We start from the raw sequence: 144,179 nt of genomic DNA, 5'->3' as shown, positions 1-144,179 counted from the left end.
GTTCTGTCGTTCCTTCCGGCAAAATGCAAACTGAACAGTGATTAGAAATGACAAAGGTACAAGGGCATCATCATGCTCACCAACTCGTCGAGCCGGAAGAAATGCCTGAGTGGATGATCCTGCAAGGGACTGTTGCTGAATCTGATGCTGATGCCATCAGGACACACCCTAATTTGGAACCTGGAGAACATGTTGATGCTGAACGGGACCCAGAACCGACAGTGTCGCTGAATTTGATGCTGGTACCAATCTGGCACACTACGACCTGGAACCTGATGGCGAACAAGCTGCCGAGTTGGCCGAGAGTGAAATCGCGCGCTACGACGCGCTCCAGACCGGATCGAAGGATAATCACGGACATTCTTGGCAATTCAAACGAACAGGTGAACCAATAAAACCAGAGAAAGTGCAACATTTTGTGTATTTTGTGAAATGTAGTGTGTGATGTTAATTCAGTATAAAAATAGAGAAATTAAAATATTCTACTAGATACTTGAAATACTTTGCAATAAGAAAGCAGACTTTCCCGACGTGGACACAGTCGGGATGGACCAGTTAATTATGGTCCGGGACAAAGCAGTAGGATGAACGGAATTAACTTGTCTTAACTGGATTGAGCGAAGTATTCAAGTCCGTCTTACGTAGTATTTCATGGCAATACCAATTCTATATTTATTAAATTTTAGCAAAAAAGCCGAAAATTCCATACATTAAAGAATATCCAAGCAAAAATTCAAAAAAATTCTATAAATTTACAAAAAGTCCAAGAATTCAAGAAATAGTAGTTTATGCAACAAGTTGCAAAAAGAGGATTTTTTCAGCACGAGTCGTACATTTATCCAACGAGGTTCACCGAGTTGGATAAATACGACGAGTGTTGAAAAAATCAAGTTTTGCAACGAGTTCCATACAATATTTTTTGCAATTCCGAAAAACACTCATTGAGTGAAATTTTAAGTAAAATTTTCATGTATTTTTCCAATAAATCGTTTAAATAAAAAAAATGTTGAAAAGTTTTACTTTTCGAAACAAGTGCTGAAAAGTTCAACTTTTCAGCACTCATTTCAGTGCTGAAAAGTAGAACTTTTCAGCATTTATTTTGAAAAGTGTTGCTATTCGATTCTGTTATTTTTGGTAGGAAAAAGTAGGCCGTTTCATTTCTTCAGAAGGACAGGAAAAGTTGACAGTTTCACAGCGGAATTGCAAAAATAAAAATTCCAACGTAATCCAGGAAATCCATAAACGCAAAAAAAAAAAACAAAAACTACATAAAAGCAAAAAATGCAGAAAATTTTAAAAATCTGGAATTTCTAATTTGAATTTATATTCGTAAAACTTATCGAGAAATTCAAAAGAGAGATGTGAGCCGGTAACATGGAGTTAAACTTTCGCAACTGTCATGGTAAACTTCACAGAAGCTTGACAGAAAGTTTAACTCCATGTTGCACTTTTAATTTCTCGATTATTGTGAAAGCAGACAAAAATCAAAATACGAACGCAACCTGTCAAAGCTGTTGCGCCACCAGGCTGATGTACACGCTAACGACAAACCACTACATTTTTGTTCGGCGCAACAGATTTTTTCGCGCAACAGAAGTGTTGCACACTTCGGTTTGGTGGTGCGCGGATAATAAATCTTCGAAATTCTTTAAACTCTTAATTCTTCATGATTCCAAAAAATCCTAAAAATTCTTAAACTCTTTAATGGTAGAAAAAAAAAATCCAAAAATTCTTCAATTCTAAAACTCTTTAAATTCTAAAAACAACCAGAAAATTTCATGATTTTGAAATTCCGAAAGTTCTTATGAATCCTTAAACTAAAATAATTCAAAAAAATCTAGAAATTAAAAAAAACAAAAAATCCTAAAATTTCATTCAGTTTATAACATTTATAAAATTATAAATTAAATGAAAATCATGAAACTCTTTAAATTCATAAAATTTCTATAATTCCTTAAACTCATAACACGCCTAAAATTACAAAAATTCTTTAATTTTTTGTTTTGAAATTCTAAAATTTCTGTTTTTTTTTAATTTATGAATTTTCGGAATATAAATCTTTATTTGTAAATTTTGAGCATAAAATTCCAAATATAAAAAAAAAATGAAATTTCAAAAAAAATGATACAAAAAAATCAAAAAATTCTTCAAATTCCTAACATTTCAAAAATTTCTAAAATCTCGAAGAAATTAAAACTTATAACATTTCAAAAAACAAAAAAGACTTAATTTAAAAAAAAATAAAATAAATATAATTCCTTTATCTCTTAAAACTCTTAAAATAAAAAAAATCCATAAATTTCTAAATTTTCTTAAATTTATAAACTTCTAAATATTCAAAAATTTCAGAATTTTTCAATATTCCTAACACAAAAAAAAGAAATATGGAAATACTAAAAAAAAAATCATTAACAAAATTTCCTCAAACTTCCAATGTTTCTTAATTATGAAAAATACAGAATTTCTAAAGATTGAAAAATTCAAGAAATTTCTAAAATTCTATAACTATAAAATTTCCTGAAATTTTATTCCTGACTCTTATAATTCCTTAAATTTACGAAATAATTAAAATTATAAAATTCCAGAAATATTAAATATTCTTAAATTATTGATCACCAAACATCATAAAATTACACAAAGACATATAATCCATAGAATTTCATAAATGTTGAAAATAATTAATGTTTCATAATCTATAAATAATGTAGAGATTTCAAGAAATTTAGAAGTTTAGAGGTTCCTAAAATCAAATGTCTATTGCAAATTACTGGATTTATGGAATTTTAATAGTTTTTGTATTTTAAGATTTTTTGTTTAATTTCTGGGAAATACGATTTTACAAAAATTGAGATTTTTTTTCCTCAAACTTCCAATGTTTCTTAATTAGGAAAAATACAGAATTTCTAAAGATTGAAAAATTCAAGAAATTTCTAAAATTCTATAACTATAAAATTTCCTGAAATTTTATTCCTGTCTCTTATAATTCCTTAAATTTACGAAATAATTAAAATTATAAAATTCCAGAAATATTAAATATTCTTAAATTATTGATCACCAAACATAATAAAATTACACAAATGGAGATTGGTGTGCGTGTGGTTGAGCGGTTCGGTAGACGGTTGATTGGTTCGCGATTATAAACAAGTTTTTTCGTGTGTAAAACGGCGAATGCCGACCTAAAAAGCGCAAAATCAGACGTGCCCGACCAGTAACATTGACGGATGGATAAAGTTTTTTCGAACTTTTCTTGAAAGTGCGTGTAATGTTGTGAAAATAAACCGTCGATCTTCTCTTCAAAGATGGCTACCGTCCACCAAAGCTGGACTCTGCCCCGTCGTCGTCGTCTGTAAACATGTATTTGTGTGCTCGGTCAGAAAACCCGTCGTGTAGTGTGCATGTGTTGAAAGGGAAGAGGAGAGAGGACGATCATCGTGCTGCTGCTGTGATGAGGCAATTCGGAACGAGTCGAAAAAAATGGACTACTCTGATGCCAAGAGGATTTTTTGAGCAGCAAAGCCAACGATCAACGGCTAGCCGCGGTGAGAATGTTCCAATTCTATTTTCTTTGTACCATGATTTTTTTTTATGTTTGTGAGTGTGAGTGAGAGCGAAACAGATATAGCGTAACTTATCTAGATAGCTTTTTGCCCTACACAGTGGGCCAAATTTTAAATTTTTCATTTCTATTAAGTTTGTTGTTAATTTCTAGTGTTGTAAACTGGAAACTTGCGTGGTATTGAGTTTTTTTTTATTAAACTATTTTTAGATCATACATAAGAAACTATAAATATTGAAAGCTAATAAGAAATTTTAAGTATGTGATTAGTGTCGCCTTATATGTTTTAAACGTAATGATAGGCAAAACTCTTCATTTGAAAAATGTTGACCCTAAATAGTAATTTAAATTAGTTAGGTTTTTGTGTGATCGTCTGAGTGAATGAATGAGTGAAAGAGTAAATAAATTACTAATACATAATTTGGTTACAGCGGTTTTCGGTGGTCTTGCGAGGGATTTCAAGCAAATTTAGTCGGATAGTTTAGTCTGATTAGCAACGCGTCTACGTAGGACCGGTCTTGTTCTTCGCGTTCGCCGCCGTGTTTGATGCATACTTGAACCGTTAACTTAAAAGATAAAAGAGAAAGAATATGTCACATTGAATAAGGGCGCGTTTTGTTATTAATTTGTGTATTATACTTAGTAATATGCTCTTTCAGTTAGTTCAAGCTTTCCACAGCCGGCTGTCTAGGCTTGTAAGATTAAATTAAAATTTAAAACTAAACGAGGATTGACGGAAACTGACAGTTGGATTTTACCGGTAGAAATGTGCGCGTCGTGGTCGTTTTCGTCGTCTTCTTTCCCCGTATATTCGTGTGTTAGCCTCGTTATTGATCGATTTTGATTTGTTTTTGCTCGGTTGTCGTAAACAATATTAGAGTTTGTTGTGGCGTGTTAATCGATGATAATACGGAATTCACCCAGTAGCGTTAGTTTAAATAATTCGTTTGCGATTGGGCACAGGACAAGACCTTCCTCTAGCATCGTAGCTCGGGAGGCACGGCGACAAGTATTTATTAAACGTTATTATACAACTTCTCTCTATAGCAAGAAGCTTACTGCTCAATCATTTAGTTTTAGCCTAATAAAGTGTTTAAGTTTTAAATCTGTCCCAATACCTTCACATCATTTTGGTTATATCTTTCCACAGCCGGCTGTCTAAGATTTTAAAAATTTATTAAACTCAACAGAAAATAAACGGGAATCAGCTCATCAGCAACATCCGATTGTTTGCCTTGAGAATAATACATCACCCTATAAACATAACTTAATGATTTTTGGGTCACATCATCATCTTCTATGATGAATCCTGACCATTACCCTAACCCACTAACAAAATCCCAAGTAGAAGTAGTTTTTCCGGCACACGCGGGGGTGTGGATATCGTATAGAACCCACCCTTGGTAGCAGCCTGTGCTAACTAACATTCCCGTCCCATCCCCTCGAGATCTACAAACTGACATGGCGGGCGCCGTTGGTGGCCAACGACTGTTTCCTGTTAGCAACGGCTCTAGTTTTGATGATCGTGATGTTTTATCTTTTCAGCGCATTCATGCATGCTGTTGATAAGGGAAACATCATTTGATCGTTGGAGCGTATGACCGGTTGTGTTGATAGGATATTACGGTCCTGTTCAGCAACGGAGAAGGACAACCATGGGTGGTCTCTCATGCTCATGCTCATGCTCACCAAACATAATAAAATTACACAAAGACATATAATCCATAGAATTTCATAAATGTTGAAAATAATTAATGTTTCATAATCTATAAATAATGTAGAGATTTCAAGAAATTTAGAAGTTAAGAGGTTCCTAAAATCAAATGTCTATTGCAAATTACTGGATTTATGGAATTTTAATAGTTTTTGTATTTTAAGATTTTTTCTTTAATTTCTGGGAAATACGATTTTACAAAAATTGAGAATTAAAGTATTCAAAAAAAATCTGGAATTAAAAGAATTTAAGAGTTGTAGGAATTCTATGAATTTATGGAAATTCAGGGATTTTAGGATATTCAGGAATTCAAGTAAGGATAGATTTGTATGTATTTTAAGAATTTTAGGAATTTCTAGGATTTTGAAAACTTGTAGACTTTTGATTTTTTTTTTGAATTTTTGGCATCAATTTACTTCAATTTGTTTTTTAAAATATTTTTTTTCAAATTTCCTTATTTTTTTATATTCTGCGGAATTTTAATGTTTTTATTTTAATATCTGTAATTTAAAGAATTATTAAGAGTTTGAGAAATTTTAGGAATTTCTGAAATCTCAAAATTCTTATTTTGCAAAAATTCCAGAAAATCCTAAAATTCCATAAATTTCTTCAATTTGAAAAATTCCAAAAATTTAAATAAAATTAAATGTAAATGTTCGAGATTTTCTATAAATTCTATGTATCTAACATTTTCTAACAATTCTAAATTTCATGAAAAATTCTGGATTTCCCAAAAATTTCTGAAACTACTTTAAAACATGGAAAAAATATCAAAATTTTTGTGATTTTATAAATTTTTTAATTCAAAAGTATTTGATTGTTTTAAGAACTTTTAAATTTTTTGGAAATTCCACAAAATTTTAGGAATTTTGGAATTGTGGGAATTTTAGGAATTTCTGCATTTATTGTATTTTCGAACTCAAAACTAAAAAAAAATCAAAAAAATCTGTGATTTGTAGAGTTTTAGAAAATCAAGTGATCTTAGGAGTTTAAGAGATTTAAAGAATTTTAAGAATTGCTGAGATTTTAAAATTTCAATTAAACAAAAAAAATTGTTACATTTTCTTACATATTGAAAATTTTAGATTTTTTTTTAATTTGAAGAGTTTCTGGAAACTTAGGTGGTTCTAGAAATTCCTGGGTGTTTAGCATTTAAGATATATCAGAAATTCAAGAGAAACTTTAAGAACTTTTAAATTCAAGGATTTTTTAAATTAAAGATATTTCTTTTCTGCTGTAATTATAAGTGTTTCTGGAATTGTAGAGATTTGTTTAGAGTTGGAGAAATTCCTAAAATTTAACAATTTTAAATTTTTTGGATTTTTGGAATTTGAATGTTTTAGGAATTTCAGTGATTTTAGAAATTGCAGTAGTTTGTGAAAATTGAGAAATTTTTAGTAATCCTGGTTTTTTGTATTTTAGATATTTTAGGAATTAAAAAATAGAAAATCAAAGTTATTTAAAAAAAATGGAATTTTAGTGATTTCATAAATATCTATCTCATTGTTATCCGAGCATTCGTTGGTGAAGGTTGTCTGAATCAACATGACTCGTCGCGTCCCGGCGCAAAACGCCGGCAATATTGCCCTACCTGCGGCTCAAGCAGGCAAAAAAGTGGGAATTTCCAAAAGGAAGGTTGAGGCCTCAACTGATGGCCAAAAACCGGGGATTTCCAAAAGGAAGGTGCTTTTGGAAGTGACATCGAACAGCAAAAAGACGAAAAAGAGCGACGGTACTGTACCGATGGATGAGGAGGAGGAGAACTCTTCGTCGCACGAGGAGCAGCTATTGAAGAACAACAAGTTCGCTGGACTGCCTGACGAGGACCAGGTAGCGGAAGCAAAGGAGAATGAAGTGAAACAGCGAAAGGAGAAACTGCCTCCTTTTTATGTGCGGCAATCAGCAGCAACGATCGACTTTCGAGCGGGGCTGGTTGAACTCATCAAGTCTGGGAAAGTCCTAGGCAACATTCGTCTGTGTCAGGACGGATTTAAGGTGCTGGTGCAATCCAGGCAGCACTATCAACTGGTCAAGGATTACTTGACCGAAAACGAGGCGGAGTACTTTACCCATGATGTCGTCATGGATAAGCCGTACAAAATCGTCGTCAGAGGTCTGTACGACATGCCAGTGGAGGAATTAGCTGCCGAGCTAAAAGTTTTGAAACTGGATGTGTTGGCCGTGCACAAAATGAGCCGACGCAACAAAGACATCAAGTACCGTGACCAGCTCTACCTGCTGCATTTGGCTAAGGGATCGACGACGCTTCCTGAGCTGAAGGCAATTCGAGCGGTTTTCAACATTATCGTGTCGTGGAGCGATACCGACCAGTGCATCGTGACGTCACACAATGCTTCAACTGCCTGGGTTTCGGGCACGGAGGTAAGAACTGCCACCTGAAGCGTCGTTGCGCCAAATGTGGTACCGATGCGCACATCACATCCCAGTGCATCCAAGATTCGCTGGTGAAGTGCCTCAACTGCAACGGTGAGCACTCGTCAACCGACCGAAAGTGCCCCAAGAGAGCTGAGTTCGTGAAAATTCGGCAGCAAGCATCGACGAAGAATCAGCCTCAGCGTCGTAGAACTCCTCCAGCCCTGGTGGAGCAAAATTTTCCACCTCTTCAACCGCGACGCCAGGTCCCGAACTTGGCACCGTTGCCGTTGGATCCCAGGAAGAGAGCTGAGATGAATCATCCACGGCCGGGTTCCAGCCAGGAGCCGAGACCGCCACCACCGGGCTTCAGCCAGGAGCCAAGACCAACCCAAGAACCAGCAGTTGAGGAAAATGGTAATGATCTTTACACCTCAACCGAACTCCTCAATATTTTCAAACAGATGTCCGCTGCACTGCGTGGATGCAAAACCAAGACCCAGCAGATTGAAGTGCTGACCTCGTTCGTCATCCAGTATGGATCGTAGGTCCCTCAAGCTGCTGAATTGGAACGCTTGCTCCATTAGGAGGAAGAATTTAGAGCTGGTGGATTTTCTTCGCGAGAAGGAGATCGACGTAGCTGCCATCACGGAAACTCATCTGAAGCCCGGTGAAAAAGTTTATCTGCAAAACTACAAGATCGCGACGCAGCTCGATAGGACCACCTCTGGAGGAGGAGGTGTGCTTGTCGCTGTTCATCGTGATCTCAAGCCACGCCGGCTGCCACACTTTAAGCTGGACATCATCGAGGCCGTTGGGTGGAAATTCCCACTTCGGTTGGCCCAGTACTCTTCATTGCTGCATACTGCCCACGTCAGGTGAATTCCAGAGATGGTTCAGCAGCAAAACTGAAGAGCGATATCCAGAAGCTGACACGGCGGAGCGCAAAGTACATCATCGCTGGTGACCTCAACGCGAAGCATGAAGTTTGGGGCAACAGCAGGAGGAATCGGAACGGAGTGATTCTGCACAACGATCTGCAAAACGGATACTACAACGTTGTGAGTCCGGATCGTCCAACGAGGGTGGCTCGGTCTGGGAATCACTCAATCATCGACTTCTTCATTACCAATATGGCTGAGAACGTGGCTCATCCTGAGGTGTTTGAAGAGTTGAGTTCTGATCACTATCCGGTGGTTGTGGAGGTTGGAGCTTCCGTTACTCCGCAGCGGCAACCAACCCGGAAAGATTACCACAACGTTGACTGGCAGCAGTTTCAGCAAGTGGTCGACAGCAACATCGACTATGATCAACACCCGGAAACTTCTGCTGATATTGATCGTTCGCTGGAGGTGATCCAGCAGGCTATCAACCAAGCAGAGGCTGCCAACGTTCGGGAGGTTCCTGTTAATTTTAAGGTAACTGATATTGACGTAGATACTAAACACTTGATTAGACTTAGGAATGTTTATAGGAGACAATATCAACGGACTGGGGACTATGACAAAAGATTTCAGTGAACAATTTGAACAAAATCATACAAGACCGACTTGACAATATCAGAAATCAAGAATTTTCAAAACATGTAAGCCAGCTTGGGAATTATTCAAAACCATTTTGGAAACTTTCAAAAGTTCTTAAAAACAAACCAAAGCCTATTCCTCCTCTTATTGTTGAGGATTCTCCTTTGATTACATCCGAGGAAAAGGCAAATGCACTTGGGCTTCATTTTGTTAGTTCACATAATCTTGGCGCTTCCATGACCAGCCGTAAAGAAACATCAGTTGCCAATAGTATTTCAACAATCAATGACTCTACCTTTGAATTTCCTGCAGATTCCCATGTTTCTGGTGAGGAAGTCAAAGTTGCAGTTAAACAAATGAAAATATGAAAGCTCCAGGCTTTGATAACATTTTAATCTAGTGTTGAAAAAACAGAGTGATCAGTTCTTTCAACATCTAGCCAATATTTTCAATAAATGTTTGCAACTTGGTTACTTCCCCACCAATTGGAAGCTGGGCAAAGTCATACCAATTTTGAAGCCTCAAAAGATCCAACATCGCCAACAAGTTATCGTCCCATTAGTCTTTTGAGTAGTCTGTCCAAACTCTTTGAGAAGGTCATCTATTCAAGGCTTTTGGATTTTACCAACGATAATAATATAATTTTGAATGAGCAGTTTGGCTTCCGAAAGGGACATAATACTGCTCATCAGCTTACGAGAGTAACTAAAATCATCAAGCAGAACAAGCTTGAGTCTAAATCAACTGCTATGGCTTTGTTGGATGTTGAGAAGGCTTTTGACAATGTTTGGCATGATGGTTTGATACATAAACTGTATTTATACGGTTTTCCAATGTATCTTATCAAAATTATCCAGCACTATCTTTCGGAGAGATCGTTCAAGGTTTTTCTGAATGGGATTGCTTCTGGATTATTCAACATTGATGCTGGGGTTCCCCAAGGAAGTATTCTTGGCCCACTTCTGTACAATATTTTTACATCTGATTTGCCTACTCTTCCTGGTAATGGTGTGTTGTCACTTTTTGCTGATGACACTGCCGTTATTTATAAGGGTAAAATAACCAGATATTTAGTTGGCCGTCTTCAGAAGGGTCTTGACGTTCTTTCCGAATACTTTGGCGACTGGAAAATTCGCATAAATGCAGCCAAAACTCAAACCATCATTTTTCCACTTTCCAAATCGGCCAGATTTGTCCCAAAGGATGATGTTTTGATTAAAATGAATGATGTTTCGATACCCTGGTCAAAGGAAGTTGTCTATTTAGGTCTCATACTTGACTCGAAACTATTGTTTCGGCAGCATGTAGATAAAATATTGAACAAGTGCAGCATTCTCATCAGGTGTTTGTATCCTTTAATTAACAGAAAATCAAAGCTATCTTTGAAAAATAAGTTAGCAGTTTACAAACAAATAATTTACCCCGTTATTGAGTATGCAGTACCTGTTTGGGAGTGTTGCGCTAGAACTCATAAATTGAAGCTCCAGCGTGTCCAAAACAAGGTACTCAAAATGGTTTTGAATGTTCCTGGCTGGACAAGATCAAGTGAGGTTCATGAATTAGCAGAAGTTAAAATGTTGGATCAGAAGATTCAAGAAAAATGTTTGAAATTCAGGGAAAAATGTGCTATATCTGAATACCCCTTGATTCAAGGATTGGTTTAGTTTATGGTAAGATTAAGTTAGTTTTAGTTTTAGGTTAGGTTATGTTTTCTTAACATTTTTTTCCTCATTGTACCTAGTGTTACAAAAATGATAAATCATATACTTTTAAAGTTATATAAATGAACAGTGTTTAAATCACGAAAAGCAAACTAAAGCTGAAGAGCCACAGCTGACCACTTATTATGTAAACCAAATGTAATTATTATAAGAAAAATTCAATAAAGTATATTTAATTCAAAAAAAAAAAAAATAAATATCTATCTAAGATTTTTGGTTATTCATGGATTTTATGCATACAATTTCAGGAATATTAAGAATTGTAGGATTTTTGTTAGCATTTTTAGTTTTTTTTCAAGTTATAAAATTGAAAGAATTTCTGTAATATCAGATTTTAGATTTTTTATCGAAATTTTAAAATATTATAGTTTAAAAATATTTTTTTTTGAATTTAAGAACTTTGTAAAATAAAAAAAATAAGCAAGAGTTTTTAGATTTTTTTTTAAAGCTCAAATATTTGTAGGAATTTTTGCGATTGAACTGTTGGAATTGTTTTTTTTTAATTTTAATTATCAATTTATTTGCCCTCTTTTGTATAGCATTGAAGGTTTGTTGTTTGGTTTGTTGATTTTATCAAGGGAATTCAAACCCTAAGGGTCCTTCGCTCCCGTAGCGTTATTTAAACATGTTGGCAATTACCTTATCCAACAATTTGATTAAATAATTATAAAATTTTAGCATTGCGTCTAAAATTAGACAAATCGTAGAAAAAACATAAGCTTGTTTTTAAATTATTATTTTATTTCCCAAATGAAAATATTTCATAAACAATTATACTTGAAAGTTTAATACACTTTAAATATTTGTTATACAGAACAGCTTGAACACAAAATGCCTCAATATTGATTTTTGCTATCTAGCGAAACCAGCTTGGAAATCGAAAATTATGAAAGCACTTGTGAAATTTTGGTAAAATGTAATCAGAATTAAAAGTAGTAATGTATTTTACAATAATTTCTTCTCCTAGTGTTGAAATGGGGGGAGGTGTCCACGTGCTTCCATCCCGCCAGTCCATATGTATAGCCTTAGTGTTGTGTTTGCTGTATTTGATATTTTGTGAACCACACCGTATGCTATACTCGACAGATATGGACTGGTTCCCGGCCGGGCTGATGGGTCTCGCAGCTGGCTAGTTGAACGTACCTGTTAGAACATCAAATCATGATGTTTTATCCTTTTGTTTCCTTAGTAACAGGACACGCAAAACCGCCAATGCGAATTTTATGAGCATTGGTACCAGAATCTTGAACATCGAATGATCATAAACGATCATGAGAATTCGATGCTCAAAGCGCGTTGACCATCCATGTTCAGCTTGTTTTTCTTTAAACTTGACAGTTGGTTTGATTGTGTGCGTGTCGCCGCCCGCAGCTTTTGGCTGTTTGCACTATTCACCACTGGCGGCGCCACTGTACATTGCAGCGGCTAGGCTAGTACTGCTTTTCACCACTAGGTGGCTTTTTTCCCCCCAGGACGCAAACCAAATATGTACGTAAAATATTAATATTATTTTTATTGCTTCAACACGATAAATAAAACAAATCTAAGCATTGAATATTGAAATCACGCCTTATTAAGTTTTATTTGGTGTTCAAGCAATAAAAAAAATGTTTTGATTCATATTACTACTAAGAATATAAGATTAAAAAGCAAGCAGTATTTTGTTTTATTAATATCAAATTGTTATGTTAACTATTGATTTAAGTCTATTCTGCAGAGTGTGGTAGGATTTCTTAACTCTAAATTTTGTGTCACCATTACGATCAAATTAGATAAACCGCCAGGCCAGGTCACTTCTTTACTTCCTCTGTTTCTCCTCCTTCTTGGCCGCGCTGCCATAACCGATCCACTCCGTCCTTTTTCACGATCTTCTTTTCCTCGGTGACAGCTTTCTTGCCGGCCTCGGACATCCTGACGGTCTTGGCCTCGTCGCGCTTCTTGGCAGCTTCGATCAGTCTTGTCCGTCTCCTTCTCGGATCCCAGTGAGTTGAGCGATTCACGCATCGAAGACAGTCGGGTCCGGCGGCAGATACGCTCCGACGGCGCAGGGCCAGCACTTTCATGTACTTGGTCGTGACGCAACGCTTCTTCTTGGCCAAACGATGTCCCTTGCCTTGAAGCACCACCAGCGTGATAAGACGCTGGATTTTGGGCGTTTTGGACTTAGCCTTCTTGCCGTCCTCCTCCGGCAGCGGGTACTTCACCACAAACTTGGCCAAGTTGTACAGCTTGCGGATGTTGGTCGCACGCTTCGGTCCGAGACGGCGCGGCATGGTCGTATCCGTCAGTCCGCGAATCTTCTGACCCTCCCTCAGCATGTTCAGCGCCAGAACCGACAGGTTTGGTCAACGATGCAACAGCGGACCGACTTGCGCTTGTGATCACCGGTTTACCAGCCCACGAAGCCGAGTGGTTGTCGCCCGGGCCAGTGTTATTTAGCATTCGTTAGTCGAATTAGTCGTAGAGATTTTCGTCTTGCTTCGAGAGGAGTCGTCAACGTTGCAGCTGTGATCGGGTTGATCTGAAAGTAAAAAGTGGAATACTGCGTCAAGGGTAAGGTGCGGGGCAGAGTTTCCGGAAGTTGCCCAAGGGCGTTGTTTCCAAAGAATCACACGCTGCAGGGTTCACTTCACAAGTACATTCTCTACCACATGAACGCATCTGACGAACCTGCCGTGATGGCCAACGGGCGCTGGGAGATCAGTAAAGTCAAGTGTACCTTTTATGCTTGAATCGTTTGCCGCACGTGGACTACTTCCTAAAGCACAGCACCGAGTACTCGGAGGCTACTGTTTGTCCCCCTGCGGCCGATGGAGTTAGGTGGCACCTGGCTGCACCATTAAAAAGCTCACCTGAAGCATTTCCACCTTAAAAACCGCAGCACGTCATCCTTCTTGGCTTTTTGCACCATTCGAACAACCCACGGCGACCAAAACCGAGACAAAGTAGCCCCAAATTGCTCCGGATCTGGCGTGACACCGTGTAGTACACGAATCCGCCACAATTCAACGCCTCGTAGTGCAGCCAAATTCCCTCCAGCCGTTTCGACTGGTACGGTGCTGTTTGACTTCCGGCGCAACTCCCAGTGGACGTCAGGAACAACGCCGGACAAGACGGAAGATTCGAGCGTACTTGCGTTGATGAGTTGTTTTGTAGCAAACTTCACTGGAACGAAAAATATCGCGTTATCCTGAAACCCGTAAACAAAGCAGACACTTATTTAAATAGTCGGGAATCGGTCAAACTTACCTCGGCCGGCTTTTGTGGGCCAGTTTTGAGCATGAGCATGAGCATGAGCATGAGAGACCACCCATGGTTGTCCTTCTCCGTTGCTGATCAGGACCGTAAAATCCCATCAGCACAACCGATCACACGGTTCAACGATCTAGTAATGTTTCCCTTATCAACAGCATGTATAAATGCGCAGAAAAGATAAAACATCAAGATCATCAAAACTAGAGCTAGTGCGAATAGGCAACAGTCGTTGGCCACCAACGGCGCCCGCCATGTCAGTTTGTAGATCTCGAGGGGACGGGACGGGAATGTTAGTATGCACAGGTTGCTACCAAGGGTGGGTTCTATATGATATCCACACCCCCACGTGTGCCGGAAAACTACTTCTACTTGGGATTTTGTTAGTAGGAAAGGGTAATGATCAGGATTCATCATAGAAGATGATGATGTGACCCAAAAGTCAATATGTTTTGTTTATAGGGTGATGTATTATTCTCAAGGCAAACAATCGGATGCTGCTGATGAGACAATTCCCGTTTATCTGCTAACAATTTAAACGAAAATGGTTTAATCTTAGACAGCCGGCTGTGGAAAGATAAAACCACAAATATACATAAACTCTGCGTAGTGTATTCAGTTCGAGTGAATCATAGACGAGATTTCAAATTCTAAACAATTATAAGATAAGTGATCTGTAAATAACAAATTATCTACGGAGCTATAAAAAGGACTTGATAATCGCGTGGAAGCAATACTCGTTATCGTGCTTTCTGAGCTATAATGCTAAGACTAAGAGAATGTTTTTGACGCGTTTTAAGGAAACGACTAATTGAATTTATTTAAAATTTAGTACGCTTGACAAACAAAAAACATTATTTCAAATTGTAGAAAAATCACAAGGAAAACGGCTCTGGTATGTATAAAACACGGCGACAAACGAGAAAAACAACCGGCCCGGAATCTATGACATTTCCCCGAAACCCACATTCCCGAAGAGACATTTCCCCGAATGCCCCATCTCCGAAAAGACGCTTTCCCGAAATGTAATTTACCCGAAAATCATTTCCCCGAACGATCCATTTCCCCGAACGGCCACATCCCCGAATGGCGACTTCCCCTAAAAACCATTTTCCCGAATGGCCACTACCCCTAATTTTCCACATCCCTGAAAATCATTTTCCCGAATGACCATAATCCCGAACGGCCATTTCCCGAACGCCGCTTTCGAACCCGGTCAGGCGGGTATGGCCGTTGCCCAGAACCGCGCGCGGTTCTGGACAACGGCCATACCCGCCTGACCGGGTTCGGGGAAGTAGCGATCAATAAAGTATCATGTCCACAATAGAGCTTTATGACGTTTCGCGTACGCACACTAGTGCACCATTTGATTTTGCTGGCTGACAAAATTTAACCTCACTTAATTTTTGTGTACGTACACGCAATACAAACGAACGTAGATTACTCTATTGAACGTTCAAAAAATTCCGAGCTTCACTTGAATTTTGAATATTCAAATTGATGTAAGTGCGACAAATGGCCAAAGGGATTTCAGGTCAGAACGTGTTTGACACGTTCAGGCCCGACTACCGCAAAAATTTGTAATTGTTACTCGGGACCTTGGCAACCAAAATCAGCTGTCGAGCTTAAGTATAGCTCCTAAACTACTTTAAAGTGATTTAGTAATTTTAAATTTAAAATGGCGGTGATGAAATATTCAAAAAATACTTTTTGTAATTCAATAATCAACTATTTAGATAAGATTTAAAGGGTTGGTCGCAGAACTTGAATTGGACGTTAAAAAATAAAAATTAATTGTTCAAAGCCTTCATCCAGCCAAAATTGATAAAGACAAATTAGTTCAGTTAAACAAAATCTAGAACAAACTGAATCCTGCGCATCGAGTCGTCGCATAAAGCTATCGTTGCTGTTCTATCCTTACCACGTAGATACCGTTTTGGAAAATTGTCCTTTGCTGAAAATGGCCTCTACAAAAAAATCTTTTTTTATGGAACGTGGATGATCTCAATACCCCGCACTCTTGAAGTGTCCGCGTGGTTTATTAATGGCCTTCTACGGTTATTTGTTTTTTTAATCTTACAAAACACGTAGGAGAATTTAATATTAACGTCATACTTTTATAAAAAAAATCCCTAAATAACAATTTAGTTTATATTTAGGTCATCATTCGGAAAAAAATGATTTTTTGGTGAAGTAACCATTCGGGTATATGTACATTCGGGAAAACGGCAGTTCGGTAAAATTGCCATTCAGGTAAATGACATTCGGGGATGTGGAATTTTCGGGAAAACGATGTTCGGGGATGTGGAATTTTCGGGAAAATGATTTTCGGGGATGTGGAATTTTCGGGAAAATGATTTTCGGGGAAGTGGCACTTTCGGGAAAATGATTTTCGGGGATGTGGAATTTTCGGGGAAATGATTTTCGGGGATATGGGATTCGGGAAAGTGGGATTCGGGGATAAGGGATAAAACCCCGGCCCGACGTAAACGCGTTGCTTATCAGATTCTATCGGACTAAATTTGCTTTAAATCGATCGCAAGGCCACCGTAAAACGCTGTAACCAATTTGTTTATTAGTATTTATATACTCTTTCTCTCATTCACTCACTCTGCCAATCATACAAAAAGCTAGCTAATTTGAATTTACTAATCGAAATACTATTTAGAGTCCAAAAATTTTCAAATGAAGATTTTTGCCTAACGTTGCGTTTAAAACATATTAGGCTACATCAACCAAGATACAGATAGTACTTAAAATTTCCCATTAGTTTTCAATAGAGTTTTTTATTTAAAATACCCGATCTTTTTTTAAAAGAAAAAATCATTTAATAAAAGAACAAAACTAGAAAACAAAAACAAACAAAACAAAAATTCTAACCTGAAAAATTTAAAATTTGGCCCACTGTGTAGGTCAAAAAGTTATCTAGATAAGTTGCGCTATATCTGTTTCGTTCTCACTCTCACTCACAATCACAAACACAAAAACTTATTGTTCAAAGAAAATCTGATTCGAACTTTCTCACCGGGGCCAATCGTTGATCGTTGGCTTTGCTGCTCTGAAAATCCTCCTGGCATCAGCATTAAAACAGCGCGACTTCCGGCTCAGAGCAGTCAAAATTTTTCGACTCGTTCCGTTTTGCACTACCGCGACGCGTTCTCTGACCGGGTACACCAATACAGGCAGACGACGACGGGGCAGAGCCCAGCTTTGGTGGATAGTGGCCATCTTTGAAGAGAAGATCGACGATTTATTTTTCACAAAAAACACGCACTTTCGAGAAAAGTTCGAAGAAACTTCATCAATCCGGTAATGTTACTGGTTGAGCACGTCAGATTATCCACTTTTCCGGCCGGCATTTGCTGTTTTAAACACGAAAAAAACAATTTTGAATCGCGAACCAAAAAACTGTCGACCGACCGTTATTTGCCGATAAAAACTATGTTGAACGCAAATTCACCGTGACTAAAAAAAACGCGCGTGAAAATATCAAAACAAACTGCAACTGTCAAGCGATAACAAAAACAAGTCTTCGCTATTCGAAGGGTGTAAAAGAAGAAGTTCGCTGTTCAATGAAGCTTCGCATTGAAACACACGCACACTTTGATAATTGTTGTGATGGTGTTAGTGTAAATTTCTAAATCTGACTATTCGATGTTCACAGTTGTGAACATCGGATGGGACAAGCCGTTTGAGCATTCAACGTTCACCGGATTTTCTTTGCGTGGAGAATAGTTAGTTCAGCAAGGGAAGCAACAGTTTGATCCGTTCAGCCGTTGAAGCAATTTTTTTTGTCCGCCTTGTGGGCAGATATTGGGATTAGTTCACCTCGACCGTCCTAGCGACTATCTTTTGTGATTCCCTGTTATACTCTTAAGGCTGCAATTTTTGCTCGAATCTTATTGAGAAGAATCAAGCTATCTGTTTACAGTCTTTTTTCCAATGCACATATACACTGGTAGAGTGCGCCTGAACGCAGTGCGTTGAAGCGTGGTTGTGCGAAAGGAAGAATTCTCCTCTCGTGTTTTTTGAGTCCGAACACTCATCGTATCTGTTAGCGCATCTTCGGCTATTTGGCCAGTCAACTATCTTCCGAAGTGCACAGATCAGCCGAAGCTAAGTAGTTGTAGTTGACCTAGCGAAGGAGAAATGAGCAACTTATTGAAGAATTGTTGTGGCTCGCAGGCTGTTGATGTCCAACTTCAAATGATGAGGACGGACGGGGACTGGAGCGGTCCCTGTTGGCTATTTTTAGATCTCTCCCCTTTGTCATCAGTTTTTCGGCTCTCTCGTATTGACCCGACTGTCGTCAGTTGGCATTGGAGCTCTTCGCCGAGTAGTCCATTTTTGACTAACTCGAGGTTTCTCCAAAGCGCAGACAGCAGGGAAAGAAAACCTGTACTGATTTTGCGGGATGACCAAAGCTCCAAAGCTGCCACCCGAGGATTGAACCTCTGACCTTCCGCTTGTTAGGCGGATCCCGTAACCACTGACCACGGGAGGTTGGCGTTGAAGCAATTGCTTTCGATTCAAACTTGTGCTGAAAATTCTTGGACTACCTAGACCACTGATCAAAGGAAGCAAACACGAGGGTACAAAGGGATAAGCTCCCCCCGGATGGGGCTAAATTGTGGAACGCTCCCAGTGAGTTTTACTGAGCTGCTTTGGACATTTTAGTAATAGTAGTAATAGTATAATAGTATAATAGTAGGTCGTGTGGAAATTCCCGTGCTTGTGAAGTTCTGTTTCTGTGTCACTGTTGTGTTAGCTAGTAACATGTTCGAACCAGCAGTGATTAGTTATGCGGAATTCTCCAAGTACGGGAACACGACGAAAATTAGACGACCCGAAGAAATCGAGAAATTAGTGCAACATGGAGTTAAACTTTCTGTCAAGCTGCTGTGAAGGATTCCATGACAGCTGAGAAAGTTTCACTCCATGTTACCGGCTCACATCTCTCTTTTTAATTTCTCGATAGTGAATGTGATAGTGAAAGCAAAATAAATAAAGTGTCTATAAAGAATCATGAAGTGAGCTATTTATGTTTAATATTATATTACACTTAACATCTGAGTTGAAACTCACTATCAGAATCTAATGTTTTCTTGTGTTCTCTTTTGTTCTTTTCGTTTCAAACTGAATGAGCGAGCATCTGACTTGCTACGCAGCCGCAGGATACAACAGACGACGACGGAGCGTCAAACTAACACCAGCTGTGATCAATACCACACCGACTGACGAAGATTGATACCAAGCTTGGTGTTCACGGCTAGATGTCCAACCGAGAGACCTCCAAGGTCGCAGGAAGTATTAATTAGTATCGCCTTTTTATGTTTGATCCTTTTGTTAATACAAATTCCTTTGCAGATACAAACCACTTTAAAAGTATGCCTCGCGGCCTGCTTTGATCTTTTACTTATTCTATCCGCTTTCTACCCCCAATGTGTCCTGCACGGAGAATCTGGTGTAGCTTATGGTTGACCTGGGGAGCCCGAGGAATTATGCCGTAGGTGGCTCGTATAGTCTTACTCACCTATCCTCGCGGCAAGGTCTTCCGTAGGTCTACACCCGAACATGCGACGTGGGACTGCATGAATCTTCAGCTGCTGCCGGAAGGGTGTATTCCGAAATTACCGAATTTCTTCTCCTAGTGTTGAAATGTAGTACCTAAATATTTTTCTTTAGAAGCAATGCCGAAGTCTTGGAACATCCGAGCAGATAAATAGATGATCTGTTTTGAGAGAGTGGTTTGTTGGTGCGTCATTGCCGACCCGGTACACCGTCAGACACACGTCGTTGAGTTGAGCCGGTGTGTTCGATTCCCACAGGGGGCACATCGTCCTAAGAGGTCCTGTTGATGAGGGATTCTTCCGCACGATGACACGGTTGGTTCCCGCAACGAACAGCCACCAATGATCGCATCCGCTTGTCCATATCGGCCTGGTAGGTTGACCGTGATCGACTCGGGCGTAAACTAGACGACGGAACGTTTGCCACTGAATGGGAAATCGCTGTTTTTGGAACCAACGGCGCCGGATCCCGTGGCCAAAATGTTGTAAAACGGTTAATGGCTTACTCCGACCTAGCCTGAGTTAAAGAAATGCAAAATTTTAATCGGGTTGCTTTTGATACTTACCTCCAGCTCGACATTCAATTCGCATCGATTCAATACAAACTGACGTTTTAAAAACCAAAACAAAAAACCACACACGCACACAAGCATAAAAACTGAGAGCAAAACTGGACCGTTCGTTTGAACCAAAACTGGCAGATTGGGTTAGGCTCGGTTGTGTACTGTTTTATTCTTTTTGGATACTTTGAACGTTGTGAGTACATATGCTTTCTATGCATTTCCCAGTGAGCTGGAGCTCTGTGAAGGGATTGCATTTAACCTATCTAATCTAATCTAATCTAACATAGTGTAATTGCGATACGCTTAGGCGTGGATGGAGGCCGTTGGGCGGCGATGTGGTGGCGTTGGGTGGCGATGTGGCGGGCGTTGGGTGGCGATGTGGCGGGCGTTGGTTGGCGATGTGACGGGCGTTTGGCGGCGGTGTGGCGGGCGGAAACGAGAAAACAGTGCGCAAGGCATTAGTGGCATTTATGGCAGGTAGTTTGTAATTCTCGCTTTGATGATCAATTTTAAGGATCGTTTAAAATTTGGAAGGGATGTGGCGTTTTTGCAGGAGCGGGGTAGGGCGTTAAAGATTTTACAACCGATGAATTTGATTTTTTTCCGCCCGAATTCTGATCTCGGCCTCGGAAGGTAGAAATGTCCTTCCTGTCGACTGGCGCGGTTCACGTGCATCCTACCCTGGCCTAGGGAGGGGTTCTTCCATATATGAGTCACCATCTGCAACTCGTGCAGAGCTCGAACTGGTAGAAAAGAGTTGTCGGGATCCTCGTATAGTTGTCGCTTAGGGAACAGATGCGGCTTGCGGAGAACAGTCTTAAGGCACCTATTTTGGGTAACTTGCAGCTCCCGGAGACGATGACAATTTGCATGTCCCCAGATAGTTATCAGGTAGATCAGCCGAGAGTGGACAAGCGAGAAATACAGAGCTTTTAGTACAGATGGTGGCAGGAACGACGACACCTTTCGTAGGACTCCACCTATTGAAGATAGCTTCCGCTTCAGTTGATCTATATGAGCGTCCCAGCTCATTGTGTTATCCAGGGTAAGTCCGAGGAATGGGTAATTGGAAACTTCTTCAATTGTGTGATTGTTGATCAGAATCGGCCGACGTGCTGGGAGCGGTCTACGGGGGGAGTGTATCAGCATGTATTTCGTCTTGGCCAGGTTCAACGAGAGGAGGTTCGTCTGAAAGAAGCTGCAGAGTTTCTCGAGGGCCTCTCGGATGTGCTGCTGGATGGTTGTACAATCTTTGCCTTTATAGAACAGAGATGTATCGTCAGCGAATAAACGAACTTTTCCTCGCAGATCCAGTTTCGCCAGGTCGTTTATGAACAGCAGGAACAGGATTGGACCGAGATTACTACCCTGCGGAACACCAGTTGTCACGAGGCCTGGTGAACTCCGAGATTCACCTATCGCGACAAACTGTAGTCGGTCTGACAGGTAGCTCTGGATAAGCGATCGCGCCACGCCCCTGAATCCATAAGAACTCAGCTTTTCCAGTAGCAGTTGGTGGTCAATGGTGTCAAAAGCCTTTTAAGATCAATGAACACAGCTCCGTCAATTTCCCGTCTGTCCAGCGAGTCGTAGATGTCTTCTACAAGATCACAGGTTGCGTGTAAGGTGCTCTTCGCTTTCTGGAACCCATGCTGGTGCTCGTAGATTATATTGAGATGGTTAGCATAATCCATAATCCTGGTAACTAGCAGCTTCTCGATGATCTTGTCCAGAACAGAGAGACAGGATATTGGACGGTAGTTGCTTGGGTCTTTGGTGTCTCCGGATTTGTAGACAGGAATTACTTTGGCAATCTTCAAACATTGGGGGAAGTTGCCAGTTTCGAGCATCTCGTTGAAGACGTCGGCCAGAAGAAGACTAAAAATGTTGAAGTGTGTTTTGACGAATGTGACTGGAATATTGTCCGGACCAGATGCTTTCTTGGAGTTAAGTTCGTTGATAAGAATCGTTGTTTCTGCTGCAGTCGTAGGTCGAAGGTAAATATTCCAACGAAGAGGGGTGATAGTTCCAAATTTGTTGATGTTCCTGTCGCTGTTAATCGTAGCTGCTAAGTTGGGACCGACGTCGCAGAAGAAATCATTGAACAACTGACAGATCTCATTCAGATCTTTAGTCGATCTTCCATTGACGCATAACTCATTCGGGTGGGTCCACGAGGCTTGTTTCCCTAGAGCGTCGTTGATAACTCTCCATGCTGTTTTCTGGTCACCATTAGCGAGAAGATTGCCGTAGTAATTTCTCTTGCTAGCTGATTTCTCGTTCTGCAGTTTTCTTGAAACATGCGCCAAAAGATCCGCAAGGTGTTGATCAGGTGTTGACCATTAGTATGGACAAACCAAAAAAGTTGGAATAGGTTAAGTTGTTTTGGTATAATATGTAATAGTTGCCAAAGGCCGGTTAGCACTGCCTTAAGTTCTAATATTTGAGGGTTGGGAAATAAGGTTTTGCAGGGGTTATATGGCAAAAAAGTGAACAATTCTTGTTTAAGGGGGTTGCTTGGACGATGCCTGAGATATGTACCGTCAGTGGGGGTGACATTGGGTCTGGGGGGTGAGATTGGGTCAAAGTGTTTTTTACGGATTTTACCATTTTTCAGGTTATTCTCAATGAAACAGAATTCTGTTAAAGGGGTTGTATAGGGGACATCTTAAAATGACTTCGCTGAAAAATTCTCGTTCCTAGAACAAATCCTGTTATTTGAGCAGATGGCCAAAAATTACCTCTCGAAAAATCATTTTTCTAATATTTTTGTTGGAATTGCTCGAAAACTACCCAAATGTTTGAAAATCTCCACTTCAAACATTGTAGCGTGTGAATACGATTCCCTCGAACAAGAAACGTTGTTGGATGACTTGTTTTTACCATATCGTTGTATTTGAGCATCATTTAAGTTTCATTTGACCCAATGTCAATTTTCAAACTATTGGCATTTAAGGGGTATTGTACATCAAAATCCACCATATTTTGGAAAAATGTTAGTAAACTATCTAAGAACAAATCTACGTTGAAAGATTTTCGATGGTATTTAAATTGTTTTTGTTATTAATTGCAATTTATGATATAACATGCTATGGGGGTAATTTGAACATGGCTTGTTGGGTAATTTGGACACCTCGTTGGAAACCTTTTGATTTTTGCGATAAAAATGAGGTTTTCATCAAAATTTATCGAAATGAATGACATTTTTCCATAAAATATGGTCACTATTATCCTCTGGTGTCATCCACATTCCTTTAAAATATCCATACAGCCCATGGCAGAGCAATTTCCTTAGGGTGTCCAAATTACCCCACACTCCCCTACGCCCTTCTCAAATTTTTTCTACCTGTATAGAGCATTCTACGTGCGTATGTATTGCGTGTACGTACACGAAAATAAAGTGAGGTTAAATTTTGTCAGCCAGCAAAACCAAATGATGCGCTAGTGTGCGTACGCGAAACGTCATAAAGCTCTATTGCGCATTTTTTTATTGATACCGAATTGCGCACTTCACAGCCCTGTCGAAAAAACACCCTACTGTTCCTAAAATATAATCGGGTTTAGTCGGATGAATCGACTGACGAAATAGCCGACTAATCGGTCAATGTTGCAACATACGCTTATGGAAATTTAACCCAGGCGTAAGCCGACTAATCGGTATTCGCAATCAGCCAACTCGACCATACGAAGTTGGTCGATTTGTAGGTAGATTAAAATCACTTTCCCTGGAGAAATCCGGGAACCTGCATCCTAATGAAACTGGATGATGAATTAACTGCTAAAAAGAAATGAAAAATTACGAACTGGAAATTATTGTTTATTTTTTAGAACTTCCGGACAAAGTTCTAAATGTTCTGTAATCAAAATTTATTGGATATTTCATAGCTCAAAAGATCAAGAAAAAAAACAACGATGGTCAAATGAAGCGCAGGGTCTTCTGCTGGGACCGCTATCTCAAAACTTTGGTTCACCACCTTCAAAACATTTAAATTTCACTTTGAAACAACAAATTTCGCTATTTTTCTTAAAAGTGACTTTTGAAACACTTAGAAAACACTTGCCAAATTATGTACAAGCTGTTTTTTCCTACATCATTAAAAAAATGCAGGAATTCCTGTTCAAATTTACGCAGACAATAATTTACCCAAGTCCATTTCGTAAACAACACTAAAACGTATTTCATTGACCGATTCTTTGACCAATTTAGTGTGTTTCCGTGCATGCCCGACTAAGGCCAATTTAATATGTCGATTAATAGATCGACTGAGATGTTATCATCGACGCATGCCAACTTAGTACTGGTTTACTGGTCGGTCGTTTTAGAAGACACCCGATTTCGTTGGCTGATTGCTCAGATTGAGAACTGTCAAACTTTTTAGAGGGAGCGTTGCTGAGAATATTCACCTATCACTCAAAATAATATTCACCACAATGTTACATGAAAATACAGGTGATTTTTTCCATATGGATGTTCATGCGTAATCTACGTGAATCTCAGGAGTCTTGGCGTTATCCATTTTCAAACGAACCAATACATTCATATGTAACATCACAAGAATTCACGTAAAAGTTGCAGCCATTTCACGCAGCACCTACCTTCTCAGAATGTGGCCATCACATGATTTTGGAGGTGATTATGGTTGTTTGTGGGTGGGGGATTTTTATTCATTTTTTTCAGTTTTTGGTGATTTCTGAACAAAGAAAACATGGAGTTGTGTTTTAACCGAGGTTTTATTTTTTTATTTTTTAAATATGCCAATTTTCATGAACACACATCACAACACAGAATCACTTCACATCACAACACAATCACTTTTCACAATATTTTTTTATATTAATTTCTCCGACATCAACCCGTTCTGAAGCACAGGCGAATAGTCCACGAATCCGGCACGCTTGCGGCCTGCAGAGAAGTCTAGTGAACAGTTTCATTCACTTCACCATTCGCGGCCAGCGCCTTCGTCACCATCTCCACGGCCTGCTTTGATTGCCTTGACTACCGTGCATTCCGGTCCCGCTGAAACATTCGCACATCCGGCCTCAAACTACAATTGGTCACGGAGGGACACCGACGATCGCGCTAAATTTTCTGGTTTCGATGCCTGGCAACGTATGTTTTGAGCTTGGCAACACTGATAAGTTTTGCTGGATGCTCGTTTGGATACGTCAAACTCGTGTCTGTTTGGGTACGTCAAATTCACTTCGACCAGTCTCCCTATTAAGGATCTCTATGGAAAATAACAACACAGAAAATTAATGCAAAAATTAGCAAAAATGGTGCAGAATATACTTACAAATGAATCTTGAATTGCTCCGGTTCTTGAATCAACCGAGACAGAAAAAAAACTAAAACCTTGATTTCAGCTGTCAGCTGTTGAGAATCACCAGCAGACTGATTGCCTCAGACTTGCAGGCTGGCTCAAAATTTTCAGGCAGGAAAATCATGCAACCTTCCATCTCTGGTCATCGTCGTCATTTTTCACCACAATGTTGCATGAAATAGTAAGTGGATATTTTACATACCACTTTCCTTGCGAATGTGGCATGAATTTCATGCAAAACAAAATCAGCTGACACGCAACACTCAAAAAATCTTTCACCACATAGTTGCATGAAAATATATGTGATTTTTTTCCATATGGATTTTCATGCCAAATCTACGTGAAACTCAGGAGGCTATGCTGTATTCATTCTAAACAAACCAATACAGTCATATGACACATCGCAAGAATTTCACGTCAATGTTGCAACCAATTCACGCAATCTTTACCTTATCGGAATAGCAAATGTCACATGATTTTCGAATGAGTTTTAAAAGTGTGTGTGGTGGGGTTGGGTTTTACTTTTTCTTTTTCTGTTATTGATTATTTCTTTTGAATGAAAAATGGTGTTGCTCTTTTAACTATTTATTTTCAAAATCGCTCTGCTTATTCGCTAAAACCAGCCCCCTGGCACCACTGTAAATGTCTAGAACGTTTGACAGTCACCAAAACCTCGAAGAGCCCACGCATTAGTATGTGTGAAGAGCCCACCATAAACAAAGCATCGGATAGAGAATGTGCATAAGTATGTGTGAAGAGCCCACCATCAACAAAGCTTTGGTTGAATTAGTATTGGTGTTTTCTGATTGTTTACATCAAAATAGGAAATGGCGAACACGAAAGAGGTTAACCAAAATAATATTTGGTGTAAATTTATTATAAAATTCACGCGAGTGGCCTTTTATCTTGGGCAAATTTCCGGGCATATAATGTGTGTGTATGAGGCCGGAGTCGAAGGAGCTCTTGAATCGGATGGCGGGATGAGCAACCGGAGAAGCAGGAGTAGTTTTAACCAATTTAGAGGAAAAATCCGAATCAACCGGGAAAATCTGGGACTTGGGAACAAAAATTTCTTGGAATCGACTCGGTTGGAACATTCTTTAAAGAGTCCTGGACATGCAGCAAGTGTTACATGAGAAAAAGTACATTTTTTAAGAAACGTCTGTGCACTTTGTTTATTTTTCAAAATCTGACAGTAGACACCTTCGTTTTCTTCTTTGTTTTCTTGATGTTCGTCATCGAATATTTTGGTTTCATAAACATGGCGGCAGTGACAGAGGGCTGGCTAAAACACAACCTTATCACATCTCAACATTATAAATCACAAAACACTCGTATTTTCATGTTTATGTTTTACCGATTTATCGCACGGACATCCCACCACAAACACACACGCACGCAACGTTCATGTTTCCGGCTTATCACTTTCTGCTCGCGGGGCTGTTATCGGGCAGCCCAAACTTCCTCCCGTACGCGGCAGACGCCTTCATTCTCTAACTTCCTTGGCTCCCTGGTGACCTTGATGGGGTGTTTCTGCTGGGCCTTGTCCGCGTACGGCTTCAGGACAAACTTTGCCATGACGGTTGTGCGTAGAAAATTCAGGAGCAGTGGCCTAGAAATATGCATACAAGAATTAAACCTTTTTTTTTTACTAAATGATGCGCAAAATACTTACTAAATTTCACTTCGAAAAAACAGCACAAGCAGATTTGAAAAAAGAAACAGAGTCACTGTTTTTTCATGTTTGTGGTTTTCCGACACACACAGGAAAAAAGCTGAAACCAAGTGAAGTTGATGGGAATCAGCAGAAAACTGACCGTCACCAGACCTGCACGCTCAGCTCGAAATTTTCAGACAGGAAATTCATGCAGCTTCCCGACCATCCTAACAAACACCAACAAATTTTTCACCACAAAGTTGCATGAAAAGGTGTATGGATTTTTTCCATATAAGTTTCCATGCGGATGTTGCAAGATTATCATGCAAACAAAAAACCAGCTGACTGCATGCCACGCCCCCAAATTTTCATGCATGGATTTCATGTGGCATGTGGTTATGTTAGTGTAATCTGTGGTAATCTGCATGATAATCAAGCAGAGTTGACGTGATCGCGTGGTGACAGTTGCATGATTCAAGTAAAACGTTATTTTGGGCCAACAATTGGCTGTCACCGGAATTTTCATGCAACTATGTGGTGAAAGATTTTTTGAGTTAAGCCACGCCTCAAATTTTTCAGGCAAGAATTTCACGTAAAATTTTGTTGTGTTAGTGTATGCTGCGTTGGAAGCAAGTAGGATTAACGTGAATGTATTGTGATAGTTGCATGACTCATGTGAAATGATGTTTGGGACCAAAAATTGGCTGCTACCGGAAATTTCATGCAACTATGTGGTGAAAGATTTTTTGAGTGTACCCAGATTGGGTTAGGCTCGGTTGTGTACTGTTTTATTCTTTTTGGATACTTTGAACGTTGTGAGTACACATGCTTTCTATGCATTTCCCAGTGAGCTGGAGCTCTGTGAAGGGATTGCATTTAACTAAGGCTACCAACTCTTGCTGAGCAAAAATCCGTACACTTTGCCAATATGACACCAAGATATAAAACCAATTCCAGCTCAAATCAGGAACTTTATACCCGACTCTCTCCGATTTCAATGAAACTTTTTAGACATATTATCCTAGGCCTATAAAAGCCATTTTTGTGTATATGGAGCCAATTGTAAAAATGACATTTGAGAAGGGCGTAAGTTATTTAAATATTTTTGTATTTTGTAATTTAGAAAACTGTCAAGGAATTATTTGGATAAATTTGGAATGTGGAATAACAATATAAAAATGTGTCGTTTTTGCAGCTAACTAATATCACTTTGCTATCAGAATTGCATGTTTAAAAATATTTCCAAAATAAACCGTGATTTGCTGAATCAAATCATGTTCTTCCATATTTTTTTTTTGTTAAACGTTTAAAATTTCACGAAATGTCTAGTTTGTTTTTAGAAAAATATCGTTCTCAGTGTTTTTACGAAAACATTTCCAGAGTATGTTTTTGTTTTTGAAAAATCCTATAAACATGTAAAACAAGCTGATAATTCTAGATTTGTTAATTCAAATTATCATAAGTCACTAGCTTTATAAAGCCTTTGGATCTTTTATGAGATAAATATGTTTTGTAAAGGAATTAGAAAAGAACAATTATTTATAATCAACTTTCAACTTAAGAAAACCCGGAAATCTTAGAAACCCAAAATAGGGAGACTGGCCAGACTTTGCTAAATCTTTCTGGCAACGTGTGTTTTTTGCTTGCCAACACTGCCAAGTTTTGCTGGGCGTAAAGGCAAATGCTCGTTTGGATACCGTCAGTGGGGGTGACATTGGGTCTGGGGGGTGAGATTGGGTCAAAGTGATTTTTTACGGATTTTACTATTTCTCAGGTTATTATCAATGAAACTGAATTCTGTTAAAGGGGTTGTGTAGGGGACATCTTAAGATGACTTTGCTGAAAAAAATCTCGTTCCTAGAACAAATCCTGTTATTTTGGCAGTTGTCTAAAGTTGGGGTACGTTTTTGGCCAAAAATGACCTCTCGAAAAATCATTTTTCTAATATTTTTGTTAGAATTGCTCGAAAACTACCCAAATGTTTGAAAATCACCACTTCAAACATTGTATCGTGTCAATACGATTCCCTCGAACAAGAAACGCTGTTGGATGACTTGTTTTTACCATATCTTTGTATTTCAGCATCATTTTAGTTTTATTTGACCCAATGTCACCCCTCTAAGGGGTGATATTGGGTCAATTTTCAAACAATAGGCATTTAAGGTAGAGTTCATCAAAATCCACCATATTTTGGGAAAATGTTAGTAAACTATCTAAGAACAAATCTACGTTGAAAGATTTTCGATGTTGTTTAAATTGTTTTTGTTATTAAGAAATTTCGAGAGGTGTTTCGTTTTTGACCCATAGTCACCCCCACTGACGGTACGTCAAACTTGTGTCTGTTTGGGTTAGAGAGCCTGGAGCTTATTAGAGAACAGACATGAAGAACCAACGGAGGTACCAATCGAGCAAAATCCTTTGTCTTATGCTCGATTGGTACCTCCGTTTGACATTTCTCGTGCTTCGATTGGTACTTTTGGTTTGAGATGTCCGTTCTCTAATAAGCTCCAGGCTCTCTAGTTTGGGTACGTCTAATTCACATCGACCAGTCTCGCAATTTAGGGTCCCTAGGAAAACTATACAAGTTATCCATTTAAAATCAAACTGACAGTTAAATCAAAATTTTCCTACTAGCAAAAGCTTTAGTCGAATCTAAAAAAAATATTTCAATTAAAACAAAGCTGTAAAATATAATGTAAAAAACAAACACAGCTGTAAAAATTCCGTACAAATCCGTATTAGGCAAAAGAATTCCGTACAAAAATTCTGGCCTGTTAAAAATCCACGAAGAGGGTCGAAAATCCGTACGGTAAGGAAAAAATCCGTACAGTTGGTAGCCTTACATTTAACCTATCTAATCTAATCTAACATAGTGTAATAGCGATACGCTTAGGCGTGGATGGAGGCCGTTGGGTGGCGATGTGGTGGGTGTTGGGTGGCGATGAGGCGGGCGTTGGGTGGCGATGTGGCGGGCGTTTGGCGGCGGTGTGGCGGGCGGAAACGAGAAAACAGTGCGCAAGGCATTAGTGGCATTTATGGCAGGTAGTTTGTAATTCTCGCTTTGATGATCGATTTTAAGGATCGTTAAAAATCTGGAAGGGATGTGGCGTTTTTGCAGGAGCGGGGTAGGGCGTTAAAGATTTTACAACCGATGAATTTGATTTTTTTCCTCTCGAATTCTGATCTCGGCCTCGGAAGGTAGAAATGTCCTTCCTGTCGACTGGCGCGGTTCACGTGCATCCTACCCTGGCCTAGGGAGGGGTTCTTCCATATATGAGTCACCATCTGCAACTCGTGCAGAGCTCGAACTGGTAGAAAAGAGTTGTCGGGATCCTCGTATAGTTGTCGCGTAGGGAACAGATGCGGCTTGCGGAGAACAGTCTTAAGGCACCTATTTTGGGTAACTTGCAGCTCCCGGAGACGATGACAATTTGCATGTCCCCAGATAGTTATCAGGTAGATCAGCCGAGAGTTGACAAGCGAGAAATACAGAGCTTTTAGTGCAGATGGTGGCAGGAACGACGACACCTTTCGTAGAACTCCACCTATTGAAGATAGCTTCCGCTTCAGTTGATCTATATGAGCGTACCAGCTCATTGTGTTATCCAGGGTAAGTCCGAGGAATGGGTAATTGGAAACTTCTTCAATTGTGTGATTGTTGATCAGAATCGGCCGACGTGCTGGGAGCGGTCTACGGGGGGAGTGTATCAGCATGTATTTCGTCTTGGCCAGGTTCAACGAGAGGAGGTTCGTCTGAAAGAAGCTGCAGAGTTTCTCGAGGTCCTCTCGGATGTGCTGCTGGATGGTTGTACAATCTTTGCCTTTATAGAACAGAGATGTATCGTCAGCGAATAAACGAACTTTTCCTCGCAGATCCAGTTTCGCCAGGTCGTTTATGAACAGCAGGAACAGGATTGGACCGAGATTACTACCCTGCGGAACACCAGTTGTCACGAGGCCTGGTGAACTCCGAGATTCACCTATCGCGACAAACTGTAGTCGGTCTGACAGGTAGCTCTGGATAAGCGATCGCGCCACGCCCCTGAATCCATAAGAACTCAGTTTTTCCAGTAGCAGTTGATGGTCAATGGTGTCAAAAGCCTTTTTAAGGTCAATGAACACAGCTCCGTCAATTTCCCGTCTGTCCAGCGAGTCGTAGATGTCTTCTACAAGATCACAGGTTGCGTGTAAGGTGCTCTTCGCCTTCTGGAACCCATGCTGGTGCTCGTAGATTATCTTGAGATGGTTAGCATAATCCATAATCCTGATAACTAGCAGCTTCTCGATGATCTTGTCCAGAACAGAGAGACAGGATATTGGACGGTAGTTGCTTGGGTCTTTGGTGTCTCCGGATTTGTAGACAGGAATTACTTTGGCAATGACAGGAATTACACGCAATACATACGCACGTAGAATGCTCTATAAGTGCTACCTGGTCATTTATGAAAATGATATTTCATCATTAAATTTGTTTACCAAATTGGGCAAAACATAACTGTATAACACTGCAGGAAACTGGAGTTTAATCGCGAATGTGTATCTGCTAAAAAAATGAAGTGAATTTCTGTGCTAACCCATAGGACAGAGCAACAACGACACACAGTAAAGGGCAGAATTGGATTCCGGAGAGCGAGCAGGAAAATGCAATTAATCTTGTTAGTAACACTGAACAATAAGTGCACGATACATAATTGAGTAAAAAATATGAATTAAAATGATTAAAGTTTATTGATACGTGGTATTCTAGTGAAGGACGATCACAAAGAGTAGGAAAAGGATTTCTGGAAAGTATAAAACTGAAAAATGTAAGAAAATCACAAAGCTTGATCTGCTGCAAAGTGGTTAATTCCCCAAAATATAGTTGCGATGATTTCGACACCGTCCGAACAACAATGTTTTTTTCTTCTGACATTCTTGGATTCTTGGAACACAATACGGCTGCTGTCCTCACGTATAAGGATTTTTTTGGATTAAACCATCTTTTAATCAAATGGAGCTGGCTCACAATATAAAAAATCATTTAATATGATCAATCTATTAAACCATAAAGCAGATTTTGGGGTTTTTGCTGAATGGCACTATTTTGCTACCGCCCATGACAAAGGCTCTAGTCATGGCCTCGGAGGTACTCTAAAACGGTTAGCAACACGTAAAAAAACGGTGCATTCAAAATAACCCAATAAATATTCCTTACACAAAAATAGATTGATTAGCTATTTGAATAAATATTTGCGTAAAATTATAAAAATAAAAATTAAATTAATCATCTCCCAGAACAACATGGCGTCATCCATAAAGTATGTCACGCTAAAATCGGCCAAAATTAACTCCCCTCCCCTATGTCACACTTTGTCACGCTGGCTCTGACCCCCCCTCAGAAAGTACGTCACGTTTTGTCGGAACCCCCTCCGCACTATCTTGTTTTTTGCACAATTTTACACAGTAAAAAAATCATGGTAATATTACATCTGGGAAGAGGTACATCTTTTATGTCAGAAAAAAAAAATGTGTAATTTTACCTCTGAAAATGAGTAATTTTACCACTTTTCTGGTGTAATGACACATTTTGAGTCTAAATTGAGGTAAATTTACATCAATAAATCTGTAAAATTCAACATTCAGAAATCACAGCTTCGAAATTTACACATTTTTTTACTGTGTGGCATGATTTATAAAAAGGATGATTCTGAAATTCGGAATACATTCGAGAATTTTTTTAATTTTTACAGGTTGCGTTTGGATTTTTTAAATATTGTTCAATGTTGTAGTGATAAAAATCACCATCACAGTTTTTTGAAGCATATTAAATCTATCATCAAAAACTCTGTTTCTTAAAGCCTTGAATCGTGTTTGATTTAAAAGTAAAATTTTTTAAAGCTATATTTCAAAAATATCAATATTAAAGAAAAAGTCTAGCGTGACGTCACAGTCTCACGTATCCCCCCTCTCCCCCTTGTCACACTTTGTCACACTTGCGACAACCCCCTCCCCCCTAGAGCGTGACGTACTTTATGGATGATGCCCATGTAGCAGTTATTGATCAGCCCGCATGTGTGCTTCTAGCAGATGCGGCGAATGAAGCTGATGTAGGTAATCTCGAAACACACAAAACTTTCTGTCGATAAGTGATTCTTATGTAAAATTGCCCAAGGAATACGATGGTGAAGTCAAATAAAAAAAAAAATAAGTTGGGGTGTTTTGAGATAGGCCGTTTGAAGTTTTCAATTGCGCAATACAGGTAGAAAAAAAATTAATCGAAATTTTGATCGCGGAAATGGATTCTACGTCCAATTTTCTTCAAAAATGAGTCTTAAGACCGACCTTCTAAGATTTGTGGTTTCTGAGGTATCGCCGTTTGAATCTAGGAGGTTCGCTCCAAAATCACCAAAAAGTCGATTTTTTGGTGAGGTACAAAAATGGAGGGGGTGGTCCGATTTGGATGAAATTCGGGATTCTTGCATGTTTTGATAGTATCAACAGCCCTGCCAAATTTGAGCAGGATCGGAGGGTAATTTTCAAATTTACACTTTTTCGTGCACAGTTGAGATGGAATGACCCTTATGGAACTTGACTTTTGATCATAGTTTGGAAAATAACTAGACTACATTTTAAATTATTTTATCGGAATATATTTGGGTTTTTATAAAATCTTCTGGAAACAAAATGAATACATGCAAAGGGTGTTTCAGAACCAATTCCATAAAGTTCAAGTATGTTTTAATTTCAGTTTCAAATAGTTTCGTTGACTGTTTCGTTATCGGTCTATTAGAGTTGGTCCTTAATGATTGTTTCTGTAATATTTGGGGACATCATTTGGGTCGAGGCCAAGTTTCTTCATCTCGACGGCTAAGGAAAATAGATAGTCGTAGCATTCCGTCCTAAAAAGAAGTTTAAATTATAAAGGTGCCACTTTTTGAAGAAAAACACTAATCTCATGCTTACATAGCCTTCGCTTTCTGCCAGCTGCTTCCCCAAACATAAACACCGTGTCTTCTGACGAGAATCGCGGATGTACCAGGGTACTCCTTCATTGCGTTTGCCATTCTATCCTCAAGATCACTTTCGTTATTTGTATTTTCGATGATTGGCACAACTAGTTCTTCGTCGAACTGCAGGTTGCGCTCCATCTCATGATCATAGATGCCCTATGAGAAAAAAGAAATAAGTTTGGGTTCGGATGGTCCGGCTGTTTTTTTTTTCTATCTAACCTTAATCATCTCCAAGTGTGTGCATCGAAATTCCCTACCAGGCCACCTGTAAAAAAACAGCTCTATTTTATTGCCCATTACATTTCTATACTTTTTAATTATTATTAGGTTTTCCAACCAAATGTAAACATTCAGTGTATCCCCTTCAGAACCAAAGTGGAGCTGAAAGTGACCAGCAATTAGCTAGGGCTTAAACTACGTTTAAAATCCGGTCGCTTCGGTCCTCTTGGTACACACGGATCTCCAAACAACCATGTCACATCTATTTGAGAATGTTTCCCAATCAATACATTCATGAAAAAATGGGAAGGAAATGTGTTCTTTCCTCAAAAAGCTCTAAAAAATAAAAAAATAAAAACTCCTTTATCAACGCGTTGATTATCGATAATCAACGCGATGATCAACGCCTCCGTTGGCGTTGACGATTAAGTCAACGATGGCTCCGTTTACGATTACGATTATATCAACCTATATCAACGATCAACGACAGCGATGACGTTCCCAATGAGAATTTTGGATCGAGCCTCGACTCGATTCAGGCTCGATCTCGAGCCAAAATTCTCAGTGGGTTGTTTCAACGATTAACAGCATCCCAGTCAAATCGATCCGAATTCTGAAACGGAATCTAATTAGAATCGTATACAAATTCCGTTTAAAACGCAACAACCGGTTCCGTGTTCGAACTAGAGACCCTAAACAGGGAGACTGGTCTAAGCTTGCTAAATCGATCTGGCAACGTATGTTTTGAGCTTGGCAACACTGATAAGTTTTGCTGGGCGTAAAGGCAAATGCTCGTTTGGATACGTCAAACTCGCGTCTGTTTGGGTACGTCAAATTCACTTCGTCCAGTCTCCCTGTTTAGGATCTCTAGTTCGAACCGGTTGTTGCGTTTGAAACGGAATTTGTATACGATTCTAATTAGATTCCGTTTCAGAATTCGGATTGGTTTGACTGGGATAGAGCTATCTAAGCCCGATCTCACACACACTAGCACACCATTTGTTTTGCTGGCCGGTTCAAAATTTAACCTCACTTTTTTTCGTGTACATACACGCAATACATGCGCACGTAGATAACTCTATCGAGAAATTAAAAGTGAGAGTGTGTGCGTGCAACATGGAGTTAAACTTTTCAAAGTGCCATGGTAATCTTCACAGCAACTTCACAGAAAGTTTAACTCCATGTTGCACACACTCTCACTTTTAATTTCTCGATTGCCCTTCACACCTTATGTCGATAATGTCGATCGGAGTAACCGGGATGTTTACATTTGTTTATCGGGATCGTGCATAGGGGGGTCAAATTACATCACCATTGTATTTTTCGAATTATTAGCAAAAATGTAAATGTATTGACAAAACCAAGCAAATGTTGATTTATTCGGTGTTTTTCAATAATTTGCAGCTATTTGCAGCCTGGAACGGTGATGAGATCAAGATGCAAGTGATTAAAAACAGGAAAATTGATGTTTTCTAAGACTCACCCACACAACCCCCCATTTTCTAATGTCGATATCTCAGAAACTAATCCCTGACTGAAAAGTCCGTCGGACGTCCGTCGTTTGTCGTCCGTGCAATCGTACGACGTCGCACGACAATGTCGTGCGACATTCGCACAAATGTCATACGTTTTTGCACCAAAATGTCGTATTTGTCGTGCGATCGATCATCGAAATTGTTCGACATTGTCGTACGACATTCGACCGACGTCGCACGGTTTTGTTATTTAGGTTGTCGTGCCTTTGTCGTGTGCTGTTTTTTCGGCTTTTTAGGTTATGTTGCAGTAAAAATAAACATTTTTTTATTTTTAAATTATTTTTAGATGTATTTATTCTGTAAATTAATCTAAGTTGCGATCTTCACGTGGTTTTTGGCGTTGTCTTCCGGTTGGCCTTTTAGCTCATCTCGTCGCTTCGGCATCTTGGCCGGATTTTGTCAGCCATCTTTTCGAACCGACGTCAGCGTGTAGATACGGCACTGAAGCGGCTCTTTCGTTTATTTTCCATGGATTGATGGCCACCGGAGTACGGGACAACGTCGGTTTACGCACTTCCGGTGCGATCGTTACAGCTTTCGTTCCGTGGGACAACACGGAAACGCTGGGTTGTCAGCAGTAGGATTCGATTGGAATATTGTTGGTTACCTGAAAAAAGATTACGTCATTCGGCTAAATCATCCAAAACAAAATTTAAAAAATGTAACCAATTTACACTTGTAAATTTATAGGAAAAAAGACAAAAAAACGTTTAACACAGCAAAAAGTTTCAAACATTTTAAATTTCAGGTAAAAAATCGTTGATGTTGATTTTTAATCAACAATTTGTAAAGAGAATTTTGTGTTTCATGGGATTCTGAAGTCCTTGCTTTAAAGAAGCAATGAACTTTAAAGTTTTTAAATAATTTTGAAATGTTCGAATGTAAGAGTCGTAAAAATTTTAAATATCTGAATAATAAAAATAATAATTTTATAATTTTATATTTTTATAATTTTATAATTTTATAATTTTATAATTTTATAATTTTATAATTTTATAATTTTATAATTTTATAATTTTATAATTTTATAATTTTATAATTTTATAATTTTATAATTTTATAATTTTATAATTTTATAATTTTATAATTTTATAATTTTATAATTTTATAATTTTATAATTTTATAATTTTATAATTTTATAATTTTATAATTTTATAATTTTATAATTTTATAATTTTATAATTTTATAATTTTATAATTTTATAATTTTATAATTTTATAATTTTATAATTTTATAATTTTATAATGTTATAATTTTATAATTTTATAATTTTATAATTTTATAATTTTATAATTTTATAATTTTATAATTTTATAATTTTATAATTTTATAATTTTATAATTTTATAATTTTATAATTTTATAATTTTATAATTTTATAATTTTATAATTTTATAATTTTATAATTTTATAATTTTATAATTTTATAATTTTATAATTTTATAATTTTATAATTTTATAATTTTATAATTTTATAATTTTATAATTTTATAATTTTATAATTTTATAATTTTATAATTTTATAATTTTATAATTTTATAATTTTATAATTTTATAATTTTATAATTTTATAATTTTATAATTTTATAATTTTATAATTTTATAATTTTATAATTTTATAATTTTATAATTTTATAATTTTATAATTTTATAATTTTATAATTTTATAATTTTATAATTTTATAATTTTATAATTTTATAAATTTTAAAACGTGTGAAACATGTAACAAATTTTATTTAGTTTTCAAATATTATAAATTTTAAAATCATATTTTTTTTAAATTTAAGAAATAAAAAAAAATATAAATTTTGAAAATTTTGAATTTAATTTTTTTTAATTATATTTATTTTTAAATTATAAAATTTTGAGCTTATGAATCCCCAAATATTTTTTTTTAATTCCTGATTGTTTGATTTTTTATTACTTCAAAACATGACTCACCAGTTCCATTGATAACAACTTCTGTCGGATCAGAAACGCCGCCGGGAGTATATTATTCCGTCCTCCTCCTCCTTTTCATTCACCCAGAACAGTGAACAACTCCCTAGGAATTGGAAGTTCCGTTTCTCTCTTTATGTTCCCTTGGGTGGAACTTGGTATTTCATCCTTCTTCTCCTTTGGGAATACAGTTAAACCTCGTATAAGAGCGCCTCGCATATGCAACTTTGCATATACGAGTCATTCCACCTGATTCGGTTTTGTCGCAAGAGTGGCATATGCGAGGTACAGGGCTTATGGGATTTTGGCTATATGGGAGACATAGGCTATATTTTTATAAAAAATCATCTAAACTATACAAATTTATAGTGTTTTGGAATCGTTATGAAGTCAGCTTTACAGCTACACCAAATTTACATGGTTTACGATGTTCTAGGTCATCCAAAACTTCGTCAAGTTAAGGCCTATGTGTTCAACGCCGTACAAGTATGAGGTAGGCGATTTGACTGTGGTTTTTGACCACGGATAGCCTCAGGGAGGTTCAGGGACTAGTCTACCGGTATGTGGTGATGTTCTGGGTCTTCTGTAGAGTCCCGGAGCTACGTCCGATGGGTCTACCGACGTAACACGGCAGAGGTCAGTGGTTTTTGACCTCAGATCATATCCGGATAGCCTCAGGGAGGTTCAGAGACTAGTCTACCGATATGTGGTGATGTTCTGGGTCTCCTGTAGAGTCCCGGGAGTCACGGCCGATGGCTCTACCACCGCAACAAGATAGAGGTCGGAGGTTTTCGACCTCAGTTTATATTCGGATAGCCTCAGGGGGGTTCAGGGACTAGTCTACCGATATGTGGTGATGTTCTGGGTCTCCTGTAGAGTCCCGGGAGGTACGACCGATGGGTCTACCGCCGTAACACGGCAGAGGTCAATGGTTTTTTACCACAGATCATATCCGGGTAGCCTCAGGGAGGTTCAGGGACTAGTCTACCGGTATGTGGTGATGTTCTGGGTCTTCTGTAGAGTCCCGGTAGTTACGACCGATGGGTCTACCGCCGTAACACGGCAGAGGTCGGTGGTTTTTGACCTCAGATCATATCCAGATAGCCTCAGGGAGGTTCAGGGACTAGTCTACCGGTATGTGGAAATGTTCTGGGTCTTCTGTAGAGTCCCGGGAGGTACGTCCGATGGGTCTACCGCCGTAACACGGCAGAGGTCTGTGGTTTTGACCTCAGATCATATCCAGTTAGCCTCAGGGAGGTTCAGGAACTCGTCTACCGGTATGTGGAAATGTTCTGGGTCTTCTGTAGAGTCCCGGGAGGTACGACCGATGGGTCTACCGCCGTAACACGGCAGAGGTCGGTGGTTTTGACCTCAGATCATATCCAGTTAGCCTCAGGGAGGTTCAGGGACTAGTCTACCGATATGTGGTGATGTTCTGGGTCTTCTGTAGAGTCCCGGGAGCTACGTCCGATGGGTCTACCGACGTAACACGGCAGAGGTCAGTGGTTTTTGACCTCAGATCATATCCGGATAGCCTCAGGAGGTTCAGAGACTAGTCTACCGATATGTGGTGATGTTCTGGGTCTCCTGTAGAGTCCGGGAGTCACGGCCGATGACTCTACCACCGCAACAAGATAGAGGTCGGAGGTTTTCGACCTCAGTTTATATTCGGATAGCCTCAGATAGGTTAAGGGACTAGTCTACCGATTTGTGTTAATGTGCTGGGTCTTCTGTAGAGTCCAGGAGTAACGGCCGATGGCTCTACCACCGCAACAAGATAGAGGTCGGAAGTTTTTGACCTCAGATCATATTCAGATAGCCTCAGGGTGGTTCAGGGACTAGTCTACCGATGGTCTACCTTGTTACGGCGGTAGACCCATTAACCGTAGCTCCCGGGACTCTACAGAAGACCCAGCACATTACCACAAATCGGTAGACTAGTCCCTTAATCTCCCTGAGGCTATCCGAATATAAACTGAGGTCGAAAACCTCCGACCTCTATCTTGTTGCGGTGGTAGAGCCATCGGCCGTTACTCCTGGGACTCTACAGAAGACCCAAAAAATTACCACACATCGGTAGACTAGTCCCTGAACCACCCTGAGGCTATCTGAATATGATCTGAGGTCAAAAACTTCTGACCTCTATCATGTTACGGAGGTAGACCCATCGGCCGTGACTCGGGACTCTACAGGAGACCCAGAACATCACCATATATCGGTAGACTAGTCCCTGAACCTTCCTGAGGCTATCCGGATATGATCTGAGGTCAAAACCACTGACCTCTGCCGTGTTACGTCGGTAGACCCATCGGACGTAGCTCCCGGACTCTACAGAAGACCCAGAACATCACCACATATCAGGAGACTAGTCCCTGAACCTCCCTGAGGCTATCCGGATATGATCTGAGGTCAAAACCGACCCCTGCCGTCTTACGGCGGTAGACCCATCGGTCGTACCTCCGGACTCTACAGAAGACCCAGAACATCACCACATATCGGTAGACTAGTCCCTGAATCTCCTGAGGCTATCTGGATGTTATCTAAGGTCAAAAACCATCGACCTCTGCCTTGTTACGGCGGTAGACCCTTCAGGCGTAGCTCCCGGGACTCCACAGAAGACCCAGAACATTTCCACATATCGGTAGACTAGTCCTTGAACCTCCCTGAGGCTATCTGGATATGATCTGAGGTCAAAAACCACCGACCTCTGCCGTGTTACGGCGGTAGACCCATCGGTCGTACCTCCCGGGACTCTACAGAAGACCCAGAACATCACCACATATCGGTAGACTAGTCCTGAACCTCCCTGAGGTTATCGGATATGATCTGTGGTCAAAACCACAGTCAAATCGCCTACCTCATACTTGTACGGCGTTGAACACATAGGCCTTAACTTGACGAAGTTTTGATGACCTAGAACATCGTAAACCATGTAAATTTGGTGTAGCTGTAAAGCTGACTTCATAACGATTCCAAAACACTTTAAATTTGTATAGTTTAGATGATTTTTTATAAAAATATAGCCTATGTCTCCCATATAGCCAAAATTCCATAAGCCCTGTACCTCGCATATGCGTGCTTCGCATAAGAAACCCCCATATGAGGTGCATATGCGAGGTTTAACTGTACTCCGCAACCTCCCGCGGAAAGTAAAACATCCGTTTACTTGACCGCAGACCGGTTCCTCCCGTCTTCCGGCATGGCCGCCGGGTTATCTCTATTTCCCATCCTCCTTCGCCTCTACCACCACGATGACCGAAATCAGGAAACCTGGAACACAGGACACTATGATTTGGCCGCTCGCCCACTCCGGCTGAATCTTTCCGGCAGAAAAAAAATAACACAACTCACCTACCAACCGGCCAAAATCCTTGCGAAGCTCGCGAAGCAACGAAAACTGGTTCAATCCGGTTGCAATCAAGTTAAAACAAGACCAACTGAAAAGAACTGTCAAACTGCTTGCGTCGACGAAAATCGTGACGTCAAATTGAAGGAAAATCGATAGGAAAAACAATGTCGGGCTTGTCGAGTGTTTGTCGCACGTTTGTCGTCCTTTCGACCAATCGATATCGAAACGGTAAAATCAAAACCGTGCGACAACTCGTACGACGTGCGACATTTTTCAAACAGGGAATGGTCCGATTATTTTAAATTGTTCTAAACCTAGAATAACGTTTCAAAAGGGCCAAACATTTAATATTACGACCTTTTAAATTTTTTGAAAATATCTTTTTCGAAAAGATCGGAAAATTTCACGAATATTTCATTTTTAACATTGAAAATCGGATTATCGGACGGGACGGCTGGATAGAGTCTTCTTTTTGAGTGTTTACGTTTGTATTCTTCTTCTGTTTTTTTTTGCAAGAAAATTCGTGTTCGAATACAAATATCAAGCAATCTGTGATTCAGATAGCTTTACAATTCAAATTTTCTTGATGATGTTTTTTAACTCAGTGCTCAAGCATGCGGATGACTTTTTCTTTGGTTGAAATGTTGTTTAGTTTTTCCTCGCAGATTTTTTTAATTTGGCTGTTAAAATTTGCGGTAGGACGTGGGTGGAGAATCCTGAGTTTATATTCTATCGTTTTACGGTGGATCTATTCATAAGGAGCTGCCGGATACAAATCACTATAAATTGTTGGTAAATGATACGATACGATCACGACGAGTCAAAAAATGTTCACTTCTTCAATTTTTTATGTGTTTTTTTTTATATTAAAGATTTTTAATTTTCATTTGGATTTGAAAAATGCAATATGATTTAAATGCGTTTTTCAATTTGTGGAAACGTGTTGAAATGGAAAAGTACGAAAAAATCAAATAGGCTAAACTGAGGCTATTATTTTGGTTTGCTTTTTAAATCCAGTTCTATGATGTTGTTTCATCACGCCACATTTTAATTTCACTGGAAGCACAGGTTTAATATTGTTCAATCTAGATGACATTTCTATGTAACGTGCAAAAAAATAACAATAGTTTTAAATGGGCAAAAGAATCTTCAGTTCATGAAATGTATTGTTTTTTAAAATGAAAATGCTGATAAGTCAACATTCGCTGTACGATAGAAATAAATGCCTTTCAATTGAAAATATTTTAATCAATCTATTAATGCAATTTATAATTATTTGTGAAACTGATTTAAAAATGTTTTATTTTTTTTTAACTCAGATTACAATACATCTCATTTTCTCCACATGAGAAAGGACTGGTTTAGGTTGACAGAAGCGGCCATGTTGAAAGTGGTTTAGTTTGTTTGTTTGTTTATTAAGTATCAACAGGCCACCAACGGCCCCAATGATACTGTGACTATGTTACACAATAGTAATTTAATTACATCTAAAAAACTCTAAAAATTGCTTTTTCAAAACATCACGTGACACATTAAAATCAAAAATTGAGGCTACTCGATTGAAGGTCCGTTGAAGTCCGATGATGGAGCCATGTGCACTGTAGTTGGCAGCTTCAAGTGGGATTCGGAAGAAGGCACCTCCGCGCAGCACACAAGATCTAGCTTGCAGATTCAGCTCACCGAGTAGGGAGGGGCAATCAATCCTTGATGTGAGCAGGTCGGCAACAGCGGTTACACGTGCGGCGTTGCGACGAACAGCCAAAGTGTCCAGATGGATAAGCTGACATCTGCTTTCGTAGCTTGGGAGACGGTGGGGTCACTCCATGGAAGCAAGCGGAGTGCGAAACGAATGAATCGTCGCTGCACACTCTCGATCCTCTCCGAGCTATTTTGGTAGGGGATTCCACACCACGGAACTGTATTCCAGGGTTGACCGAACAAGGCCGCAGTACAATGACTTCAGGCAATAGACGTCGGTAAACTTTTTGGTCGCACGAAATATGAAACCAAGCAGTCTTGAGGCTTTTGCAACGATGTATGCGACGTGATTCTTGTACGTGAGCTTCGCGTCTAGCAGCACTCCGAGATCGTTTATGCATTCGACCCGCGGGACGGTTGTTCCGAGGAGCGTGTAGTTGTGCGTGATCGGTCTGAGCTTCCTGGTGAACGATATAACGGAACACTTACGAGGATTTAAGGTCATGCGCTTTGTGGCACACCAGTCGGCGAATTTATCCAGCTGCTGTTGAAGTAGTTCAGCGTCATCCGTTGAGTTCACGTACCGGAAGATCTTCAAGTCGTCGGCGTAAGCGAGTCTTGGTCCATCCAGTACAAAATTGCTGTCATTAAAGTAGAGCAAGAATATAAGAGGCCCCAAGTGACTTCCTTGCGCTACACCGGAGTAGGCGAGGAATAGCAGCGAGACGCATTCACCGATCTTCACACTGATTGTTCGTCTGGAAAGATAGGACTGAAACCAACCGAGCAAACTGCCACTAAACCCTAGTTTTTCGAGCTTAGCGATCGCGATGTCATGGTTGAGCCTGTCGGAGAGATCTGCGGAGAGATCAGTATAGATTACGTCGGTTTGGCTTCGACTAGCTAGCCCCTTGGTCAGGTAGGTGGTGAAGGTCAACAAGTTCGATGTAGTCGAACGTCCCGGCATGAAGCCATGTTGCTCAGCGCAGATCTGTTGCTTGCAGTGAAAAAACACCAGGTCGAGCACAGCGAGCTCGAACAGTTTGGAGACAGCGCAAAGCGCCGAGATCCCCGGTAGTTGTCGATGTCACGTTTGCTTCCCTTTATAGACTGGAAACATGAAAGCAGTTTTTCACAGGTCCGGAAAACCCCTTTGTCGAGAGAGTGCTGGAACAGGAATCGTAGTGGAGACAGCAGGCATTGGATGCACTTTTTCAGGATACTGGAGGGGATTCCATCAGGTCCTACTGATGAGGTTGATTTCAATTTGGCAGCTGCGTTCATGATTCGTTGGTCGTCGAGTACGAGTCGGCCCAGGACGTTGCCGCAGGGTGGCACATTTTCAGTGGCGGCTGCGGCCTCGTGCGGTGAAAGGGTTTCATTGATGAACATTCTGGAAAATTTCTCTGCAAACAGTTGACAGATGGAATCGGGATTTGAAGCGGTCTCGTTGTCAAGGAACATAAATAGAGGAAGGCAAACCACTTTCTTTCCTCTGATCATTGAAGTGTTTCCAGAAGGCCTTCGGATTAGATTTCAGTTTTTGTTGGATCCGGTATCGATAGCGGTTGTAACAGTGATTGTTCAGGGTCTTGTACCGTTGGTTCAGTCGAAGGTAGTAGTCTCTGAGTGGTAGTGTGCGCCTTCGGGAAAACTTTTTGAGAGCGGCTCGTTTTTTGGATTTCAGCTTCTTCAACTCGTTGGTCTGCCACGGGATGCGATCGGGGGGGCAGGATTGCTTTTTTGGGTACGTGACGGTCAATTGCGTACGAGAGAATGTTAGAAAAGGTCTGCACCGCCACATTAACGTCGTCTGGGTCTAGCGTATTAGTCCAGTCAATGCTCGTTAATATCTCAGCGATTCCGTTAATGTCAGCCTTGCGGTAATCGTACCGGAACGGTTCGAATGTCACAGTGCGTGCGGGATAGCGGAGTACGTCAAGGGACAAGATCAGGGGCTGGTGATGGGGAACGGTCTTAACTAGAGGAGCTGGGGCGACATATATTGGAGGCGCAACGTCCTGCCGGCTGACGAAGCAGAGGTAAAGCGTATTGTTGTTTTCGTTAGGGAAGCTATTTATCTGCTCGAGCGTGGCGGTACTGTAGACGTCCAACAGATCGGTGATGTTAACGGACTTAGCCTGGAGGCGTGGATCAGGATAAAGGAATCCATCGTGAGAGTGCAGCCACCGAAGTTTGTCAAAGTTCATGTCGCCGATTACCAGGATGTCATCTCCGGGTCGAGCATCAGAAGTGACGGTGTTGACAGAGTCAACATGCGCTTGAAATAAGACAGTGTCAGGGTACCGATCAGGTGGCAAGTAGACCGCGCAGACGTACAGCTTGTGATCGCCGAAATTCAGTGCTAGCCACACCTGCTCCACACAGCCCCAGTTCTGGTTCGTAATGTGAACGACTTCAATTCCGAGACGGCGCGCCACTGCAATTGCTACTCCTCCTCCTGTTGACTTGCTGCTGGTGCGGGGAGATCGGTCGCAACGAAAGACTTCGTATCCCGGACCAAAAACAAAAACTTGGTCTGGTGCGACCTGGGCGACGAGCTCTACGGCTAGGAGCTGACCGGTAGCTGCAAGCCGAAGAATTTTCAGTGCGAGTAGATGTTACAGATGTAGTGATTGAATACTGGCCTGGGGTGTGGGTTTGGAAGACCCCCTCCCGAATTCCGAACGCAGGGCCGGGACGACTGAGCTGGCCGCTGGCTGGGAGCGCGACTGCGTCGGATCGGTCAGGGGCTTCCATGTTGCTGTGTGACAGACGTCCCGGTGTTGGCAGCGTACAGGCACATGTTGCAGGGCTGAAGCTGGTGATGTCGACTGGTAAACTCAGGCTAGGCACGGGGCTGAAATCCGGAAGATTTTCAGGACATGGACGGGCTGATGTGAAATGGTACTCGCCTGTAGATCGGACTTGGAAGACCCCTTCCCGGATTCCGAACGCAGGGCCTGGACGACTGAGCTGGCCGCTGGCTGGGAGCGCGACTGCGTCGGATCGGTCAGGGGCTTCCATGTTGCTGTGTGGCAGGCGTCCAGGTGGTGGCAGCGTAACGGCACATGTTGCAGGGTAGATGCTGGAGCTGTCGTCTGGTGACCTCTGAATAGGCACGAGGCTGAAATCCGGAAGATTTTCAGGAAGTGGATGGACTGATGGAAAATGGTACTCGCCTGTGGATCGGACTTGGAAGACCCCCTCCCGGCAACCGCGCACAGGTCCGGGACGGCTGAGCTGGTCGCTGGCTGGGAACGCGACTGTGGCGGTGCGATTGGGGGCTTCCCTAGTGCTTTGTGGCAGGCGTCCCGGTGATGACTCGGCGGTAGAAGATAATGGATGAGACGTAAAGGTGGTGTAACGACAGCGAAATGGATGAACTACTCCAGCCGGCGCCTCGAGAACCCCGACGGAGTAACGCTTGGTGCAGGTCCTTTGTTCATATCCACGAATTCGCGGAAGGCCAAACCCTCTGGCCAGTTGTCCGGGTCCAAAGATGAATCACGATAATCCCGACTGACGCCGACTTTGAAGGTGATTGATGTTAGGTGGAAATGTCGACACCCTTTTTCACCAACATCTTCACCGCTATGGGATCGTCTTCGTCGACGGACAGGCATTCCTTGACCATCAAGCGGATGTCGTCTTCGGAAACGCTTGGCGGAAAGCTCGACAGCCAGATGTACCACAAATCATCCGACTCTGTGGTTTTGGCAATGACAGGTACAGTGGTCATGGCCCTCGTCCCACGGGAGGCAGTGGGGATGCTAACTTTGGTAGGCGTTTCACTGCCGGATTCCCTGGGTCGCTTGTTTGGCCAGACAGGCGCTGTTTGTGCTATGGCCTTTTCAGCAAACGCGGTATCCGCGGAAGACAAGTTGGCGATGTCGCTCTGCATCGTCTTCATCGCTTCGGGTAGTTTGACAATAGGTTTTTTCTCTTTGTTTATCCCATCCCAGGTGGGGGCCTTCCCTATGACCAAAGAAGCTATTTTGTGTCATTGGTTCACCCATACAAGTCTCCATACAATTTTGGCAGCGGTCCATACAAAAATGGTACGTGAATATTCAAACAGCTGTAACTTTTGAGTGAATTTTCTGATCAATTTGGTGTCTTCGGTAAAGTTGTATGTATTGTTGAGAACTATTGAGAAAAAAATAGGTACACGGAATCAACTTTTTTCACAAAAACTCAATTTCCCAAAATACGTATTTTTTTATTTTCGAGATTTTTTATATGTTTTAGGGGACAAAACACGCAACTTTTAAGCCATAGAGAAACATGGTCAAAAATCTGCCGCCGAGTTATTAATTTTGAAAAATAATGATTTATGGAAAAAAAATCTAAATTTCATGCAAAAACTAATTTGACGTAATTTTTTTATGTAAAATTAAATTTCCAATCGAAAAGTACTTTACAGATTTTTTGATAAAGGGCTCTGTTTTCAAGATATAGCCACCGAAAGTTTGATTTTAGTGAAATATTTTCAGTTTTTCGATTTTAAAAAATAGTGACCATGAGTGACCATTTCTAAACATATTTTTTTAAAGTTCAGAAAATTTGCTATGAAATTGTCTAAGAGACATTGAAGATTGGACAACGAGATGCTGAGATACAGCCGCTTTAAGAAAAAGAAACACGAACATTGATGTAACATTATTGTAATATTAAATGTTTGGCCCTTTTAAAATGTTTGTAGTGTTTTGTCTTTTTTTCTGCAGTGTGTAAAGCTATTCTTTGATCCCTTTCCTTTGGGGCTGCGTATTGGCCCTTAGAATGTTACCAGGAGTAGAGACCCTAAACAGGGAGACTGGTCTAAGCTTGCTAAATCGATCTGGCAACGTATGTTTTGAGCTTGGCAACACTGATGAGTTTTGCTGGGCAAATGCTCGTTTGGATACGTCAAACTCGCGTCTGTTTGGGTACGTCAAATTCACTTCGTCCAGTCTCCCTGTTTAGGATCTCTAACCAGGAGCTATTACGAAGGTAATCAAACAACGGATCCTTCAAATCGTTTGAAGGCTTGGTGGTCTAAGTGTTAAATTAAAATCCACTTGGGGGCAGAATGGGCCACCCTTTTCTTGCCTTACAAAAACAATAAAAATTTATTAAATTTGAATCAAATGAACTCTTTAACTTCTGGTAGCTTCACAAATTACGTTTAATACAAAATTAGTTGATCTTTCAATTGTTTTAATGCTTATTTGGAAAAATAGCGTCTTATTTCTCAAATTTGCACTATTTTCAAAAATGTTTATTTTATTAAGTGACTATTCCAGACTAACGCGCAACGTCAAGAACTCGCTCGCCAAGATGAAGCTGGCCGGGTTCCCGGTTTACATTCAGAAGCTGCTCAACTCCTTCCTGAAGCAGCACAGCTTCCAAGTAGAGAGCCTGGAGCTTATTAGAGAACGGACATCTCAAACCAAAAGTACCAATCGAAGCACGAGAAATGTCAAACGGAGGTACCAATCGAGCATAAGACAAAGGATTTTGCTCGATTGGTACCTCCGTTTGACAGTTCTTGTGCTTCGATTGGTACTTTTGGTTTAAGATGTCTGTTCTCTAATAAGCTCCAGGCTCTCTACTTCCAAGTTGCTGTCGATGGAGCGCTCTCGTTCCGTCAGGAAATTCCATTCGGCGTCCCGCAAGGAGCTGTCTTGAGTCCGGCGCTGTACAACATCTTCACCTTGGCCCAGACGATCTCGTCGCACAGCGGCATTCTGCCAGATTCGAACTCTTCGCAGATGTAGCGACTTTCCGGCGGGATAAACTGTGAGCACTCGAGGTGGAACGTCGTCAGGCATGTTTCACATCAGATGAGACTTCCGCCCTTGCAGGAAACACAAGGGGTCGACGTCGTCAGCAGCTGGGATCCAACGGCCAGGAATACGGGTGGTCCGAAAAAAAAACGCGTACAATCTTCGCATGACAAAACGGGTTGGGTTGTTTTGTTTTTGGCTGACAGTGACAGCTCTTGTGCGGTGCATGCTAAATTGAAAAAATCGGCTACTTTTTAATCAAAGTTCCAGACACGGATCTAGCTCGGTGCTGGCTCCGAGCTCGAGGTTTCAGCTCCAAGCTCAAGGTTCCAGCTCCGGCAGAACCGAAGTGTCACCCCCTAGGGGGATACTCACGAATACAACTGCGTGGGCTAGTAAGGTTTTGGTGACGGACGAGTCTATTGTCACTTTGTTCTGGCACCACCCCCTTGGATAAATTATTTCCAACAATTTGGTGTACAACTTTCCAATATTTGTTTGACACGAAATTATTATTATTGATGTTCCGGTAAGAATTTCAACTACACAGAAAAAAATATTCCTGTAAATTTACATTATTTATCTTGTACCAAAAGGTATCATGATAAATGATGTATATTTACATTAGGTTCATTGGAAATTTACATTAGATTCATTGGAAATTTACATTAGTTTTTAAAATTTACATTAGTTTGGAATTTACATTACTTTTGGAATTTACATTAGTTCAAATCAACTAATTCTGATTGGCCAATGGGAATGAGAAGCTCGACTTGGATTGCAGTAGGAAAAGGGTGTGGCCTATGTTCTATTTTAAAATGATTGAAGCGGGCAGCAAAAGGAAATTCGGATTTTAAAAAGTTGTTTCACAGGTAGGGTACGCTTTCTCGTCGACGGCCAAGTGGAATAACGCTGGACTGGAATCGAACGGACGACGGGTAGGATGTTCGGTGTTACTGCTGCTACCCGCTGCCGACTGAGCCATCTTCGCATTTTATAAACAAGCGGCTAAAGCATCAACTTGTTCAGGTCGATGCTCAGGCAGTGGCCCAGCGAAGTATGAGAGCGATAGAAAGAGAACCAAATATAACTATTTTTAGTTCGGGTAGTTTTGAAGTCATTGTTTGGCAGAAATTCATTGGATATATGATTTACATTAAATAGGAATTTACAGGAAGCCGAACACGGGTAGAAATTCATCAGATTTGAGATTCCATGCTCAACGTTTCCATTAGATTCATGATTTACATTAGATTTAGATTTACATTGGAGTAATTTCCATGACTTTCACTCTTTACATCATATTTCAACATTACATTGCGATGCTTTTAAGAAACAATCGTTGACAGGGGCGCCGACTTTGGGGGGGCACGGCACTTTTTGCCCCCCTTAAAATTTGGCTGGGGGGGCAGCCCATACATTGTGCCCCCCCAGAAATTTTGAAAAAATATTCTTATTTCAAATATAAAAAAAACAGAAATAATTGAAAATAATATCTAAAACTTAAATGGAACATTGTTTGTACACACTGATAGAATTCTTGTAAGCGAATCCGCAAAATAGTTCAAAAACATTTGTTGTTTTCGAAATCGCTGAAATTTTTTGAACAAAATTGTTTACAATTTTCTGGATTTAGATGCATTTTTTTCTAAATCGACAACGTTTTATCTATACCACTGTGCTCTCTAGGAAAATCAGTAAGCTTAGTACAAGAGCACAGTGGCATCGGTATATGAAAAATAAAAATATTTCTATCTGTGCATGTTGTTCCAAAAACAAAACCAATGTACTTTTTCCATAGCACCTCATCTACAATCAAACTTAAGCAAATTCTTGCGAAAACAATCATCAAGTTTTCAACCGCAAAATTCTGCGATTTGCCATTGTAGATCAGGATTTAGCGAGTATAAACTGAAACACTTTTCAAAATGGTCATTTGTTGACTGCTTTACATTAACAAAAATGCTGATAAATTCAATATTTTTTTTGGTTATTTTAGAAAGGATTTGAAAAAATTTCAAATACATTTGTTAACCGTTAACCGTGCTATACCAATTTTAACTGAAAAATACAATTGTTTCAAAAAAAGTAAATTTTTGAAAACTTGCGCACCGCTTTACTGAGAAACCGCCAAATTTAAACATAATCTGAGACAATTCCACATTATAATCTAAAAAAACACAAGTGTCTCCCTTCTGCAATTTATGATCGATTTAAAAAATAAAAAGGTTATAGAAATTTTAACTGCACCCTAAAAAAATATGCCAAAAAATCAGAAAAAGAAAAAAAAATCAGGAAATCAGCATTATTGAATATTGGGAATCCATTTTACAACGTTTTTCTTAAATTCTTAAATTCTTAAATTCTTAAATTCTTAAATTCTTAAATTCTTAAATTCTTAAATTCTTAAATTCTTAGATTCTTAAATTCTTAAATTCTTAAATTCTTAAATTCTTAAATTCTTAAATTCTTAAATTCTTAAATTCTTAAATTCTTAAATTCTTAAATTCTTAAATTCTTAAATTCTTAAATTCTTAAATTCTTAAATTCTTAAATTCTTAAATTCTTAAATTTAAATTCTTAAATTCTTAAATTCTTAAATTTTAAATTCTTAAATTCTTAAATTCTTAAATTCTTAAATTCTTAATTCTTAAATTCTTAAATTCTTAAATTTAAATTCTTAAATTCTTAAATTCTTAAATTCTTAAATTCTTAAATTCTTAAATTCTTAAATTCTTAAATTCTTAAATTCTTAATTCTTAAATTCTTAAATTCTTAAATTCTTAAATTCTTAAATTCTTAAATTCTTAAATTCTTAAATTCTTAAATTCTTAAATTCTTAAATTCTTAAATTCTTAAATTCTTAAATTCTTAAATTCTTAAATTCTTAAATTCTTAAATTTTAAATTCTTAAATTCTTAAATTCTTAAATTCTTAATTCTTAAATTCTTAAATTCTTAAATTTAAATTCTTAAATTCTTAAATTCTTAAATTCTTAAATTCTTAAATTCTTAAATTCTTAAATTCTTAATTCTTAAATTCTTAAATTCTTAAATTCTTAATTCTTAAATTTTAAATTTAAATTCTTAAATTCTTAAATTCTAAATTCTTAAATTCTTAAATTCTTAAATTCTTAAATTAAAATTCTTAAATTCTTAAATTTTAAATTCTTAAATTCTTAAATTTTAAATTCTTAAATTCTTAAATTCTTAAATTCTTAAATTCTTAAATTCTTAAATTCTAATTCTTAAATTCTTAAATTCTTAAATTCTTAAATTCTTAAATTCTTAAATTCTTAAATTCTTAAATTCTTAAATTCTTAAATTTTAAATTCTTAAATTCTTAAATTCTTAAATTCTTAAATTCTTAAATTCTTAAATTTTAAATTCTTAAATTTAATTCTTAAATTTAAATTCTTAAATTTTAAATTCTTAAATTCTTAAATTCTTAAATTCTTAAATTCTTAAATTCTTAAATTCTTAAATTCTTAAATTCTTAAATTCTTAAATTCTTAAATTCTTAAATTCTTAAATTCTTAAATTCTTAAATTCTTAAATTCTTTAATTCTTTAATTCTTAAATTCTTAAATTCTTAAATTCTTAAATTCTTAAATTCTTAAATTCTTAAATTCTTAAAAAATTAATTGATGTATCATAATTTTTAAATTTTCGATTTTTGTAAACATTGAATTATATTGTTATTTTTAAATTTCTGATTGCTTAAATTTCTGAATTTCTGCTTTTGATTTCTTATCATTTTCAAGCCATGAGTTTTTTTAACCCTAGAATTTTTTTATTCCGTATTTTTTTTAATTGTGGTATTGAATTTTGTGTATCTGTATTTTTTCTAAATTGCAGATTTGAAAAATGGATGTTTTTTTAAATGAGTATTTGTATTTTCAAATTTCTGAAGTTTAAATTATTTATTTTTATTATTTACTGTTACTTCTAGATAATAAGTGAGAATATGCCAATGAGAAGAAATTCGCCTTCCAAACATATTAAAAATTCCCCACAATTAACATTCTCAATCTTGTTTTGATTTATTATCTTTTTCGTAAAAAAAAGGATTCCGGATGAAAAAAATCTAATCCCATCGTAATAAAATTATTAAAATTCGTGATATACAATAAACTTTAACATCTAATCGCCAATCTTACCTATCGATTCCAAAAACAATCGTGCCCCCCCAACATTTTGGACTAGTCGGCGCCCCTGATCGTTGATTAGGGAGACACCGGACGTCGATCCAATGCGCACCTTGGGGACAGAACGGACAACCCTAATTCCTTCTGAAATGTCCCAAGTAACCATCCAGCACTAAATAACAGTCACTGTCCAGCCCTTAATGCGCTTTCATAGCTGCGAGTAAAAGCTAAACGGTTTTTACTTCAGCACCAACAGCTACTATAGTGCTGAATAGTGGCCGCTTTTGGACTTTTCTCGGCTGTTTAAGTGCTGGCCCCTACTGTTTTCGATCCAACCCTGCACAAAACGTCAAAAAAAATGGGAGGAGCAAAAATGTTGCTCTCTCTCCCTTTCCTCTCTCGCCATGTTCTATTTTTGGGTTTGTTTACAACTACTACGTTACCGACTCAGGTGATCCGAGTGAGGGGTGATTTTTTTTTGCTCGAACTTGACCTGTTGGAGATTTGATGCCCGATGGTGGAAATTGTTGTCGCTGATGTCCGTGAGCCCGAGTTTTCAAACATAAATGAAAGGTGGCTATCCGAGGATGCTTTACAGGTACTTGTAAACTAGTTGCTGATACAATAAGTGCCAGGAGTGATTACGGGTAGTGTTTTTTGATGATCTATTTTAATGCAGTGAATTCGTTTCGATTTACAAAACATATTTTGTGTTGTTCGTTTTGAATTCTACGTTTATTTATTCAATTTTTAAATTTAACAACACATATCCGATCTACACTCGGCTCAACACTCCATATTTTGGAACCGCGCACATATTTTCAGCGGTGTATGCACTTCGGAAGGAATCTGTCAAGAAAAATTTCAAATGGGCAGTAGCGGCAGCGAAAGCAAGCCAGAGAGGGTGAAGAAAAGCCCCAAGAAAACGCTCCCTCTCCTTTGTTCTGCTGTTCGTAAAGCTGTTTCTTGACCCCTTTCTTTCCGATCTCCATACTAGCCTTTCCACAGTTAACGTTTTCCTGAAAATTCTAATGATGTGTGATGAATCCGGCGTCCACCCCGAACAGCTTGTTACGCTGGAAATGTTGCAGGCCTTATTTGTGCCGCTTCTGAAATGAACACACACGCCTGTTACCTTGCCTGTTACAAATTTTAAAGACAATTTTGGTTGTTAAACTTACCTATTTGTATCATAATTTGATGATCTCAAGAAAAACTCGCAGTTTCCCACGGTTGAAATGAAATAATAACATGTTTTCATGCCGTCTCCCTCGCTCTACCGTTCCGAATATAAACAAAGCTTACACTGTTGCCAGTTTCATGAAAACTTACAAACAGAGTTGCCAGCCGCCGCATTTAAACAGCACTATCTCAGCTATCTTGAATGCTACGCCCACAATGCTAATTAGCACTTGCACGTGCTGTTGAATGGCAATCTTGCATTACACAGAAAAAAATATGTAAATTTACACAGCACGTAATTACTGTTTCTTATGTAAACTCACTCAATGTAATGTTGAAATATTGATGTAAAGAGTAAAAAGTCATGGAAATTACTCCAATGTAAATCTAAATCTAATGTAAATCTTGAATCTAATGGAAACGTTGAGCATGGAAACTCAAATCTGATGAATTTCTACCCGTTTTCGGCTTCCTGTAAATTCCTATTTAATGTAAATCATATATCCAATGTATTTCTGCCAAACGTTGACTTCAAAACTACCCGAACTAAAAATAGTTATGTTTGGTTCTCTTTCTATCGCTCATACTTCGCCGGCCCACTGCCTGAGCCTCGACCTGAACAAGTTGATTCTTTAGCCGCTCGTTTATAAAATGCAAAGATGGCTCAGTCGGCAGCAGGTAGCAGCAGTAACACCGAACATCCTACTCGTCGTCCGTTCGATTCCAGTCCAGCGTTATTCCACTTGGCCGTCGACGAGTAAGCGTACCCTACCTGTGAAACAACTTTTTAAAATCCGAATTTCCTTTTGCTGCCCGCTTCAATCATTTTAAAATAGAACATAGGCCACACCCTTTTCCTACTGCAATCCAAGTCGAGCTTCTCATTCCCATTGGCCAATCAGAATTAGTTGATTTGAACTAATGTAAATTCCAAAAGTAATGTAAATTCCAAACTAATGTAAATTTTCAAAACTAATCTAAATTTCCAATGAATCTAATGTAAATTTCCAATGGATCTAATGTAAATATACATCATTTATCATGATACCTTTTGGTACATGATAAACTGGGTGCCGAATAGTTGTCCACAAAGCGGCCTCAATTTAGAACTGTCAAAGCGGAACCAATTTACTGTTCGCATATACCAAGAAGTGGCAAGTATTGTGATCGATCTATAATTTATTTAGTCAGGAATAAAAAAAAATCGATGGCTATTGAGGTATTCGAAGTCAAAACATCTTAATAAGAGGGTTGAAATCGAGATTGGCATAATTCGTCGCTAAAATTTTATAATCGCTATGTCTCACGCAAAACCTATGTTTATGATGCTTTTTTAAATGTTAGCGAATTATCAATAACTATGAATAGTACTTTCCAAATAATATTGGATAATCTTACTCCGATATTATCACTACACGTCAAAGATACAATCTCGGAACTTCCATTCGGTTGCTCTTCTGATTCACGAAATTCCACCCACTTTTGACACAATTTTTCATCACGTGGAAAACAAAAAAGGCCTTTTTTGGCCGCCCATCGTTTAGTCTACGAAGAAAAAAGTGCGAAGCACTTAATTTTTCATCGAAAACTTCAACATCAACAGATCCAAAATGTTTCATAATAATTCAGTTCAGCAGCAAAAAATAAGTCACGCTTGAGCTTGAACATAGCCGTCTACTTTGCTTATGTTTACAGCTGTAGTGCAGTTGTATTAGTGGGGAGCTTTCGAAAATCACGTTATGCATTCTGTCTTTTCAGCACCCAGATGATAAATAATGTAAATTTACAGGAATATTTTTTCTGTGTAGGATTGCTGATTTATTGCTGTTTTATGATTTTTCTAGTGCTGGATGGTTACTTGGGCTATCTCAGCTATCTTGAATGCTACGCCCACAATGCTAATTAGCACTTGCACGTGCTGTTGCTGTTGTGGGTCTCGTGGCGCAGGGGTAGCGGCTTCGGCTGCCGATCCCGATGATGCTATGAGACGCGGGTTCGATTTCCGCCTTATCCACTGAGCTTCGGATGGTGAAGTAAAACGTCGGTCCCGGTTTCTCCTGTCTCGTCAGAGGCGCTGGAGCAGAAATCCCACGTTAGAGGAAGGCCATGCCCCGGGGGGCGTAGTGCCAATAGTTTCGTTTCGTTTTACGTGCTGTTGCATAGCAATCTTGCATTAGGATTGCTGATTTATTGCTGTTTTATGATTTTTCCTACACAGAAAAAAATATTTCTGTAAATTTACATTATTTATCATGTACCAATAGGTATCATGATAAATAATGTATATTTACATTAGGTTCATTGAAATTTACATTAGATTCATCGGAAATTTACATTAGTTTTGAAAATTTACATTAGTTATGGAATTTATATTACTTTTGGAATTTACATTAGTTCAAATCAACTAATTCTAATAAGCCAATGGGAATGAGAACCTCGACTTGGATTGCAGTAGGAAAAGGGTGTGGCCTATGTTCTATTTTAAAATTATTGAAGCGGGCAGCAAAAGGAAATTCTGATTCTAAAAAGTTGTTACACAGGTAGGGGACGCTTTCTCGTCGACGGCCAAGTGGAATAACGCTGGACTGGAATCGAACGGACGACGGGTAGAATGTTCGGTGTTACTGCTGTTACCCGCTGCCGACTGAGCCATCTTTGCATTTTATAAACGAGCGGCTAAAGCATCAACTTGTCCAGGGCGAGGCTCAGGCAGTGGGCCAGCGAAGTATGAGAGCGATAGAAAGAGAATCAAATATAACTATTTTTAGTTCGGGTAGTTTTGAAGTCAACGTTTGGCAGAAATACATTGGATATATGATTTACATTGAATAGAAATTTACAGGAAGCCGAACACGGGTAGAAATTCATCAGATTTGAGTTTCCATGCTCAACGTTTCCATTAGATTCATGATTTACATTAGATTTAGATTTACATTTGAGTAATTTCCATGACTTTTTACTCTTTACATTATATTTCAACATTACATTGAGTGAGTTTACATAAGAATCAGTAATTACGTGCTGTGTAAATTTACATATTTTTTTCTGTGTAGTGCTGGATGGTTACTTGGGTTGTTTCGTCTTACAATTGGGTCCTAAAATGAAGCTTAGATTGCTGATATTATTGTTTACAGCGATAAAGCTTATTTTTCTGAGTACAATGACCGTTTGTACGACCACAAAGAGTTTAAAATGGATTTTTAAATCAATTTTGAAAAATTAACCTCGCGGTCTTTCTTGACAGAAAAGTTCCTACTTGACAGCTCGTTCCAAGGGGGCCATAGTTAATCCATCGACAAAATGTTGTCTTGTCAATTTTTTTTTTTGCATTAACATGAAAGTGATCAGAAATAGTTTTTAATCGTGTTTTTACCGTTGTACATAAAAATTGACATAGGGCTTTAGTACCCAATTGGGTACTAAAGCCCTATGTCAATTTTTATGTACAACGTTAAAAAACACGATTAAAACCATTTCTGATCACTTTTTCATTTTAACGCAACATTTTTTTTTTGACAAGACAACTATGGTCCCCTTGGAACGAGCTGTCAAGTAGGAGCTTTTCTGTCAAGAAGGACCGCGAGATTAATTTTTCAAAATTGATTTAAAAATCCATTTTAAACTCTATGTGGTCGTACAAAGGGTCATTGTACTCAGAAAAAGCTTAATCGCTGTAAACAATAATATCAGCAATCTAAGCTTCCTTTAGTACCCAATTGTGGTTTTCTGTCTTGGGCTACCGATTGACCGCAACTGGCTCCTTTCCGTACTATTTGTGTTCTATTTATTTAAGTGTACTTATTTATTTGCATGAATTAGGTTTAAGACTTAGTCGAGTGAGTAACTTTGAACTTAAACTTTAAGTTCAAAGTTACTCACTCGACACCTATCCACCGTTGGCTTCTCGACCGGCTAATTTGTAGGTTTTGGTAGCTAACTGCGGCGTGGCTATAAATTTGATTTCAATAATTTGAATAGGATCCAAACTGGCTAAATTTGATACTTACAACCAGAGGCGCCGACTAGTCCAAAATGTTGGGGGGGCACGGTTGTTTTCCGAAATCGTTAGGTGAGAGTGGCGATTTGATGTTTAAGTTTATTGTATATCACGAATTTTACCAATTGGAATATTACGATGTAATAAGAGTTTTTTTCATCCGGAATCCATTTTTTTTTTGAAAAAGATAATTTATTAAAACGTGATTGAGAATGTTTATTGGGGGAATTTTTTATATGTTTGGAAGGCGAATTCCTTCTAATTGGCATATTCTCACTTATTTTCCAGAAGTAACAGTCAATTATGAAAATTATCAGGTATTTAAAGTTCAACAACACAAATATTCTAAAAATGAAAACAAAGTAAAAGCAAAATTTAGAACTTTAGAAATTGGAAAATACATTAAAAACAACATTTTTTCAAATCTGCAATTTAGATAAAAATAACAGAAAAAAATATTCAAAATTTAAAAAAGTTTAAAAACCCTAGGGTTAAAAACTCATGGCTTAAAAATGTTAAGAAATCAAAGTTGAAATTCAGAAATTAAAAAATCAGAAATTTGGAAATTACAAAAAAACAATGTTTAAAAAATCGAAAATTTAACATCAATTTATTTGTTCAGAATTTAAGAATTTAGAATTTAAGAATTTAAGAATTTAAGAATTTAAAATTTAAATTAGAATTTAAGAATTTAAGAATTAAGAATTTAAATTTAAGAATTTAAATTTAAGAATTTAAATTTAAATTAAGAATTAAGAATTTAAATTTAAGAATTTAGATTTAAGAATAAGATAAGAATTTAAGAATTTAAGAATTTAAGAATGAAATTTAAGAATTTAGAATTAAATTTAAGAATTTAAGAATTTAAGAATTTAAGAATTTAAGAATTTAAGAATTTAAAATTTAGAATTTAGAATTTAAGAATTTAAGAATTTAAGAATTTAAATTTAGAATTTCAGAATTTAAGAATTTAAAATTTAGAATTTAAGAATTTAAGAATTTAAGAATTTAAGAATTTAAGAATTTCAGAATTTCAGAATTTAAGAATTTCAGAATTTCAGAATTTCAGAATTTCAGAATTTCAGAATTTCAGAATTTCAGAATTTCAGAATTTCAGAATTTCAGAATTTCAGAATTTCAGAATTTCAGAATTTCAGAATTTCAGAATTTCAGAATTTAGGAATTTCAGAATTTCAGAATTTCAGAATTTCAAAATTTCAGAATTTCAGAATTTCAGAATTTCAGAATTTAAGATTTTCAGAATTTAAGAATAACCAAAAAGATACACAAACGATTTTTAATAAAATCAAAAAAAGCATTATGACAATTTGATACGACCAAAAATTTGCAATTTTTTAAAAAGAAATCAAGAAAAAAATTACCTAAAATTATTCAAAAAAATATCGAATTTATCAGCATTTTTCTTGACCATTTTGAAAAGTTTTTCAGTTCATTTTCGCTAAATCCTGATCTACAATGGCAAATCGCAGAATGTTGCGTCTGAAAACTTGATGATTGTTTTGACAAGAGTTTGCGTAAGTTTGCTCTTGTATACTAAGCTTGCTGGTTTTCCTACCTAGTTAGCATAAGAGAGCGCAGTAGTATAGATGAAACGTTGTCGATTTAAAAAACAACAAATGTTTTTGAACTATTTTACAGATTTGCTTACAAGAATTCTATCCAATTCCAATTCAGTTTTAAATATTATTTTCAATTATTTCTGTGATTTTTTTTTTGTAATATTCAAAATAAGAATATTTTTCTTCTAAAATTTCTGGGGGGGCACAATGTATGGGCTGCCCCCCTGCCCAATTTTAAGGGGGGCAAAAAGTATCGTGCCCCCCCAGAGTCGGCGCCCCTGCTTACAACTGTAAGTTTGCGTACCCTTCGGGTAATTTGTGTCCCGCGTTCTCACTAAGCCCTTAGGGATTAGTTCTAAGGAGATACAAATTGGTAAATATCTAACTAGTTTCGCACTAATAAGCCTAAATGGACTTCTTCCACCTACATGCGAGCAAATCCGAATGCGGACTAGATTCTGCCAAATAAGTACCACTTTTGTACCAAATAAACCGTATTTCAATAAAATTCCTCCAGCACACTACTTTTCACGAAAGCACTCTACAGCAGCTCTACTTTTCTGTTTACCTTTACTCCCCGTCATACTTCCGTTCGTCAACGCTGTCGCCAGATGTGCTAACACCCCACCCGTAATCTCCGGCATTCCCACGTGGCAGCCGGAGTTACCTTCTCCGATCTCCATCACTGCAAGGTTCACCACCGACCTACGATGGATTCCGAGGATGTCCTTACCTGTGCCTCGCGGATTCTGCCATCAGCTCCTGGAACTACCTCCTCCACGATTCCCCGAGTCCACTGCTTCCGGTCCTTTCCGTCTACGACGAAAACCAGATCTCCAATCTTCAAGGGTCGACTGTCGTTGAACCATTTCGTACGACGGTTGATCGTTGGCAAGTATTCTTTGCTCCAACGCTCCCACATTCGGTCGGCGAGGTACTGGGAACGTTTGTAGAGATCTCTGAGTGCTTGCGCAGGACTGGCAGTATCCACATTCAGGTCCGCTTCCTTTACCGTCCCGCGTAAGAAATGATTCGGTGTTAGCGCTTCACGTTCTGCTGACTCTTGTGGTACGTAGGTCAGTGGGAGGGATGAAGTGCCAAGCGGTAGTGGAGTGGTGTATTTCTCTGCACATTTGTCCTTGATCAGTTCCGCTATTTGTCGCATCTCTTTGCTGGCTCCTTTGAAACAAGTTGCGTTATCAGAAATGATTTCGTCCGGTGCCCCGCGTTTGCAGATAAAGCGACGAATGGCCATCATACAAGATTGTGTCGTTAAGCTGTTCACACACGAACGCATCACATTCGCAATAGCTGTTCGCATGTTTGGGATCCAAAACTTTTGTCGCAGTTCGATACACACTGTTTCGCGGTTTCCGTGTCCGAACCTCTCGTGGTGCGCTTGTATCACCTTTTTGGTTATTTCGTGTTTCCGTTCCAGAATTATTGGGAACTTTTGGTTAAAGGGTATTTCATCCGAAGCTGCCAGTCGCCCGCTCATCCGCATCACACCGTTTGCATCCAGATGCGGACTTAACTTGAACAGCGTGCTTGACCTCTCGATCTTCTCTGGATTTCTTCCAAGCTTCGGGTTGAAGTTCGCCGTCAACGCACTCATTTCGTCCGGGAAACTTTCAAACTGCGCCTGCTTCCAAAGAATGTTCTCAGCATGTTGAAGTTCACCTCTTTGCAGTGGCTGATGAACTGACCTGAATGTACCCTTGATCATGCATTTCTGGTTGTACGTGGCTTTCGTCGTCAGCATCGGCAGCTCTGTTCGCTTGCGTCAACAGTTCTCGATGAATCGGGCTACGTTTGCCGTCACCCGTACTAGCTGGGCCCAGCTGGATACGGCGTCGATGTCGATCAGGTCGTGGAATAGGACTACACATCTTGCATCCTCGTCGGTCTCTTAAAACGGCTGCTCCGAGACTCGTATGCCTCCAGGACGTAGATACAGGAACGGTAGTGCGTTGACCCATTCCCCGTCACTGCTCAGAGGCGGTCCGCTGCGGCCCCACTTGGTAAGCACGTCAGCGATATTATGCTTGGTTGATACCCAATACCAGTCCATCACGTTCGTTAACTCCAAAATTTCTGCGACTCGAAACGCCACAAACTGTTTGTATTTGTACTGGTATGATACTAATCAACGCGGGAAGGTGCCGGGAATCAGTGCAGTGAATTATATTTCCCCTGCGACCGGTGGCGGAGCAGAAAAAGTGAAGATTATTCTGCTGCACAGCGGCGGCATCGTGGGAAGAAACAAAGGAAGCAAAACAAGTGATCGGTCGTGGCCTGGGCTAGTGTTTCGCTACGGGTGACGACACGCACACCATTAAAGGTCGATCGCGGTGTGTCGAGAGTGCAATTTTTTTTGAGAAAAAAAAGTGGTAAACGTTTTTGAAATTGTTGAAAATTTAGAAAGTGATTTCGGTAGCGCAAAAGCACACAAGCACAAAGCAGTGTATTTATGTTTTGCTGCTACGTTCTCTTCCGGATATGAAGACCGTTAGGCTTCGAGACAAAAGCCCCCGTTACGGTATCGAGAGAAAACCGGAGCTAAGTCTCGGTAGCTCGTAGGCGACCTCGTCGCCCCGAGGCTAGGTAGCGCGGCCCTGATAAGGCTGCCTACCGAAAAAGAGGATCGCGAATGGCAAGAAGATTGGAAATCCGGAGCAAACGGCAGAAGCCTATTAAAAGCAGATCACCGATTGGCGACTCGGTTCTTGGAACTGCAGATCCCTGAACTTTTGGGTTTCCAGTTCGCATTGGCGAATGAGTTGCAACCTCGCAACTTCGATGTTGTGGCACTGCAGGAGGTGTGCTTGGAGGAGGAGCAGGTGCTCGACTGGCCAGGTCGGCAGACCGATTCCCGTTTTTTTCTGAGCGGCGGCAAGGACAAGAAGCTGGGTACCGGCTTTATTGTGCGGGGCAAGATGCAGGATCGCGTGTTCGGCTTCACGGCGATCAGCGAGCGGATGTGCAAGTTGAGGATAAGAGGCCGTTTCTTCAACTACAGCATAATCAACGTGCACTGTCCCCACGAGGAAAAGTCCGATGATGAAAAGGAAGCATTCTACGCGACGCTGGAGGAGGTGTATGACGGCTGTCCGCGGCAGGATGTGAAAGTCATCATTGGGGATATGAACGCTCGGTTTGGGAGGAGGAAATGTATCGGCCGACAATAGGCCCAGAAAGCCTGCACTCGGTCACGAACGACAACGGCCAACGCTGCATTGACTTTGCAGCCTCCCGAGGAATGGTGGTCAGGAGCACCTACTTCCCTCGCAAGGACATCCACAAAGCCACCTGGACATCACCTGACCAACGGACGAAAACGCAAATCGACCACGTCCTGATCGACGGCCGATTCTTCTCGGACGTAACGCACGTGCGCACTTTTCGCGGTGCGAATATTGACTCGGACCACTACTTAGTTGGAGTTGACATGCGCTCAAAGCTGTCGACGGTGTTTAACCAACGCCGGAGCCGGCGGGCCCCTCCGTTCAACACCGCGTGTCTTCAGAACGGAGAAGTGGCCCACAGGTACGCGCAGCAGCTGGAAGCGAATCTGCCAGGTGAGGAGGAACTTGGCGCAGCCTCGCTCGAAGATGGTTGGAGTCGCATACGCTCAGCCATCGGCAGTGCAGCGGAAGCCACACTGGGTAGTGCGATCCGAGTCAGCCGAAACGATTGGTACGACGACGAATGCCAACGGATTACCGCCGAGAAGAAGGCAGCTTACGACAGGAAGCTGCACAAGGCGACGAGAGGGAACGTGGAACGATACAGGCAGGCTCGGAATCGGCAGGTCGCGGTCTTCAAGCTCAAAAAGCGCCAGCAGGAAGACCGGGATTGCGCAGAAATGGAGCAGCTATTCCGAGCTAACGAGTCGCGGAAGTTTTACGAGAAGGTGAACCGGTCCCGCAAAGGCTTCGTGCCGCGAGCCGATGTATGCAGGGACAACGAGGGGAACTTGATCGTGAACAAAAGCGAGGTGTTGGACAGGTGGAAGCAGTACTTCAACGAGCACCTTAACGGCGATGAAGCGGACGGAGACGGCGTTGGAGTCAACCTTGGAGCGCCCGCAGCTGATGAACAGTTCCCGGCGCCTGATCTAGAAACGGTGAAGAGGGAGATCAGGAAGCTGAAGAACAACAGAGCTGCCGGCAAGGATCGGTTACCCGGTGAGCTCTTCAAATATGGAGGAGAGAAACTGGCGAGGGCGCTTCACTGTGTGATCTTCAAGATCTGGGAGGAGGAGAAGCTACCGGAGGAGTGGATGGATGGTGTCGTGTGCCCCATCTACAAAAAGGGCGATAAGCTGGACTGCGGCAACTACCGCGGCATCACGCTTATCAACGCGGCCTACAAAATCCTCTCCCAGATCCTCTGCCGTCAGCTGTCACCCCATGCAAGGAGGTTCGTGGGGCCCTACCAAGCGGGCTTCACTGGCGCGCGCGCCACCACGGACCAAATATTTTGTCTCCGACAGATCCTCGAGAAATGTCGTGAGTACAACGTGCCCACACATCACATCTTTATCGACTTCAAGGCGGCCTATGATACAGTCGACCGCGAGCAGCTATGGCAGATTATGCACGAGAACGGGTTTCCGCCTAAACTGACTCGACTGATCAAGGCTACCTTGGATGGTGTGATGTGTCACGTGCGTGTTTCGGGGGATTTAGCGGAACCCTTTGGATCACGCCGAGGGCTGCGGCAAGGTGATGGCCTATCCTGTGCGCTGTTTAACATCGTCCTTGAGGGCATTATTCGAAGGGCGGGCATTGACACGAGTGGCACGATCATGAACAGGTCCTACCAGCTGCTTGCTTTTGCCGATGACATCGACATTGTGGCAAGAAACCTGGAGACGGTGAAGGATGTCTACACCCGACTGAAGGTACAAGCAAGGCGTGTAGGACTTGGCATGAATACGACGAAGACGAAGTACATGAGAGGAAGGGGTTCGAAGGACGTTGGCCCCCATGTCTCACCCTCTAGCTGTGGATGATGATGAGTTGGAGGAGGTGAGCGAGTTCGTGTACTTGGGATCGCTGGTAACCGCCGACAACGACACCAGCAAAGAGATCCGGACTCGTATTTTTGCCGGGAATCGTGCGTACTTCGGATTACGGAAGACTCTCATATCAGATCGAGTGCAACGCCGCACGAAGCTGACGATGTACAAAACACTGATTAGACCGGTAGTCCTCTATGGCCACGAGACCTGGACGATGCGGCAGGAGGATGAACGAGCCCTTGGAGTTTTCGAACGGAAGGTGCTACGAACGATCTACGGTGGAGTGCAGGTGTCTGACGGAGTGTGGCGAAGACGCATGAACCACGAACTGCACGCGTTTCTTGAAGAACCGACCATCGCCACCCAGGCGAAGATCGGGAGGCTCAGGTGGGCCGGCCATGTCGCCCGAATGGACGAGAGCCAGCCTGTCAGACTGCTTTTTGACCGCGCTGAACCAGCTGGCGGAACAGGCAGAAGAGCAGGGAAACCGCGCGCACGGTGGGGAGATCAAGTGAATGGTGATATCCGGAAGATCTGTAACCTGGGAAATTGGAGAGTAGCAGCTCAAGATCGAGAAAGATGGAAGCGTCTTCTTGCTACAGCACGCGTACCTGGTGCGCTATGCTGATTGGTATGGTATATACTGATCGCAGCCAACTACACACCGTCCGGGAATCTGTCCACATCACGCAGCGGCTGGCTTGAAACGAATGCATGCCCATCACGGCCTGTCTCATTCGCGCCCCCAGCTTTGCAGCGTCTAACTCCAAACGGGGAATCGATTGGCGCTTAAGTGGGGCTACCTTTGCGCGGGACATGATCAGGCTGCATTTTACAACTCCTTCAATGACGGCCCTGAAGTAAGCAACATAGCCGTATGCATGTTCACTCGCGTCGGTAAAGATATGTACTTCCAGCGACTCAATGTCCGTTGACAGCTTGCACCCAAAGTATCCACGGGGAATTCTTAGCTTTTCTATTTGAGGCAGTAAGCCCACCCAGCGTTTCCACAGACGCCAGCATTCGTCGTCGATCTCTTGCTTCCAGTCACAGCCTTTTCGCCAAAGATGCTGTATGATTATCTTTCCGTGAATAGTAAAAGGGGACAACAACCCCAACGGATCGAAGAACCCCATCACACAGCTCAGGGCAATCTGCTTGGTTGGCCTTCTGTCTTCGTACAAGTAGGGCATCATTTCTGGTCGGTGCTGAACGGAAAATGCGAACTCGTCCCTGTCCGGATCCCAGATGATCCCAGGACACGTTCGTTGTTGGATTGCTTGTCTCGGTTAAAGTGCACTGGTGCCGCTGGTTTTTCCACTCCCAGTCTCCGTACACAGAAAAAAATATGTAAATTTACACAGCACGTAATTGCTGTTTCTTATGTAAACTCACTCAATGTAATGTTGAAATATGATGTAATGAGCAAAAAGTAATGGAAATTACTCCGATGTAAATCAAAATCTAATGTAAATCATGAATCTAATGGAAACGTTGAGCATGGAAACTCAAATCTGATGAATTTCTACCCGCGTTCGGCTTCCTGTAAATTCCTATTTAATGTAAATCATATATCCAATGTATTTCTGCCAAACGTTGAATTCAAAACTACCCGAACTAAAAAATAGTTATGTTTGGTTCTCTTTCTATCGCTCTCATACTTCGCTGGCTCACTGCCTGTGCCTCGACCTGAACAAGTTGATGCTTTAGCCGCTCGATTATAAAATGCGAAGATGGCTCAGTCGGCAGCAGGTAGCAGCAGTAACACCGAACATTCTACCCGTCGTCTGTTCGATTCCAGTCCAGCGTTATTCCACTTGGCCGTCGACGAGAAAGCGTCCCCTACCTGTGTAACAACTTTTTAGAATCAGAATTTCCTTTTGCTGCCCGCTTCAATAATTTTAAAATAGAACATAGGCCACACCCTTTTCCTACTGCAATCCAAGTCGAGCTTCTCATTCCCATTGGCCAATCAGAATTAGTTGATTTGAAATAATGTAAATTCCAAAACTAATGTAAATTTCAAAACTAATGTAAATTTTCAAAACTAATGTAAATTTCAATGAATCTAATGTAAATTTCAATGGATCTAATGGAAATATACATCATTTATCATGATACCTTTTGGTACATGATAAATAATGTAAATTTACAGAAATATTTTTTTCTGTGTAGAACTTCCTCGGAGTTGGAAACTCAATTCCGTATTTCGAACCCACAGTTCTCGTGGATAATTTTTACCTCCTGCGCCCGTTGGACCGCTTCTTCAACGGTATCCACGCTGTCGAAATAATCATCTACGTAATGTCGGTGAATTATCGCGGCAGCTGCTTCGGGATACTGAAGGGCGTATTCTTCTGCGTTCTTATTCTTCACATATTACGCAGAGCTGGGGGAACAGGCCGCGCCGAATGTGGCGACGTCCATTATAAAATGGCTCGGAGACTGCTTGAAGTTCTTCCTAAACAGGAACCGTTGTGCTTGTCTGTCTTCGTTGCGGATCTTGAGTTGGTGGTACATTTCCCGAATGTCTTCACCAAAAGCAATCGGTCGTTCTCGGAATCCCACGATCACTTGCACCAGCGGAACTAGAAGATCAGGTCCCGTCAGTAACTGCGAGTTCAGGGACACTCCTTGGACGGCCGCAGCGGCGTCCCACACCAAGCGTACTGTGCCTGGTTTTCGTGGATTGGTGACAGCATTAAGGGGTAAATACCATGTCTTCTCTGGATCGGTGTTGGTCAGCTCTTCTTCGGTAGCTTGGTGTGCGTACCCTTTCTCTTGATATTCCTCAATTTGGTGACAAACGTTTTCGTACAGATCTGCATCTTTCTCGAACCTTCTTTCCAGGTGTTTCATACGGCCTAAAGCCATCGGGAGATTATTGGGAAAGCGCGGATCTTCCGCCTTCAAAAGTAGTCCCGTTTCGAAGCGCTTCCCAATCCTTTTGTCGTACGTTGCATGATTTCCCGAGCTCTTTTATCGTCAACTGACTCCATTGGAGAAACAACAACAGATTCCTCCACAGCATAATGGCTCTTCAGCAGCTCGTAGATGTCTTCGTTGCTTACTTCGTGGTGCAATCCTAGAAAGCCGCTGCTGGTCGTTGTGTTGTCATGCCGCGGCCCGTACACTGCCCAACCGAGTTTGCCACGCACTGCGATTGGTTCGTTCATCGTACCGACTTTACTTTCGATCGGGGCGAATGCATGCACGTTATTCAGCCCGATACGGATCCCTAAGAGCCCGTCGTACGAAGCGATATCCAGCCCTTGTAAGTGGTTGAACTTGGCGGTGAGCTCCTTGCAGTCAAGATTTTGGTACGGCAACATCAGCTTCTCAACCGTTCGCACAGATTGTAGTAGTAGCTTTCGGCCTCCATCGGCTGAAGACGCCCACAGGTTCATACGACGAGAGTTCTTTTCTTCCCGCTTAATGTTAGACGTCCAGTTGATGACCAGTCGCTCCTGGACACCCACAATGCCGAGTTGATCCGCCAGTTTTTCTTCGACGAGCGTAAAGGTAAGAACAAGATTGTCCGTCAGGCCTGAACGCAAACGCAAAATTTTGCGCCTGTCATCATAGCCTGTCAGTAATCGACCATTGAACAAAGCAACCCCTGCAGATTGTTCGACTGACAGTTGATGGAAAAATCGAACTGGCACAGCGTTCTGCGTTCACCACTGCGTCGAACGGACAATCTTGTTCTTAGCTTAATGGGAGATCCCCCGTCCAGGAAAGCCAAAACTGTAATCGATCGTCCGCCGCAGTACAACTTGACAGGGAGTATCCGGAACATCATCGCCGCCCTTGCCCTAATGTGCGCGCTGAGGCCTGATACGCTGCATTCGGGGTGTAGCAGTGAGTTATGTCTCTCTTTGCACTCGCCGACGTTGCATCGAGTTCTGAAAGTGCATTCTCCTTCGTGGTTGTTCATGCATACGTAGCATAACTTCCAATGCTTCACGACTCTAAGGCGGTCCGCGTACTGTAGCTGTTTGAATTCTGGGCAGTTACGTTAGCGATGATCTACTTTTTGGCAGACTTTTCATGGTTTAGTCCTTTTCGAGACGGTAGTCGTTATGTTGTCCGAGGTCCGAGAGATCATCCTCGCTGTGATGATAAACTGCGCCTTTCCCTTTAGAGTGGGTATGGCCTCCCATCTTACCGGCAGGTTTATCGTCGAAGTTCACGTTTGCTTCGCAAGCATCGGCCACAATTTCATTTAGGAAGTCTGTGAGTGTACGTAGAGGTACTGCTTTGAACTCTCTCTTGAACCGGATCCACTGCCGCTTCTCTACATCTGGAAGTTTGTCGACGAGGTCCTGTATGAGCAGTGGATTGACCAGATGCTCGTTTAGTTCGGCAGCTTCCAAATGCTCACATAACTGTTCCACCGCGTTCCCGAAAGGAATAAAACTCGCAAGTTTGTCCGACCTTGGTGGATCTAATTTGCGCACCCTATCGAGAAGTCCTTGTACCCAGTTAATTCAATCCGAATTCTGAAACGGAATCTAATTAGAATCGGATACAAATTCCGTTTCAAACGCAACAACCGGTTCCGTGTTCGAACCGGTTGTTGCGTTTGAAACGGAATTTGTGTACGATTCTAATTAGATTCCGTTTCAGAATTCGGATTGATTTGACTGGGTAGGAGTTGTTCTCGGCGTCCATACCTTTTTTGAAATTAAATATGTCTTTATTGAACATTCTTATAATAAGTACATTTCTTTTAAAAGCTAAGTGGTATGGCCTAATGCTCTTCATCTTTGTTGTATTTTTCCTTTTTATTATTAACTGACCACATTTATTTTATTTACTTCAAATTGTTTTACATTATTGCATTGAATCTTATACATTTGGGTAAAAAAAAAATCACTTTAACAACTAATCCCAACTTAAAACTAAAAAAAAATTCATTGAAATATTCGAAATCACTAGCACGAGTAAACTACGAACTGTATTTTAAAATGAATGCTCCAAGAGTTCTTACTTGTTCCTGGCGAGTTTTGCAACCACGCAGTGTTGTTGTCATCTCGATGAAAATGTTCAGAAGTTCTTGTGGTGAAAACAGGTCACTACTGCCTTCATCTGTTGATGCTGGTTGGTTTACCCTCGGTTGCTGACTGAAGCCTGGAGGTGTTGTATTCTCTGCAACTCTTTGCCGCTGATTCAACGGCAAAGGCTGCAGATTTGGAACCACTCGAACAGATCCTGCTCCTGGTGACGCCAAAGCAGGAAAATCCACGTCCGTGTATGCTGGTGGAGTTTTGCGACGATTTGGTTGCCGAGTTTTGCGACGATTTGGCTGCCGAATTTTAACAAACTCAGCACGTTTTGGGCAGCTTCGATTTTTGGTAGAATGGTCGCCGCCGCAATTGAAGCATTTGGCTTCGATGTTCTCGTTGATTGTTCCGCAAGCTTGAGTTTTGTGCTCACCTCCGCAGGTTGCACAACGACTCTTGATGAAACAGTTCCTTCAACACTGTGTCACGTCACGGTGCACTGGACGATAACGTTCCCAAGTCACGATGATGTTGAAAATTGCCCGAACTGCTTTCAGGTCAGACGGCGTTGTCGATCCTTTCTCGAGATGAACCAGGTACAGTTGATCACGATACTTGATGTCCTTGTTGTGTCTCGTCATCTTGAAGACTTCGATCACGTTCAACTTAAGAGTTTTGAGCTCTTCTTTCAGCACAGTCACATCCATGTCGTACAGGCCACGGAGGACCTGTTTCATGGGGCGTTTACCTGGATCGTCATGGCTGTGGTATTCAATCTTGGTGTTGTTAAGGAAATTCCGAACATAGTTGTAATCCTTTCTGGTAGGTAGCAGAATTTTGAGTCCATAAGCACACAAGCGAATGGAAGCTCGTAAAGCACCAGATTTGATAAACCCGGTCAGCCACTTTCGCACCGAATCCGATGACGATGTTTTCACAAAAATGGGTGGCAACTTTTCCCGTCGTTCAAATTCTTCCTTCTCGCTCACGTCCACAGGGAGGGTAGCGAACTGGTTTCCAGACGAATTTTGAGCGTCCTTGCTCAAACTGCCTGGCTTTGCAGGTAGCGCTTCGGCATTCTTTAGCTTCTTCAAATCTTCCGATCCTGCTGGTGAGGACCGCCTCTTTTTCTTGCCGTGAGGCATTTTTTGCACTTTTAAAGCACTTTTCAGGATCTAATATCCAGGAGTACCTCACTGATTGGTGTTCCACAAAAGAATCCGCGTCCATACCTTAATTTCAGCTTGGCAATGGCCCTTAGGACCGTTTTGGGCATGATAAGTTGTCCTTTCACCCAGGCAAGTGCTTGATCCTTGAGACACTCCTGCAGACGCACCAAGTTTTCAACATCAGTGTATCCACAGGCTTCGTTCGATGCGCAGTACGTTCCATAGAACAAAGGGCAATCCTCGTGCTTGCCATCGAAGTTTGGCAGCCGTCTGGTAATCCCGTTCCTGGCCGCCATCTGGGCTTTAGTGGGCCGAGCTGGCTTCTTCTCTCTCCTGGTACTTTCGGCATCAACTTTAGATAGTGCTGAATCCTCCGAGCTGTCCTCGCTATCACCATCGTTTCCATGATCTTCACCACCTCCCGTTCCTGCCGGGATTTTCAAAGTGGTCTTATCCGCTGCTTTGAGCTGCTCTAGTTCCTTATCGAGGGAGGCCATTTCCTCGTCGAAAGAAGTCTGATTGGACTTGATACGCTGAATGAGGTCCTTCTTGTTCTGCAAAGCCTCAGCTTGGCGCGTATTTCTCTCATACTCTTCCTTATCGCGCATCTGTTGTTCCATCAAGATTCGCTTATCCTGGATATCTTTCAACATTAGCCGTTCTTCTTCCTTGAATTGCATTTCCTCCTCGAGCTCTCGAGCTAGGCGTAGCTTTTCCTCTTCCAGTGCCTTTCGATTCTGCTCCAGCGTAAGAACATCAGGGCTCTTGCTCTTTTTGGCCTTCTCCTGGCAGGCCGCGTTGGAGCATAACCATGTCTTCTTCCTTTTCACGGCAGCCGTCACACCGACACACCTGGTGCCAGTGCTTGCATATGCTGCAGCAGACCATTCCTTCATTCTCGGTCGAGGTTTTCCCGCAGGTCGAGCATGGAGTAATCGTGAATTCCAGTCCGTTGTTGTCGGTTTCACCTTGTGACGAGGTTTGCGACATCTCACAATTTTTGAGATTGTTCGGTTAAACAAGTTTTGTAGTAAGCGGACAAGTTGATGTTGTAACGCAGACTCAAACTGAAAAATATATTTCATAATTAGTGTTTTACATTTCAGCTATCAATATTTGTTTCGTCTTACAATTGTGGTTTTCTCTGGATTCCCTTGTGGAACACCAATCAGTGAGGTACTCCTGGATATTAGCTCCTGAAAAGTGCTTTAAAAGTGCAAAAATGCCTCACGGCAAGAAAAAGAGGCGGTCCTCACCAGCAGGATCGGAAGATTTGAAGAAGCTAAAGAATGCCGAAGCGCTACCTTTAAAGCCAGGCAGTTTGAGCAAGGACGCTCAAAATTCGTCTGGAAACCAGTTCGCTACCCTCCCTGTGGACGTGAGCGAGAAGGAAGAATTTGAACGACGGGAAAAGTTGCCACCCATTTTTGTGAAAACATCGTCATCGGATTCGGTGCGAAAGTGGCTGACCGGGTTTATCAAATCTGGTGCTTTACGAGCTTCCATTCGCTTGTGTGCTGATGGACTCAAAATTCTGCTACCTACCAGAAAGGATTACAACTACGTTCGGGATTTCCTGAACAACACCAAGATTGAATACTACAGTCATGACGATCCAGGTAAACGCCCCATGAAACAGGTCCTCCGAGGTCTGTACGACATGGATGTGAGTGTGCTGAAAGAAGAGCTCAAAACTCTTAAGTTGAACGTGATCGAAGTCTTCAAGATGACGAGACACAACAAGGACATCAAGTATCGTGATCAGCTTTACCTGGTTCATCTCGAGAAAGGATCGACAACGCCGTCTGAGCTGAAAGCAGTTCGGGCAATTTTCAACATCATCGTGACTTGGGAACGTTATCGACCAGTGCACCGTGACGTGACACAGTGTTCGAACTGCTTGCAGTTTGGGCATGGTGGAAGGAACTGTTTCATCAAGAGTCGTTGTGCAACCTGCGGAGGTGAGCACAAAACTCAAGCTTGCGAAACAATCAACGAGAACATCGAAGCGAAATGCTTCAATTGCGGCGGCGACCATTCTACCAAAAATCGAAGCTGCCCAAAACGTGCTGAGTTTGTTAAAATTCGGCAGCCAAATCGTCGCAAAACTCGGCAACCAAATCGTCGCAAAACTCCACCAGCATACACGGACGTGGATTTTCCTGCTTTGGCGTCACCTGGAGCGGGATCTGCACGAGTGGTTCCAAATCTGCAGCCATTGCCGTTGAATCAGCGGCAAAAAGTTGCAGAGAATTCAACACCTCCAGGCTTTAGTCAGCAACCGAGGGAAAACCAATCAGCATCAACGGGTGAAGGCAGTAGTAACCTGTTTTCACCACAAGAACTTTTGAACATTTTCATCGACATGACAACAACAATGCGTGGTTGCAAAACTCGTCAGGAACAAGTAAGAACTCTTGGAGCATTCATCTTAAAATACAGTTCGTAGTTTACTCGTTCAAGTGATTTTGAAAATTTCAATGAATTTATTTTTTTAATTTTAAGTTAGGATTAGTTGTTAAAGTGATTTTTTTTTCTTTTTTACCCAAATGTATTCGATTCAATACAATAATGTTAAAACAATTTGAAGTAAATAAAATAAATGTGATCAGTTAATAATAAAACGAAAAATACAACAAAGATGAAGAGCATTAGGCCATACCACTTAGCATGTAAAAGAAATGTAATTATTATAAGAATATTCAATAAAGACATAATTAAATTTAAAAAAAAAAAGTGGTTTTCTCTGTCTTGGGCTACCGATTGACCGCAACTGGCTCATTGCCGTACTATTTGTGTTCTATTTATTTAAGTGCACTTATGTATTTGCATGAATTAGGTTTAAGTTCAAAGTTACTCACTCGACACCTATCCACCGTTGGCTTCTCGACCGGCTAAATTAGCCTAAATTAGGCTAAATTGTAGGTTTTGGTAGCTAACTGCGGCGTGGCTATAAATTTGATTTCAATAATTTGAATAGGATCTAAACTGGCTAAATTTGATACTTACAACTGTAAGTTTGCGTACCCTTCGGGTAATTTGTGTCCCGCGTTCTCACTGGGCCCTTAGGGATTAGTTCTAAGGAGATACAAATTTACCAATTTAACTAGTTTCGCAAATAATAATAAGCCTAAATTGACTTCTTCCACCTACATGCGAGCAAATCCGAATGCGGACTAGAATCTGCCAAATAAGTACCACTTTTGTACCAAATAAACCGTATTTCAATAAAATTCCTCCAGCACACTACTTTTCACGAAAGCACTCTCTACAGCAGCTCTACTTTTCTGTTTACCTTTACTCCCCGTCATACTTCCGTTCGTCAACGCTGTCGCGCGTGGACGTCAGTTGCTGGGGGGATTGGCCGGTTTGCTCATCAGTCCGACGGCAGTGTCGCCAGATGTGCTAACAGTGAGCAATTAGAGAGCCTGGATCTTAAGATCCAGGCTCTCTATGAGCAATAAGTTCATTTGGGCAACAAGTGCCTGTTGAGAAATAAAAAAGGGACCATCCACAAACCACGTGGACACTTTTTTGGAAATCTCATCCCTCCCATCACAATTTCCATACAAAAAAAAATCTGTTTTGTTTGGATCGTGGACAATCCCAGCGAATTCACAATTGGCCGGAACCGATCCCAAACAGCCAGGGGTAGTGTAGCATACGTATGTAAAGATTTACAAAAAATCCGGCTGAAAAAATTAGCCCATTTGTTCATTTTATGACCGGGTTTACGGAACCGGGGTCCACTTTGGACAAATTAGCTCTACGGGAGCTTAAAGTAGAGGTAATTACCCGTCAAATGCAACCGGAATCAACCCACTAGGTGTTATCGTTTCGGAGATACAGGTCCTCAAAGTTCTCGAAAAGGACTTTTTTCGGTTGTAGCATGTTTCCGGTGGCCACAGTGTCCAAAACCGGTTCTGCCAGTCGGAATCGCAAAGTAGACATCCTAGCCTTTCATTTGCGACCAAGACATCCAAAATCGGCTTTGATTCCGAATTTTGGCAGCCTAAAACATTTTTTTGTCATATAGACTCGAGTACCATACATACCATACCAATCAGCTTAGAACACCATACGCGGTACCCGTGCTGTATCAAGAAGGTTGTTCCATGTTGCTCGGTTCTGGGCTGCAGCTCGCCAGTCTCCTAGATTGCAGATCTTTCTTAGGTCCGCCTCGATCTGATTTCCCCATCGTGCACGCTGTGCTCCTGCTCTTCGGCCTGTGCCGCCATCCGGTCGCGCGCGGTCAAAGAGCATCCTGACAGGATGGTCTTCGTCCATCCTCGCGACATGGCCGGCCCATCTGAGCCTCCCGATTCTCGCCAGTGTGACGATGGTCGGTTCTCCCAGCAGCGCGTGCAGTTCGTGGTTCATGCGCCTTCGCCACTCGTTCTGAGCTGTACGTACTCCACCGTAGATCGTTCGCAGCACCTTCCGTTCGAAAACTCCAAGGGCTCGTTCGTCCTCTTGCCGCAGCGTCCAGGTCTCATGGCCATAGAGGGCAACCGGTCTAATCAGTGTCTTGTACAGAGTCAGCTTCGTGGCGCGTTGCACTCGATCAGATGTCAAGGTTTTCCGTAATCCAAAGTAGGCGCGATTCGCGGAGTGGATACGAGTCCGGATCTCTAAGCTGGTGTCGTTGTCGGCAGTTACCAGCGATCCCAAGTACACGAATTCGCTCACTTCCTCCAGCGCATCGCCATCCACAGCTAAAGGGGTGAGTCTTGGGGGGTCAACGTCCTTTGAGCCCCTCCCTTTCATGTACTTTGTTTTCGTCGTATTCATGGCCAATCCAATTCGTCTTGCTTGCGTCTTTAAGGCGGTGTAAACCCTTTTCACCGTCTCTAGGTCTCTCGCTATAATATCAATGTCGTCCGCATAAGCAAGAAGTTGGACTGTCTTGTTGCAAATCGTGCCTCTCGTGTCTATACCCGCTCTTCGTACAACTCCCTCAAGTCCGATGTTAAACAGCGCATTGGATATGCCGTCACCTTGTCGTAACCCTTGGTGCGATTGGAAGAGGTCCGCTAGCTCCCGTGCCACTCGCACGTGACACATCACACGATCCAAGGTAGCCTTGATCAGCCGTGTGTGGAGTGATACACCCTATTGCGATGTATGTGAGCGCACTCTATTAAATCAAGTCGAATAGGCCCCTCGTACGACGGGCTTGACGCAGCCATGCACTGACAGCGCATGGACGCAGCCACACGAACGGTGCGGTGACAGCTGACAAAGCAGGTTCAGCTCCCGTCCTCTTTACTCGTGTGACGCTCGGTCGGATCGGATGTGAGTCCGCACCGATTCTCCCGGCGGACGATTTCCCGAGTGGGTTTATAGACCCACACATTGGCGACCGTGACGGAGTTGGAATTTTATTTTCAACTTTAAGAACCGTCGGGAAATCGCCTGCCGACGTGTTTTTTGGTGCAGATTTGTTTGTTTGTTTGAAAGGGATTCAGCAAAAGCGCGAGCGTGTGAGTGCTCGGTGGGTGAGTAAAGTGAAACCGAGTTTGACAGAAAGGAATATGATTGAATCGCGTTGGGCACGGAGGTCAAATGGGCCTGCCGTGGAAATAGCCTGGAAGGCCGCGATTGAAGGAACATTTTGTCGCGTTGGGCACGGTGGGTCAGATTGGCCCGCCGTGGTAAATAGCCTGGAAGGCCGCGATTGTTCCAAGAAAAAAAGAGTCGCGTTGGGCACGGAGGTCAAATGGGCCTGCCGTGGGAAATAGCCTGGAAGGCCGCGATTGGAGGAACATTTTGTCGCGTTGGGCACGGTGGGTCAGATTGGCCCGCCGTGGTAAATAGCCTGGAAGGCCGCGATTGTTCCAAGAAAAAATGAATCGCGATGGGCACGGAGGTCAAATGGGCCTGCCGTGGGAAATAGCCTGGAAGGCCGCGATTGGAGGAACATTTTGTCGCGTTGGGCACGGTGGGTCAGATTGGCCCGCCGTGGTAAATAGCCTGGAAGGCCGCGATTGTTCCAAGGAAAAAAGAGTCGCGTTGGGCACGGAGGTCAAATGGGCATGCCGTGGGAAATAGCCTGGAAGGCCGCGATTGGAGGAACATTTTGTCGCGTTGGGCACGGTGGGTCAGATTGGCCCGCCGTGGTAAATAGCCTGGAAGGCCGCGATTGTTCCAAGAAAAAATGAATCGCGATGGGCACGGAGGTCAAATGGGCCTGCCGTGGGAAATAGCCTGGAAGGCCGCGATTGGAGGAACATTTTGTCGCGTTGGGCACGGTGGGTCAGATTGGCCCGCCGTGGTAAATAGCCTGGAAGGCCGCGATTGTTCCAAGGAAAAAAGAGTCGCGTTGGGCACGGAGGTCAAATGGGCCTGCCGTGGGAAATAGCCTGGAAGGCCGCGATTGGAGGAACATTTTGTCGCGTTGGGCACGGTGGGTCAGATTGGCCTGCCGTGGTAAATAGCCTGGAAGGCCGCGATTGTTCCAAGGAACAAAGAGTCGCGTTGGGCACGGAGGTCAAATGGGCCTGCCGTGGGAAATAGCCTGGAAGGCCGCGATTGGAGGAACATTTTGTCGCGTTGGGCACGGTGGGTCAGATTGGCCTGCCGTGGTAAATAGCCTGGAAGGCCGCGATTGTTCCAAGGAAAAAAGAGTCGCGTTGGGCACGGAGGTCAAATGGGCCTGCCGTGGGAAATAGCCTGGAAGGCCGCGATTGGAGGAACATTTTGTCGCGTTGGGCACGGTGGGTCAGATTGGCCCGCCGTGGTAAATAGCCTGGAAGGCCGCGATTGTTCCAAGAAAAAAAGAGTCGCGTTGGGCACGGAGGTTAAATTGGCCTGCCGTGGGAAATAGCCTGGAAGGCCGCGATTGGACGAACATTTTGTCGTGTTGGGCACGGTGGGTCAGATTGGCCCGCCGTGGTAAATAGCCTGGAAGGCCGCGATTGTTCCAAGGAAAAAAGAGTCGCGTTGGGCACGGAGGTCAAATGGGCCTGCCGTGGGAAATAGCCTGGAAGGCCGCGATTGGAGGAACATTTTGTCACGGTGGGTCAGATTGGCCCGCCGTGGTAAATATTCTGGAAGGCCGCGTTTGGTCAAATGAAAACATGGCTTCAAATGCTGCGATTTGCGTTACTGAAATCGCTAGATGTATGGTAGGTCAGTCTGTCTAGCCGTAGTTTAGAAAATGGTGGTTCAGACTGACTCTCTGTGGTTGAAAAGTTTGAAACGGGCAAAAGGCCAGAGGTGTAGGTGTAGGTTATTGAGATTGCTTTGGGAAATAATTAAAATATAGTCACGAATGCTCTCGTAGTGAATTTTGTGGCAAAGCTGTGAACAGATGATGATGCATAATGATTTGTTTAAGGTAAATTTAAGTTAATAAAAAAGATGCAAGAAATATTGAAAAGTTTTAGGATTTTAGGAATTTCTGTATGTAGTGCTGTATTTGCCAGAATGTAGGTCATTAAAGAGAGTGGAAAATAAGACTTGAATCATTTGGTAGTGTAATGTAAGCAACTCCAAAACTTAATAACGATAAAGTAGGTTATATGCCAGAATGGTTTACAGAAACCAAGATAGAAAAAGAGAGATAGAGATAGATAGACAGAGAGATAGATAGAAAGAGAGATAGATAGAAATAGATAGAAAAAGATAGAAATAGAGATAGATAGAAAGAGAGATAGATAGAAATAGAGATAGATAGATATAGATATATATATAGATAGATAGAGAGAGAGAGAGAGAGAGAGAGAGAGAGAAAATCACGAAAATAACAATCATGACTTAGAAAAAGAAAATTAGCTATTTTCAAATGGTGATTTAGTCAAAGCTAAGATGGACTAACATTGGGCTGCAGTTTAGTTCGATGCATTAAGTGATATGCTTGTTAGACATTCTAACGTATCCTTCTTTTCTTTCATCAATGTTGGCAATCCGAAGGTTACTGGGGATTTGGTTTTATGGTTTTAATGAAAACTTTTGCAGATTGCATAGGAATGCCGTTATGTAGTCGTGGCATTCATTTCATAGTTCAATTGTTTCAACAATATTTTTTATGGAGAAGAGGAGAGATGTGTGGAGTGATACACCCTATTGCGATGTATGTGAGCGCACTCTATTAAATCAAGTCGAATAGGCCCCTCGTACGACGGGCTTGACGCAGCCATGCACTGACAGCGCATGGACGCAGCCACACGAACGGTGCGGTGACAGCTGACAAAGCAGGTTCAGCTCCCGTCCTCTTTACTCGTGTGACGCTCGGTCGGATCGGATGTGAGTCCGCACCGATTCTCCCGGCGGGCGATTTCCCGAGTGGGTTTATAGACCCACACAAGCCGAGTCAGTTTGTCCGGAAATCCGTTCTCGTGCATGATCTGCCATAGCTGTTCGCGGTCGACTGTAACGTACGCTGCCTTGAAATCGATGAAAATGTGATGTGTGGGCACGTTGTACTCACGGCATTTCTCGAGGATCTGCCGGAGCGAGAAAATTTGGTCCGTGGTGGCCCGAGCGCCAGTAAACCCCGCTTGATAGGGGCCCACGAACCTCCGTGCGTACGGTGTCAGCAGACTCCAGATCAGGTGCCGGGAACTGTTGGTCAGCAGCAGGCGGTCCAAGTTGGGCTTCAAAGCCGTCTCCATGCGCTACATCGCCGTTGAGGTGCTCGTTGAAGAACTGCTGCCACCTTTCCAACACCTCGCCTTTGTCCATAAGAAGGTTTCCCTCGGCGTCCCGACAAGTGTTGGCTTGCGGCGCATAGCCTTTGCGGGACCGGTTAACCTTCTCGTAGAACTTTCGCGTCTCGTTCTGCCGGAACAGCTGCTCCATTTCGGCGCGATCGCGATCTTCCAGCTGGCGCTTCTTGAGCTTGAAGACCGTTCTCTGCTGTTTCAGCGCTTGTTTGTATCTGGCCACGATCTCATCAGTTGCGGCTCTCAGCTTCACCGCGTAAGCTGCTTTCTTCTCGTCAAGTAGCCGCTGGCACTCCTCGTCGAACCAGCGCTACTTTCCAACTCGGACCGTACTACCTAGCGCGGCTTCAGCGGCACTGCCGATGGCCGAGCAAATTCTGCTCCATCCATCGTTGAGCGAGGCAGCGCCGAGTTCCTCCTCCGTTGGCAGGCTCGCTTCCAGCTGCTGCACGTAGTGCTGAAAAGCAGCCGTGTCCTGCAGCCGCTCGATGTTGAACGGCGGTGGGAGCCGGCTCCGTCGTCGGTGGTACGTCGTCGACAGTTTTGAGTGCATGCTTGCACCCACCAGGTAGTGGTCCGAGTGGATGTCCGCATCGCGGTACGTGCGGATGTTCCGTATGTCCGAGAAGAATCGGCCGTCGACGAGGACGTGGTCGATTTGTGTTTTTGTTCGTTGGTTAGGCGATGTCCAGGTGACTTTGTGGATGTCTTTCCGGGGGAAGAATGTGCTCCGTACCACCATACCGCGGGAGGCTGCGAAGTTGATGCACCGCTGGCCGTTGTCGTTGGTGACGGTGTGCAGGCTGTTCGGCCCGATCACCGGCTTGTACATCTCCTCCCTTCCTATGCGGGCGTTCATATCTCCGATGACGATCTTGACGTCCCTCTGCGGGCAGCTGTCGAACTTCTGCTCCAGCTTCGCGTGAAACGCTTCTTTCTCGGCATCGGATGATTCTTCGTGTGGGCAATGTACGTTGAAGATGTGATAGTTGAAGAAACGGCCTTTAATCCTCAACCTACACATCCGGTCGTCGATCGGCTCCCAATCTATCACACGACTCCGCATCTTGCCCAACACTATGAAGCCGGTTCCCGGCTTGTTTTCGGCTCCGCCGCTCTGGTACATGGTGAGCTCCAAAGCATCATCCTCCCACATCTTCGCTCCCTTCCAGCACATCTCCTGCAGTGCTACAACATCGAAGTTGCGGGGTTTGAGCTCGTTCAACAGAGCGTACTCATACCCATCGAAACGTAGCGATCTGCAGTTCCATGTTCCGAGTTTCCAATCGGTGTCCTTTTCGTGCCTAGGTCTATGCCGTTTGTTCCGGATCCTTATTCCTTCTTGATTGTTCGTAATGAATTTGGTTTCGGTATGCAGCCGGATTGGGGCTGCGATACCTAGTCTCGGGGTGGGGCTGCCACCTTGAAGCTACCGAGACCCAGCTCCGGTTTTCTCTCGACACCGTAACGGGGTACCATAATGTGCGAAACAAATACCATGGCCAGGTTAACCACATAAAGAATCGAATAAATTAGCTGAAAATGAATGTTGAATAAATATAAATCAATAAAACTTATAATTACAGTAACGTTGCTATGACCGCAGAAGGGGAATGGGTGTGGATAACCGCTCCGGCGTTCTTCTCGCGATAAGCTAGCATGAACAACGGAGTGCACTGGCTTTTGGACAACCTTTAGGGAGAAAAAAAACCGTTTTAGTACATGAAATCAAATCGAATTGGTTAAGCTCACTTACTTTTTATAATCTGGAGGACTCTGCAGATCATCTCCATCGATATTCTGAATGAACAAATCGTCCGGCTGAATTCTCTCCTTTTGAACAGCAGAAGGAGCAATATAAATTTCATCACTGGTAAGAAAAACGAAAATAAAATCACTATTGATCATTTAAACAAAACTGCAGTTTCTTAAAAAATTTAGAACCCTTAAAAAAATCAGAACGGTAAACTCGCTGCACAGTGGGAGAAAATCGGGAAAAAGACGATTACGTCCACATCTTGGAACGCGGCTGGTTCCCCAAGTTCGGCCAAGACTTTTCTTATGTAAAAAAGTCCTGGGAATCTATTGGAGGTGGTTTCATCCTGGGTGCACCACGGGGAACCGAGATATGGCCGGATTTCCACCGGAACTTTTATTCCAATGATTTAAAAAAAAACCCTCGGAGCCAAATATCAACGAAAAATGTCGCTCATGACAAGATATGACGAATTAAGATCCCCCAAGATAATACAGTACAGATTTGGCCACAGAAACCATGATCCGGAACCCCGGTGAAAAATTCACGCAGAAAAATTCAGCCTTATCAGTTTGATAAATAACATTATCAACATTAATAATTTTTAGTTATTGATTTAATAACCTTTATTTATCGTGTTGATAAATTTTTTATATCAAAACGATAATTTTTATTATTAGGGGAAATAAACCCATTTTAAGCCTAATAAGCGGTCTTGTTTGAATGATGCTGGATAATCTGGAGTGTTCCTTGAAATTCAGTAAAACCAAGTACACCAACGAGTAGAACAACTTTTTGTGAACATTTCTGTTTATTTTCACTTTTAATAAAAGTTATGCTATTCCTTTTACAAGCATTTTAAAAAAATATTTCAAAAACGCATTCTAATCAGTCGTGTGCATTGGGCCACGCCCATTTTTCTATTTTCAGCTTAGTTCTTTTTTTCTTCCAACGCTCGTTTGGGTCTGCTTAGTGCTGCCAAAATTGATGAAATTTTGAGCGAACACTCACGAAAAGTAGCATTTATAGAGAAAGTTTCCTGGCAACACCACAAGCGCTGCTGGTGGTGTTGGTGGCCACCCTTTGTTCTTTATTTGTCTTCGCTTCTCGCTCGGTTTTCTTCAGCCTTCGTTAGGAATGGGTGGTCAAAATTGAAACGTCAAAAGACATAGCGCGTTTGTTTTTTGATGGTGCTTGCTAATTATTCACATTTATCGGGATTATTTTTCAAGTGAGTGACTAAGTGACAGTTCACAGATCGGCCAATGTTCAAAAAATCATAGCAAATCGATAATTGAACATAATGGTACGCTTTTACCTTCATGTGAAAGCTTTTCTTGTGATCTTTCGATTGATGTATTGACCGACTGTAAATTTTTACGTTATATATCATGTTTTCTAAGAAAAACATTGACCCTTGAATTCCACAAATTCGGAACACTTTTATCTTACCGATGTTAACAAACATTGGATCTCTCCAGAAGTACATATTTTATACAAAATAATTACTTCACACACTGGAACCAATGAAACTCAAGCTTAGTGATGTTATATCTAGGGCACAGACAAACAGACGTGCCCATAGTATATTCTATCATAAATTGCAATTTTTGATGAAAAAAATGGATAAGCACAATTTGTATACGTATATATCCAAGCAACCCCCTTGAACAAAAATTGTCAATTTTTTTGCTATATAACCCCTGCAAAACCTTATTTCCCAACCCTCAAATATTAGAACTTTAGGCAGTGCCAACCGGCCTTTAGAATCTTTCAAATATTATACCAAAACTACTTAACCTATTCTAACTTTTTTTGGTTTGTCCATACTCCTAGGCCATTACTAGTGCTAGCCTTATCACTTAAATTACCGTTTTCACTTTATATCCAAAGTGGCCAATTCTTCCCCCGGGCCGCCTGGAACCGGTTACAGTACACAGAAAAAAATATTCCTGTAAATTTACATTATTTATCATGTACCAAAAGGTATCATGATAAATGATGTATATTTACATTAGGTTCATTGGAAATTTACATTATTTTCATTGGAAATTTACATTAGTTTTGAAAATTTACATTAGTTTTGGAATTTACATTACTTTTGGAATTTACATTAATTCAAATCAACTAATTCTGATTGGCCAATGGGAATGAGAAGCTCTTGACTTGGATTGCAGTAAGAAAAGGGTGTGGCCTATGTTCTATTTTAAAATGTTTGAAGCGGGCAGCAAAAGGAAATTCGGATTTTAAAAAGTTGTTTCACAGGTAGGGGACGCTTTCTCGTCGACAGCCATGTGGAATAACGCTGGACTGGAATCGAACGGACGACGGGTAGGATGTTCGGTGTTACTGCTACCCGCTGCCGACTGAGCCATCTTCGCATTTTATAAACGAGCGGCTAAAGCATCAACTTGTTCAGGTCGAGGCTCAGGCAGTGGGCAAGCAAAATATGAGAGCGATAGAAAGAGAACCAAATATAACTATTTTTAGTTCGGGTAGTTTTGAAGTCAACGTTTGGCAGAAATACATTGGATATATGATTTACATTAAATAGGAATTTACAGGAAGCCGAACACGGGTAGAAATTCTTCTGATTTGAGTTTCCATGCGCAACGTTTCCATTAGATTCATGATTTACATTAGATTTAGATTTACATTGGAGTAATTTCCATGACTTTTTACTCTTTACATCATATTTCAACATTACATTGAGTGAGTTTACATAAGAAACAGTAATTACGTGCTGTGTAAATTTACATATTTTTTTCTGTGTAGCTCAAAATTGCTTGTTTGACTGATTGGAAACTAGGGGACTATCCATAAACCACGTGGACGCCTTAGAGGGGGGTGGGGGGTATGGTGATTGTCATTTGCCCAAGAATGGGGGGGGGGTTGAAATTAAAAAAAAGTGTCCACGTGGTTTATGGATGGTCCCTAGTAGTAGGTTTCTCTGTTGAAATCATGACGATTGCAATGCAACATGCCAAAATTCCTGGACATTCCTGGTCAATATTCCACCGGGGTCCCGGAACATGGTTCCTGTGGCCAATTCTGTAATTACTGTGGACGTAAATCGTCTTTTTCCCGATTTCATCCCACTGTGCGCTGGTTCTCAGCCATAAATCAACCAATCGGAACAATTCTTTTATTGAGTGGTGGTGGTATTTCAGGCAGCAAGGGTAGAGTAGTCATGAATGAGACAATGAACAATCAATGGAACAATGATAAAATGGATCTCACAAGACGTAGTTTCAACCAATCTGGCTCATATTTGGGGGAAAGGAGTGTCTACTAGATACGCGTCTGCCATAATAGTGACTTTGGTTATGGACGCTCCCTTGCAAAGTTATTCATACGTGTTTGACTCTGGGGTGTAAAAGTAAATTTTGACTAAAAATTACATTTTTGCTCATAGGCTACCATTAACACAAAAACTAATATTTCTCCAATTTTCTTTCGTCATTTCATAGGGCATGAGTTGGGCTACAAAGTCCTTTTATTAGGTTTAGCATTAGCATTAGCATTAGCAATAAAGGTCGCACAATTCCGGATGGCTGCACAACGCTTATCTTGCTGTTTAACTGTAATTAAACGTATGATAGCACTAGACTCTCATCCGGTTACAATATTCCAACACGGGAGATACCATGTTTTCCTCTTTAGATGAGCGTGTATTACTATCCAGTAAGATAAGGGCTCCTGGCCGGTACCTTGCTAACCTCGGGGATTGGAAGGTATGTTAGTAAACATCTATCTAGAATGCGCAGATATCTCTACACAGAAAAAATATGTAAATTTACACAGCACGTAATTACTGTTTCTTATGTAAACTCACTCAATGTAATGTTGAGATATGATGTAAAGCGCAAAAAGTCATGGAAATTACTCTAATGTAAATCTAAATCTAATGTAAATCATGAATCAAATGGAAACGTTGAGCATGGAAACTCAAATCTGATGAATTTCTACCCGTGTTCGGCTTCCTGTAAATTCCTATTTAATGTAAATCATATATCCAATGTATTTCTGCCAAACGTTGACTTCAAAACTACCCGAACTAAAAATAGTTATATTTGGTTCTCTTTCTATCGCTCTCATACTTCGCTGGCTCACTGCCTGAGCCTCGACCTGAACAAGTTGATGCTTTAGCCGCTCGTTAATAAAATGCGAAGATGGCTCAGTCGGCAGCGGGTAGCAGCAGTAACATCGAACATCCTACCCGTCGTCCGTTCGATTCCAGTCCAGCGTTATTCCACTTGGCCGTCGACGAGAAAGCGTCCCCTACCTGTGAAGCAACTTTTTAAAATCAGAATTTCCTTTTGATGCCCGCTTCAATAATTTTAAAATAGAACATAGGCCACATCCTTTTCCTACTGCAATCCAAGTCAAGCTTCTCATTCCCATTGGCCAATCAGAATTAGTTGCTTTGAACTAATGTAAATTGCTAAAGTAATGTAAATTTTAAAACTAATGTAAATTTTCAAAACTAATGTAAATTTCCAATAAATCTAATGTAAATTTCCAATGAACCTAATGTAAATATACATCATTTATCATGATACTTTTTGGTACATGATAAATAATGTAAATTACAGGAATATTTTTTCTGTGTACGTCACCTAGTGGTATAGATGTTTGTAGGGAGGTTTTGGACTCAATGTTAGTAAATTGAACGTTTGTTTTTTTAACACCACCACCACCACCAGCGTATTCAATTCAAGTTAGGTAGTTATCCGCAAATGAAAATTGGACTTATATGAATAATTGAACATTTTGGACTTATGAATAACACACAACTGTGCATTTATTCTAGAGTCAGATCCATACAGCGTCAGTGTTTATTTGGTCGAAGTGTACTAATTCATTGGCAGATCTGATTCTAGTTGTAATGTACGACAAGACTACTGACGGACATGACAGGACGAGGGCCCAGTTTAGAGGTTTCGACATCAACGATGTGCGGCTGGATCACCCTCCCAAAAAAAAAAAAACATATATATATATATATCTTGTTTGAACTGACGACCTTTTGATTGCGAGTCCAACCGCCGCACTAAGGCCGGGACCGACAGGTTGGAGCAGATGGGAATCGAACCCAGAATCATCCGCTTACAAAGCGGACAGCGTAACCATTCGGCCACGCACTGCTACGTGCGTGTACGAATTGGAATTAAACATCGTTGTTAGGTAGCCCCTTACAGCTAGCCGCGCAAAAATGGTCAGTTTTGGGCGCTAATAACTTCGCGGGGAAAAATTATAAAAATATGGTGTCTTCGGGAAAGTTGTTCTAAATTTAATGAAGGTTCTACATTTGAGAAATGGTAAGAATCGGATAACTATGGCGCCTTCCATAGGTAAAAAAGTAAAACAGTTGCTTTTCTCCATACATTTTGACGATTTTTCCCATACAAACTTTAAGCGATTGGAGGGGAGGGGTTCCCGTGGTCAGAATGAGTTCAAATTTGGAATTTAGCCTAGTGATGGGTTAATCTTTAATTTCAGGGGGTAGCCCCAAAAAAAGCCCGGATTTGGACCACCCTAATGACTACCCTACCCTAATGTGCCAAGTTATATAACAGGCCAAGATATATAATTTTCCAAGGTACCGTAAACCGGGGTGACTTTGATTTCAATTTGTTTTTAGAATATTTTCCAACAGGTAAGGGTTTTCTCAATATTATTATTTTTAAAACATGTACTGCACACAAAAAAATATTTCCGAATGTTACATCATTTATGATGTAACACTTTTGCACGTCATTAAACATTTAAATTTAAATGCAATTTGATGTAAATTTGCGACAAATTATACGTAAAAACGTGATTTTACGTTTGATTCAACCGTTTACGTCAAATCTCAAGTTTACATCAACTGAGTTTACATGTGATTCATTTTTTCCGTTTCGAGTTAATTCACATATTTTTTTCTGTGTGGGGTAGGCCACACAAAGTCCATGCACAATTTTGGAAAAAAAAGTTTTTTCAATAGTGTTTAGAAAAATAGTTACGTTAAAAATTCTTAGTTTTAATTCCGGGGTGACTTTGATAGTCATAGTTTTTCTTGTTAAAATCATATTTAAGATATTCAAATTTTATTTTTACGTTAAATGTACCATCACTAAAGTAGCTGATATAGTTTGTAAGAAAAAAATCAATGTTTATGTTAAGTTAACTAAGTTTATAAGCGAGGGGCGTGACATTGGCCTTAATGTATTAATTTTCGCGTTTAATTAATTAAGGAATTAAATTTCTCGCGTCATTTAATATTTGACAGCACCACACCTGCTTTGAAAACATTGATTTGCCTCGTGTCACTTTCGCTGGCAGAACTGTCAAGTTTGTTTTGATTTAGTTTTAGAAAGAAAATATGTCGCGAGTTTAATTAGAATTTTTTATGAAAACTTGCGATTCGAGGTGCCACCATTCTTTTGCTTCGACACGCATCTAGTAGAGGATTGCGGAGGCGAAGGCATCGGCAGTATGCCGGACGATTTGGAGTTCGACGAACTGAACGACTGGGAAGAGTGCACGAAGATTTAGTCCGGTTGAAACAGAGGGAAGCGAGGTTGCAGCTGGATCTGAACGTGTTGATGATGCCGAACATGCTAGAAACGCAGCATCCGACGTCACATCCGGCAATGCAGCAGCATCATTTGGAGAAATCGCAGCAGCGGGGAGAAAAGTAAGGAGGGGATTTTGAATGATGGGAGATTGTTGATTAATTTTATGTTTATTGTAGGTGGTTTCTTCATCGGTCTTCAGCCAAACTTTCCGTTGTCGAAACCCGCTTAGATGCGTATCTTTTTGGCGGACGAATTACCGGCATAACGAACCAGCCGACGTTTACGATTCCAGTAAACTTTCCTCCGGCGTTTAACATGGTTGCCGCCGTTGAACTTCAACCAGAGGCTGGTTCAGGAGGTTCAGCAAAATCATCCGGTGTTGAATCAGCACCGTTATCATCAACAGCAGCAGCAGGGTCAGAATCCCTGTCAGCAGCAGCCCAAAACTGCAAAATTACCAGCAGAACCAGAAAAGATGCAACACCATCGTGGCAGGCTGAACCGATCGGGGGAGTACGAAGCGTACGCGATTGTCCCATTGTTATAAATAAATACAAGTTGTTTTAAACCCTAGTTTATATTTCAAAGCAATTTCATTCACCATATTCTGGCCACCGTGATGCGATATTTGAGCGGTCGTTAAGTACCTTTAACTACCGACTGATGCCTGACTGCAACTGGGCGATGCGCACCCGGTTCGGGAGGATGCAGCACTCGTCCAGCAGAAGGTCGTTCGGCTTGTTGGCGCGTTTTCGGAGCAGACTGTCCTCTTCCATATCCAACCCCGTTGACCGTCAGGGTCGTTCTTCGGCTGACGGTTATCACGAAAATTCTAGGACCACCCGAGGACCATTGTTCCAGTTACCCCTCCTTTACTGGTAGTGGTGGTGGTGCTGCTGCTGCGAAACATCATCGTTGAAGTGATCATCGAACCAGGTTTGCCGACAGGATGGCTGCCCTCCTTCTCGGAAACTCTTTGGGTGGCAATTGATTCTGAAACGAGTAAGTATAATTTATATACACACAAAAATGGAGGAAAACCTGCCGGATTGTGCCACGATTCACCGAAGTCACAATCTCCCGCCGCAATCAAACGCTTATCTGGAGAAACATATCCTGCTGCTGATCCGGGTGTCCACCACCGCCAACTCCGTTGCGATTTTTGTGGCAACCACCTTGGTTGTGGTTGTAGAACCAGCCTTCTCCGCCGCCGGAATGTCCACCGGAGTGATCTTACCATGAACCGCCACCACCGGGAGAATGCATTCTCCCATTAGACCGACTTTTCGGCGACAAACAAATTGCACCAAACACAACAACAATCGTGCGCAATGTCAAACCGTCAGACTGTCAAATCAATGTGGTGCAAAAAGAGGTGGCGATGTTTTGATCGAAAACAATCGTTAATTAATCAATTTCGGCAGTTAATTAATTAAATTATTTAATTTTTTACTATTGTCCCGCCCCTCGTTTATAAGCTTGTTAACAAAATACATATAAATTTTAGGTGAAATTGTTAAAAAGTCGGAATTTTGCCTGAAATTTGTTAAAACTAGTTTTGTTTGTAAATTTATATTGCATTTTATACTGAATTCGAAGCACGAATCACAATTTTTCACATTTTACATGAAATTTTTTATACTGAAATTGCCTATAAATTTGGAGATTTTTTTTTTAAATTATGTTCCAAAAATACATATTATTTATTATTTACAAACTTTTTTAACCTTCTCCTAGTGGAAAATTGTCCAAAGAATCCGAAAATGCATTCTGTTTTTCGATTAAAAATCATGTTCATTGAGAAAATCATGACACTTTGAGAAGTTTAAAATAATGACTTTCATCAACATTTTCTTAACTATAGTTAACTAACTTTTTAAACTTGTCAACATTTTATGAAAAGTTCTTCTTGAGGTACTTTGAACAATTCTCTACCACGGTCAGTATGTTTCTAAACCATTCCTTACGTATTTTAACTGTACTCTTCATTTTGCGGAAAAATCGCAAACCTATCAAAGTCACCCCGGCTATCAAAGTCACCCCGTTTTACGGTAACGATATCCTGTCTGCCAGACTTTTTACCAATAGGCTTCATACATAAAGTACGTCACGCTAAAATCAGCCAAAATTTACCTCCCCTCTTCCCCGCTTTTCCTATATATAGGTAAGTATTAGGGTGTTTCATCCAAACAAAGTTCTCAGAATCAGGCAAACCTCGGTTTGCCTGATTCTGAGAACTTTTTGTATGGACCCTAATATACAATACAATACATACATACATACATACATACATACATACATGTATACATACAATGTCCGACATGCTCAGAAACCCCTCTTCCCCCTAGAGCGTGACATACTTTATGGTTGACACCAATGCTGTTAATCGATGAATCAACGTCATCGATGTCGTTGATCGTTGATTTAAACGTAATCGTAATCGCAGCCATCGTTGATTTAATCGTCAACGTCAACGGAGCCGTTGATTTGAACGGCGTTGATCAACGCGTTGATTATCGATAATCAACGCGTTGATCAATGGCGTTCTTTTATAGTTTTCTAGAGTTTTATGAGGAAAGAACGATTTTTTCATAAATGTATTGATTGGGAAACATTCTCAAATAGATGTGACATGGTTGTTCGGGGATTCGGGTGTACCAAGAGGACCGAAGTGACCAGATTTTAAACCGTAATTTAAGCCTTAGCTAATTGCTGGTCACTTTCATCTCCACTTTGGTTCCCAAGTCCAACCAGGATTTTTCTTATGTAAATGACACCGAGGACGGACGGGAACCGAGATATGGTCGAATTAACACCGGAATTATTGTTCCGGCGGGTTCAGTAAGAGTCTCGCATGGCTAAATAACGACAGAATTTGTTTTTGTATGATACAATACTGAATTGACCGCATGACCCATGTTCCAGAACCCAGATTGAGATCGGCCAAGATGTCAAACTTCATGACAGACCGGAGTAGCTACCTGCTAGTATTCAAAGAGTAAACAAAATATTTATGACCTACTGCGATCGGTTTTCGGCACCCCACGAAAGATTTTTCTCGTGGCGTTCAATCGAAACTCATTGATCATCAACAGTAGGCTATTCCGGTCTGTCATGAAGTTTGACATCTTGGCCGATCTCAATCTGGGTTCTGGAACATGGGTCATGCGGTCAATTCAGTATTGTATCATAGAAAAACAAATTATGTCGTTATTTAGCCATGCGAAACTCTTACTGAACCCGCCGGAACAATAATTCCGGTGTTAATTCGACCATATCTCGGTTCCCATCCGTCCTCGGTGTCATTTACATAAGAAAAATCCTGGTTGGACTTGGGAACCAAAGTGGAGATGAAAGTGACCAGCAATTAGCTAAGGCTTAAATTACGGTTTAAAATCCGGTCACTTCGGTCCTCTTGGTACACCCGGATCCCCGAACAACCATGTCACATCTATTTGAGAATGTTTCCCAATCAATACATTTATGAAAAATCGTTCTTCCTCATAAAACTCTAGAAAACTATAAAGAACGCCGTTGATCAACTCGTTGATTGTCGATAATCAACGCGTTGATCAACGCCGTTTAAATCAACGGCTCCGTTGACGTTGACGATTAAATCAACGATGGCTGCGATTACGATTACGTTTAAATCAACGATCATCGACATCGATGATATAAACGCCGTTGATTTCAATGATTAACAGCATTGGTTGACACTGTACAAGAAAGTGTGCAATTTAGTGCATAATATAGGGACTTACTCGAGTTTAATGCTAATGCCTCCACCAGTGCCGGTGACCTGATAATGAATAAAATTATTAGCATGTTTGATATTTGCAGTTGAAATGAAAACAAAACACTCACCCATCCGAGATTGTAAAACTGCTTGCACAGTTCGGGAATAAGTTTTCTTGGATGCTCCTAAAAATAATAATTTTGAAGCAAAAATCCAAACAACAAGAAGCGGTAATAGGTTAATTTTTTTCCTGGAAATTAAATCTATTAACGCTTTGTAACAAGTTTAACTTGGTTTAACAAATTAAAAGTTCATCATAGCTAAAGTTAGTATATAACAACAAAATATGCTCTGGGAGGATTCTAAAAATTACCTTATTTATAACGTTATCATAAATCTAAAAGAAAACGCGCACACACGGGTGTTTTGTGTATAAGTATGTGGATTTTATATACGTATATTCGTGGGGCGATGTGGAAAGAACGAAAGAAAGAAGAAGGTTAATTTAGTTCTCGAATTAATTTCGAATCGATATTATTTCTGTTTATTCGGGAGAAATAGAGAGACACAATGAATGCCCATAGGTAGAACAATCACCAGCAACGAAAAGCATGCATTATTATAACAGGTATTTTCCTAAACAGGGCAACCATTTCAAATTTTGTTAAAAAAAAGAGAAGATTTGCAGTATTATTATAAAAATGATAATTTATCACTCTCAAATATTAAAATGTAGCACATGGCAAAGATTGAAATGGTTACCCTTTATTTATTAAGCAAGGTCATTGAAGTCACAACAGTGAAGAAATATGGTATTCTAGGAGTTGTGGTGGAATTGATTGATATTGATTTTGATGTAAAAAATGGCTTTCGGCCTATCATAATAATTTATACGAAAAGGTTTGATACGAGCATGCACGACTACGAACAATTGATTTTCGTACTGAATTTTCAATCGTTGAATAAAAAATTAGCTAATCTAATTTAAATACAACATTTTTTTAAATTCAAAATAACTACTTTAGAAAACCAATTGGTACTCAAACGCTTACAATTGAGAACTATTGTACAGGTAAAAAACATATTTACCTCAGACAAATCTTGGTAGATGGACGATCTTGCCGATGCCATGATGGATGTAGTCGGTCGGAGAGGAAAACTTAAACTGAATGTACAAGGATACTCCACGGATGTCCTGTTGGAAGAAACGAAGAATCCAATAACTGTATTCTATGTACGCGAACCCGCTGTAATATAATATACCTGAATAGTCAAAAGACGACGTCGAGAGGAGGCACTCGAGTTTTGACCTGACAGTGCTTGAAGTATATGCTCACGGCTTCGTTCTGCTATATTCGTGCTATATTGGCCGTGTGTCGTGTGATCTAGGTGATGAAAACACTGCAAGCCGGAGCATGAAAAAACAAGTTGAATCGTTTTGCTGACTAAACAAATACAGCAATAGAAAGCGGTTCACTTTTGCGAACGAATTCTTTGTACCTTGTTTAAAGCCTCACAAACACACAGCCAAACTATACTTCTTATCAGCTGATGGTTTAAAACTACGTATATTATTTACTTAAGGAAGCTGGCAAAGATGTTTGGAAATTGTTACCTCTTTTTTCCTCATCATCTGGTCATCTGGTTGAAAACGATACATAGCTGCACACTCAGCCATAATAAACTTTAAAATATATGACCGATTCTTAGCACTTGTTTACCAAGCAGTCATTTTTTCAAGTTGAACTTTGGATGGTTCTGATAATTTTCTGTTTTTCAACTATTTGAACCACACAAAAACATATTTCCACACCAAAGTTCTTATTCTAAACATATCTGTGAGGAGAAGTTGTAAAATGTATAAACGCTGGAAATTTTTAATTTTCCCAACTTTTTTGAATAATAGCTCAAAATAATGGATGGAATGCAGATATTTTGTCATTTTAAACGGAAATTTATAGCAAAATGACTCTTTTATAAGCCCTTTTATTGACAAAAGAAGATTCTGTAGGCATAAAATTATACAGGACATTTAAAAGGGGGTATATAGAAGCGTTGTCCCGTCACGAAAAATGACAATTGTTTAATTTGCAATAGTTCGTGAAATCGGATTTGCATCATATTTTGGATTCTCTTCGTACTCAAAAAACCCTTTAAAATGCTTATTAGAAATCGAAAATTGGTCAAAAGGAACCAGAGTTACGACTGACGCAAGTTTGTGTTGTCCCGTCACACCAATTTTTTGGTCAAGGCACGAATTTAAAAAAGGTGCTCATTTCTCATGTCTAGAAGCAAATCGTTTAACAGGCCAGTTTTTGATCGATCTAGACTAAATCGACCCTCCAGAATCCAAATTTGCCTGTTGAATTTCCTGAGTCTCAAAGGGAAGCGAGATATTCAAGATGGCGTCTAATATGGCGGCAGAATGGAAAAAAACCACCATAAAAGGATTTTTAAGTTCAATCAATCAACTAGTAAAATTTAACTAATTTGGGGTCGCTGAACTCGAATATGAGCCATATATACTCCAAAGTACTCAGAGAATGTGCAATCCAAGATGGTGGCCAAGATGGCGAACCTAGAATATTGGATTTTTTTATACAGAAATGTAACAGGCAGTCAACAGGTCAAATTTAATTAATTTGGGGATGCTGAACTCGATAATTCTTAGAATATTCTAAAGTCCTTAGAACAGTCTGTGCGGCATAATGCCGAATACAATGACAAATAAATAAATAAGTACTCAGGGAATGCAATTCAATTTTCTAGCTTCGCCATATTGGCCACAATCTTGGATTGCACATTCCCTGAGTATCTTGGAATACACGGTGACAAATAAATAAACTATTCTAGAGCTCATATTCGAGTTCAGCAACCCTTTGTTAAATTTGACCTGTTCATTGCCGGTTACATTTCTTTATAAAATATCGAGTATTATAGCACCGCCATATTGGCCGCCATTTTGGATTGCACATTCCCTGAATACTTTGGGGTATTCTAGGAGTCATATTCGAGCTCAGCGACCCCAAATTAGTTAAAGTTGACTAGTAAGTAGAGATTTACACAATTGCTTCATTTCGTGACAAATTTGTATAAATATTGGTACCCTTTCCCACAGATTTTAAAGTTATCAGCAAAATACTGAAAACATATGCGTACAAACGTTGTCCCGTCACGAAAAAATCGGTCATATATGGTTTGCATATGAACGAAATCATTTAAAAAAATATAAATGTTATAATAATGCCATATAAATTGTGGCACCCTTGTTGGGTCAGGCCACACCGGATCTCCGGGATGTCCGTCCTGGTTCCCTCACTCTGCTTCTTCCTCCACTCACTCTACTCTACTCTTCTGCCCTGATGACAGTTCTCCACTCTCTCGTCATCCGACCTACCCGTCACTGACATCGCGCGTGACTACCCGACCAGAATGCTACAGAGATTACCCGATCAGAATACTGTACTTCTAATGGATCACCACATCTCGTTTTTTCTACAGACAGATAATTTCTATATCAAAGTGAGCATCTTTGCACCATAAAGCCTCATCTACAATCTAATTCCGACAAGATCTTCAGAAACAATCACCAAATCTTAGATCAATAATGGTTGTGTCACGTGTATATGACATTGTATTGAAGGTGCATTCTGAGATTGTAGATGAGACGTAACATCGATAGCACAAAACTCAACCCAGGGGTATGACAATCGTTTAACATCGACATTTTTTCATTCCCTAGATCAAACTATGTCGCAAGAGACAGGTTTCGATGGGTTGCGGTATTTCGTTTTATGACTACATTATCTTTGGCTCAAACCTGCCGTTCATCATTGTGGGAGTGGGTTGTGTAATTAATGAATTATATCTTTTATCTTACTTGACAAGATTTGATGCTTTTTGGACAACATTTATTTTATTTAGGAATACTGCATATCCTACCTTTTCATTATTTTATTTATTTTTTTTATTTTTTTCTTACTTTTTTATGAAAATTGAAACTAAGGTTAGGTCTTTCATTTACAATTCCTTTTCGGGCTCAAGGCTTCGATTCTCATAGGCTTCCTTATTTTGACCTTGTTTTGAATACCGGATTGAGGCTCTTTTTTAACGTTTGAATTCGAGCTCTAATACTATACAAAATTCTGTCGAGCGCGAAGCTTCCTGTCTTTCTCAATGAGCTCAAAGCTGAGAGCGTATATAGTTTTATCGAGCTTGGAGTTTATGGTTCCGAACTCTTGACCCTTATTTAAGAGCTTTAGGCTTATTTCCGAGCTCGTTGCTCATTTATTGTTCCAGCCAGTAACTCTACTTGTTCTGTTTTTTTTTTAGATCTTGTGGCTTAAATTTGTTTTTCAAAAACGAGGCTCGAGCCAAGATTTTTCTTATTTTGTTTTTTTTTTACGAGCTCATGGCTCAGTTGACGTGTCTGTAGCTCGGCGCTCTCGACGCTCAGATTTTTTTTAAAGAGCTCGTAGCGCACACTCCTGAGGAGCTGAATGCTTTGAGTTTTGTTGTTTTTTTTAAGGGGTTCGAAACTCACACTCCTGAAAGCTCGAGCTCGAAGCTCGGTGATTATTATTATTTTTTTTAAGAGCTCTAAGCTCGGAGTTTTTTTTTAACGAGCTCAAAGCTCCGGGTTTTTAACGACCTCGAAGCCCACATTCCTTAAGAGCTCGAAGCTCGGAGTTTGTTTTTTACGAGCTCGAAGCTCAGAGGTTTTGTTTTGTTTAAGGAGCTCAAAGCTCAACCTCGGGCTCGAAGCCCAATCCCGAGCTCGAAGCTCAATGTTCCGAGCTCGAAGCTCAATATCCCGAGCTCGAAGCTCAATGTCCCGAGCTCGAAGCTCAATCCCGGGCTCGAAGCCCAATCCCGAGCTCGAAGCTCAATATCCCGAGCTCGAAGCTCAATATCCCGAGCTCGAAGCTCAGTCCCGGGCTCGAAGCCCAATACCCCAGCTCGAAGCTCCATCCCGGGCTCGAAGCCCAATCCCGGGCTCGAAGCCCAATATCCGAGCTCGAAGCTCCATCCCGGGCTCGAAGCCCAATACTCGAGCTCGAAGCTCCTTCCCGGGCTCGAAGCCCAATACCCGAGCTCGAAGCTCTCGAAGCCCAATATCGAGCAAAAAACTCTCAGACTCCCAACAACCAATTGTTTGGTTTTTGTTTACACTTGCCGTACCGTTCGGTGTCGTCGTCGATTTTGTTCAGGAATCATCATAATACGGTAGTCACTGAAGTATTTTTTTTTTTTAATAAAAAGCGACTTTGACGTAGTGAGGTAATTTTTGCACTACTTTCGTTCTTCTTTTGACTACACCTGCTCGTTGTTTTTGTTTACATCACTTTTCGTCACTGATTGAGGATAACCAAACCGGACCTGATGGATTCGGGACCATTTGGAGGATCCCATCCTCGTCGCCACTTGTGGCACCCTTGTTGGGTCAGGCCACACCGGATCTCCGGGATGTCCGTCCTGGTTCCCTCACTCTGCTTCTTCCTCCACTCACTCTACTCTACTCTTCTGCCCTGATGACAGTTCTCCACTCTCTCGTCATCCGACCTACCCGTCACTGACATCGCGCGTGACTACCCGACCAGAATGCTACAGAGATTACCCGATCAGAATACTGTACTTCTAATGGATCACCACATAAATATAAGATTTTGTATGGCAATCCCGTTAATTTGTATAATTTTATAAAGTGCCACCATGCGTGATTTTCATAATATAAGAACACTTTATAATTGTTTTCTATAAAATAACCGTGTGCCGTGTTGATCGTCACCGTCGGTACCGATGAATTTGAGATCAAAAATTTCTTCAAAAACGGACACTCTCGAGATGCCTTGTCGCCTACACGCTCGGTGTCAAACAGCCCGGGGAGTAGACCTGTCAAACTCCATACAGTGAGAGCCTACCTCTCACCTTTTGGTACTGACATGTTCTGGTACTTTGACAATTTGAAATGTCACCGTTGGTACCAATGAATTACCCTTTTATCGCACAACTTGTCTTTCATTCGGGTAAAATGGCAATTTTAAATCGTACCTTTTTATGGAAATTGAAATAGAAAGTGATTAGAATTAATTTATGAACTAGATTCCGTGCTTGGATTAACGCAGTCAGTTTTACTATGTCGAGAGCGGTAATTGTAATTTTAACCCTTCAATACGGAGAGAATGATAATGATTTTGTAATTGCTACCATGCAATTTTGTGGAAGTATGGTACATTTTACAATATTTGCGTTTACTTTTACCGAAAAGCCACAGTTAATTTAATAAGCAGCATTTTTAGCAAATGTTCTTAAAATTGGGTACTAAAGCCCTATGTCCATTTTTATGTACAACGGTAAAAAACACGATTAAAAACCATTTCTGATCACTTTTTTTCATTTTAATGCAAAAAAAAAATTTTGACTAGACAACATTTTATCGATGGATCAACTATGGTTCCCTTGGAACGAGCTGTCAAGTAGGAGCTTTTCTGTCAAAAAGGACCGCGAGGTTAATTTTTCAAAATTGATTTATAAATCCATTTTAAACTCTTTGTGGTCGTACAAAGTGTCATTGTACTCAGAAAAATAAACTTTATCGCTGTTAACAATAATATCAGCAATCTAAGCTTCATTTTAGGACCCAATTACCATGGTCGGGTTCTTAGTGTAGGGTGTACTGTTCAATCGCCAAATTGATGCTTCTTGCAACACGGACTGTCTTTGTTTTGATTTTCATTTGTCATCCACGACTGCGACAATACATGAAAAACACTATTAACTTTTGAGGGCCACGAAAGTTTCAAGTTGTGTCGATTCAGTGTTTAAAAATAATGAAGAAAGAAGTTTGATATTGTTTGATAATTGTAAAATTTAATCAATTTTCCACACTAGAATTTTGTTACAGTCTGCTTACTGTTGCCGTTGGCTGGAGTCGGTGTAATACATGCTATTTCGATAAGGTTTAGTTTATTTGATCAAAACAAAGAAGAAATCAGCAAAAATGGAGGACAACCAAATGGACAGCGAAATGGATACAAATTTTCTCAACCAGTTTAGCTGTAAATATTCTATATTTTCTTGTTATCTATTACTTAACGATTTGGATTATTTGACAGCTATGGTTACTACTGACAAAGATGACCTAATAAAGGTAAATAATTAATTGTTTGTACTACTGTACATTGACTATTATTGAACATTACAGCAATTTCAAACAATTGGAGAAAATCTAAACTATTCAACTGCTACATTCTTTCTGGACATGAGTAATTGGTATGTCCTTAAGGTCTTTTTTTGTACATTTATGAGCGCCACTTAGTTAACTTGACGCTTACCAAGTTAATGACTTGCAACATTGCGTTGATTTTCGTGAATCAGTGGCCTTGAAAAAGATTCACCTGAGTTGTTTGATTTCAATTGCAGGAATCTACAAACGGCCGTTGGATGTTATTTCGATTTTATGGTTTCAAGACTCCCTTCTATGAAGTTTTTAAACGATTTAACTGTTGGAAAAGACGAGAAAGTAACACCAAACACAGCGTGAGTCTATGCTTAAACTTAACTACAACAATAGCAATTAGGCATAATCCATATTCATCATTTCAGTTTCAAACAATCGTGGCTATTGCAGAATGATGGAGAATCCGTTTGGCATGGTACTTATCTTCGGAACGAGACAGACGATAGAAAATATTATTTACCGTCTCTGTCCCCTAACGACACCACCATAGTCACTGTAGACCTGATAAGTCCACCAACAAATGGGCCATTTGTTTCAAAGTGGAGTTTATACACTGCGACTGGATCTCAATTCGGAGGTGAAATATTGATTTGAACTTTTAATGATTTAATTATTTATTGAACACCAACAGGCTGATATCCGTAGTTTTTTTTTAAATTGAGGTTAGGGGAACAGCATCTAATTCCAGCGTGCCTCTTATGTTGGCAGGTCAGAACTTTTATATTCAATTAAAGCTAATTAAACAGGGTACCAAAATTTTCATAATTAAAAGACGCAACTTTTGGTACCATAACATCTATAGGTCATCGCTGAAATTTTAAAGTTATCGCAGTTTTAGTGAAAAAAGTCGATTTCTTGCCGTTTTCGTCATTTTCCCATTTTTGCGCGTGGCGCGTCGAAAAATCCAGTTTTTATTTTCAAAAAATCGTATCTCAGAGTATCGAAAACATAACTTCACTATTTTTTTATATGTTATGTGAAATTTTTCGAGGAATCCGATAACAACATTTTCAGACATAGGCTCTTTGGTCCCGAGACCTTCAAACAGCATTTTAAGTTTTCATACGACCTTTTCAAAAGTTAAGCTAGATTTTTGAAACTTCTTACTATTTTTCCCAAATAGCCAAACTAATCACCTTTCTTTTGCGTCTAAGACAGCTAAAATCGGATGAAATGGCGCGGAGATATGATTTTTTGAAAAAAGTGGTTTTTGCGAAAATTGACGAAAATTGCCATTTTTCAAACCACCTAACACGGCGTAGGTCACCCTAATGGCCAAACAAAAAAATACGGGTCTAATTATTTTGGCCAAGGATCCCCCAGAAAAAAATTGAGCTCGATCGGAGAACTTTTTTTTCGAATTATGCTGTTTTCGTGGGGAATTTCTGTAAAATCGTATTCAACTGAAATCGAGCGAGCTCAATAGAAAATGAGCAAGCAAGTTTCTATCAAAAGTTTTGCAAAATTTGTTGTTTCAATAGTGCAAATAAACAAATTGTATGGAGCAGGGGCGCCGACTTTGGGGGGGCACGGCACTTTTTGCCCCCCTTAAAATTTGGCTGGGGGGGCAGCCCATACATTGTGCCCCCCCAGAAATTTTGAAAAAATATTCTTATTTCAAATATAAAAAAAACAGAAATAATTGAAAATAATATCTAAAACTTAAATGGAACATTGTTTGTACACACTGATAGAATTCTTGTAAGCGAATCCGCAAAATAGTTCAAAAACATTTGTTGTTTTCGAAATCGCTGAAATTTTTTGAACAAAATTGTTTACAATTTTCTGGATTTAGATGCATTTTTTTCTAAATCGACAACGTTTTATCTATACCACTGTGCTCTCTAGGAAAATCAGTAAGCTTAGTACAAGAGCACAGTGGCATCGGTATATGAAAAATAAAAATATTTCTATCTGTGCATGTTGTTCCAAAAACAAAACCAATGTACTTTTTCCATAGCACCTCATCTACAATCAAACTTAAGCAAATTCTTGCGAAAACAATCATCAAGTTTTCAACCGCAAAATTCTGCGATTTGCCATTGTAGATCAGGATTTAGCGAGTATAAACTGAAACACTTTTCAAAATGGTCATTTGTTGACTGCTTTACATTAACAAAAATGCTGATAAATTCAATATTTTTTTGGTTATTTTAGAAAGGATTTGAAAAATTTCAAATACATTTGTTAACCGTTAACCGTGCTATACCAATTTTAACTGAAAAATACAATTGTTTCAAAAAGTAAATTTTTGAAAACTTGCGCACCGCTTTACTGAGAAACCGCCAAATTTAAACATAATCTGAGACAATTCCACATTATAATCTAAAAAAACACAAGTGTCTCCCTTCTGCAATTTATGATCGATTTAAAAAATAAAAAGGTTATAGAAATTTTAACTGCACCCTAAAAAAATATGCCAAAAAATCAGAAAAAAGAAAAAAAAATCAGGAAATCAGCATTATTGAATATTGGGAATCCATTTTACAACGTTTTTCTTAAATTCTTAAATTCTTAAATTCTTAAATTCTTAAATTCTTAAATTCTTAAATTCTTAAATTCTTAAATTCTTAGATTCTTAAATTCTTAAATTCTTAAATTCTTAAATTCTTAAATTCTTAAATTCTTAAATTCTTAAATTCTTAAATTCTTAAATTCTTAAATTCTTAAATTCTTAAATTCTTAAATTCTTAAATTCTTAAATTCTTAAATTCTTAAATTCTTAAATTCTTAAATTCTTAAATTCTTAAATTCTTAAATTCTTAAATTCTTAAATTCTTAAATTCTTAAATTCTTAAATTCTTAAATTCTTAAATTCTTAAATTCTTAAATTCTTAGAATTCTTAAATTCTTAATTCTTAAATTCTTAAATTCTTAAGTTAAATTCTTAAATTCTTAAATTCTTAAATTCTTAAATTCTTAAATTCTTAAATTCTTATTCTTAAATTCTTAAATTCTTAAATTCTTAAATTCTTAAATTCTTAAATTCTTAAATTCTTAATTCTTAAATTCTTAAATTCTTAAATTCTTAGATTCTTAAATTCTTAAATTCTAAATTCTTAAATTCTTTAAATTCTTAAATTAAATTCTTAAATTCTTAAATTCTTAAATTCTTTAAATTCTTAAATTCTTAAATTCTTAAATTCTTAAATTCTTAAATTCTTAAATTCTTAAATTTAAATTCTTAAATTCTTAAATTCTTAAATTCTTAAATTCTTAAATTCTTAAATTCTTAAATTCTTAAATTCTTAAATTCTTAAATTTAAATTCTTAAATTCTTAAATTCTTAAATTCTTAAATTCTTAAATTCTTAAATTCTTAAATTCTTAAATTCTTAAATTCTTAAATTCTTAAATTCTTAAATTCTTAAATTCTTAAATTCTTAAATTCTTAAATTCTTAAATTCTTAAATTCTTAAATTCTTAAATTCTTAATTCTTAAATTTAAATTCTTAAATTCTTAAATTCTTAAATTCTTAAATTCTTAAATTCTTAAATTCTTAAATTCTTAAATTCTTAAATTCTTAAATTCTTAAATTCTTAAATTCTTAAATTCTTAAATTCTTAAATTCTTAAATTCTTAAATTCTTAAATTCTTAAATTCTTTAATTCTTTAATTCTTTAATTCTTAAATTCTTAAATTCTTAAATTCTTAAATTCTTAAATTCTTAAATTCTTAAATTCTTAAAAAATTAATTGATGTATCATAATTTTTAAATTTTCGATTTTTGTAAACATTGAATTATATTGTTATTTTTAAATTTCTGATTGCTTAAATTTCTGAATTTCTGCTTTTGATTTCTTATCATTTTCAAGCCATGAGTTTTTTTTTAACCCTAGAATTTTTTTATTCCGTATTTTTTTTAATTGTGGTATTGAATTTTGTGTATCTGTATTTTTTCTAAATTGCAGATTTGAAAAATGGATGTTTTTTTAAATGAGTATTTGTATTTTCAAATTTCTGAAGTTTAAATTATTTATTTTTATTATTTACTGTTACTTCTAGATAATAAGTGAGAATATGCCAATGAGAAGAAATTCGCCTTCCAAACATATTAAAAATTCCCCACAATTAACATTCTCAATCTTGTTTTGATTTATTATCTTTTTCGTAAAAAAAAGGATTCCGGATGAAAAAAATCTAATCCCATCGTAATAAAATTATTAAAATTCGTGATATACAATAAACTTTAACATCTAATCGCCAATCTTACCTATCGATTCCAAAAACAATCGTGCCCCCCCAACATTTTGGACTAGTCGGCGCCCCTGGTATGGAGTTAGGAGCGAATGCTTAACCTGCCAAACATACAAGAATTTCCCCTACTAACAATTTATGCAGGAAACTAGGGAATAACATTTGTCAAATTGATTAGTAGTAAATTAAAGTAATTTTTCCCATGACTCATGAGGCCGCATTTACAAAGCGGATTCATTACAGTAGTTGTTCGGTAACTGGGCTGAGAACGTAGCCCAGTCACCGAATGTTGCTCGTTAACTGGGCTGAACACAAAATAACGAGGGGACCATCGATGCATAATATTTTCCAGATGAAATATAAAAATAAAAGTTACTCAAATTTATTTACAATGCTTACTTTTCACATTTCTGGCAGGCCAAGGATTGATACCTAAGAGCATGCAATGGCACTGACCTTGTTGCGTGCTCTTCGGTTGACGTCCACGTAAGGAACATCCTGGAAGGAGCGCAACTAACTACATCCGTAGTTCTGTTAGATCATCCGAATTATCTTGATCAGAACAGTATAGCTCTGGTTCCTTGCGAGTGTCCTATTTTCTTACCTCCACGTTGGCTTGGTTTTCATGATGACCTAGCTGGTGGCCTGTGGAAACGGATCGTAAACCTTTGACCACCGCGGGTCAGAGTCGAGACGGCTAGAAGAAAGGGGCGCGACAATGTGGGAAAGGGAAGTAATTTGTGATTGTAGACGGTATTGTTTTGATTCGCAGTATGTTGAGTCAACTGCTGTGGATGTACCTGAAACATCGCACAACGGGGTTTCTGTTCTCTTTATTCTCAGCTACCACCTATCTCCTATTTTTATTTTGCTCTACTGATTCTCACTTCTTCATTGAATCTTCTATTTAATATCCATCATTTGATTTTGATTTTTCTTACTTTTGATTCTCTTGTCTCTCAAAGCTTTTCCACTCTTTTTTACCAATTGATACTGCTTTAACAAACTTTGTGTTTTTCCTTAAAAAAATACTTTTCCTCAATGTACTAGTAATATCAAGTCTATTTATCATTAGTCGTTTCTCTTTTGATTTTATTGCGAATTTATTTATTTGAATAATTCTTTATCTGTCCTATAAGTTATCATTACTGTAATCTACGCTTGTTTTTTATCTCTATCTATTAACTATTGTCTAATTTTATATCTACTACATACAGCTTCTCATTTTTATTGTTTAAAATAAAATCAACATTCTCTTACTATTGATTCTTGATTTTTATAAAATATATTCTCTTTAACTGTCTATTGTTTTCAATCTTCACCCTTTTTTCAAACAAGTGAGGTTTGAGCCCTTACTTAATTTATGGAATGATTAATGGATTAACACAAATATTACTATTGTACTTTTGGTAAACTTTTATAACATGCTTAGGACCAAAAATTGTAACAAAACACCGCGACAAAAGAAATAGCAACAGATAAACACGACACAACACTAGGAAAGATTTCAGGAGAAAAACAATACCCAGTAAAATAACAACTAGTTTTGGATTCAAACTAAAAATAAAACAGTTTTGCTTTAATGAAAGTTGATAGGCACACTATAAATTGTTAGGCGCTTATACTTACATCAAACCCTACGTAATGTACCACCCCCGGCCGAGTTAAAATGCGTAACCGGAAAAGAAGGTGTGCATGCCTGGCACGAACACCCAAAGCGTGTTCTAGCGTGTTGCTCGTACTGACTCAGAGCAAGGGTGAGATGTAGGTGTAAGGGCAGTGCGTGTTCGTCGGGAACCTGGTGCATAAGATCGGTCAAGGCCCGTTCTTACACTGAAAATTGCGAATTGCGAATGCTTACTTTTCACATTTCTTGCAGGCCAAGGATTGATACCTAAGAGCATGCAATGGCACTGACCTTGTTGCGTGCTCTTCGGTTGACGTCCACGTAAGGAACATCCTGGAAGGAGCGTAACTAACTACATCCGTAGTTCTGTTAGATCATCCGAATTATCTTGATCAGAACAGTATAGCTCTGGTTCCTTGCGAGTGTCCTATTTTCTTACCTCCACGTTGGCTTGGTTTTCATGATGACCTAGCTGGTGGCCTGTGGAAACGGATCGTAAGCCTTTGACCACCGCGGGTCAGAGTCGAGACGGCTAAAAGAAAGGGGCGCGACAATGTGGGAAAGGGAAGTAATTTGTGATTGTAGACGGTATTGTTTTGATTCGCAGTATGTTGAGTCAACTGCTGTGGATGTACCTGAAACATCGCACAACGGGGTTTCTCTTCTCTTCATTCTCAGCTACCACCTATCTCCTATTTTTATTTTGCTCTTCTGATTCCCAATTCTTCACTGATTCTTCTATTTAATATCCAACATTTGATTTTAATTTTACTAACTTTTGATTCCCTTATCTCTCAAAGCTTTTCCACTCTTTTCTATCAATTGATACTGCTGTAACGAACTTTGTTTGTTTTTTTTTCCTTAAAAATATACTTTTCCTTAATGTACTAGTAATATCAAGTCTATTTATCATTCGCCTAATCTTTTTTGATTTTATTGCGAATTTAATTATTTGAATAATTCTTTATCTGTCCTATAAATTATCATTACTATAATCTAAGCTTGTTTTGTATCTCTATTAAGAGGCAGTATTTGTAAATATTGCTCGGTTTGTTCTAGCGGTCGTATCGAGGTGCTCCGATTTGGATGAAACTTTCAGCGTTTGTTTGTCTATGCATGAGATGAACTCATGCCAAATATGAGCCCTTTACGACAAAGGGAAGTGGGGTAAAATGGGCTTTGAAGTTTCAGGTCCAAAAAACCTAAAAAATCTTAAAATTGCTCGCATTTCCGTAAAACTTCATCAATTCCAACTCTCTTAGATGCATTCGAAAGGTCTTTTGAAGCACTTTAAAATGTGCTATAGACATCCAGGATTGGTTCGACTTTTATCTTAGCTTTTGGTAATTATTGTCAAAAATGGATTTTTTTAAAACCTTAATATCTTTTTGCAACAGCCTCCAACACCCATACTCCCATAGGTCAAAAGACAGGTAATTACATGGACTATAAGCCTACGGAAATAACTTTTTGGCCGATCTCAGTTTTTCTCATAGTTTTTCGATTTTTCAAGAACAAACATTTTACAACGTTAGTTTTTGCCCTGTAGGCCGCCATAGCGGCACTTTTTGGTCTCAATTTTGTCATATTCGAAATCCTTGGACAATTTCACGTATGTTATAAGTATTGGAGTTGTAAATTTGATTAAAAATATAATTAAATAAAACATTTTTGAAAAAAGAAATAGATCTTATTTACCCTGTGATCAATACGTCAAATGCTGTATCAAGTAGGCGAAAACCTGTTTTACCCCTAATTAAACAAATTGTTAATAGTAGTTTATGCAACAAGTTGCAAAAAGAGGAGTTTTTCAGCACGAGTCGTACATTTATCCAACGAGGTTCACCGAGTTGGATAAATACGAAAAGTGCTGAAAAAAACAAGTTTTGCAACGAGTTCCATACAACATTTTTTGCAATTCCAAAAAACACACACTGAGTGAAATTTTATGTCAAATTTTCATGTATTTTGTCAATAATTCCATAAAATCAAAAACTATGTTGAAAAGTGTAACTTTTCGAAACAAGTGCTGAAAAGTTCAACTTTTCAGCACTCATTTAAGTGCTGAAAAGTGTTACTTTTAAGCATTTATTTTGAAAAGTGTTGCTATTCGATTCTGTTATTTTTGGTACAGAAAAGTAGGCTATTTCGTCGTTCAAGAATGACAGGAAAAGTAAGTAGTTTCACGACGGAATTGCAAAAAAAATATTTTAATATTTTATTTTTTTTTAAACTATTGTCTAATTTTACATCTAATACATCTAACTTCTCATTTTTATTCTTCAAAATACGCTCATCATTCTCTTACTATTGATACTTGATTTTTATAAAATAAATTCTCTTTTACTGTCAATTGTTTTCAATCTTCACCCTTTTTTCAAACAAGTGAGCCGTTACTCAATTTATGGAATGGTTAAAGGATTAACACAAATATTACTATTGTATTTTCGGTAAACTTTTATAACATGCTTAGGACCAAAAATTGTAACAAAACACCGCGACAAAAGAAATAGCAACAGATAAACAGACTCAACAATAGGGAAGATTTCATGAGAAAACAATACACAGTAAATAACAATTAGTTTTGAATTCAAACTAAAAATATAACAGTTTTTGCTTTAATAAAAGTTGATAGGCACACTATAAATGATTAGGCGCTTATACTTACATCAAACCCTACGTAATGTACCACCCCCGGCCGAGTTAAAATGCGTAACCGGAAAAGAAGGTGTGCATGCCTGGCACGAACACTCAAAGCGTGTTCTAGCGTGCTGCTCGTACTGACTCAGAGCAAGGGTGAGATGTAGGTGTAAGGGCAGTGCGTGTTCGTCGGGAACCTAGTGCATAAGATCGGTCAAGGCCCGTTCTTACACTGAAAATTGCGAATTGCGAATTGCGAATGCTTACTTTTCACATTTCTTTAATTGTAACTTGATATTAAACAAATGATTGAAAAAAGTTTTTTTTATTTATTGAATATGATTTTGCATCCATTAAACCCTCGCTCATTTTGGTTTTTGACGTTTGTCTGTTTTTTAACTGGGCTACGGCCCAGTTATCGAGCGCCCAGTTAAAAAGCAGCCCAGTGAAACAACGCCCAGTTACCGAACAACTACTGTATTTCTTAACTTAATGTTAACATGTTAAGGTCAATGTTCCATCAGCCATCACGACCAATAATTTCATGTTTTTCACAATTTTCTGATATTTTTAATTGAATTTGGTTAGAGTAGGCAAAGCGCTACAAATAGGGTCCATCAATTTTCAAATTAAAAGTTCCATAATCTGAGGCGAATCGGGACTACAGTCTGAATAGGGACAGCAGTTTTTAGAGCACATAAAGCTTTTAAATTTGGAAATGGATGTAAACATTTTGTTGGTCTGGGTCTGTTCTAACCGAAACCAACCAGAAAAATCACAATATTGTGCTCCAACATTGTTAAAACTGCTATCCCAATTCGCCCCATGTGTCCCGATTGACCCCAGTTTACGGTGCTTTAAAAATTGCGGTCCCGATTCAGATTGTAGTCCTGATTCGTCCCAGTTAAGTCCCTTTTGAAGTCTTCTTAAAACTAATGTCGCATCGACAAGTGTTTAGATTGAGTTCCGCTGTTTTACTGTGAAAAATGGCATTAACCTTTGGGAAGTCGCGTTCTTTGGCCTCCCTTACAAACATCCTTACAAATGGTGCGCAAACCTGGAAGGAGCTTCTAGATGGAACCGAACGAGCATCCAAGGGAGGAACATCCTGCTGTTGCTGATACGGGACCGAGGAGGAAATCAGCCACGAGCAAATCCACGATCGGACGACGTTACCATGGAGATTTTGCGAAACGGAACCAAGGAAGGACGCGCGGGTGACGGAATCCACAGCTTCACAGAAAGCTGCTCTCACCCCTTTCGCTCTGTCTTTCTCTCTCCCACCCGGGCTGAGATTGCTTAAAGCGAGCGCGGTGTCGTCAAAATTTCATTGCTTTGAAGAACTCGAACGAAGAGGATGTCAAGCTGCAATGGGTGACGGATTTCACAGCTCGGCGAGCTGCCTTCACCCCGCTCCCCCCACCCCGCTTTTTTTTTTTTTTTGAACTACCACATTTATACCGTCCAGCGTGTACAAATAGAGGATTTGGCGTGTTCGCTCAAATATTTTAGTAAAACTTTTTTAATTTTTATAAATAGTAGAACGGCATGTTGCTTCCAAAAAGCGTTTTAACTGAAATAAAGTAATAAACCCAAGTAACCACAAGCACTTAATTGAAGTATTAATTCAGTGCTAAAACAGCACTGGAATGTTTTGAAGTAGTAAATAAGCTTTGCGAATGCTTCAAAGTACCAAGACTTTGCAGCATTACAACTGGCATTAAATCACCATTTACGACCTTGAAAATGTGCTTCAAAGCATTTGATGTTTATCAACAAAGTAACCCATCAATACGGGAAACATTTCAGCCTGGCACGCTTTTATTGACTTTCATACCATTCCATTAAGCGTGCGGGCTAAGGCGCAATTCCCCCAGTGTGCATCAGTTTTATTTTTGCGTGAACTGGGTTCAATTCCCGCCGATTGAAGTGTTTTCTTGTTTTTATTTTGTGGAAAACTGCAGCCTGTAATAAAGCCAAATTTTTCAAAACAAATGCCCATAGCACAAAGGACGTTATCAAAAGTTCTCTGGTAAATTTAATGAATTTTCTCGCAAGCAAAAAGCTGTTTTCCGGAAGTCTGATACACTTTGCGAAATTTTGCCAACCGTGGACCAAGCACTCCTCGGAAAAACAGTTCCCGTTAGCCGTTAGCCAGTACTTGTCCCTAATAACCTCAAACTTTCCGTAATTGATTGCACTGCACTTACTGGCAGGCCGCAATTTGCTGAGTGACTCGTAAATAATTTCCGTCCAACCATGAACCAGAATCTCTAAACAGCAGAAAGAAAGTCTTCATTAATGTTCGATGCGTTATCCACATCGATTAAAAGTTTCAAAACAAACACTCATTTCAGAATACATCAGTTGGCTGGCGCGCATCCTGGAGATCGACGAGAAAAATGCAAAAATAACATCAAAGTGTCACACTCACACATGAAACGCAACAGGAGAAAAAAAAAAGGAGGCCCACCACCAAGTGTGTGGAGCAGCTGTTATTTTTTTCCCCCAGCCTTGACGTCGATAAAGCAGTTTGTTTTTGTTCGAGCTTTCGGTGAAGTATTAAATCAGCATCACTGTGCGCCACTTGAAATATTTCTCAAGGGAAAAGTGCTGATTAAATGTTTTGAAGCATTATTTACTGGTATTAAATGCCAATATAATGCTGATTTAATGCCGCTATTTAGTGCCTCGCGGTTACTTGGGAATAACTCTGTTAAAAATGAGCAAGCAAGTTCATCGACAGATTTGCCAAATAACTTGGAAGAAAATAGAACGAAATCTTTAACCTATCAAGCATACAATAATTTTCTTTACATCGTCAGTTGTGTGCTATCTTGTGACAACGATCATTTAGTACTTTTCGAGATACTATCGCTTAACAATCGCTCCAAGTTTCAACTAATTTGGTTACACCAGTTAAAAGATACAGTAAATTATGTAAACAAAAATCTGAAAAGCACGTGTCACAAGTGTGTTTCGAAAGTAAAATTGTACTACGTATCACAAGTGTGCACAGAATTCCCATACAAACTAAAATAGGCTTAAATCAATAGTCACAGGCAAATTATCACCGACAGATCAAAGGATGGCAAAGAAGTTGGTGTGGGTGTAGTAGACGGTGACATCAACATAAGTCTATCTTTGCCAGGAGAGTGTAGTATATTTTCAGCAGAAGCTTTCGCCCTGAAGACTGCAGTGGAAGGAATCCATACGGAAGAACACGCAATCATTCTTACAGACTCGGCCAGATGCATCGAGGCGTTGCGACATGGAAAATCCAAGCATCCGTGGGTGCAGCAAGCAGAACATTTGGCAGAGACAAGGAAAGTGACATTTTGCTGGATCCCAGGTCATGCTGGCATCGCAGGAAACGAAAAAGCAGATCAACTATTGTTGGGGCCGAAACAATTTGTGACCCTTAAGGACCCTATTCTGCACTCTGCCTTGAGAGTTGCTTCTCTTGCTCACCAAATTTTGCACACGGCCCCAAGAAGATCTCCACAACTGCGCTATTGTTCGACCCAATCCCTATTGTTTTGTATAGATCCCCGTGCCTATAAAACCTCATCCCGACCACTGTAACGGCCTCTTTCCCAATAAACGCTCGACCTGATCGGTATCCACCCGGAAGTAAGTAGTTTCATTTATACAGTCCACTTGCCCTTCCATCACTGGACTGGGCCCGAAGAGGTGTCTAGCGTAGACATTTCTGGTCGCCTTCGAGCCGGATTCATTCCGGCGGCCTCGAAGCGAACTTCCGCTCTTCACGAGCTCTGGACTGGCGCGGTGTGGAGCTCCTGTGCGAGCAGCCGTCGCTCCCGCGAGGCCTGTGGTTGCCTCAGCCGGTGGATATCGATCCGGTGTCGACCGGAAGTAGAAGTGAAAGTGAACAGTAAGTGCGAACAATAGACATTAAACACGTGTTTGGCCGATTGAAGATCGCGTCCAGTGATTGAGTGATAACAGTGCTAAAAGTAAAGAAAAGTGCTCCAGTTCCGGCTTGCTGCTGTTTCCTGCGCCGGTGTGGACCTGAAGGCGAACCGTTCATGTACCCGTCGTGGGAAGTAGCTGCAAGTTCCTGCGTTTTCCCAGGTTTCTCGACAAAACCTGAAGCACGTGGCCGACCCACGTGACGTAGGCGCGCGTAGGTTGGGTCTGCGTGAACAGGTGGGCTAAGCGTAAGAAAGTGGTTTAAAGAGGATTTGGTGGAGGGAGTGGAGAGCCAGGAAGTTTTAAACGTGAGTTGTTGACCAAAGGTGATCATGTCGAAGCTGAGGGAACACTCGAAGGTGGTGAACGTCACCAAGACATCGATCCTGGCAATCCAACGTTTTTCTGATGCTTTTAATGCAGCGACTGACGAGGACAAGGTTTCGTTCCGCATTCAGCGGCTCGATGACCTCTTTGAGCGATATATGACGACTTCGGTTGACCTTGAGCTGTTAACCGATGACGACGACAAAGTTGCGACACAAAACATCACCAAGGATAGGTCGGACGTCGAGGAACAGTATTTTACCCTCCGCGACTTTCTGGTGTCCAAAAAACCTTTTGTACCCGTCCCCGGCAATCAGGTCCCCACAGCTCCGGTTCAATCGGTTGTACGTCTTCCCCAAATCGAGCTCCCCATGTTCGATGGTGAACTTGACAACTGGATTCCTTTCCGGGATGCATTCAAATCGTTAATCCACAACAACAATAGCTTGAGCGCGGTTGACAAATTCCACTATTTGAATTCGTGTTGAACCCGCGTGTCAAACAGCTGTACGATTCCACCAAGGTTACTGCAGCAAACTACAAAATCACGTGGGATCTGCTGGTGGAGCGGTTTGACCAAAAACGGTTTTTGATAAAGAACCACATTTCCGCTTTGTTCAACGTGGAAGCCATCGCGAAAGAATCGGCGGACGCCATTTTGAATTTGATTGACCGGTTTGACCGCCATGTTCGAATTCTTAAGACATTGGGCGAGTTGACTGACAAATGGAGTCCACTCTTGGTGCACATGGTGTGCACGCGGTTGGACCAGAGCACGCTGCGGGCATGGGAAGTGTCCACCAAGGAAACAGTTGACGAAATCCCTGCCTACCAAGACTTGGTCGAGTTTCTCCACGAACAGGCTCGTGTGTTGCAGTCCTTGAAAAGCGCAACAGTTTCCCCAAGTTCAGCTGCCCCGAAGGAAAAGTCCCGATTCTCTGTCGCCCACGCCGCTACCAAGCCAGCTACGAACATCCCTGGTTGTCCTGTCTGCTCGAAGTCCCATCGCATTTACGAATGTGATCAGTTCCGCCGCATGACGGTGGAGCAACGACAGGAAGTCGTTCGCAACAAAAAACTGTGTTGGAATTGCTTGTCGTCCGCTCACTTCAGTGGAGAGAAACACCACTCGCTGTTGCACCCGTCCCCCTCGAACGGTCAGTCCTCGCAACCTCGATACACTGCTGTCCCGCACAACACACCCAAGGGAAGTAGTTCGAGCTTTCAACCACACGCTACACGAGACACACAGTCCTCCTCCACCAATACAAGCCCCCCTCACGCACCCACCACGCTGAAAGTGGAAGCCGCCTCTCCTGAGTCTTCCCGCGCGACTGCCCTGTCGGCATCGCAAGGCTCGAAGGCGCAGCAAACTACCGTGCTGCTGTCCACGGCGGTAGTCAAGGTTCACGGACCTTCCGGAAAGAGCACCCTGGCGCGTGCTCTGCTGGACTCTTGTTCGGAAATGAATTTCATAACCGAACGAATCATTCAACTGCTCGGGTTGAGCCGTGCGAAGCAAGTCACCACCATCTGCGGTATGGGTGGAGTCAAGACACAAAGCACGCACAGTACCGTCGCCATGTTCAGCTCCCTCAACTCGTCGTTCTCTGAGACCCTGACCTTCACCATTCTGCCCAAGATCTCGAACAGTATTCCCGCCAGACCTGTCGATACATCCCGGTGGAATCTGTCCTCCCAATTGGTTCTGGCCGACCCTGGTTTCGCAACCCCCCAAAAGATCGACATGGTAATCGGTGCCCACCCAAGCAACACACTTTGTCAGATAAACGTATTTCCTAACTGGATGTATAACCGATCGGCCTCGTTACCACAACTTGTTCTACAACTCCTATGCATTGGAAAAAGCGCACTTTTTTCTGTTGTATAACTTGCCAGAATAAGATGCAAGTTATCACAGTAAGTTGTACAAATGTATTTGACAACACTGTGCTAGCTAACAAGAGATTCAACGAAAAAAAGGGGCGTGGTTAACGGCTGTGCTGTCAAATCAAAGCGCACACTGAAAAGGAAAGATAGATTGAAAACAGTTGTCTAACCGTTACCCAACTTGCATGTAAACAAACAGTTCTTGTTAGAATTTCAATCAACGACGAAGCCAATAAGAATAGAATCTCTGGCTATTTTGGTACGCTTGTTTCTGCCCGATTTATTTAGAAAAAAATTGAAATTGCATGAAAAAAAAAAAACAATCCTTTCGCGCTCTCTAACTGTGATTCTTATGAAACCCTCTTCATGGCGAACTTTTAGATTTTCCTTTTTTGATGGACTTCGTCTTTTCCAAGATTCGATCCGATGACTTCGACGATTTGTTGTTATCTCCACGGCAGGTCCAGGCGCGCTTCCGCATCGCTCCACGAGGCTTCAACGTCAATAAGAAGGCTACTTTCAGCTTTGTTATACAGCAGTAAGCTTACAACTTAAGAGCGAGTTTTTCACCGATGTGAAACAGGTCGTATCGAGGTGCTCCGATTTGGATGAAACTTTCAGCGTTTGTTTGTCTATGCATGAGATGAACTCATGCCAAATATGATCCCTCTACGACAAAGGGAAGTGGGGTAAAACGGGCATTGAAGTTTGAGGTCCAAAACACATGAAAAATCTTAAAATTGCTCGCATTTCCGTAAAACTTCATCAATTCCAACTCTCTTAGATGCATTCAAAAGGTCTTTTGAAGCCCTTCAAAATGTGCTATAGACATCCAGGATTGGTTTGACTTTTTCTCATATCTTTTGCAAATTACTGTTAAAAATTGATTTTTTTAAAACCTTAATAACTTTTGGCAACAGCCTCCAACACCCATACTCCCATAGGTCAAAAGTTAGGGAATTTTATGGACTATAAGCCTTCGGTATTAACTTTTTGGCCAACCGCAGTTTTTCTCATAGTTTTTCGATTTTTCTAGAACAAACATTTTACAACGTTAGTTTTTGCCTGTAGGCCAAGAAGACGGCACTTTTTGGTCTCAATTTTGTCATATTCGGAATCCTCGGTCAATTTCACGTAAGTTAGAAGTATTGGAGTTGTAATTTTGATTTAAAAAATAATTAAATAAAACATCTTTGAAAAAAGAAATAGATCTTATTTACCCTATGATCAATACGTCAAATGCTGTATCAAGTAGGCGAAAACCTGTTTTACCCCTAATCCGACAAAATTCTAAATTATATTTTAATTAATTCTAAATGGCATTTTTTCCAATCAAATTCAAAATTCCAACACCTCAATCTAATGTAAAATTTTCTGAGGATTCCGAATATGTCAAAATTGAGACCAAAAGTGCCGCTATGGAGGCCTACAGAGCAAAAACTAACGTTGTAAAATGTTTGTTCTAGAAAAATCGAAAAACTATGAGAAAAACTGCGATTGGCCAAAAAGTTAATACCGTAGGCTTATAGTCCATGAAATTCCCTAACTTTTGACCTATTGGAGTATGGGTGTTGGAGGCTGTTGCCAAAAGATATTAAGGTTTTAAAAAATTAATTTTTAACAGTAATTTGCAAAAGCTATGAGAAAAAGTCAAACCAATCCTGGATGTCTATAGCACATTTTAAAGGGCTTCAAAAGACCTTTCGAATGCATCTAAGAGAGTAGGAATTGATGAAGTTTTACGGAAATGCGAGCAATTTTAAGAATTTTCATGTGTTTTGGACCTCAAACTTCAATGCCCGTTTTACCCCACTTCCCTTTGTCGTAGAGGGCTCATATTTGGCATGAGTTCATCTCATGTATAGACAAACAAACGCTGAAAGTTTCATCCAAATCGGATCAACTCGATACGACCTCTAGAACAAACCGAGCAGAATCTACAAATACTGCCTCTTAACTCCAAAAAAGGCTGTCATTGCAAAATATGTTATATAACTTTGTTTCAAGTCAAGTTTTATAACTCCACTATATAACTTTGTTATAACAAACCGTTTCAACTGTCATTTCGATTAACGTAGAACGGAGTAACATTGAAAATCGGTGTGATTTTAATTTGTTGTTTCCTAATATCATGAACCCCGTAAGTTGATATTTTGTGTAGCTTTTACCGACGATATGTTTATAAATAATCGGTCAACAATTAAAATTATTGCAATCTTTGATAAATAAACATTATTGAAACTCTAAATGCCTCACGTACAAATTTACACCACCTAACAACACGCAATGTCAAGTTGAATATGTTTGTTGATTATCAGTTATATAACCTATTCTCCGATATCATTTGTGTAACAAAACGAGAAAACCTAGGTTATTTATAGAATGGTTGGCCACGCCCATTCTTCAGAAGATGCCGTTACATGACAATTTTAGATAAGCAGTGAAACAAACAGTGTAATATTGTTCTTATACAACAAACTGGTTTGGAGGAAAACATTGCAGATGAGGGAACAGCATCTTGGCATATCAGCATTTTGACGTTTAATTACAGCTCATAAAAAGCGTTTTCAACTGAAATCAAGTGATAAATATGTACCTCAAACGGAAGTGAGCAAGCAAGTTTCTATCGAACAAGTTCCAAAATAAGTTGTTTAAACAGTGTAAATCAGCAAATTAGATGGAGTTAGGAGCGAGTGCTAAGTCTCCCAAATATGTGAGAATTTTCCTATGTTGTGTTTTAAAGTTGGAAAAGTGTTACATATGTCAGTTATACAAGCAGTGAAACAAACTGTTATTTAAGTTATGTTCAGATTTTTTCTCGTATGTTTATCAAAAACAATTGTCTAACTATTATTCAACAGTCGACAAGTTATGAGTGCTACTTGGGCAGCTGTTCTACGTTCTGCTTCAAGCAGGTCAAATGTTCGTTGGTGATGGTCCCGGTCGCTACCCAATGCTCCAGCAGACTGTTCTCGGTTGGGTAGTCAGTGGTCCGGTGGTCCAAGAAGGGATGAAGTCGGAGACTTCAAGCACTGCTATGGTCTGCACCGCCGATGATCTCGATCAGCGGCTCGCAAAGTTCTGGGAGGTTGAAACATGCTACAGCCCTAGCTGTCTGTCCAAGGAAGAGTTGATCTGCGAACGTTTCTTCGCCGATACAACCACTCGAGATGAGTCTGGTCGATTCATCGTTCGTCTCCCGAAAAAGCAACTAGCTCTGAGTCAACTTGGCGACTCAAAATCCTCCGCTCTGTGCAGGCTGCGCTGAATGCAGCGACGCTTAGAGAAAAATCCCCACCTGAAAGAGCAATATGTCGATTTCATGCAAGAATACCTTGACCTCGAGCACATGGTTCCCGTAGACGCGCCTCAAGACAACACCCAAGAACCGCCATTTTAATTGCCGCACCATGCGGTGGTCAATCCTAGCAGCTCCACGACGAAGTGTCGCGTGGTTTTGATGGGTCCAGCAAGTCTTCTACGGGAATATCGCTGAACGACTGTTTGATGGTAGGGCCAACGGTTCAAGACACCCTATACTCCATTGTGTTGCGTTTTCGAATGCAAGAAGTTGCTCTGGTGGCGGACATCACCAAAATGTACCGCCAGATTTGGGTACACCCAGACGATCGCAAACTGCATCGCATTTTCTGGTAACAGCCCACGGACCCGGAGGTCCGCGAGTATGAGCTGACTACGGTCACATACGGCACCGCCAGCGCGCCTTATCTGGCCACGCGCTGCCTCAAGCAGCTCTCGTATGACCACTCCGAGTCTGCGAACGACGCACTATGGGGTTTCAGGCGGCCATAAATCGAAAAACTGACATACTCTAATTAATTTTTTGGTATTTTTTCGAAAATAAACATTCTAGCTAAGAAAAATCCGGAGTTTGAAAGTTGTAGGTTCAAAATTCACTGAATTGCAGACCTTCAAAGGCGAAAATGGTAAGAAAAACATGTTTTTGACAAAAATGATTATTTTTCATAGTTGTACTGTGTAGCTGTTTATGTATTTTTCCTGCATCATTATATATATTCAGAAAGGTAATTGATTCAACTTTTCAATAATATTTTACAAAACATACTTTTACAGGCTAAAAAAATAATAAAAATCAAAAAAGATGGATTTTTATTCAAAATTTAGTTTTTTTCAACTTTGTTAATGGAGTACTTTTTTTGTGTGCATTTGTGCGATCTGAAAATTTGCAGCTTAAAATTTGAACCATGTCCTAACTTGTCTCCAAATTTTAAAGTGCACTTATGTGCACTTTTTGAGTTATGCCATTTTGAACATTTTGATTCTTGCAAGAAAAGTAATGATTTCGCGTATACGCTTGGTTAAAATCGCATTATTTACCTGCGGAGGCAGAAATGACGTACCTGCTATGTATGTTTTGAAATTGATATGATATTCATGACTTTGTTGGTACTTAGGTACGTTTAATAAAATTATAAATTTCTATTCAAAGTATTTTACAGTAACGATTCGTCGAATATTCATATCAGTTCGTTGTTGTGTTCTTTTGAAAGTATGGATCATAATACCGTAGTGTCCCTGTACGATATAACGAAGCACTATTCTGAAAACGTGAGAACTGCTTTCAGTATATTTGTAAGAATTACAACATTGCAGAACCATCACATGATCAACTCAGGGAAAAACCACAACCAAAAACGTGGACGAGAATCCATACAATGTTCCATAAAATAAACCGGCTAAAATTCTAAAACACCGCAAAAATTAAATTTTAGTTTTAGGGGGTCATCAAAGAGAGGTGGATTTTAACTCAAGAAAAGGGGAGGAGATGGAACGTAAATCAGAAACTTTAACATAGCATAAACCGCCATTCCGTGCATCAAATAGACAGAGCAAGAATATTAAAATTCACCACTTTAATGCATGTGGCCTCAAATATATGAAAAAATCGAAAATTAAACTCTTTTTTTTTTGGAAAAATATCAAAATTCATTTTTTTCATTATACTAAGTACAAACAACACAAAAAAGTCACAAAAAAGCAAAAAAATATTTTTGGCCGCTCGCTTATATGGAAATACCCCATAGTGCGCTGCTGCCAAAATTGGGAGAGATTTCTACGTGGACGATCTCCTGAGCGGAGCACCCACGATCGACGAAGCAGTGCAAGTTCCGGGGAAGTCCAGGACATCCTCGGTTCTGCCGGGTTCGAGTTGCGCAAATGGGCATCCAACTCTGCCGAGGTTCTCCGCCAAATTCCCCCCGAGCTGCAAGATGAACGCTCGCTTTTGGAAATCGACAGTCCGTCCGACACCACAGTCAAAACTCTGGGCTTACTGTGGCACCCCGAATCGGACACGTTCCGGTTCAAGGTTCCTGAGTTCTCGCTGGACGGTCCCGTCACGAAGCGAGTCGCAGCATCTGAAATGGCCAAACTCTTCGATCCAACTGGCATTGTTGGCCCTGTCGTTGTCAAGGCCAAGGTCTTTATCCAAGGACTGTGGAGAAAAGGCTACTCGTGGGACGCACCTCTGCCCGACAGGCGTGCCGCGGAATGGCAGACGTTCCGAGACGACTTGGCTGCTCTGAAGACCATCTCCGTGCCCCGCCTTACAAAGGCTCCAGGCGCTGGTGACCAAGTCGAACTCAAGGGTACTGTGACGCGTCCAACGACGCATACGGTGCGTGCATTTACATCAAAAGCAAGGGAGCAGATGGCAAGATCTCAGTTAACCTACTGACATCTAAATCCCGGGTCGCGCACATTCTACCGATGCCGATCCAGCGCTTAGAACTCTGTTCAGCCTTGCTCCTTGCCCACCTATACTGCCAGGTGGTGGAGAGTCTGGGTCTCCAAAACATCACAACGTACCTCTGGACGTACTCCATGGGGACCTTGCACCGACTGCGTGACACACCCGCAAACTATGACACTTTCGAGAGAAATCGGATCGCGGAGATCCAGCGCCTCACCGACGGCTGCATCTGGGGTCACATCGCCGGCAAGGACAACCCAGCCGATATCATCTCGCGTGGCGTCAGTCCCAGCGAGCTGATCGAGATGCCACTCTGGTGGTACAGCCCACCGGAAACGGAAGAAAGCCCAACCATGTTCGTCTTGCACGCTGTGCACGATGAAGAAGACGCCCCTGCAGTGGCAGCAGCCGTCACAAGCCCCCCGGAAGCAGACGAAGAAGAGAACGAGCGGTATTGGTTGTTCAAGCGGTACTCCACATTGACGACACTGTTGCGCACCGCAGCGTACTGCCGGAGATTCGCTACTCTCTGCCGGCTGAAGCGATCTGACACCCCCGCAACGCTCCCGCCGTACCTGACCTCTGACGAACTATCGCAATCCTTGATCGGCCTGGTCAAGGTAGTCCAAGATCAGAGTTTCCCGAAGGAGTCAAACTTAATACGAGCTGGCAGGCTCGCCCAGCTGAAGAAGTCGTGGCGCTTCCTCGACCCATTTGACGACGAAGGTGCACTCCGCGTTGGTGGCCGGCTGGACAACTCGGCTTACGCATTCGGCCGAAAACACCCGCTGATTCTCCCGGCGGATCATCCACTGACCGAGCTCGTTTTGGAAGAAACACACCAGCAACTTTTGCACGCCGGCCCGCGCTTGATGATCGCACACATTCGCGAACGGTTCTGGCCGTTCAATCTCCGTAACTTGGCACGGAAGAAGTTCAGAACCTGTCTACAGTGCTTCAAGGTCCAGCCTCAACTCGAAAGCCAGCTGATGGGTCAGCTGCCGAAGGTCCGCATAACCCCGGCCCGTCCGTTTCTCAACACGGGTGTTGACTTCTGTGGACCAGTCTGGATCAAGCAATCGACGCGGCGAGGCAGAGCGGTCCCCCCAGTGCGTGCCTACATCGCGCTGTTTGTGTGTATGGCAACGAAAGCAACACATATCGAGCTGGTCTGCGATCTCAGCACCGAAGGATTCATCGCCGCGCTGAGACGATTTGTGGCCCACAGAGGACGCCCCCTCAGTCTGTACTGCGACAACGCAACCAATTTTACTGGGGCAGAAAAGGAACTGAAACTGCTGCTCAACCAATTTCTGGACCAACAATTCCGCGAGAAGGTGTCGGCGTACTGCGCGGAATCCACCATCCAGTTCCACTTCATCCCAGCGCGCGCTCCTACGTTCGGTGGCCTATGGGAGGCCGCAGTACGAGCGCTGAAGTATCACCTCCGTCGAGTCGTAGGCACAGAAGCTCTCACCACTGAAGCCATGCAGACGGTGCTCTGCCAGATCGAGAGCTGTCTCAACTCGCGGCCGCTGACGGCCGTCTCGGAGAACCCCAACGACGTGACTGCCATCACACCCGGACATTTCCTGGTCGGCTCCGCTCTACAATCGATCCCTGAGCCCGACCTCTCCGGTGTCCCCACCAACCGGTTATCGCCGTGGCAAGCGATTCAATGGAAGACCCAGCAGTTCTGGAAACTGTGGACAACAGACTATCTTCACCAGCTCCAGCAACGCACCAAAGACCTGTACCGGCAGCCGAACCTCCTCGTCGGCAAGCTGGTCCTCCTGAAGGAAGACAACCTTCCACCCCTCCGGTGGAGCATGGGCCGCATCACCGCAGTTCGTCCTGGTCCGGACGGACTGATACGGGTCGTAAGCGTCAAGGTTCCGTCGGGCGCTGTCTACGACCGGCCGGTCGTGCAAGTGTGCCTGCTCCCGATCAACGATCTCTCACCAGCGGACAACCCAGAAGACAACGAGTCGGCCAGCGAGTCGGCGACCTCCGAAGACGAACAGTGAAGTGTTGAAGTGGTAGTTTGTAAGAAGTGTGAAGTGTAGAATTAATTAAAATGGAATCGGGATTCCATTGGTGGCCGGTATGTTGGGGCCGAAACAATTTGTGACCCTTAAGGACCCTATTCTGCACTCTGCCTTGAGAGTTGCTTCTCTTGCTCACCAAATTTTGCACACGGCCCCAAGAAGATCTCCACAACTGCGCTATTGTTCGACCAAATCCCTATTGTTTTGTATAGATCCCCGTGCCTATAAAACCCCATCCCGACCACTGTAACGGCCTCTTTCCCAATAAACGCTCGACCTGATCGGTATCCACCCGGAAGTAAGTAGTTTCATTTATACAGTCCACTTGCCCTTCCATCACTGGACTGGGCCCGAAGAGGTGTCTGGCGTAGACAACTATCAAACCGAGGAAGAAAAACTAACCCTAAAGCTATTCCTATTCCATTCCAAGACGTAAAGCGTGCTATTGGGGTGGAAATTTGGAATGCTTGGGCAAGGCAGTGGCACGGTTCTCTCTCACAGTTGAGACAAATTAAATCCAACCCAGGGAAGTATAACGACAGAAACTGCGCATCTGAATAACGTCTACTCACGCGGATGCGCATAGGACACACTCGACTCACGCACTCTTACCTGCTGGAACGGAGCCCACCCCCAATCTGCACCCAATGTGGTGTGCGAATTACTACAAAGCATATCCAGGTTTTTAAGCGAAGATGGCGTTTGAATGGTGAACGCCCGAAATGTCAAAATCGCGCAGTAGCACCAACATTAGAAAAAAAAATGTGGCTGTCATGCCATGGCACACTTGTTCCGTAATGTTGGTACCACTGCGTGATTTTGACATTTCGGGCGTTCACCATTCAAACGCCATCTTCGCTTAAAAACCTCGATACTCTTGGATTGCCGCGCCTTCAGCAACGAAAGGATCACATGTGGTATTAGAGGGACATTAGAGACAATTTTAGCAAACTTCAACGAGAATGAAAAAAATGTTATAAAATTTCTTACTCTTACAAAGCTTAAAGAACAGATTTAGAATCCGAATTAGAATTCTGTATACTCAAAAATACGACACGAATGCCATTGCAATGGTAAAGTGTCTTTAATAGAACTAATAATAATAATTAAATCAATAGTTTAACCGACTTAATCAGTATATTTTCAAAAACAAATGGTTGCATTGTCTTTAGAAAGTATGTGTGATCATAAATTTGTGAAAAACAAGAAAAAATTTCCACATTTTCCAACAACATGTATGACGTGTCACAAGTGTGCACGATCATTTTTATGATAAATTGGTCTATGTCACAAGTGTGTATTGCGATATCCGGGAAACGGAAGCGATTTTCTAAAATCGGCTTAAAGCATCTTGTAGTGTTTGTTAAGTATAGTAAAACGTCATCATTAACTCATTTTCTACCAAAATGGTCGTTGTCACAAAATAGCACACTGCTGACGACATGTTTATTTGTACAAAAAAAATCAAAACAAAGCATAAATCCGGAATGTTTGCTTAAAGAGATTTGAAAATAATGAATAATTTTTGCTCTAATCTAATCCAATCCAGCTTTTTAAGCAAAAATGGCGTTCGAATGGTGAACGCCCGAATTGTCAAAATTATGCAGTGGTACCAACATTACGAAAAAAGTGTGCCATGGCATGACAGAAGCATTTTTTTTCTAACGTTGGTGCTACTGCGCGATTTTGACATTTCGGACGTTCAACGCTTAAAAACCTGGATAGAACAGAAGAGAAGTCCAGGGAAAAACTTGTGGTTGGATTACGCCACAAGTTTTGATTTAGTTTTTTTCAGCCCTCTGTCACTGCCGCCATGTTTATGAAACCAAAATATTCGATGACGAACATCAAGAAAACAAAGAAGAAAACGAAGGTGTCTACTGTCAGATTTTGAAAAATAAACAAAGTGCACAGACGTTTCTTAAAAATGTACTTTTTCTCATGTAACACTTGCTGCATGTCAGGACTCTTTAAAGAATGTTCCAACCGAGTCGATTCAAGAAATTTTCGTTCCCAAGTCCCAGATTTTCGGTTGATTCGGATTTTCCTCTAAATTGGTTAAAACTACTCCTGCTTCTCCGGTTGCTCATCCGCCATCCGATTCAAGAGCTCCTTCGACTCCGGCCTCATACACACATTATATGCCCGGAAATTTGCCCAAGATAAAAGGCCACTCGCGTGAATTTTATAATAAAACACCAAATATTATTTTGGTTAACCTCTTTCGCGTTCGCCATTTTGATGTAAACAATCAGAAAACACCAATACTAATTCAACCAAAGCTTTGTTGATGGTGGGCTCTTCACACATACTTATGCACATTCTCTATCCGATGCTTTGTTTATGGTGGGCTCTTCACACATACTAATGCGTGGGCTCTTCGAGGTTTTGGTGACTGTCAAACGTTCTAGACATTTACAGTGGTGCCAGGGGGCTGGTTTTTTTTTATTTACAAAACAAGCTAATTACAGAAAACTACAATGTAAAAAGCATTTCAATTTTACACTTCTTAAAAAATGATCATTGCTGTAATTTGAAAAAGTTACTATTTCAATAAAAATCATGTATTCTTACAACAATATTGCTAACATCATCTAATTTCTCTTTATTATGTATAAAAGATTTTTTTTAAATATAATTGAGCTAAAAAACTTGAAAATTACTGAAAAGATTGTTTGAACAGGTAAACATTTTGGCCACGCGTCGCCTCTGGTTTTTGATACTGGACATGAAATTTAACGTTTCGGCAGTAGTGGCCCCGGCCCCGGGGGTGTTCCGATAAGGGGACATTTGCGGAACCATAAGAGTTGGGGCAATACGTATATCAAACTTTAGGGTTTGTGTGTTGTGTCTTTAACACATGGTTCAGAATGACTCTTTGTAATAAATTGTAGTCCTGATAACGCATTTTTATTGTTTGCAAAATATTTCTTAAAAATTGTTCAATGCCGAAAGTTTAACAGAGAATTAATGAAATGTTTTCATATCAACTTGGCCGAAAATCTTGTCATTACGATTAGCTGAAGAAGCGTTTGAAATTTTTAAACGTTATCCAACGTCAAAATACCATGAGACCATCTTTGAGCAAAAATAAATACATAGATCTTACGAAATAACTCTTTCGTGATTGATTTTGTGGCCAAGAAACAAGAAAACTACACCTTTTTATGACATAATGCTTTTTGGTAGAATTTCTGTAAATATTTCAACTTTCTGTTAACCCTTTGTTTTATATTTCTCCCCAAAGAAACAATTACATCAGCAATAGATGTATGCGAAGGAGGAACTCTTGCCATAACTCAACAACTATCCCAGCTGCAAGCAGTGTCAGCACCACCAGATATGGATCCTGCGGTAGCATCTCAGGTAGTTTAAGCGGGGCAATTAGGTTCAAAACTTATGTAGTCAAAGCGTGTCGAGCTGTACCGTCATCTGGGGCGAAACGGGATACATGGGGCGAATTTGGGACAGCTGCTATAGCCTTGTTACTGTACAATATTTGAATATTTTTTATTAGTTTCGGATAGAACAGACACACAACATCTAAAATAGTGCATCATTTTCGAAATTTCAAGCTTTTAAGTGCTCTAAACCCTGCTGTCCCTATTCAGACTGTAATCCTGATTCGCCCCAGATGACGGTACCTATTTTCCGCAATAAGACTATGTTAGGTTTGAACTAATCTTTCAGAAAAATTTAAAATGACTTTACAGATTACTTTTACGTTTCAGAACACTCAACCAGGATCTCTGGAAGATACGGAAATGTGGGGCTAAATTATGGGCCTGAAAGTACAAAATATAAGTAACACAGTCTGTTCGTTGTATTGGAATGATAAAATTGTACTGCTAAATTCGCGAAATAAGCTACTGAAATATATGTTTTTACAAATTAACAATGGAAACCTTAACGCTTGCGAGTATTTTTTTTCTGATGGCATACGATAGATAAAAGACTAAGGATTAGAGTTACCGTTGAAATTTGTATGACCAACTTGTAGCTTTTAAATGTCTTTAGTAAATTCTCTACGGATAACTTTACTAACTCTAGTTGTTATTACTTTACACTTCAGTTTTGTGTTAAACCAGGATGGTTTGACGTTGTGGTTTGCCATCGATTGTTGTCCAACCATCGTGGTTTACTTTTGTAGCAATATTTGGAACTTCCAATGGAAGGGTGGTACGAAATATGCTCTTACGCATTACACGCGTTTAAATGGGACGAAATGCCGCAAGAGCATTGTCGTACCGCCAATTTCAAATTTTGCTCCAGATTTTTAGTTTAGTACCCTCTTTACGCTGAGCTTACACTCACTATCAAACGTTAGTGTGAGTGTCCTCAAGGTGCGCATATGCCCGACTTCCGGTGTCTCCAGTGTTGCGATTTTGAGCGCTCATTCGTGAGGAGGAGCGCGACGCGAGCTAGCTCACGTTTGCTCATGCTCGTGTTTGCTCATTTATTTTATGAGCAAAAATGCTCATTGCTCGCGCTCGCACTCATTTGCTCATTAAGCAAAATGAGCGGTATTTGTTTTACCTGTAAGGGTGGATTTTCATGGATTTTTTGATGACCGACATCGAAAGCGTCTTTCGATGCTCGTGGTCAGATTTGGACGAAAACGCAGTTTTTTCAATCAGGTTGTGTCACAAAATGACTGAAAATGATTTTTTAATGTATAATAAACAATACAAACAAATATTTATTGCCGGAAAGTCGCGAAAATTCGATTTTCCTACTTTTCATTTTCGATGCACGAGCATCTTAAGACGACCGACATCGAAAGCATACTCACGACCACCCCATAGAAATTTGACAGTTCTCAAAACCGACGAAATGATAGACTAAATCGGTCCCTACAGAATCGGCCTACAACTAGACTGATTAAATCGGTTTTCGTATTGTTTACAAAGTGGACTTAGAGAAAATTTTGGTGGCAACTTGTTTTTTATATTATTTTATTAAGAGAGCAGTTTTTTTGGGTATGTTTTATATAAAGTAGAACATTTATTGCTCTAGTTTAAGCAGTAAGTGGAGTTTATAGTAATCATGAAAGATTGCTGTTTATTTTAAAAATTTTCATAATTTTGTAGGTGTTTCAATACAAAGCCAGGTTACAAAGGTTTTCATCATGATCCGGAAGATGGCCCATGCGGCCAAATAGCTTATGATGACACCACTGGTTCCTGCTACAGCTTTCCGGATTGCCGGAACATCAATCTTTGTTCGAGGGAGCGAAGAGATTTGAGGTTAGTTTTTTAGATTTATTGCAAAAACTTCCGGGGGGGCTACACATTGTGTAAATATGTATTGGAAGAGCCGCATGTGAACTTGGCAGTAGGCTCATTCCGGTTGATCCGGCTGGCCGGATTCATCCACAACGCCGTTTAAATGCATCGATTAATCAAGCGATTTCGTCGGTTGCAGTCGGCCGATTTGGTCAACCGATTAGTCGGTCGATCCCTGTGTTAAGCTCCCATAAGAGTCGGTGAAACAAACGACCGATTAGTCGGTAGATTTAGTCGGTAGATTCAACAGACTAAAACCGACTAAATCGTTGAGAACGTCGGCTCAAATTTCTATGGGGCATGCTTTGCTAAAATGTCAGTGCATTGAAACTCGATGCTCGTCCAGTGCTTTTTCATATCACAGCGGCACCCTGGACACAAACCCATACTAACGCTTTGTAATGCTGCGAACGAGATGGGAATGAAACTTGACGAAACTTGACGATCTGTCATAAATCTGTGTTGTCAAATAAAAACAGCTGATTTTGTTTTCGGTTGGTCGCAGTCGTCTTAGTAAAATAAAAAAAGGCGGTTTGGTGCGCAAATTTTGAAAAAGGTAAGCATACACAACTTCACAGGCTAATCGCAATCAGTTTTAATCAAATATTGCTTCATGATATTGCAGATTTAACCCGAGCCATGCAATGTTGGAGCTGGAAGACCTTTTGGCTAGAGGGCAGGCGGCTCCAAGAAGGATTCGATCGATGTTCGTGCTTTTCCGGCAAGAAGAAAGATTCAAACGTAACCGGAAAGGCAAAGGCTGTCAGCTTCTGGCCGTGATGAGCAGCTCCAGAGTGAACAATAATACCATGATGATCGCGCCCGCACTGTCGCCCAGATCGCTGGCGAGAAATAACCAGGTGGTGCGGGAACGACATGCGTTCACTACTTTTGCGATGAAGCAACGTTCGGGTTGGACTTGTTTACGATGCTGAAGGGAATAGGAATGAGAAGGGACTCATGCAGTGAAGGAGATCCTGTGCAACGCTCCATAATACCAGGTTATAGTGACGTTCCGAAGTAAGTTGAAGGTGGTCAATGGAAACGTCGAACGAATCGGCGAGTTCCAGGGGAATAATTCGAAGTCCATTGGAGGTGGGGTGGCCTGCCCGTTGCTGAGGAAAAGGACGGCAGCTAAAGAAAGAAGATGAAATCATGGCGATGAAAACGGAAAAGTAGGCCTTGAGAACGGATCAAGTTGGTGGGTCAGTCAAAAATAAAACTTTTTTTTGCCAATTTTAAAACGTTTCAACTTATTCAAAATATTGAGGAATAAATCAAAATGGATTAACAAAGAGCATAAATTCAATAATTTAACGCTTTACAAAACATCCGAAAGTGTGCGAAGGAGGAGCTAGTGGAGTTGAGCGGGAAGCCGGTTTTGGAATTTTCAGAAGCCGGAATCAAAGTCGCATCGAAACTTGACTCCGTTGGCTTCAAAAATAGATTCTAAAATGCAAATATCACATTTTTACTACACTAAATTCTTATTTATAAAAAAAAGTTTATATTTTTAAAAGCAAATATAAAATTAAATTTTATTGTTTCTTCAATATCTAATACTTCATTTTTTTTAATTTAATCTATTTAATCTATCTAAATATATAAAATTAAAAATGCAAACAAAATTTATTAAATTTATAAAATTCATGAAATTATAACAAATTTATTAAATTTATATTTTTTTCAAGGTTTATAAATTTTAAAAATAAATAAAATTATAAAATTTATAAAACTTATAAAATTTATAAAGTTTATAAAATTTATTAAATTTATAAAATTTATGAAATTTATAAAATTTATGAAATTTATAAAATTTATAAAATTTATAAAATTTATAAAATTTTTAAAATTTATAAAATTTATAAAATTTATAAAATTTATAAAATTTATAAAATTTATAAAATTTAATTTTCATAAATTTCTTAAATTTCAAATTTCTTAAATTTCTCAAATTTCTTAAATTTCTTAAATTTCGAAAATTTCTTAAATTTCTTAAATTTCCAAAAATTTCTAAAATTTTTAAAATTTCTAAAATTTGTAAAATTTGTAAAATTTCTTAAATTTCTTAAATTTCTTAAATCTCTTAAATTTCTTAAATTTCTTAAATTTCTTAAATTTCTTAAATTTCTTAAATTTCTTAAATTTCTTAAATTTCTTAAATTTCTAAATTTCTTAAATTTCTTAAATTTCTCAAATTTCTTAAATTTCTTAAATTTCTTAAATTTCTTAAATTTCTTAAATTTCTTAAATTTCTTAAATTTCTTAAATTTCTTAAATTTCTTAAATTTCTTAAATTTCTTAAATTTCTTAAATTTCTTAAATTTCTTAAATTTCTTAAATTTCTTAAATTTCTTAAATTTCTTAAATTTCTTAAATTTCTTAAATTTCTTAAATTTCTCAAATTTCTTAAATTTCTTAAATTTCTTAAATTTCTTAAATTTCTTAAATTTCTTAAATTTCTTAAATTTCTTAAATTTCTTAAATTTCTTTAATTTCTTAAATTCCTTAAATTTCTTAAATTTCTTAAATTTCTTAAATTTCTTAAATTTCTTAAATTTCTTAAATTTCTTCAATTTCGTAAATTTCGTAAATTTCGTAAATTTCTTAAATTTCTAAAATTTCTAAAATTTCTAAAATTTCTAAAATTTCTAAAATTTCTTAATTTCTTAAATTTCTTAAATTTCTCAAATTTCTTAAATTTCTTAAATTTCTTAAATTTCTTAAATTTCTTAAATTTCTTGGTTTTGGGGATCATAGATGAGCTATATTTTGCAAATTCCGTAACTTGTCATATTCCGGGTTTCACTGGAGTACCGGGAACCGGTCCCAAAGTGGCCAGATCAGTCCAAAAGTGATTTTGGGGATCATTGATGAGCTCGATTTTGAAAATGATGAACTTTGACACCCATATTGCCATGATAGAAATAGTTTTATTTTTGACCGTCCCTTGACCGGTTCCGCCAGGGTAGGGAACATGTCCGCCCAATCCGGAACATCCCCGGTGGTTCAAAATCCATGGTCAGCACTTTCTGTGGGTAGAACCAAGATCGTAACATGAAAAATTGTATTTTTACCACGATTTCTGTTAACAAAATTGTGTGAGACCCAAAAATGACAATGTTTGACCCTGTTTACCCAGTGTCTCACCGGAATATCTCCGCCCACCTGATTATTTCCTGATTCTGAGGGTCATTTTTGGAAAATAGACATTCTAACGAGTCCAACTAACAAAGAAGTGGTTGAGTTTTCGCAGAGTTATGGCCATTTTAGTAATTCCAGTATGTATCACCCATAGGACGCTAGTCTACTCATACGACCTTTTGAAAATTATTTATTGAGCAACATCAGCTTATTTCAAAAATTGTGCTGGAATTCCGACCGCCGCGCAATGCTGCTTTGTTTACGTTTGAATATGTCATTTTCCATCCTTCGTTAACTTGCATGCAAGTGTTCCTTATTCCGGAAAGTCGATTTTGGGTTTGTGTCCAAGCTAAATGAAGTAACGCAAGCCATGAGCATCGAGTTGGTTCGATGCTCGTGCTCTCGATGTCGTTGCATAATCCATGAAAATCCAGCCTTATACTTATATCAAACCCTACGTAATGTACCACCCCCGGCCGAGTTAAAATGCGTAACCGGAAAAGAAGTGTTCTAGCGTGTTGCTCGTGTCGTACTGACTCAGAGCAAGGGTGAGATCTAGGTGTAAGGGCAGTGCGTGTTCGTCGGGAACCTAGTGCATAAGATCGGTCAAGGCCCGTTCTTACACTGAAAATTGCGAAATTGCGAACATCTGTATTCTGTTTTATTTATTTTTTTGCCCATCAACGATTTGGTTTGATAATTGTTGAAAAGAGATTGAGGAGTCCTATTGTTTTGTTCAGATTTTTATTAAGAAAAAAAAACAAAAATTCCAAAACATTGCATTTTTGGGAATTCGTAAATTTTAAATTGATTGGAAATTTATGTGATTTCTTTTTATATCATCGGTGTGTGCTACATAATAAATTTTGGCTTTTATCAAATGACCACTACCCTTTGTTTATTTAAAACATGTTCATAAAACCATTAAACGGCCATTTGCATTTTAATTGTTGGATATGGATCGTAACCGCGGACATCAAAATCTTCGAACTGGAAATCATCAATCGACTGGACTACACGTTTGAAATGCAGCGTGGGGAATGGTTTGGGCTTGCGCATCAACTGTGCTTGGAGTGGTTCCACGTGGTTTAGATAAACGTGAGTATCTCCGGTGGTGTGAACAAAATCTCCAGGCTGTGAAAATAAGATTATTATTGTAAATGTTTTGATTCAGAAATCGTACTTATGCATTCTTACTTGAAGTCCGGTGACGTGGGCAATCATGTGCGTAAGCAGTGCGTAGCTGGCAATATTGAACGGTACCCCCAGGCCCATGTCCGCTGATCGTTGGTAAAGTTGGCATGACAATTCTCCGTCGGAAACGAAGAACTGAGCTAAACAGTGGCATGGTGGTAGAGCCATTTGCGGAATGTCCACCGGGTTCCAAGCGCTCATGATAATGCGTCGATCGGTGGGATTGGTCTTTATGCGGTTTATTACTTCAGCAAGCTGGTCGATCCCTTCGCCGGTGTAATCATCATCGCATGTTTTATATTTTGCTCCGAAATGACGCCATTGGAATCCGTACACAGGACCTAGGTCACCTATAAACGAGTTTGAGTGTAGGTCAATAATCAGTTAACTGCATCGTGCGGAACAGCATCACTTTAAGTTAGCCGATAACGCAATGTTTTGTTCACCATCTTGTTTATGTCAAAAATGTTTTGAAATGTGAAGCTAAACAAAACACACATTTCCTGCTCAATGAAGTGCTTAATTGAAACACACACGAACACACTATTGGCTTCGATGAAATTCCTCTTGAAAAATCGTGCGCTGTTTTTTTCGATCATTGCGATTATTTGAATGAACGCAACTCACCCTCTTCTCTGTCCGTAAATCCAGCCGAATCGAGAAATTCCCTTGTACTGTTCCCATCCCAAATGTGTATGTTTTTCTGCTGCAAGTCCTTGGCGTTGGTCCTTCCTCTGATAAACCAAAGAAGCTCTTCGGCTACTCCACGAAAGAATACTCGTTTAGTGGTGAGCAGGGGTAAGGTGTTGTTTCGCAAATTGTACCGCATTTGGGATCCAAAAATACTAAGAGTTCCAACACCGGTACGGTCCAATCGTTTGTTTCCCTTTGCAATTATCCGGCGCGTCAGTTCCAGATATTGCATTTCATCTTCATTTTGTTGGTTACTTTCTCCATTCTCGGTTCCATTGATGGGACTCGCAGATTCTAACACGGCAGCCTAAACCACGTTCTATGTTAGGCTAGGTAGAATATTATAATACTTGACCAACTTACCATTTCTCTTCAATTGAACTCCGTCTTTCTCGGAGATTTACAAGCGACTAATCTAAATCAGTGGAGAAACTTCGCGCTCAACAAAAATAAACAACCTCTAAATGGCGCGAAAACATCAGCGTTGTTATTTGAAAAGGGCACAGAAGGAATTCGCAGCAGTTTAGTAATGGTACGTTCTTAGTTAGAGATCCTTACACGCAAAACGGACATTAGGTATAAATTCCTAATTTTTAGTATTTTTTGAACTTATGTTCTAGCTTGTCAAATTATACCTAAAAATTAGTATTTTTTTCTTCCTAAAATTTAGGATTTTTTTAGAACACTGAAGTAATTCTTAAAAATTCCTAAATTTTAGTATTTTTTTTAGTTCTAAAATTGCGATTCACGTTTTGACAAGTCAAAATAAAATAATTTCGTGGCTGTGAGTTGGTGTTCCGCAGTGCTGCTGAAAACTTAGGACCTTTGGCAAGGTAAGTTTTGTGCAGGAAGAAAAGTGGTTCTCCGGTTCTGCACGGAGAACGGAACCCGGAGCATCCTTGTCAGAGGAAGTGTGGCTCGCGTGCTTGTGTAAGAGGAGGAGGAGGAGGAGGACGGAACCTTTAACTCCCGGCGAAATTAAAAAGCCGCCTCTTCCCTCTCGTGCTCTGGAGGACGGATCTCGGGACGGATATTTGCCTGGCGATTGTGTGAATGAAAAACTGTATCGAGTTTTAGTTTGACGAACCAATTTTTATCTTTTTGTGATTTGGTTGGACGTTGCGGGTGTGTGTATGTATGCGTTTGTGAAAGTGCGTTTGTGGAAGTGTTTGTGTGTGTGTGTGCGCTCGTGTGTGTGTGTGTGTGTGTGTGTGTGTGTGTGTGTGTGTGTGTGTGTATGAGAGACTGAAAGTGAGAGGGTGGGGGTAGAGGAAGAGAAAGAGAGAAAGAAAGAGAAAGTGGGAGAGAGAAGAGGAGAGGGAGAGAAAAAGTGGGAGAGAAGAGGGAGTGAAAGAGAGCGAAAATGGGAAAGGGAGAGAGAAAGTGGGAAAGGTAGAGAAAGGGGGAGTTTGTGAGAGAAGGCTGGAGGGGAAGAGGGAAAGAAAATGTGGGAGAGAGATAGGGTGAGGGTAGAGGAAGAGAGAGATAGAAAGTAAGAGAGAGAAAAAGGGAGTGAGACGGGCAAAGATGAAAAAAGAGAGAGATAAGATGTTAAGTTGGAGAGAGAGTAGGAGATGGAGAGAGAGTAGGAGAGGGAGAGATAGTAGGAGAGGAAGAGATAGTAGGAGAGGGAGAGAGATAGTAGGAGAGGGAGAGAGAGTAGGAGAAGTAGAGAGAAATTGGGAAAGAGAGAGGTGAGAAAATATGAGAGAGAAAGAAAGGGAGAGAGGGTAGGAGAGGAAGAGAAAAAGTTGAATTGAGAGGAAGGGAAGAGAGAGATAGTAGGGAACAGGCAGAGCGAGAAAGTAGAAAGAGAGGGGAGAGAGAGAGAAAATTTTAAAAATCTTTAATTCCAAACATTATAAAACTCCAAAAAATCTTATATTCTACAATTCCAAATATTTAAAGATTAAAATGTTGAAGTTGTAAAAATATTAAAATAATAAAAGATATTTAAAATAAATAAATATCAAAATATTAAAGAACTAACATATTATATAATATTATACAAAATTATAATGTTAAAATATTCAAATCATTATATATTTATTTGAGGTAAGTACATTTATGAAAAAGTTGTGTTTTAGGTAAATAAAAATATTAATATCATTTAAACTTTTTTTTTTCTTCTGCCTACATATTTCTTGGAAAATACCTAATTTAAAAATTAAGATATTGAAATATCAAAATATTAAAATATTATAATATTAAAATATTAAAATATTAAAATATTAAAATATTAAAATATTAAAATAGTAAAATATTAAAATATTAAAATATTAAAATATTAAAATATTAAAAATAGTAAAATATTAAAATATTAAAATATTAAAATATTAAAATATTAAAATATTAAAATATTAAAATATTAAAATATTAAAATATTAAAATATTAAAATATTAAAATATTAAAATATTAAAATATTAAAATATTAAAATATTAAAATATTAAAATATTAAAATATTAAAATATTAAAATATTAAAATATTAAAATATTAAAATATTAAAATATTAAAATATTAAAATATTAAAATATTAAAATATTAAAATATTAAAATATTTAAATATTAAAATATTTAAATACTAAAATATTTAACTTTTCAAAAATTAAAACATAAAAAAACCAAAATATAAAAAATAGATAAATTTAATATTAAAAATATAGATACATTAAAAAAATATATTTATAATTCAAATTTTAATATTTATTTTTAGGTGAGAACATCTATGAAATAGTTGTGTTTGATGTAAATAAAAATATAAATATCATATAAACCATTGTTTTCTTCTGCCTGCATATCTCTTGGATAATACATAATTTGATCTTTGATTATTCTTAAGTATAAGTAATTTTCGATCCCTCACTTTTCTAGAAAATACCTCAAATTTAGGTATTTATTCCTAGAAATAAGGAATTATCATGGTCCGCCATCTTTGATTATACCTGATTATCAGTAATTTTGGATCCCTCACTTTTCCAGAAAATACCTCAAATTTAGGTATTTATACCTAAAAATTAGGAATAATCATGGTCCGCCATCTTTAATTATACCTGAATATCAGTAATTTTAGATCCCTCACTTTTCCTGAAAATACCTCAAATTTAGGTATTTATACCAAGAAATAAGGAATATTCATGGTCCGCCATCTTGGATTATACCTAAATATTAGTAATTTTGGATCCCTCACTTTTTATCAAATTACCTCAAATTTAGGTATTTATTCCTAAAAATTAGGAATAATCATGGTCCGCCATCTTGGATTATACCTAAATGTTAGTAATTTTGGATCCCTCACTTTTTTCTGAAAATATCTCAAAATTAGGTATTTATTCCTAAAAGTTAGGAATAATCATGGTCCGCCATCTTGGATTATGCCTAAATATTAATAATTTTGGATCCCTCACTTTTTCTGAAAAAAACTCAAATTTAGGTATTTATTCCTAAAAATTAGGAATAATCATGGTCCGCCATCTTGGATTATACCTAAATATTAGTAATTTTGGATCCCTCACTTTTTCTGAAAAAAACTCAAATTTAGGTATTTATTCCTAAAAATTAGGAATAATCATGGTCCGCCATCTTGGATTATACCTGAATATCAATAATTTTGGATCCCTCACTTTTTCTGAAAAAAACCTAAATTTTAGGTATTTATTCCTAAAAATTAGGAATAATCATGGTCCGCCATCTTGGATTATACCTAAATGTTAGTAATTTTGGATCCCTCACTTTTTTCTGAAAATATCTCAAAATTAGGTATTTATTCCTAAAAGTTAGGAATAATCATGGTCCGCCATCTTGGATTATACCTAAATATTAGTAATTTTGGATCCCTCACTTTTTCTGAAAAACACTCAAATTTAGGTATTTATTCCTAAAAATTAGGAATAATCATGGTCCGCCATCTTGGATTATACCTAAATATTAGTAATTTTGGATCCCTCACTTTTTCTGAAAAAAACTCAAATTTAGGTATTTATTCCTAAAAATTAGGAATAATCATGGTCCGCCATCTTGGATTATACCTGAATATCAATAATTTTGGATCCCTCACTTTTTCTAAAAAAAACCTAAATTTTAGGTATTTATTCCTAAAAATTAGGAATAATCATGGTCCGCCATCTTGGATTATACCTTAATATTAGTAATTTTGGATCCCTCACTTTTTCAGAAAATACCTCAAATTTAGGTATTTATTCCTAAAAATTAGGAATAATAATGGTCCGGCATCTTGGATTATACCTAAATTTTAGTAATTTTGGTTCCCTCACTTTTCCAGAAAATACCTAAAATTAAGGTATTTTGGTTCTACAATTATACCTAAAATATAGGAATTCTCGTACTAAAACGCTATTAGTAATTTTATTACTAATAGCCGATTAGTAATAAAATACCTTATTGCAGTCAGGTTCGATTATACCTAAAAATTAGGAATTTATACCTAATGTCCGTTTTGCGTGTAACCCTCTACTGCCCAAATTTTTTTTTCGAAATTTTATTTTTCTTGTGTTCAGGAGGTCATTTTGAGCAGCTTTTGTTCTACGCAAAACTTTACTTCTCTTGTTTTGTTTTTGTTGTTTAATTTTTAGTATTTTAATCTGCATTTATCTTGCTTAGTTTATGTTTGGTTTTGGTAGTATTTGGCCTACTCTACCACCTCCTATCATTACATTTGGCATATCTAATTTTTTTAATGTTTTTACAGTAACTTTTTCAATTTTTTGCATGTTTTTCACATGTTATGCTATAAAGTGGCACCATTATCATTTAAATTGAAAATAATTGCGTAGAGGCATAGTCTGGGACACTAGAAAAATTACTGCATATTTTTTTACTTAAAATATAAGAAATGTTAGTAAAAATACACTGCTAAAGTTGACCTCTAAAAATGAAGTTTTTAAAAACATTGGCAAAGTCACATAAAACAAGTGAAACTTCCAACCAATAAATTTTCTGAAATTTTAAGAGTTCTTCTTTCCAATGCTTTTTAAGATCAAAATTGGTTGAAAATTTGATTTTGGCGATTTTTGCCTTCCTCACCTCAATGAGGAAAGGCTATAAAATCACTCGAAAAATGAACTTCTTTATTCGACCTCGTAGACCCACCTTCACGTATACCTATCGACTCAGAATCAAATTCTGACCAAATGTCTGTGCGTGTGTCTGGATGTGAGTCCGTGCACCGAAAAATATGCACTCGATTATCTCCGGACTGGCTGAACCGATCTGGACCGTTTTGGTCTCATTCGATCCGTCTTGGGGTCCCACAAGACCCTAGTTAATATTATGAAGTTTAGAAAAATACTTCAAAAGTTATGCTAAAAAAACGATTTTAGCTAAACTTCGGAAGATTGTAAAAAGGGTGGTTTTTGTAAGAAAACCCATCACGCTACATATTATTAGAAAGGTATTTGAAAGACCTTTCCAACGCGTTAAAAAATTGAAGATCTGACAACCCCATCAAAAGTTATGAGCACTTAAGTGTTATTTATAGACTTTTTTGAAGCCGGATCTCAAATATTTTGATGAAAAAGTTGTCCGGATCTATCATGCGACCCATCGTTGAATAGGTAATCAAAAGACCTTTCCAACAAGCCCAAAAGATTGAAGATCTGACAACCCTATCAAAAGTTATAAGTACTTTAGTGTTTTTGATACACTTTTTGAGGCCGGATCTCAGATATTTTGTTAAAAATAAGTGTTATTTATACACTTTTTGAGGATGTGTAGTGTCTTTACTTTATGAATGTGAGGAAGGCACCAACCACCTAAAGGTGGATTAAGTAACGTTTTAAATCGAAGCCCGTCTAAAGGCGGGGTTGGGTTGTAGAGGGTTAAGTAAGAGTAGAGAACCTGATGAGAGAGAAGCGTCGTCACTCTGTGCAGCGCTTGAGTTACTTGTCAAAATTGAGTTCCTTCGTTTAGAAGCACATGAACGGGAAAGAGACGCCCACATAGAAAAATGGGCGGAAAACGGCCAAAAAGCGGGGACGTTTTGCCTGAAAGCGGGCCCGATTTTCAGCACGCTTTTTCCCCTCGTTGTGGCCCATTTCGTGCCAGAATGCAACATTTAGGCGGGCGTTACGCATTTTGGCCGATGCATTACGCCCGTCTGAGGCACGATTTTAGGCCCGTTTTGACCACGATGACGGGCAAAAAAAGGGGTGGCGGAACGGGGCGCATTTTGGGGGTTCTTATTCTTCTTTATTATTTCCGGTTTCAGTTTAGGGCGGTTAGGGTGATCAATATAATTAGGGTGACAAAAAAACAAAACAGATTAAAAATTTTATTCAATTAAATCTTACATCAACAATACAAACTTAACCTAATAATAACTAGCTCAGATAAATATAAGTTGGGTTAGTAGGACTTTGAATAGGTCTTATTGGTTCTAATGGCTAATTTTGCTAAAATAAGTTTACAAAATGAGGTATAAATAAATTTGATAAAATTAAGATAAACTAAGTTGAAATCAGTTAAATTTAGTTAAATTTGATTCAATTAAGTTATGTTTAGTTTCATTTGGTTAAATTTGGTTGAGTTTATTTAAAATAAGTCAAATTTAGTTGAGTTTAGTTGACTAAAGTTTTTGTTTATTAAATCGAATTTAATTCAGTTAAATTTTAGTTAAATCAAGTTAAATTTAATTCAACTAAGTTAAAGTACGTTGAATTAATTGAAATTAAGTTAAATTGAGTCAACTAATGTCGGATTAAGATAAATTCAGTTAAAATTAAGTTAAGTTAGTTAAATTGAATTAAATTTGGTTTCAGTTTCATTTAGTTAAATTTAGATAAATTAAGTTAAATTTAGTTAAACATAGTTGTATCAAATAATTAAAGTTTAGTTAAATTTAGTTAAATTGAGTTAATTTTAGTTAAATTGAGTTAAATTGAGTTAAATCGAGTTAAATTTAGTTAAATTGAATTAAATTTAGTTGAATTTAGATAAGTTTAATTGAATTAAGATAATTTATGTGAAATTGAGCTAAATTTAGTTAAATTAAGTTAAATTTAGGTAAATTTAGTCAAATTTAGTTAAATTTGGTTAATTTTGGTTAAACTTGGTTAAATATAGTAAAGTTTAGTTGAATTTAGTTATTTTTTTGCTAAATTTGGTGAAATGAAGTAAAATTTAGTAATCTTTAGTTGAACTGACTTATTTATTGGTTTGTTTAGATATTCTCAGATTAATTTTTAAAAAATTCAGTTAAATTTTGTAAAATCAGGTAAATACTAAGTAAATTTAGTTTAATTCGATTAAATTTGGTTAAGTTTATTTAAAATGAGTCAAATTTAGTTGAATAAAGCTATATTGTATTAAATTGGGTTTAATTCAGTTAAATTTTATTTAAATCAACTTAAATTGATTTTAACTAAGTCAAATTAAATTAAAGTTAAGTTAGTTGAATTTGATTAAATTTGGTTAAATTTTGTTAAATAAAGTTGAATACAATTATATTTAGTTGAATTTAGATAAATTAAGTTAAATTTAGTTGTATCAAATAATTGAAGTTTAGTTAAATTTAGTTTAATTGACTTACATTAAGTTGAATTTAGATAAATTGATTTGAATTATAGTTTATGTTAAATTGAGCTAAATTTGGCTAAATTAAGTTAAATTTAGGTAAATTTAGTCAAATTTCGTTAAATTTGGTTAATTTTGTTAAAACTTGGTTAAATACAGCAAAGCTTAGTTGAATTCAATTATTTTTTGTTAAATTTCGTGAAATTAAGTAAAATTTAGTAAAATTTAGTTGAATTTACATACTTTTTGTTAAGTTTAGATATTTTCAGATTAATTTTGTAAAATTCAGTTAATACTAGGTAAATTTTGTTTAATATTATTAAATTTGGTTAAATTTATTTAAAATAAGTAAAATTTAGTTAAGTTTAGTTGAATAATATTATTTTTTATAAAATTGGGATAATTCAGTTGAATTTTAGTTAAACTTAATAAACTAACGTCGAATTAATATAAATTCAATTAATATTAAGTTAAGTTAGTTAAATTTAAATAAATTTGGTTAAATTAAGTTGAATTTAGTTGCTTTAAATAATTGAAGTTCAGTTAAATTGAGTTAAATAAAGCTGAATTTAGATAAGTTTATTTGAATTAAGATAATTTATATTAAATTGAGCTAAATTTAGTTAAATTTGGTTATTTTTTGAAAAACTTGCCGGAATTTAATTAAATATATAACTTGCCGGAATTTAATTAAATATATTTAAAAAATAGTTTTATCTAGTTAAATTTAGCAAAATTTATCAAAATTTTGCAAATTTTAGTATAATTTTGAAAATTTGTTGTTGTAGTTGAATTTAGTATTTTTTTTTTTGTTATATTGAGTTAAATTTAGTTATTTTTTTTAGAATTTAGATAAATTAAGATAAATTAAGCTAAACTAAGTTAAATTACGGAAAGAGTTGAACCAGCCTCCGACTGAAAAACTCTATAATAAAGAGTTTAAAAAAAATCAATTACGGTAAATTTATATGAAATTAAAATTAAGTTAAACCAAGTTTGATTTAGTGTATTTTAACTTAATAAAGTTTTAAGTAAAATCAGGTTAATTATAAATAAATTAAGTTAAATTAGATTAAATTTAGTTATATCTATAAAAACTATAAGCTGAATTTGGATATTTCCTGTTAAATTCAGTGAAATTTTGTAAAATTAAGTAAATTTTTATTACAGTTAGTTAAATTGTGTTAAATTCAGTTATATTAATTTTAAAGATGAATTGAGTTAAAATGAAATTTGTTATGTATAATAAAGTAAAATTTAGTTAAATTAAGTTAACTTAAGTTAAATTTATCTAAATTAAGCAAAATTAAGTTAAATTAAGTTGAACTTTGTTAAATTAAGTTAAATTATATTAAACGAAGTTTAATTAAGTTCACTTAAGACAAATGCAGTTCAATTCGTTAAAATTTAGTTAAATTAATTTAAATTCAGTAAAATTTAGTAGAATTTTGTTAATTTTGGTTACAGTTAGTTCAATTGGGTACTAAAGCCCTATGTCAATTTTTATGTACAACGGTAAAAAACACGATTAAAAACCATTTCTGATCACTATTTTTAATTTTAATGCAAAGTTTTTTTTTGACAAGACAACATTTTTTCGATGGATCAACTATGGTCCTCTTGGAACGAGCTGTCAAGTAGGAGCTTTTCTGTCAAGAAGGACCGCGAGGTTAATTTTTCAAAATTTATTTAAAAATCCATTTTAAACTCATTGTGGTCGTACAAAGGGTCATTGTACTCAGAAAAATAAGCTTTATCGCTGTAAACAAAAATATTACCAATCTATGCTTCATTTTAGGACCCAATTTAATTAAAATTAGTTACATTAGGTTTAATTAAGCTAGATTAAATTTAAACTAAGTTAATTAAAATATGTATTAAGTTAAAGCAAGCAAGAAAAAACAGGAGTTTACAGAAGATCCAGAGATATTTTTTTCATATTCAGTTAAATGTTTAAAAAGAATTGGAATTAATTTAATTAAATTTTGTTTGATTAAGAAAACTGTTGTTAAATTTAGTGGCAATTTGTTAACTCAGTTAAATACAGTTAATTTTTGTAATAATAAGTTAAATTTAGGTATATTAGGTTAAATTTAGTTGATTTTTGTTCAATTGAGTAATATTTAGATAAATTTTGTAAAAATAAGTTAAATTAAGATAAACTTAGTTGAACTGAATTATATTAATTACATTTCATTACATTTGATTGCATTTGTTTGATTTATTAAAAAAATATATAGAAAAAAAAAAGTTTTATAAAGTCAAATGGAGTTCAATTATGTTGAATTTAGATAAGTTAAATTGAATTAAGATAATTTATGTTATATTGAGCTAAATTTAGTTAAACTAAATTAAATTTAGTTAAACTAAGTTAAATTTAGTTAAATTTGGTTAAACTTGGTTAAAAATAGTAAAGTTTAGTTGAATTCGTTTATTTTTTGTTAAATTTCGTGAAATGAAGTTAAATTTAGTAAACTTTAGTTGAATTTACTTATTTTTTGTTTAGTTTAGATATTTGCAGATTAATTTTGTAAAATTAAGTTAAATATTGTAAAATCAGCTAAATTTAGTTCAATTTCATTCAATTTGGTTATGTTTATTTAAAATAAGTCAAATTTAGTTGAGTTGCGTCAAATTACGTTGAATTAATTGAAATTAAGATAAATTGAGTAAACAAAAATCGAATTAAGATAAATTCAGTTAAAATTATGTTAAGTTAGCTGAATTCAATTAAATTTGGTTAAATTTAGTTAAATATAGTCGAATACAGTTACATTTAGTTAAATTTAGATAAATTATGGTAAATTTAGTTACATTGAGTTAAATTTAGTTAAATTGAGTTATATTAAGTTGAATTAAGATAAGTTTAATTGTGTTAAGATAATTTATGTTAAGAATAACAGGAGGTTATAGAAGATCCAAAGATATTTTATTTTTATCCAGTTAAATGTTTAAAAATAATGTAAAAGGTAGTTGAATTGGGCTTAATTTAGTTTAATTTTGTTTGATTTAGAAAACTATTGTTAAATTTAGTGATAATTTATTAACTCAGTTATATACAGTTTATTTTTGTATTATTAAGTTAAATTTAGGTAAATTCAGTTAAATTTAGTTGATTTTTGTTCAATTGAGTTATATTTAGATAAATTTTGTAAAATGTATTAAAATAAACTTAGTTGAATTAAATTATGTTAATTACATTCATTAAATTTAGTTACATTTGATTGATTTATTACAAAATATATAGAAAAAAATGTTTTATTTAGTAAAATTTATTTAAGTTTCTTTTTATTTAGTAAAACATATTTAAAATAAGATATATTAAATTAAGTTAATCAAATTATGTTAAGTAAAGAAAAGAAATAGTGAAAGTTAGATAAATTTATAAAAAAAAATGTTTTATTTAGTTGAATTTATCAAAGTTTAATTAAATTTAGTTACATTTATTAAAATTCAAGTAAATTTATTAAAATAAAATTAAGTGAATAAATTTTGATTAAAAATAGTTAAATAAAGGTTAAATTTTGTTAAATTAATAAAAAAATCGTTTTATTAAGCTGAATTTAGTAAAATTTAATAAACTTTATTAAAATGTAGTTAGCTTTAGTTAAATCAAGTAGAATTTAGGAAATGTTTGCCATGTTGAGTAAAATTTTATAAAATGTTGTTAAAGTAAGCTAAACTAAGATAAATTACGTAAACTATGTTAAATTTGGTTAAATTTAGTTATATTTAGAGAAAAATAGATGAATGTAGTTATTTTCTGTTCAATTTTTTAACATTTGATTAATTTTTGTTACAGTTAAATTATGTTAAATTTAGTTATATTAATTTATTTTATGTTGAATTCAGTTAAAATAAATTTAATTAAGTTAAATTGAGTTTAATTAACTTAAATCAAGTTAAATTTAGTAAAATGAAGTTCATTAAGTTAATTTAAGTTAAATAAGGTTGACTTCGGTAAAACTTAGTTAAATTAGGTTAAATTCAGTTGAATTTAAAAAAAAATCAGATAAATTTTGTAATATTCAGTTGATTTTTTTTAAATTTAGTAACGTTTTGTAAAATTTAGTTAAATTTGGTTAAATTTAGTTAAATTTGGTTAAATTTAGTTAAACATTTTAGGTGAATTCAGCTATTTTTTGTTAAATTGAGGCAAATTCAGTTAAATTTTGTAAAAGGTACATTTAGTATTTTTTTAAAAATTCAGTTAAGTTTTTATTGAATTTATTTGAATTAAGTTAAATAAAATTATTTTAAATCATTTTAAATTAAGTTGAAATAAGATAAATTATGTAAAATTAAATAAAGTTTGATAAATTTAATAAAATTAGTAAAATTTAATTCAATTTAGTCAAATAACGGTAAATTATGTTAAATTTATTGAAACTTAGATAATATTGGCTAAATCTGGCTAGTTAAGTTGAATTTAGTTAAATTTTTTAAAAAAATAATTAAATTTAGTTGAATTAGAATAAATTTAGTCAAATTTAAAAATAGTTTAATATAATTAATACTATAGTTAAATATAATTAATACTAAATTTAGCTATATTAGTTAAATTTATTAAAACTTATGTAATTTTGGTTAAATTTAGTTAAATTTAGGTTAATTTAGTAAATTTGTTTATGCGTGCAATAGACAGATAAAAAATTAATTGTTTTCAATAAGTCCAAATAAGTAAACATTAGTAAACATTAGCTTAAAATTTGATTTTAATTAGTTTAATGAATTAACATTAGCTACCGTCATCAGGGGTGACATTGGGTCTGGGGTGAGATTGGGTTATACAAAAATCAGAATGTCACCCTGATGACGGTACATATAGTTCAAATTTGTAAAATTTAGTTTAAAGAATTTGTAAAATTTAGTTCAATTATAGTTGACAATAAGTAATATTAGGTAAATTTTGTCAAAATGAGATGAAACTTGATAAAATTTCTGAGAACTTTGAATAGTAAAATATAAACTACTTTCCTGCCTAGAAGAGGAACAAAAGCGTGCGAGAAGTCAATTCTCTCTCGGAAAAACCAAAAAAGGAACAAATGCGTAGCACTTAAGCAAATCGACGCTGGTCAGTTGAGGTTCCAGCTGACGGAATCCTTGCCGATGCGACCTCGG

The 144,179-nt window shown here is 39.0% G+C and overlaps 3 protein-coding genes, 5 long non-coding RNA genes and 1 pseudogene across 11 annotated transcripts in view; 3 read left to right on the top strand and 6 right to left on the bottom strand.

Moving 5' to 3' along the window:
• Positions 1-664, top strand: part of LOC6043990 — a 1,125-nt gene extending 461 nt beyond the window's left edge. The window contains exon 2 of the long non-coding RNA XR_005279095.1: positions 1-664. This exon is cut by the window's left edge and continues 176 nt beyond it. This is a non-coding gene — a long non-coding RNA (uncharacterized LOC6043990).
• Positions 665-12,677: 12,013 nt separating this feature from the next.
• LOC119770251 lies at positions 12,678-13,276 on the bottom strand (annotated as a pseudogene).
• Positions 13,277-33,856: 20,580 nt separating this feature from the next.
• LOC6043994 (probable methylthioribulose-1-phosphate dehydratase) lies at positions 33,857-93,094 on the bottom strand. 3 transcript variants are annotated; one of them, XM_038260405.1, is made up of 11 exons: positions 93,077-93,094; positions 92,840-92,977; positions 92,666-92,771; positions 91,950-91,973; positions 91,705-91,761; positions 91,602-91,639; positions 81,278-81,391; positions 81,106-81,213; positions 34,459-34,504; positions 34,193-34,395; positions 33,987-34,128 (listed from the first exon to the last, which is right to left on the bottom strand). In XM_038260405.1, exons 3-11 carry the CDS (start codon positions 92,705-92,707, stop codon positions 34,029-34,031), a joined length of 732 nt encoding a protein of 243 aa, XP_038116333.1. In that variant the 5' UTR covers positions 92,708-92,771; positions 92,840-92,977; positions 93,077-93,094; the 3' UTR covers positions 33,987-34,028. The 3 variants fall into 3 exon arrangements, with proteins under 3 accessions (XP_038116336.1, XP_038116333.1, XP_001861574.2); XM_038260408.1 differs by lacking the exon at positions 93,077-93,094 and having other exon boundaries at positions 33,857-34,128; XM_001861539.2 differs by lacking the exons at positions 91,950-91,973; positions 93,077-93,094.
• On the bottom strand, positions 36,514-38,233 carry LOC119768877. The gene is made up of 2 exons (XR_005278276.1): positions 37,937-38,233; positions 36,514-36,600 (listed from the first exon to the last, which is right to left on the bottom strand). It is a non-coding gene; the product is annotated as an uncharacterized LOC119768877 (long non-coding RNA).
• LOC119768874 lies at positions 53,602-54,404 on the bottom strand. The gene is made up of 2 exons (XR_005278274.1): positions 54,077-54,404; positions 53,602-54,004 (listed from the first exon to the last, which is right to left on the bottom strand). It is a non-coding gene; the product is annotated as an uncharacterized LOC119768874 (long non-coding RNA).
• LOC119768876 lies at positions 88,399-89,393 on the bottom strand. The gene is made up of 2 exons (XR_005278275.1): positions 88,906-89,393; positions 88,399-88,833 (listed from the first exon to the last, which is right to left on the bottom strand). It is a non-coding gene; the product is annotated as an uncharacterized LOC119768876 (long non-coding RNA).
• A 5,222-nt stretch (positions 93,095-98,316) lies between the features above and the next one.
• On the top strand, positions 98,317-125,122 carry LOC6043997 (protein ILRUN). Its single transcript, XM_001861541.2, has 8 exons — positions 98,317-98,418; positions 98,481-98,634; positions 98,692-98,726; positions 98,781-98,848; positions 98,999-99,115; positions 99,182-99,393; positions 124,460-124,578; positions 124,944-125,122. Exons 2-8 carry the CDS (start codon positions 98,577-98,579, stop codon positions 124,986-124,988), a joined length of 654 nt encoding a protein of 217 aa, XP_001861576.2. The 5' UTR covers positions 98,317-98,418; positions 98,481-98,576; the 3' UTR covers positions 124,989-125,122.
• A 1,757-nt stretch (positions 125,123-126,879) lies between these two features.
• On the top strand, positions 126,880-127,736 carry LOC6034298. The gene is made up of 2 exons (XR_005278277.1): positions 126,880-127,053; positions 127,123-127,736. It is a non-coding gene; the product is annotated as an uncharacterized LOC6034298 (long non-coding RNA).
• A 2,765-nt stretch (positions 127,737-130,501) lies between these two features.
• On the bottom strand, positions 130,502-132,053 carry LOC6043999 (thymidylate synthase). 2 transcript variants are annotated; one of them, XM_001861542.2, is made up of 4 exons: positions 131,892-132,053; positions 131,463-131,835; positions 130,839-131,185; positions 130,502-130,775 (listed from the first exon to the last, which is right to left on the bottom strand). In XM_001861542.2, the coding sequence occupies exons 1-4, from the start codon at positions 131,892-131,894 to the stop codon at positions 130,566-130,568; spliced, it is 933 nt and encodes a 310-aa protein (XP_001861577.1). In that variant the 5' UTR covers positions 131,895-132,053; the 3' UTR covers positions 130,502-130,565. The 2 variants fall into 2 exon arrangements, with proteins under 2 accessions (XP_001861577.1, XP_038116321.1); XM_038260393.1 differs by having other exon boundaries at positions 131,463-131,847; positions 131,892-132,036.
• Between the last annotated feature and the right edge of the window lie 12,126 nt (positions 132,054-144,179).

The sequence above is a fragment of the Culex quinquefasciatus genome, chromosome 1 (genome assembly GCF_015732765.1).
Source record: "Culex quinquefasciatus strain JHB chromosome 1, VPISU_Cqui_1.0_pri_paternal, whole genome shotgun sequence".
In the NCBI taxonomy this organism is placed as follows: Eukaryota; Metazoa; Arthropoda; class Insecta; order Diptera; family Culicidae; genus Culex; species Culex quinquefasciatus.
This window is presented reverse-complemented; position numbering and strand designations above follow the sequence as displayed.

What these genes read in the sequence shown, in the direction of transcription:
- LOC6043999 (XM_001861542.2), bottom strand. An exon ending in ATTTACGGACAGAGAAGAGG is followed by an intron (nt 131,186 to 131,462) that starts GTGAGTTGCGTT and finishes ACTCGTTTATAG; the next exon opens with GTGACCTAGGTCCTGTGTAC. An exon ending in CCCACGTCACCGGACTTCAA is followed by an intron (nt 130,776 to 130,838) that starts GTAAGAATGCAT and finishes TTATTTTCACAG; the next exon opens with CCTGGAGATTTTGTTCACAC.
- LOC6043994 (XM_038260405.1), bottom strand. Translation starts at nt 92,707, where the DNA reads ATGGCATCGGCAAGATCGTCCATCTACCAAGATTTGTCTGAG. An exon ending in TCTACCAAGATTTGTCTGAG is followed by an intron (nt 91,974 to 92,665) that starts GTAAATATGTTT and finishes GTTTTCTTTTAG; the next exon opens with ATTTATGATAACGTTATAAA. An exon ending in AGTTTTACAATCTCGGATGG is followed by an intron (nt 91,640 to 91,704) that starts GTGAGTGTTTTG and finishes ATTCATTATCAG; the next exon opens with GTCACCGGCACTGGTGGAGG.
- LOC6043997 (XM_001861541.2), top strand. Translation starts at nt 98,577, where the DNA reads ATGGAGGACAACCAAATGGACAGCGAAATGGATACAAATTTTCTCAAC. An exon ending in TTTTCTCAACCAGTTTAGCT is followed by an intron (nt 98,635 to 98,691) that starts GTAAATATTCTA and finishes ATTATTTGACAG; the next exon opens with CTATGGTTACTACTGACAAA. An exon ending in AAAGTAACACCAAACACAGC is followed by an intron (nt 99,116 to 99,181) that starts GTGAGTCTATGC and finishes TCATCATTTCAG; the next exon opens with TTTCAAACAATCGTGGCTAT.